This window comes from Elgaria multicarinata, chromosome 18 (assembly GCF_023053635.1).
Source record: "Elgaria multicarinata webbii isolate HBS135686 ecotype San Diego chromosome 18, rElgMul1.1.pri, whole genome shotgun sequence".
Classification (NCBI taxonomy): Eukaryota; Metazoa; Chordata; class Lepidosauria; order Squamata; family Anguidae; genus Elgaria; species Elgaria multicarinata.
The window spans coordinates 20,209,358-20,352,046 of record NC_086188.1 but is presented as its reverse complement, the minus strand read 5'-3'; the positions used below and the strand labels follow the sequence as shown (position 1 = coordinate 20,352,046).

Genomic DNA, 142,689 nt, shown 5'->3' with positions numbered 1-142,689 from the left:
GTGCATTTTTCCTTCATTGTTTATACCATGAAAATGGGAGTCTTCAAGAGAGGGCATTAAAAACAGAGTGCCTTTCTTCAAGTGCACGTTTCCCAAACACAAGTTCGGGACTTTGCTGGCATTTTCGGAGAACACGCGCTCCCATTCATGCTTGGCTTCAGGGGCTGGAACAGGGCATTTTCGAGTGATTTGCAAACTTCCACCAAATTCTCCTCCATCTCAGCTCCTTTTCCAATGTGAAATCCGGTGGATTCATCCACCTCTTTCAAACCCGGAGACTCTCCTCCCTATCCCAGGAGACCCTCCCTGCTCGAGTCCTGAAGGCCAGTTCACAGGTGCTGGCCTTCGAGGTCCCAGTTCGCCAGCTCAGTTGGGCCTGGCCCATGGCACTGTCACAATGGCCGCCTTCTAGCTTCCATGATGACGGAGAGTTCCAAAAGACGCTTCAGGAGACCGTTGGCCTGGCGCGGAATCTCCACCTTCATAGCAGGCAACGATGGCGAGGCGACGGCAATCTTGGCCGGTAAGGAAGGGCCCATGCCCAGTGAGGGTGGAGGGAGGAGGCCAGAGCGAGGAGAGGGGGGAGATCAGGGACTGGAGTGGTGGTCCCCGGGTTTGGAGGGCTGAGGGGAATGGGAGGAAGGTAGGGCCAAGGGGGAGGACGCCCCCTTGCTAAGAGTGCCCCTTGCTGAGGCCCTCCAGGCCAAAGTCTGCCCCCCTCCCTAAGGCAGGCGGGAGGGTGGGGTGCAGGGGACGGCTGGGGCCCTCCAATTAATGTCACACCTTTCTCTTTCTCGTCCTAGGAGCCAATGGATACGACTCCCCCGCCCTCCCTCCGTCCTTCCCTCATCCTACCCGCCACCTTCTTCCCTTCCTGGTCTTCCCCCCCTCAGGTAAGGAAATGTTGACCCTGCCTCCGCTCTTCCTGGACAGGCAGGGCCTTAAGGGGTGCGGGATTGAGGGCTGCAGAGGTCACCTGCTGCCCTCCTATTAATTGCATTTTTCTTTTTCGTCCTAGGTCCCCATGGATACCTCCCCTGCACCCTCCCTCCGACCTTCCCTAATCCGACCCGCCACCTTTGTCCTTTCGTCTTCCCCCCCTCAGGTAAGGAAGAATTCAACCTGGCTCAGCTCTGCCTCGACAGGCAGGGCTGGAGCTCCGTAGGGCATGTGGGGCTGTGGGGGGTACAGGGATCGTCTGGGTCCCTGTCATTAACTGTACATTTCTCTCCTTGTCATCCTAGGAACCGATGGACACGAGTCCAGCCCCCTCCTTTCCTCTCCCTGCTTATCCTTCCCCCATCGTCCCGGTAAGTAAAGGTTTGGCCTCTCTCAGCCCTCCGCCCTTCACAGGCAGGGCTGCACCCCTCCTTGAGGGAGGTGGGACGGTGGGGCACAGAGAAATTCCAGTGCTCTGCCACTGATGCCCCCTTTTCTCTGCTTTTCCCCCTAGGAGCCTATGGTCTTCTGAAGGCTAGACGGTAAGGAGCACCTTCATTGACGCTGCTTTTAAATTATATATTGTTTTAACTTGGATCATGGTTTAATTTGTTTTTAACTGTGCATATTTATTGTTTAATTGTACTGAGATCTTAATGATATAAGGCTGGATATAAATGTTTTAAATAAATAAATAGACATGTACAGGATTGCACCGTTGGACCAGAAAGTCCTTTGGGCAGAAAACTCTCTATAACTGCATTTGCATCGTTGGTGTTGTCATCGTGCAAGAAATAAACAGTGCCCAGCACCTCTAATCTTTGCCCTTTACTCCTGTTCTTCCAGGTGAAGGCCTTTATCACAGAAGATCTCCCTCTGCAGTATCCTTCTGGTCATTCATGCAGGCTCTGAGCGAGGCAGGTGGGCAGAAGGGGACACTTCATCTAAGCCCAAAGGCCCAGCGTAGGACGGAAGCCCGTTGCCACGAAGGGGGAAAGAGGAGGCTCAATTGTGCATCTGTGCCTGAGGTCGTTTATGCAGGCTGATTTCCCTGCATCTATATGGGGCGTTGAGACTGAGTGAGATTTTGCTGAGGTCCATCAGAAGCCGCATTGGATCAGAACAGCCAGCCACCAGAGCAGTGAGCTTCTCACCCAGGAGCAGGTGTGGGTTGCGTGCGCACGTTTGTACGGGACATTTTCAGAGCGAGAGACAGAGAGCTGAGGGCCACCGTATGCAATAGCCTTCTCGAACCTGGTGCCTTCTGGATGTATTGGACTTCAACTCCCATCGTTCCCAGCCAGCATGGCCAGTGTTCAGGGATAATGGGAATTGTCATTCAAAACTTCTGCGGGGCACCAGGTGGGGAAAGCCTGGCACATAAGACCGGGCACTAATTTCCAAGACAGGGAGCAGTATTTGGAGTTCGTTTGTGAGCTGTGAATAATTCACATACAACAACATTCATAGAATCATAGAATAGCAGAGTTGGAAGGGGCCTACAAGGCCATCGAGTCCAACCCCTGCTCCATGCAGGAATCCACCCTAAAGCATCCCTGACAGATGGTTGTCCAGCTGCCTCTTGAAGGCCTCTAGTGTGGGAGAGCCCACAACCTCCCTAGGTCACTGATTCCATTGAGCTGTGAATCATTCACATACGAGCATGTACTTCTGCCGTGTCTACCTATCGGTGCAAATCAGACAGCCAGAAAATGTATAGAAGCTAAACAAGAAGAACTAAACGACAGCAATCCAACCTTCCCCCTTTTGAAGCAGACAAGGCCTTTCATGGGCGTGGGGTCGGTGTCACGTGGTTTTACTGGCCCCAGAGGCATGGCTACGTGCCGGTAAAGAATGGAGAACTGCCGCCCTTAGTAAGGATTGGGCCCACCTTGCGGCTAGTGGATGCAGCATGCCTGCCTGAAGCAGCCAGCAGCCGGCAAGGGGTGCATTCAGTAAATGGAAACGTTCACTCTGAAACCTAATGGTTTTCTGTCTTTTACGCAGAACCTCGTTTTGGATACGTGTCCCGACAGGGGGAAAGGCAAGGGGGCACAAAAGCTCGATAAGATCATGCGTGGCGTAGTAGAGAAAGCGAAGTGGCTTCCCATCTTGCAAGGATGCTAAAACTTCAGAGTCACTCAATGAACTTGATTGGCATGTTTAGGGCAAAGTACCTACTTTGCAAGGGCATAGATAACTTGCGGAACTCGCTACCACAAGCTGTAGTAACAGGACAGGGCGGCATCTAGCCGGCCTCTATGGGAAACGGGATGGACCCTCAGCCTGATCCAGCAGGGCCCTGTTTAGATGCGAAGGAAGGGTGGCGTCTCCTGCCTTGTGCCGTGAGAAAACGGTCCGTGATACAAAAGGAAGCTGCTTTCGACCTAGGACTTTTATTCCATAAATATTTTCTAGCTCTGCACCAGTTGTTGGCATGGGGCTGTCTGGGGCAGCCGTGACTCCGTGCTAACAACAGGGGCAGAGGGGTGGGAATGGGGGGGGGCGTGTATTGACTCCAGCATGGTGGTCCAAAATGCAAAACAGCCTTTTAAAAGGAACATCCTGCAATTCTCCGTCTCTGCCCTAGGAACCTAAAGCCGACAGATCCTGCAGTACCTTTGAGCCAACCTCCCCCAACCTGGCGGTGCTCCTGTTGTGTTGGACTACAACTCCTACCATCCCCAATTGGCTGTGCTGGCTGGGGATAATAGGATTGGGTGGGCATTGGGATTGGGGAAGTCTGCCCGAGGCCGAAGTACTGATTTGTTCAACTTCCCGGCTGGCATAGGAAGAAGAAGAAAACGGCAGCGCTGTTGCCACCCCTCCCATAACGCCAGCCTGTCAGGTTCCTTGACAATCTCTTCCAGCCACAACCTTGTCCTGAAACACCTGGCTGGAGCGGATCCCGAACTGGTGCTGCTCAACTTTAAGTATGAAGAGTTGCAGGTGAGACAGAATGCTGAACTCTTGCAGGCAGTGGAGGCTGGTGACTCTGAGGTCAGTGGGGCAGTGAATCCACTTGGGTTTCAATCCAAATCAGGCAGTACTCTAAAGGTGGCGAAGGATAGCTCCTTAGAGTTCTGACTGAAACCCAGAGCGGATTCACTGCCAGACTGACATCGGAGCCACCAGCCTCCACTGCGTGCATCCACTGTAACCCATTTTACGGCCATGCCACGCAACGCTTGACACCATTAGAAACTTCCAGTAGAAACTGTGTGAATGGCGTTAAGCAAACAAGTGGGACCTGGCACAAAATGTTGCACTCCCCTTCATAGAATCATAGAATAGTAGAGTTGGAAGGGGCCTAAGGCCATCGCGTCCAACCCCCTGCTCAGTGCAGGAATCCACCCTAAAGCATCCCTGACAGATAGTTGTCCAGCTGCCTCTTGAAGGCCTCTAGTATGGGAGAGCCTTCAAGATGTTGTTCTATTTCTTACCCTTCTTTTCTTTGGAGTACATGACATGACGCTGAAATCCTGCCTCCTTACCGTGGCTTTCTGCTTCCAGGTTCTTTGCAGGATTACAATCGGCTCAATTACTTGGGCAGACATGTGCTTTGAATAGAGGACTTCCTTTCTCAATTCAGTTCCATAGGTTTCATTTTACAGTCACTAGATGGTGCTGTGATTATAGCACAACACCGTTATTACACACTGCCGCTATATTGGATTAACGTCTCTTATCGGTTAATGCTGATCTTTTGAAAGCAGGAGAAAGTCAGAAAGTGCAGGTCATACTTTGGAAGTTGATGATGTCGTGTAAAGGACCGGCAAACTTCCATGAGTGACGAATCATGAACATGCAATAAAAGCCTTGTAAAGAAATGCTTTGTCTCACTTCCCCTTTCACCGTGCTGTGGCCACTGGGCATGCGGACTACGCAGTGGGATATTTGTGGCCGGTGGGGCGGGGGATGGCTGCCCCGTTGGAGGTTTTCTCCTTACATTTTTTTGTCCGATTGCAAAGATTGAGGTTCCCCCAAGCCTTCCTCTTGTGTGCAGCCAGTGATGTTTTACCTACATTAGAATGAATTCCAGTGGAGGCTGGTGGCTCCGATGTCCGTGGGGCTGCGAATCCACTTCGGGTTTCATTCAGAACCCTTCAGAACTCTAAATGAGCTATCCAAGATGCGGAAGATATCCAAAGGTGGGACTCTTGCCTGTCTAAACATGCGTAGGATTAAACCCTAAAAGTTGCAGTATAAATTAGGCAAAAGGGGGAGAATTCTACATGCTTTTTTTCTTCTAAGAAGAAAAAAGGGGCTTTTCTTCTGGAGTCCATCTCCAAAATTTCAGCCTTGCTCGGGTCTCAGGCAGAGCTGGCTGCGCAGCACCTAGCATGCCCTGAGGCCAGGCCAGGCCGGCTTGCCGCAGTTTGTAGCCACGTGCCAAGGATCCGTGGTTAGCCCCGTCGCCTGCATTTATTTTGCAGAGAATTCCATTGGCTGAAATGTCCCGGGAAGAGATCAACCGGCTGGTGAAAGAGTTGGGGTTCGACCGGAAGGAGACGCGCGATTCACCTGTTCCGGAAGAGTTCCAGCTTGCCCCCGCGAAGCCTCTGCCTGCCTCAGAAGAATCCCAGAGAGAACAGGCGGCAGAGAGGAAAGGGGCGAAGGGCAGCGAACTGTAAATCTGGGTGCCTTTGAAAACTGCAGGGGTTGTGCGTGTCGGCAAGGCGTGAGAGACTGCTGGCGTTCGGAACTTGCAGCCTCTTAAGACTTCCAGCAAGGCATCCTCTCCATCAGGGGTGGGCACCTTGTGGGCCTCCAGATGTTTTGGCCTACAACTCCCATGAGCCCTGGCCAGTATAACCAAGGATGAGGGATCATGGAAGTTCTAGGCCAAAAACATCTGGAATTGTCCATCCTGATCGAGCTGCTTCCAAGTATCTCTTCACAACAATGTGGGACAGAAACTTGCTTTAAAAACAAAAGCGGTGGATTCTTTAGTCTCTGCCACATTCTTCGGCTACTCTGCTCTCCAGGAGCAAACACACAGCCCTGCAAATGCCGCAGCAGGTCTGAAAGCTCTTGGTGCCGAGTGTGGACAGATGAACGCGCGCCTGGCAGGATCTACAGAACCTGCCTCCTTTTTTTTTTTAAAAAAAAATGGTTTTCTGTCCCTCACTGACGAACAGGCATAGTTCAAAGCACCCAGACGATGCCTGCTAGAAGTCTCCAGAGGCCAGGAGGTTTGCAGTGGTTCACGTGGAACACTTTAGCTCTTCAGCCCCCAAACTACCACCAGAAAAAGGTTATGCAAGATAACAGAACCAGTAAGATAGGCAAAATCAGAGAAATCAGGTACATTGGCATTATTTATACAGATTCCAGAATCCAATTTTTACCGTTCCAGGAGCTGGGTTTTACTTATTTTTTAAGCGGACTCCACGCAGCCCCAACACAAGGCAGGTTTTCGAGGGAATAGGCATAACAAAAAGTCTGGAAGAAGCTGCACCTGTGTTCTGGCTCATGGTAAGCACTTCTTGTGGGGCAAAGCCATGTCCCAGCCCCACTTCTGTCCAGGGATTACTCTGTGGCTGGCTGGCCGGCCGGCCGGTTTACTGAGCTTCAGTAGCTCACCGCTCATTAGCAGAGGCCTCCCGGCTAGCACTCTGGCTTTCTCCAGCCGCCGCTCATGCCCTGTGCCCAGAACAAGCCGTCGTATTTTCCCTGCAGCAGCACCCCGCCTGCATGGGGCAGGATGAAGCCCTCTGCTGAAAGCTCTCGGTGCCGAGGGTGGATAGGTAACGTCCCATCAGGCTTGGGGAGCGCGGCATGCTGGGAAACATGTTCAGGTCCCCAAATCCTCATCAACTGTGCATTAAACAGTAAAATTGCCTTTATCCATTGTCTGCTGTTACCTTTCTACAGTTCGGGTGCTTAAGATCGTGAGTTGTTGGGCCTTGCTGTAGAGCAGCCTTCCCCAACCTGGTGCCCTCCAGGTGTGTTGGGATGCTGCAATGCCCATCTTTCCCCACCAGCATGGCCAATGCTTCTATTGGCTGGGAATGATGGGGCTTGCAGTTCAACACATCTAGGGGGAGGGGGGATGGCACTATCCCGCTCTCTTCCAGGTGTAATTCCAGGTGCTGGTTACCATCTACAAAGCCCTAATTGGCGTTAGTCCAACATGTACCCTGTCGTGACTTCTAACGAAATCTGCCCAGGATGCCCTCGTAATAACCAGAAAGGGGTTATTATTCCTTGTCCGTAACGGAATTCCTTTCCTTGCAACCTTGCCAAAATTAGGCTCTGAGCTGGTTGACGAATTCCTGATCCGTCCAGGCTGCAGAACTCAGGATGAAGTTAAGAAACCAGAGCAAAATGAACGCAACATCTTTGCATGCAGGTTTAATCCATAGCAGCTCCAGTTTAAAGGATAGGGAAGTGCCCCCCCCCCCAAGACCCTGGGGGCTGCTGCCATCCAGAGTAGGCAATACTGGGCCAGATGAGCAACCTTTGATCTGGTCTAAAGCTGCTGCTTTTGTCATTCTGTTCCGCAGGAAGGAGGGGGTGGAGCTCTTTGCTACCTGCCCCAATAGCCCTTGGGCTAAGATGGGCTATATAGCTGAATACGTTCTAGGTAGTAGCCATATTAGTTTATTGCACCAAAAAGCAAAGTCTTCTAACACCTTAAAGACGAACACATTTATTTTGGCATAAGCTTTCATGGACTATGAAAGTGCATTGGAGTATTATTGAGTCCCAAGTTTTTTATACAGTATGTATTGGGAGGGGGGGGAATTCAAGACCGGGGGGGGGGAAATGTGACAAACACATTGCAGTGGTTCCCAATCTTTTTCAGGTCACCGCCCCCTTGGTTCCACAAACTCATGCCCAGTGCCCCCCTACCCTACCCTATAAAAATCATTATTCAGAATAGTGGTTTTCGACGACCCACTAAGGAAGATAATAACAATAAAATTCAAAACAGTAACAATTAATTGAATATTTATTCAAAATCTAATTACATTTTTTAGTTTATTTATTCAATTGAACATAATTGATGAACTTGATCCAGTGATATCTTTTCAAAGTCTGATAGTCATTAAGCAAGGATATTAGATACCACATTTAGTAACTAGGGTAGAATACCTCACTATTCTGTAAATTCTTAATGTGATGGATGGGCTTGATGAAGTGATACATGAGTCTTAAATCACCACGTTTAGTAATCTGGAGTCGATTTCTTTGTTTGGAAAGAAGTAGGCAGACCACACTAAAACCACGTTCCACCAAATATGAGGTTGGAAATGCAACCAGGAGCTTCTGAACCACTCTCCGTAGTGCAGGAGAGCGATCAGAAATGTCCTTCTGTAACCAAAACTCCTGGTACGATTTCTTAAACTTTGGCTTCAGCTCAATGTCATTTTGTAGCTCAATTAGTTCTTCCTCCACTACTCCAACTTCCTCAATATCTGAAAATGGATTTATCACCCAGTCTGGAATTTCCATCATAAGAAGATCCTTGAATCGCTCAGACATATCTTCATGCAGCATATTTAAATGGTCACAATAAACTTGCAGATCGTCATCTTGTATCCCGCCTTTCTGTTCTAGCTCAGACAAGCTTGGAAATTGGTATAGCTCACGATGGCCTATATTGCGCTTGAATAGAGTTAACTTTGCAATAAACGTAGATACGACGGATTTGGCCTTAATAAGATTGGTGTCATTTCCTTGCAACTGCACATTCATTGCATTGAACTCTGTAAATAGTTCAGACAAATAAGCAATGTCATGCCTGATTTCTTTGAGGTCATTACTGAGCAAAGCATTCGTGCCTTCAAAAAACTCCACAACAGTGTCAAAAAGGTTGTAAAAGCGTTTCAAACAGTTTCCTTTTGATAGCCAACGAACCTCAGTATGAAGCACCAAACGTTCAAAGTCTTCATCATTCTCAGCACAGAGCACCCGGAATAGTCGCTCATTGAGAGCACGGGCTTTAATTTTATTCACTGCAGTAATGACGGTGTGTAATGAATTGTGTAGGCGACCACTGAGGTTTTTTGCAACCAGATGTTGGCGATGAATGACACAGTGAATAGTAAAGATATTTGGCACTGATTTTTTCAAGTAAAGATATTTGGCACTGATTTTTTCAAGTAAAGATTTTTCAAGTAAAGATTTCAAGTAAATATTTTTTCAAGTAAAGATATTTGGCACTGATTTTTTCAAGTAAGCAACACACCCACGGTAGCGACCAGTCGTTGATGGAATTTCCTTTTCATTGAAGAACTCCTCAACCACACGAAATATTGACTCCCCTTTAGTATCGGTTTTTAGTTGCCTTGCAAATAACAACTCTTGAGCCAAACTCCCGTCTTTTATAAAACGCACATAAGCGAGAAGCAAAGATTCATTGCCTGGTAAAGTTGACTCGCCCAGCTGTAATGCAAATTCTGTTGTCCTTAGTGTGTTGCACAGTGTATCTTCCACATTCTCAGCCATTTCATTGATGTGTCTTTGCACTGAATTGTTGCTGAGAGGAATGGTTTTAATTATATCATGTGGTGACTTATGCAAAACAGTACTCAGAACCTCACTAACTGCTGGTAGGATGAGTTCTTCACCGATTTTATGCGGCTTTCCTGACTTAGCAATCAACAAGGAGATGTTGTATGATGCACGCAAACCATCAGTTTGTTGTTGTGAAGCATTGTGAATCGTGTTTAACAGTGTTGGCCGCTTTTGAAATTTGTCACGAAGTGATTGAAAAAAAGTTACGTTCTTATCTGCCTTGTCAGGATGTGCGTTCTTTAAATGTTCTTGCAGTCTGGAAGGCTTCATTGCCTCATTAGAAAACACCTTTTCACATAACAGGCACGTGGGCAGCTGCTGGTTTGTTGGTGCTGGTATCAATCCATACTTAAGATATCCCAAGCTATATTGTCTACATTTCTTTTTTGATTTTCCTGCTTCTGTCATTTTTATTCTAATCTAAAACAAAGAATTTAATCATTAAATATGATTGGAATAATGTCAAAATAAGTGCATAGGCTTAATTAAAATCACCAAAGTGTCAATAAAATGGGCAGAGCAGCTGAATTTCCTGCTCTTTCCTGCTTGGTCCCTGGGTTTTAGGTAGGGTGACCCTATTTTGGAAACCAAAAAGGAGGACAACATAGCCGCCTCCAAGGAGGCACCCCCACCAACATGTCCAGCCCCCAAAGCTCACCAACGTGCCCACACAAACATAGCCTTGGTCACATGTCTGATTTCATAGCACACAATTCAGACAAACCTGTTCTACATAACATCTTAATACCCATACTGAATTATCCATACAAATCCAATATACTCCAGAAAGCTTGGGCCAGCTTAATTGTTTGAGAGGTGGCATCCCAAAAATGGAACACCTACTCTAAAAGCACTACAGCTCCCAGGGGGATTAGAATACAGAATGCTGCAGACCTATCAGCATTTGAATTCACTTTCAAGATCAGCTTTGCAGCCTTAAGAGCTATATTTATTTTATTTATAGTTTGTTTGTTTATTGTACTGATGCCCCATCTTTATCCCAGGGAGCTCAAGGCAACAGCTTTGAGGTTAACTGAAATGGGACGGAGGAGAACCACAACAACCCTGGGATGTAGGTTAGGCTGAGACATAGTCACTGCCCCAATGAGCTTTATGGCTGAGATGGAGGTTTGAACCTGGGTTCCTCCAGTCCTAGTCTGATACTCTAACCTAGACTCCACACTGTTTCTGTCTTTTGAGATGCTGCAAGCTAATTTCTGTGCTTGTGTGATGCAGTCACCAAATACACTTGACCCTTTTATTAAGAGCCATTTCCCCTGTTTTAAGTCCGGTATAGTAGGACATCTGCTGTATCTGGTATTTACACTTCAAACTGCTCCTAGAAAAGTTGTAGTGTGAGATATGCTCTCACAACAGCAAATAGGTGGTTTAGAACAGAGAGTACAAAATTAAAGAAGGCAGTAGTCGATAAGTTAATGACAACCAATGAGTGCTGAGGGGACACAACTACAATGAGGTGCAATATACTGAATAATATTAACAACCGGGGTGGTAGAAATCTCAATAAATGGGTTTTTTTGTTTGTTTTTAATTTGCCATAAAATTCTTTCTACAGAATAACAAAATGTCACAATGTTTTTTGAACTAACATAAATTTCTTTCAATAGGCTTCTTTAACATAAAGAAGCCTATTGAAAAATACCTATGCCTATTGAAAGTATGTTAGTGTATTGAAAGAAAATTATGTTTAAAAAGTCTAAGCTTATCGAAAGAAATCTATGTTAAAGAAGCCTATTGAAAAATATTTAGCCTATTGAAAGAAATGCATGTTAGCCTACTGAAAGAAAATTAGGTTTAAAAAAAGTTTAAAAGCTTATCAAAAAAAATCTATGTAAAAAAGCCTATGGAAAGAACTTGATGTTAAAAAAAGCCCATTGAAAGAACTTTATGTTAAAAAAAAGCCTAGAAAGAACATTTGTTTTTTTAAAAAAAACCTTCTGAAAGAACATTTCTGTTTAAAAAGACCAAAAAAATTATTGAGATTTCTATCTCACACACACACACTGTTGTTAATATTATTCAGTATATTGTACCTCATTGTAGTTGTGTGCCCTCGGCACCCATTGGTTGTCATTAGAACAGAGGGTAAACACTAATGTAAGTCTTAGAGTAGACCCATGTAAGTGACGGGGATTTAAGTTAATCCTGACTAATTTAAGTCAGGAGAATTTCTTCTCACTCCCATTAACAGCTCTTCTAATGCAAACCTCCTCCTGCAGCAGCTTCAAAGCAGCCTCGCTGGCTGCAGCCCCCCCCACCTCTCGGAAGCAACTTCCCAGTCACCGCCTCTTTGAAGCTGCCCTTTTTGAAGGTGCCGCCTTCTCGGCAACGCACGTGGCATCGGCTGGTCTGGCGCGGAAGCGCTCCCCCACCGCCTATCACCGCCTAGACTCAAAGCGCGCGAGACTTCATACTTCATACTGGAAAAGCTGCAGGGGGCGTCCATTTCCCGGTCAGATTTAGAGAAGGTTTAGACGGACTTGCACAGATTTAGAGATTTTCCCTGTGGGTCTCTAGTTACCCTATTTGAGTACCTTCTGGAGAGACCACCTCGAGCGCCCCCCTGCTGCCCCTTTGCCTGCCAGCGCCCCCCTGCCGTCCCTTTTCCTCTTAAGGCCCCCTATGCAATCCCACCGCCCCCAGGGGGCGGTATCGCCCACTTTGGGAACCGCTATGTTAGATGTTTCAGTTGCCCCTGATAAAGGGGAAAAGTCTCAAAACACAGTGGGAATTAGAACACCGGTGCAGCTGGCTTATGTTTTGTTTAGCCTGGTGGGCATGAAGAGAAGGGCTGGGGGCATCTTAGTGCCCACAGGAGCCACATTGGTGACTTTAGAGCTACCCCAAGAAACAACTTTGTTGCTATTTGAAGGTTAGCTGAAGGAACGCCTCCTCGCATATGTGCCTGCCCGGACCTTAAGATCATCCACAGGGGTCCTTCCCCGTGAGCTCCTGCCAAAGGAAGTGAGGCAGGTGGCTACTAGGAGGAGGGCCTTCTCTGCTGGGGCACCCCGGCTGTGGAACTAGCTCCCCAGAGAGGTTCGCTTGGCACCTACATTGTTTTCCTTTCGTCGCCAGCTGAAGACCTTTTTATTCTCTCAGTATTTTAACACCTAAAATAACTTAAATTTAAACACTGCTGTTTTAATTTCATATTTTAACCCCTATCAATTTTTGCCGTGTGGTTGTATCCTGGTCATGCTTTTTATATTGTATTTTGTATTTGTGTTTTTAAATTGTTGGTTGTTTTATTATGCTCTTCCTGGTTTTAATTTTTGTGAACCGCCCAGGCTATTGGGCGGTATAGAAATGAAATGAAATGAAATAAATAAATAAACTTTGCATCATCTTATGATAGCGTTCCCTAGCCTGGTACTCGTGAGAGATGTTGGACTCCATCTCCCATCATTCTCAGCCACATAACCATTGGCTGGGCTGTCTGGGCATGATGGGAGTTTCATAGCTTCATCCCACGTACCTGCTATGATAGAATCATAGAGTTGGAAGGGCCCTACAAGGCCATCGAGTCCAACCCCCTGCTCAATGCAGGAATCAATGTACATGGGGTTCCCAGGTAGTCACCCTTCTAGAAACTGACCAGGCCTAGACCCGCTTAGCTTCATTAAGGTCGCAGCATCCCATGCCATCACACCTTGTCAGCTCCAACCTGGAGGAATCCAGAGGGTGAATGCCCATGTGCAGACTGCCTGTCTTTGAGAAAGGAATAAAACCGCTCAACACACCTGCCTAGAAATGGGGGCACGTTCTTCCAGGCACTGGATGACTTGCTCCGAGCAGATCTGAGCCCCAAGGATGCTCTCGGAAGAGAAGGAATTGGGGGCACACAAATCCCTCCCTCCCTCTGACCATCTTCACCTCCACTGCTCTGAACTAACAAGGGAATTCTCTTGCTCTGTTTCCCAGCCCTGTCCCAGCACAGCCTGCCCCACAGCAATTCCACAGGTTCCCCCTTTGCAAGGAAAAGATTCAAGCTGTGCTGGGGCTGCAGGCACAGGTGTGCTCTGGCCTCCAGGTGCAAAGAGCATTCTCCATGAACTTCTGCCCCAAGGAGACATAGGCCACAGCTAGACCTAAGGTTTATCCTGGGATCATCCAGGGTTCGCCCCTGCCTGAGCACTGGATCTCCTGTGTGTCACCTTGGTGAACAGGTTTGACCCCAGGACAATCCAGGGATAAACCTTAGGTCTAGCTATGGCCTTAGACTCTGCAGCATTTTAAATCATGCAGAGTAAATGTGCATACATCTGTTTGTTCTGTGAATTTCTTGATTCACAAACACCTGATTAAACTCTGAAAAGAGCCAGATGCTGAAACCATGCAACGTACAGCCTGCCCAGCCCTCCAGGTCCACAACGGACGAGAACTCCGAGTTGTCGCCACAACGTGTCGGGATGAATCACCGCGGCCTTTTAGGGATGGAGCACCAGAGATCTTGGGAGTCACCGACATTCTCCAGACGTCACTTCAGAGCTGGGTTCCGCGTGCCCCTCTTCTGACTTGGGCCTTTTCTTTCTCTGGGTTTCTTCAAATGGGGAAAGGGCATTTCTGGGTGCATTTCTCAAAAGGGTGCATTTTTCCTTCATTGTTTATACCATGAAAATGGGAGTCTTCAAGAGAGGGCATTAAAAAGTGGAAACATTCAGAGCCTGTCGTCCCACACCCCCACTGCTTCCAGACTCAAGGTGCTCTTCTGTTGAAAACTACCTAGTGTGACCTCTTCCTGGCCAGCTGCCCCCACTGAGCCTCTGAGTAAGCTGGTACCATATTTCTTCGATTGTAAGCATTGATTGTAAGGCGCACACTAATTTCAGTTCCAACAGGAAAAAAACCCTAAGACACACCCGCGATTCTAAGACGCACCTCATTTTTAGAGATGTTTATATGGGGGGAAAAGTAAGAATCGAAGAAATAGGGTGATTGCTTTCTTAATTCATCTACCACCAACCAGCCAGAGTTCTGCTAGGCCAGGGTTAGGTCAGGAACTAGTGGCTCCTCAGATGTTGCTGGATTCCAACCCATCAGCCACCCCAGTGGCCATAGATGATAGGAATTGTAGTTCAAGAACATCTGGAGCACAACTGAGTAACTAGACTACAACCGTCTCCAAGCACCGGAGGAAAGGCGCGTGGGGACCGGCTGGGGGGGGGGGGGGGGCGAGCTTCCTTGCAGCTTGGCGGGGCCGCCTCCGCCTCCGCCTCGCCCTCCCCGGCGGCTCCGCCCGACCTGACGTGGCAGCAGCAGGCGGCTCCCGAAAGGAGGAGAAATAGCGGAGGCTCCGCGCAGGCAGGCCGCGTTGCGCGCCTCTCCGTCGCGGCCTCGGGAGCAGCTCCATGGCGGGACCTGGGCCGCGCCTGGCGCCGCCGCTGCTGCTGCTGCTGCTGCTGCTGGCCCTGGGATCGGGGCCGCTGCGCGCCTCCGAGCTCGACTGGCGCCGCTTGGAGGGGCTGACGCGGGGCAAGGTGGAGGTGAGGCCGCGACGAGCGCCTTGCGGGGGACCCTGCAGAGCGGGGAGAGGGATGCAGAGGGGCGTTGAACTGGCTCGCTGCAGGAGCGACAGAAAAGGGGGGCTGTAGGACACGTGCAGAGTGCTTCTCGTCCCGGAGGGAGGGAATTGGCGTCTCCCTCTCTCTGTCTGCCGCTCCACCGCTCGCGCTCTCTGGGTCTCCCGCTCGGCTAATACTAGAACCCCAAACGATTGGTGGGCGATTCAGGACAGACCAAAGGAAGGACTTCTTCACGCAGCCCGTGTTAAACTATGGAACTCGCTACCACAAGATGTAGTGAAGGCCACCAGTTTGGATGGCTTTAACGGGGTTGGATAATCCCTGGAGGAGGAGGCCATCCATGGCTCCTAGTCCTGTAGCAGAGGCAGTATGCCTGTGTGCACCAGTTGCTGGGGAACATGGGCCAGAGGGTGCTGTTGCACGTGTGCCCTGCTTGTAGGTTTCCTGTGGGCCCCTGTGTGAACAGAGTGCTGGACTAGATGGGCCCTTGGTCTGATCCAGCATCAGGGCTCTTCTGATGTTCTTAGTAAGAGGGAGGCACAGGGAATGACTCCAGGAGACCTAAGAATAGGCCGTATGTGGAAGTATGGCAGGGGAACTGGAAACCAGACGATTCAATGATGCGGGGAGAGGATCAAATGGTCATGGAAAGCCACATGCCGTGCATAGGAAATGCCCAGTTCTCTAAAGGGTCTTAGACACACTCATGGAAAACTCTCGCTCAGGGTGCACAACCATTTCAGTCCTGGGACTGGCCGGAAGAGGGTTCCCCCTTTTCTCCCTGTGGGCGGGGGATAGTTTTACAAACAGCTGTCGGCCAGAGTAGCTAAGGAAGGGCCCCGTCTGCACGACCAAACAGCCCACCGTGTCTTATTTACAGAATTACATAAGCGGATGTACGTAGAAGCGGCCCCTGCCTTGAGGAACATGCAGTCTGCATCTTGCTCTAGTGCAGCTGGGCTGCCGTTTGGAATATTCAAGCCACAAAACCGCAGCTTTTCGTGTCATCCGAACCCAGCAGGGGTGGGGGTTGTGGGGTGGGGTGGGATTAAACAACCCTTGTATAATCCATGGCCTGTTTTAGAGTTATGCACGGGTTGTTTAACCTTTGCACAACACACTCCGGCAGAGTTCAGACAACACAACAAGCCACAGTTATGGTGTGAATATTCAAAAGCTGCCCAGCCTGCTCTGCAACCCGCTGTGGCTTATTTAAACTGCAGTGATCGTGCAAACCACGTCAAAGCCTTCAGGTTTTGAAGCAGTCTAGCTGTGAATCCCAGTTGCTAGAGCAGGGGTTCTTAACCTGGTTTCATGGATGGGCTTAACCTGGTCCATGGATGGGCTTCAGGGGGTCCATGAAAGTCAAATAAAAACTTATATTCACTATATTACTGTATGAGGCCATCAATTTTCAATAAAATATATCCATTGCATGCAAAGTTGTGCTTATGTGCATTTTTCTAGGGAGGGGGGTCCATAGCTTTCACCAGATTTTCAAAGGGGTCCGTGACTCAAAAGAGGTTAAGAACCACTGTGCTAGAGAGATGGGAGGGAGACTGCTATTACCCTTACACCGTGCTTCTGGCTTTCCCTTAGGTCGTGATCCTATGCATGTTGAAACAGAAAAAAAAATCCTACAATTCCCAGGATGCCCCAGCCAGCCATGCCTATGCTGGCTGGAGCATGCTGGAAATTGTAGGACTTTTTCTGTCTAAGCATGCACAGGATTGGGCTTTGAGGTATCTGGTTGGCTACTGCGGGAAACCAGATTAGAATGGACCCTGTTGCTCTGAACCTGGAAAGCTTCTTTAAAAACAACAACAACACCCAAATCCAATTATATGCGAAGTGATTCGGTTGACATCATTCCCGTGAAGGCTTTTTTGTTTTGTTTAAAGGCAGTATTTACATTTCTGGTTGTGTGATGCAGGTGTTCTGCCAGCTGCGAACTATTTGTCACTTGGTCGTGTCCTGATCACTGTGGGATTTAGGCTGTTTGTTTCTCCCCTTCAGTTTGGGAACAGGTGGCCGGGGAAGATCTCCCGCCGCAGGTCATGGCAAGCCCGAGGGGTTTGCCATCGAGGGGAGAGCAGGGAGAGTGGCGGTTTTCTTGGCAGAGTGGATATATATATGTGGGATTGGCACCAGGTCCTGCATTAGCAGGGGAGCTGCAACGTAGCATGAACATGGACCATAGTCATGGGCAAGGGGTGTGCCAGATGTGCCCAGGCACACCCTAATGTCTCAAGCAATAAGCACAAATTGAAGGGGCCGTTGAATAGGGATCCAGACACAGCAGGAATGGTTCTCTGGCTGCTTCTACCACCGGACGTCAGAACGTGGAGCCGTCCTTCCGCCCCCCCCCCCCCCCCCCGCAGCATCCCGCCCAGCTGAAGCCAAGCCGGGACGCATGTTCTGACTTTGGGCGAGGGAAAGGTAACGCAGCCTCCATCCCTGCCTGTCTCCGCCTACCGGGGGTAAGGGGGGGTGGGGTACGCTGGGGGGGTGGGGTGAAAGCAGCTCACCTTGCCTTGGGCGCAAAATAGCCTGGCACTGGCCCTGGGCACATGCTTCTGGTCATCTTGGACAAGGTCAGAGGCAGTACGCCTATAAGCACCAGTTGCTGGGGAACATGGGTGGGAGGGTGCTGCTTGTGGATCCCTGGTCGACAGCTGTTTGGCAACTGTGAACAAAATGCTGGACTAGATGGACCCTTGGTCTGATCCAACATCAGGGCTCTTCTTAGGTTCTTACAGTATTCAGTAAAGCTTCAACAGACACCTCTTAACTTGTACATAGTGTCAGAAAAACCGGTCTGATCGCAGGGTATTTACCAGAAGAACTTTGCATGAACTGACCCAGCTTTACTGGCTTGTGTTTAAGGGGGGAGGGTGTTGCACATTGAGTGGTACATGGATGTGCCTCACTGATTTTATGCTTTGCTCTTCCCCCATTCGCAACCCCCAGTCCTGCGGAGGATGACGGCTGAACCGCCTGACAGAGGTAAGCGTTGCCTGGGCCCTGTTCCCTCCGCCCCCCACTTTGCCCAGGGGAGGGGACGCTGTAGGCTAGTGTCCAGGGAGGGGGGGGGTAATGGGGATCCACATTCAGATCTTGCCTCAGCTCATTCAATGCCTGCTACTGGAGTCTCAGCTTCCCAGAGTGGAGGCTGGTGGCTCCAGTTTTGGTGGGGCTGTAAATCATAGAATCATACAATAGCAGAGTTGGAAGGGGCCTACAAGGCCCTCGAGTCCAACCCCCTGCTCAATGCAGGAATCCACCCTAAAGCATCCCTGACAGATGGTTGTCCAGCTGCCTCTTGAAGGCCTCTAGTGTGGGAGAGGTTTCAGCCAGAACTCTTAACAGAGCTATTCAAGGTGATACAAAATAGGATCAGCATCTTGAGAGTTTTGGCTGGTCCCGGCTGTAACCTGGAGTTGATACACAGCCCCGCCAAAAATCAGTCTTCCCACTTCTCCTTGGACTTTCCCCTATATCAGCTTCTTTGCCCTCCACCCCCCCATTATGACAGTCTTCCACAAGTCAGGGCCATCCAGATGTGTTGGACTAAAAGCCCCATCATCTGCAGCCAGCACAGTCTGACACATCTGGAAGGCCCTGGCTTGGGCAAGGTTGCTCCATGACTGAATCCACGTCTCCTGCTGCCTTGAGTTCCTCTGCTCACTCTCCCTTCCTGCCCCATACAATGGAAGGGCTCCTTCCCTCGAGGATTAAATGGAGAAGTCGGCCCCATTGAGTTCAATGCAACTTGTTATCAAGGAGTAAGTTCCATTGAACTCAATGGGGGTTGAGTAAGTTCCATTGAACTCAATGGTTAAACTCACTGGCACATTGTTTTAACTGTTGTAACTGCTTTTACTGCTTTTAAATTATATATTGTTTTAACTTGGATCATGGTTTAATTTGTTTTTAACTGCATATTTATTGTTTAATTGTACTGAGATCTTAATGATATAAGGCTGGATATAAATGTTTTAAATAAATAAATAGACATGTACAGGATTGCACCGTTGGACCATAAAGTCCTTTGGGCAGAAAACTCTCTATAACTGCATTTGCATCGTTGGTGTTGTCATCGTGCAAGAAATAAACAGTGCCCAGCACCTCTAATCTTTGCCCTTTACTCCTGTTCTTCCAGGTGAAGGCCTTTATCACAGAAGATCTCCCTCTGTAGTATCCTTCTGGTCATTCATGCAGGCTCTGAGCGAGGCAGGTGGGCAGAAGGGGAAACTTCATCTAAGCCCAAAGGCCCAGCGTAGGACGGAAGCCCGTTGCCACCAAGGGGGAAAGAGGAGGCTCAATTGTGCATCTGTGCCTGAGGTCATTTGCGCAGGCTGATTTCCCTGCATCTATATGGGGCGTTGAGACTGAGTGAGATTTTGCTGAGGTCCATCAGAAGCCGCATTGGATCAGAACAGCCAGCCACCAGAGCAGTGAGCTTCTCACCCAGGAGCAGGTGTGGGTTGCGTGCGCACGTTTGTACAGGACATTTTCAGAGCGAGAGACAGAGAGCTGAGGGCCACCGCATGCAATAGCCTTCTAGAACCTGGTGTCTTTTGGATGTATTGGACTTCAACTCCCATTGTTCCTGGCCAGCATGGCCAGTGTTCAGGGATAATGGGAATTGTCATTCAAAACCTCTACGGGGCACCAGGTGGGGAAAGCCTGGCATATAAGACTGGGCACTAATTTCCAAGACAGGGAGCAGTATTTGGAGTTCGTTTGTGAGCTGTGAATAATTCACATACAACAACATTCATAGAATCATAGAATAGCAGAGTTGGAAGGGGCCTACAAGGCCATCGAGTCCAACCCCTGCTCCATGCAGGAATCCACCCTAAAGCATCCCTGACAGATGGTTGTCCAGCTGCCTCTTGAAGGCCTCTAGTGTGGGAGAGCCCACAACCTCCCTAGGTCACTGATTCCATTGAGCTGTGAATCATTCACATACGAGCATGTACTTCTGCCGTGTCTACCTATCGGTGCAAATCAGACAGCCAGAAAATGTATAGAAGCTAAACAAGAAGAACTAAACGACAGCAATCCAACCTTCCCCCTTTTGAAGCAGACAAGGCCTTTCATGGGCGTGGGGTCGGTGTCACGTGGTTTTACTGGCCCCAGAGGCATGGCTACGTGCCGGTAAAGAATGGAGAACTGCCGCCCTTAGTAAGGATTGGGCCCACCTTGCGGCTAGTGGATGCAGCATGCCTGCCTGAAGCAGCCAGCAGCCGGCAAGGGGTGCATTCAGTAAATGGAAACGTTCACTCTGAAACCTAATGGTTTTCTGTCTTTTAATGTAAGCGCAGAACCTCGTTTTGGATACGTGTCCCGACAGGGGGAAAGGCAAGGGGGCACAAAAGCTCGATAAGATCATGCGTGGCGTAGTAGAGAAAGCGAAGTGGCTTCCCATCTTGCAAGGATGCTAAAACTTCAGAGTCACTCAATGAACTTGATTGGCATGTTTAGGGCAAAGTACCTACTTTGCAAGGGCATAGATAACTTGCGGAACTCGCTACCACAAGCTGTAGTAACAGGACAGGGCGGCATCTAGCCGGCCTCTATGGGAAACGGGGTGGACCCTCGGCCTGATCCAGCAGGGCCCTGTTTAGATGCGAAGGAAGGGTGGCGTCTCCTGCCTTGTGCCGTGAGAAAACAGTCCGTGATACAAAAGGAAGCTGACCTAGGACTTTTATAAAAGACCTAGGACTTTTATTCCATAAATACTTTCTAGCTCTGCACCAGTTGTTGGCATGGGGCTGTCTGGGGCATCCGTGACTCCGTGCTAACAACAGGGGCAGAGGGGTGGGAATGGGGGGGGGGCGTGTATTGACTCCAGCATGGTGGTCCAAAATGCAAAACAGCCTTTTAAAAGGAACATCCTGCAATTCTCCGTCTCTGCCCTAGGAACCTAAAGCCGACAGATCCTGCAGTACCTTTGAGCCAACCTCCCCAACCTGGCGGTGCTCCTGTTGTGTTGGACTACAACTCCTACCATCCCCAATTGGCTGTGGTGGCTGGGGATAATAGGAGTTGTAGTCCAACACATTGGGTGGGCATTGGGATTGGGGAAGTCTGCCTGAGGCCGAAGTACTGATTTGTTCAACTTCCCGGCTGGCATAGGAAGAAGAAAAAAAGCAAGCGCTGTTGTCACACCTCCCATAACTCCAGCCTGTCAGGTTCCTTAACAATCTCTTTCAGCCACAACCTTGTCCTGAAACACCTGGCTGGAGCGGATCCCGAACTGGTGCTGCTCAACTTTAAGTATGAAGAGTTGCAGGTAAGACAGAATGCTGAACTCTTGCAGGCAGTGGAGGCTAGTGACTCTGATGTCAGTGGGGCAGTGAATCCACTTGGGTTTCAATCCCAAGGTGGCGAAGGATAGCTCCTTAAGAGTTCTGACTGAAACCCAGAGCGGATTCACTGACCCACTGACATCGGAGCCACCAGCCTCCACTGCGTGCATCCTCTATAACCCATTTTACGGCCATGCCACGCAACGCTTGACACCATTAGAAACTGCCAGTAGAAGCTGTGTGAATGGCGTTAAGCAAACAAGTGGGACCTGGCACAAAATGTTGCACTCCCCTTCATAGAATCATAGGATAGTAGAGTTGGAAGGGGCCTAAGGCCATCGCGTCCAACCCCTGCTCAGTGCAGGAATCCACCCTAAAGCATCCCTGACAGATAGTTGTCCAGCTGCCTCTTGAATGCCTCTAGTATGGGAGAGCCTTCAAGATGTTCTGTTCTATTGGAGTACATGACAAGACGCTGAAATCCTGCCTCACCATGGCTTTCTGCTTCCAGGTTCTTTGCAGGATTACAATCGGCTCAATTACTTGGGCAGACATGTGCTTTGAATAGAGGACTTCCTTTCTCAATTCAGTTCCATAGGTTTCATTTTACAGCCACTAGAAGGTGCTGTGATTATAGCACAATGCCGTTATTACACACTGCCGCTATATTGGATTAACGTCCCTTATCGGTTAACGCTGACCTTTTTGAAAGCAGGAGGAAGTCAGAAAGTGCAGGACATACAAACTTCCATGAGTGACGAATCATGAACATGCAATAAAAGCCTTGTAAAGAAATGCTTTGCCTCACTTCCCCTTTCACCGTGCTGCGGCCACTGGGCATGCGGACTACGCAGTGGGATATTTGTGGCCGGGGGGGTATGGCTGCCCCCTTGAAGTTTTTCTCCTTACCATTTTTTTGTCCGATTGCGAAGACTGAGGTTCCCCTAAGACTTCCTCTTGTGTGCAGCCAGTGATGTTTTACCTACATCAGAATGAATTCCAGTGGAGGCTGGTGGCTCTGATGTCAGTGGGGCTGCGAATCCAGTTCGGGTTTCATTCAGAACCCGTCAGAACTCTAAACGAGCTATCCAAGATGTGGAAGATATCCAAAGGTGGGACTCTTGCCTGTCTAAACATGCGTAGGATTAAACCCTAAAAGTTGCCGTATAAATTAGGCAAAAGGGGGAGAATTCTACATGATTTTTTTCTTCTAAGAAGAAAAAAGGGGCTTTTCTTCTGGAGTCCATCTCCAAAATTTCAGTCTTGCTCGAGTATCAGGCAGAGCTGGCTGCGCAGCACCTAGCATGCCCTGAGGCCAGGCCAGGCCGGCTTGCCGCAGTTTGTAGCCACGTGCCAAGGATCCGTGGTTAGCCCTGTCATCTGCATTTATTTTGCAGAGAATTCCATTGGCTGAAATGTCCCGGGAAGAGATCAACCGGCTGGTGAAAGAGTTGGGGTTCTACCGGAAGGAGACGCGCGATTCACCTGTTCCGGAAGAGTTCCAGCTTGCCCCCGCGAAGCCTCTGCCTGCCTCAGAAGAATCCCAGAGAGAACAGGCGGCAGAGAGGAAAGGGGCGAAGGGCAGCGAACTGTAAATCTGGGTGCCTTTGAAAACTGCAGGGGTTGTGTGTGTCGGCAAGGCGTGAGAGACTGCTGGCGTTCGGAACATGCAGCCTCTCAAGACTTCCAGCAAGGCATCCTCTCCATCAGGGGTGGGCACCTTGTGGGCCTCCAGATGTTTTGGCCTACAACTCCCATCAGCCCTGGCCAGTATAACCAAGGATGAGGGATCATGGAAGTTCTAGGCCAAAAACATCTGGAATTGTCCATCCTGATCCAGCTGCTTCCAAGTATCTCTTCACAACAATGAGGGACAGAAACTTGCTTTAAAAACAAAAGCGGTGGATTCTTTAGTCTCTGCCACATTCTTCGGCTACTCTGCTCTCCAGGAGCAAACACACAGCCCTGCAAATGCCGCAGCAGGTCTGAAAGCTCTTGGTGCCGAGTGTGGACAGATGAACGCGCGCATGGCAGGATCTACAGAACCTGCCTCCTTTTTTTTTAAAAAAAAAAAATGGTTTTCTGTCCCTCACTGACGAACAGGCATAGTTCAAAGCACCCAGACGATGCCTGCTAGAAGTCTCCAGAGGCCAGGAGGTTTGCAGTGGTTCACGTGGAACACTTTAGCTCTTCAGCCCCCAAACTACCACCAGAAAAAGGTTATGCAAGATAACAGAACCAGTAAGATAGGCAAAATCAGAGAAATCAGGTACATTGGCATTATTTATACAGATTCCAGAATCCAATTTTTACCGTTCCAGGAGCTGGGTTTTACTTATTTTTTAAGTGGACTCCACGCAGCCCCAACACAAGGCAGGTTTTCGAGGGAATAGGCATAACAAAAAGTCTGGAAGAAGCTGCACCTGTGTTCTGGCTCATGGTAAGCACTTCTTGTGGGGCAAAGCCATGTCCCAGCCCCACTTCTGTCCAGGGATTACTCTGTGGCTGGCTGGCCGGCCGGTTTACTGAGCTTCAGTAGCTCACCGCTCATTAGCAGAGGCCTCCCGGCTAGCACTCTGGCTTTCTCCAGCCGCCGCTCATGCCCTGTGCCCAGAACAAGCCATCGTATTTTCCCTGCAGCAGCACCCCGCCTGCATGGGGCAGGATGAAGCCCTCTGCTGAAAGTTCTCGGTGCCGAGGGTGGATAGGTAACGTCCCATCAGGCTTGGGGAGCGCGGCATGCTGGGAAACATGTTCAGGTCCCCAAATCCTCATCAACTGTGCATTAAACAGTAAAATTGCCTTTATCCATTGTCTGCTGTTACCTTTCTACAGTTCGGGTGCTTAAGATCGTGAGTTGTTGGGCCTTGCTGTAGAGCAGCCTTCCCCAACCTGGTGCCCTCCAGGTGTGTTGGGATGCTGCAATGCCCATCTTTCCCCACCAGCATGGCCAATGCTTCTATTGGCTGGGAATGATGGGGCTTGCAGTTCAACACATCTAGGGGGAGGGGGGACACCAGTATCCCGTTCTCTTCCAGGTATAATTCCAGGTGCTGGTTACCATCTACAAAGCCCTAATTGGCGTTAGTCCAACATGTACTCTGTCATGACTTCTAACGAAATCTGCCCAGGATGCCCTCGTAATAACCAGAAAAGGGTTATTATTCCTTGTCCGTAATGGAATTCCTTTCCTTGCAACCTTGCCAAAATTAGGCTCTGAGCTGGTTGACGAATTCCTGATCCGTCCAGGCTGCAGAACTCAGGATGAAGTTAAGAAACCAGAGCAAAATGAACGCAACATCTTTGCATGCAGGTTTAATCCATAGCAGCTCCAGTTTAAAGGATAGGGAAGTGCCCCCCCCCCAAGACCCTGGGGGCTGCTGCCATCCAGAGTAGGCAATACTGGGCCAGATGAGCAACCTCTGATCTGGTCTAAAGCTGCTTCTTTTGTCATTCTGTTCCGCAGGAAGGAGGGGGTGGAGCTCTTTGCTACCTGCCCCAATAGCCCTTGGGCTAAGATGGGCTATATAGCTGAATAAGTTCTAGGTAGTAGCCATATTAGTTTATTGCACCAAAAAGCAAAGTCTTCTAACACCTTAAAGACGAACACATTTATTTTGGCATAAGCTTTCATGGACTATGAAAGTGCATTGGAGTATTATTGAGTCCCAAGTTTTTTATACAGTATGTATTGGGGGGGGGGAATTCAAGACGGGGGGGGAAAATGTGACAAACACATTATTTAGAGTGTTGCTGATAACAAGCATCTTGACATGAAGTAAGCCAACGAACACAAGTTAACTAAAAAACAATGGATTTTTATCATCCTCCATAATACTCCATGCTTTTGATGATGTGGATTACACACAGTTCACAAAAGCTTATATCTAAATCAATATCCCATGACCACAGTGACAGTCATGCCCCCAAATTTGGCTGTGGGGAAGGCCAGGTAAACCACACTGTCAATAAAAAAATGTCCAATTTTCCACCTGCCTCCCAGTCAGTCTCAGTTGAGAGCCCACCGCAGATCACAGGAAAGGAAGCAAGCAGGTCTTGAACCTGCTGGAAAGCGCTGGGTTCCAAACCTCTGGTTTCACGGTCTTTCAGCTTTGCATTTCTACTTGCAAAAACTAGGACCGGTAAGAATTTATCCCACAGAGCAAAACAAGGGATGAACATCCTGCATTCTTTTCAATGGCAGGCAAGGGATGAATCGCAAAGGTTATACACTTAACAGAACAGAGTGGCAAAATTTGACTGTACCACTTGACCATTGCACCAGCTGGGACTTCCCCCCCCCCCGGTTTTTTCAGACCACAATTCCCATCATTCCTGACCACTGGCGATAATGGCAGAGATTGATGGGAGATGGAAGTCCAAAACGTTGCACTTGCACCAGGCTGGGTGAATGCATGCATTTTTTAAATTATTCTTCAAGGAAGAAAACCTAGTGCAGTCTTCCCCCAACCTAGCACTTTCCAGTGTGATGTTCAACCTAGCACCCTCCAGATGTGTTGGCTTGCACATCAGGGAGAACGGCTCGCAGCCCGGCCTTCCTTCTATCATGAGTGGGAGCATTCCAAGGCACAAATGCCATCCCTTCTGCCAGCCTGAAGTGGTACAGTCCAGGACCACACGGACTACTTGATTCTGTCAAATAACTTTAAAAGGCGCGCTGGTCCCTGTGGGTTGGAGACAAGCGCGTGGCGGAAAGCAGACGCAGGAGGAAATGGTCTATCCAAACTTTATTGTCTTGCTGGTGCCCGTACATTCTCTTGTGCTTGGTGTAAGAACTGTTACAAATCTGGCGTGTGGCTGAGTGGCGCGGCCGAGGGCTGGCAGCGGTGCAGGGGAAGGAGTCCAACCCATTACCCTGTTGCCCTCCCCATCAAGAGTCCAGTCATTCCCACTGGCCTGCCCACCCCCAGTCCTTTGGGAACCGTGAGGAATGGAGCATCACTGAGGAAGACAGATGTGCTCGGGTCCATAGAAAGGGGAAGCTCTCGACGCAGATGTGGTTTCTACAAAGAGGATGCAGAGGGACAAAACTCACCCGTGCCCCCAGCATAGCCAAGCACATGGAATGAGGCCAGATCACTGCTGGGCTGGCACGACGACAGCAGAGCACAGAGCACATGGACAGGGCCCGCTGCGGAAAGCGCGTACTGCGCGTTTGCTGGAACAGCTAGCCGGAAGATCGTCCCTGAGCCCATGCAGAATACACCTTTCACCACTCCCTGGCAGTGCGGAACGTGTTGCGTTTATTAAAAAATATTCTTCCTCCTCTACCACTTGGCCATCCGCCACGAGAGCCAGGGAAACCACGTGGCTCTGGAGAGGAGCACACAGCTTTAAAAGTCGGGGCCTCCCTAAACGCACCACCTCCGAAGCAAACGCTTGGAGTTCAAAGGGCTTTACATGAACGCTCTTCTCAGAGTTCGGAAGCAAAGGTCTCCTCTCCACCTCCTAAATTCCTCTCTTCCGTAGCCAGAGGGCAAAGCAGACGGCAGAACTCGAGCATCTCGAGCATCGGAAGTGCGGAGCGCACAAGGAAAGCACTGCCGATCAAGTCAAGTCCTCCCACGTGCCCTCCTGCCTTGACGCCCATTTAGTGCCCAGAAGGCAGCGAGTGCAATCCCAAAGGGGGACGCAGAGGAGATTCTATCTCCTCTCTTGGAGACAGGGAGAGGGACGACTCGGGGGAAGCATGAGAGCCTCTCCTACCCCTTGGCTGGAGAGGACCATAGCGCCATGGTGGCGCACCCACTTTGCATGCAGAAAGTCCCAGCTTCAATGCCTGCCACCTCCAATCACTATAGAGCAGGAGTAGGCAATGTGATGCCCGTAGGCACCCCGGACACTGCCCTTGGTACCCACCAAGGCACACGCCTCCCCCTCATTTTTATAGTAAAATTATTATTGCTAATATCTCCTCCCCAGCAGCTGGGATTGCTTCAAAGCAAAGTGGGCGAGTCTCGCTGCTGCCATCTTTAATTCCCCATAAATGCCTCCAGGCCGGCCCTTTGTCTGTCACAACTAGAGATGGCCACCCGTTTTTTGGTTGCGCCCAGTTTCTATTTCCAAATGGTCCCGCCAACCCCAAAGGTCGCCTGGTTCTGGTGCGGGCGCATCCTGGGCGAGGCCGGCCGGCCGAGGGTCCGACTTGGCCAAAGGGGATTTCCTATGGTCCTATGGTCTAGCACAGCCTTCCCCCATTCCAGGTGTGTGTAGCCACGAGTCCCATCGTCCCCGGCATCGGCAGAGTGCGCACTTCCCTTGCCACAGGCACCGCATCTCAAGTGACGCGGGGAGGGGGAAAAGAAAGTGGGGGAAGGAGAGAAAGAGAGAGAGAGAGAGTGAAGGAGCAAGACCCATAATTCTAGTTAAGGAGCAGGATCTTCCTTCTCTGAATTAGAATCTGCACACAGAGCGGGGTCTCTTTTTCTTCTTAACAACCCTCCAGCAGTTAGCCGCGGGACAGCTTTCCCCAACCTGGTGCCCTCCAGATGTGTCGGACTGCAACTCCCAGAATCCCGCATCGAAACGACTGGGAGGGGCTGACTGGCGATGATCAGCCCATCCCAGTGGTTTCGCTGCTGTGTTGGGCAGGGTTGGGGATGTTTCCCGTTTGGTTTGATCTGCTTTACCCCGGAGGACCCCAGGTTGGGGACGGCAGGTGTAAGTGGTGGTTCGAGGCACAAAGCCACAGACAGATGGACAGACAATGCCGCACGGCTGGGTCTCTCGTGGTGGAGCCGCTCTGTCAGGCACGGAGCACTGTGCAGGCTAAAAAAAAATCTATTTTTTTTTTTAAAAAAGGAATAACTTAAAGGAAATAACAACAATATAAAAAGCACGTGTGGAGCGAGGAGGACGAGGGCTGGGGGTTCTCTCTGCAGAGGGAGAGCCCCCATTGAGCAAGCCTGAATTGCCTGCCGCCCAGCCTGCTGCAGTGTGTGTGTGTGGGGGGGTGTCGCTGCCCCCCATCGTGAAGTGGGAATCCTCTGAAAGCAGAGAGGAGGTTGGGGCAGGGTGGGTGGGTGGGTGAAGCCGTCCTCCTTTTGCCTGTGGCCCAGCCGGGTTGGATGTCCTGGAGGGGAGGGCGGCTCCTGGGAGGGGATGCAGCCCCCCGTGAGGGGGGAGGAAAGGAAGGCTAGAAGCGTTGCTGGCGCATCCGGAGCTCGTGGCGCCTCAGGTGGTTGTAGAGGGACTGCACGTAGGTGAAGACGCACTTGGCGTCTGGACGCTTCCCCATGATCATCATGTCTTCCACGTCCACCAGCGGCACGCAGTCCACGAGCACCCTGGAAAAGGCAGAACGCAGTTGTCAGGGTTCCTTCCATGACCTGGACCCCCTTAAGGATCTCTGCCTCAAGAACCCTACTTTCCTTCTTTTGCCTTCCCCTTAGACTGTAGACGTGGAGTGGGAGACACTTTAGGTTTAACACAACAGCTTACTACATGTACAACTAAAGGTAGTCAATGGAGTTGAGTGATACAAAAGGCAAGAAAAGAAAAGTTGTAAAAAAGCAAGTTCTTTTACCCTAAGCTGCACTTAGACTCCTTCAAGCTGCGTCTTTCTGCTCCTTCTTTATGGCCTGGTCTTTCTCTGGCTCTGCTCTTCCCTGGCTCACTCTTTTATACCCTCTTCTCCCAAAACACAAAGTACTGTTCCCACTTTGAAGAAATGAAACTTAACTGGAGAAACAGAACTTAAGCAGCAGATAATTGGAGAAATGAAACTACTCCTCTAAGGGATACCCCCTCCTAACAGAAAAACCCCAGGCCTCTAATAACCCCAGACTTTAATACCTTGCCTCCGCAGAAGTCAAGGGAAGTCCAGCTAAGAGAGGGAGAAAACCGCCCCCTGGCCTATGAGGCACCATGGTCAGAAGACGGGACACGATCCACTAGCAAGCTCTCCCCCTTTCCTCTGCTCCTGCTCACGACCATGGGGCTTGCTCAAGGGAACTTATTGGTGGATCGTGCCCAGTGGAGAAGTAGTGACAATTGGAGTTGTCACTTTTGAAGTGCAGGCGCTCATCATAGAATCATAGAATAGCAGAGTTGGAAGGGGCCTAGAAGGCCATCGAGTCCAACACCCTGCTCAATGCAGGAATCCACCCTAAAGCATCCCCGACAGATGCTTGTCCAGCTGCCTCTTGAAGGCCTCTAGTGTGGGAGAGCCCACAACCTCCCTAGGTAACCGATTCCATTGTCGTACTGCTCTAACAGTCAGGAAGTTTTTCCTGATGTCCAGCCGGAATCTGGCTTCCTTTAACTTGAGCGTGTTATTCCGTGTCCTGCACTCTGAGAGGATCGAGAAGAGATCCTGGCCCTCCTCTGTGTGACAACCTTTTAAGTATTTGAAGAGTGCTCTCACTCTTCTCCCCTCAATCTTCTCTTCTCCAGGCTAAACAGGCCCAGTTCTTTCAGTCTCTCTTCATGAAAGTCCCCAGAGCTACGCCCCACAGGAGAGTCCACAAATGCAGGCAGTTATGATGACTCATATCAACAAACCCCGTTCTAGCAGTTTTAACTCCACCTGGAGCAGGTCTTCCATAAAGAAAGTGGATTTTAATAGCCCATTCAAGACGAAACCATTCCAAAATATTTTGCATGGCAACATGGAACAATATAACGTTGCTGGGAAAATCCATTCCTGCCCCAGTTGCTGTGAAGATTGCAGCTAAGCTCAGGGAGAACAGGGACATCTGTGGGGGGGCGGGCGGCAGGTGATGTCAGCGTTCCTGCCAATAAAAACGTCCCTGTGAGCCTTGCCTCCACTACAGTGGAGGCTGATGGCTGGGGAGGCGGTGTCTCATGTGAACGACCCACCCTAGTCCAGCCTGTGGACCAGTTCTGAGAAGGAATGGGGCTGTTTGTGTGCTCAAGGGTTCGTTGTTGTTGTTTTTTAAAAAAAGCGTTACTAGCTGCCGTGTTCACCCCACCCACCCACATTGAGACTGCAATATGTGGGGCTTTCACAGGCACCCTTTCCCCAAAAGCAGCTATTCACTCCAGCACAGACACCAATCCAATTTGCCCTCCCAGGACTAAACAGCATTTTGGGGGGCGGGGGGGGGGGCGGCGGCAGAGGAGGGGTTTTGTCAAAACTGAAGCAGGGTTGAAACCACCTCCCTGAAATCCAGATCCAGTTCAGTCCCTGCTGTGACAGCTATTGATTTTATTTTACATGTTAATTGCTTACATGCAGGTTACTTGCTTTTGTGCAATTAACGTGGCACCCAACCTGGTCTTTTCTTAAGTGTTGGGAATAATTCTGTAGGCAAGAGTTCCCCAACCTGGTGTCCTCTAGATGTGTGGTTCTACAACTCCCAGCATCCCCCAACCATCCCAGCTGGGGGTGCTGGGAGTTGTAGCCCAACACATCTGGAGGACACCCAGTTGGGGAAAGCCTAAGTAAATTACTGGCAATATATATATCTTTATCTATCTATCCATCCATCTATCCTTAAATAGTAATACCACTATTTTGCCACCAGAGACCACTGTGGGACTTTGCTGAACCGGCTGTGTGGCTTCTCCACCATAACTGCCCACAACTCCAAAATGTCCCACATTCACATTCACATTCACACTCTCTCTCTCTCTCTCTCTCTCACACACACACACACACACACACACACACACACACCGTGGCCCTCTCCCAGGCCTTGTGTGCAAATCCCAGAAATGATCAAATTATGCTATTCAACGTATTTGTCTCTTCAAGGACAGCATTCGCACGGTATTTGACAACGGAATTCCTGTTCTGACGAGCGAAGGACAGGCAGCGACCACAGACGGCAGAGTTCACAGCGAGCAAACGTTTGCTAAAAGAATCCTGAAATGGGGTTGTGCCCCCTGCCTCTCCGCCCCCGGAGGCAGCAAGATGATCTTGGCGGGGGGGGCACAGTGGGAGGAGGAAGAGGGTAAGGCGGAAACTAGGTTGGAAAGCGGTTGCTTTTACGGTGGTTTATGTTCAGTGATGCTACTTGGGCCATATGAAGAGTTGTTAAAATAAATAAATAAAAGGTAACTGAAATATGATTTAAAATGTAAGCCTGTGGAGGCCCCTTGACGCTGGAAAAGTGACGTGTCTGCCTCTAATTCTGGGACTGCTGCACTTTATTACAAAAAACATCTTACGGCGCAATCCTATGCAGGCTTGGACAGAAACAAAGTCCTGCAACTCCCAGCCTGACTGGCTGGAGAATGCTGGAAACTGTTGGACTTTTTTTGCCTCAACATGCATAGGATTGTGCCCTTCGGGACACTGTGCCCTTGTTCAGACATCAGGCTAAACCACGGCGGTTAAAACATTTTGAGATAAACATTTCGGCTTAGCGTGTCATGAGAACTAGCGTGTCCTAACCGTGGTGGCTCCGTAACCGCAGTTTAAACCCGCTCGCTGACCATTTGCTGCAACAGGGTCAGTGGCCTAACCGTGGCTTAGCGTGTCGTCTGAACAGGCCCAGCCTCTTCTTCCCCACCCGCCCCGCCCCGCCCACTCCACTCCCTCTCAACCCTTGAAATAATGACAGCAAAACAAGAAGGGCCTTGAAGCTGCCGTGCCCACGTTCCCCTGAAGAAAAGAACCGTTGCGAATCACACACACACACACACCACTGACCACAACTCATGCCGTGGAGGGGGTGGAAGAACTCACACACCCCTCCCAGAGTAGATTTATTTGAAACAAGGAGGTTTAAGTCAGGGAGAAGAAAAGGGCTGCTTGAAATCAAATTTCCCCTTCACACTGCAGCGTATTTCCTACACAATACTGCAAATCCAACCACTAAAACCATGTTAATTTACAGAGAGGGTATTGTTTACACCGGTTTCATTATTACAACCAGGCTTGCCATCTCCTTCGTCACACTGTATACATTCTGCATGCTTTCCTCTCTCTTTTTTCCCCCCTTTTCCTTTTTACCTTTTACGTCTTTCGAAATAGGTCTTTGAAATATTCCCATATAGGGGCCTTTCCAATGACCAGCAGCCAGGACGGTTTGTGGGGAAATGTATGAAAACACAGGCACCTGCACTCTTGACAATTCTGTCTTGTTGTTTTCTTCTTTTTGGTTTTGCTCCGTTCTGTTCCCTCTGTCTTGGATTCCCACCCCCCACCCACCCACCCACCCCTCAAAACAAAAGAAACCCTAAGTGACGGAGAAAAATGAAATGCCCACGACTTATAGGTCCACGCAGGGCCCGTTAGTGCCTGGGCAGGCTGGGGCATTTCCGAACAAGGGCTCCTAGTAGCTATTTTGCCTCTTTTCCCTTAACGGGTAAGAAAAATAAGATGGAAGAAATGGTGGAGAAACAGCAGTGTTTGTGTTGCATTTGCAGAGGAAAGATAATGCTCTCTCAACCCCCAGTAAAATTGCCCAGAAAAGGTCTCCCTCTCTCAAAATACTAGAACCCAATGGGGTCACATCCCATGAAGCTGATTGGTGGCAGATCCAGGACAAATAAAAGGAAGGACTTCTCCACACAGCGCAGAGTTAAATTATGGAACTCACTACCACAGGATGTAGTGATGGCCACCCATTTGGATGGCTTTAAAAGGCGGTTGGATAAATTACTGGAGGAGAAGGCTTTCAATGGCTACTAACCCTGATGGTTGTGTGCTATCTCCAGTATTCGAGGCAGTAAGCCTGGGTGCACCAGTTGCTGGGGAACATGGGTGGGAGGGTGCTGTTGCACCATGCCCTGCCTTGTTGGTCCCTGGTTGACAGCTGGTTGGTTACTGTGTGAACAGAGTGCTGGACTAGATGGACCCTTGGTCTGATCCAGCATCAGGGCTCTTCTGATGTTCTTAACAGTTGATTTTCATCAGGTGAAAAAGAATCGCAGGCGTTTGGTAGGTCGAGAGTAAATTTTCATATTTAAGAAATAAGCAAATTGCTTCTTTGTTTACAGCGAAAATCCTCATTTAACTCAAAGTATCTGCTTAGAGGAACTGATTCAGTTTAGAGATTAGCGGAGGAGCACACGTGCTTCTATTCAGAGTATATAATATGAACCTCATTATTCTTTTAACAGAAGCTGAGGAATTGCAACTTTTTTCAAATTAAAAGTTCATATTTTTTTAAAAAAACACAACATTGATTTTTCCCTAGCAGGTTCCCTTCTTTCCCCATTGCAATTGCAACAATTGAAAGTGGGTGCGGATCATCCCTTGGCCCAATCCAGGTGTGCAGAAGCACCTAGTTGAAAAAGGGTGCATAGGGTGACCCTCTGGAAAGGGGGACCAGGCTCCTGTAACTTTAACTTTAACTTTGTGCTTTTTATACTGTATTTTGTATTTGTGTTTTTAACCTGTTGGTTGTTTTATTATGGTTTTAATTTTTGTGAACCGCCCAGAGAGCTTCGGCTATTGGGCGGTATAAAAATGTAATAAATAAATAAATAAATAAATAACAGTTGCGTAGAAAAGGGAATTTCAGCAGGTGTCATTTCTATGCATGCAGCACCTGGTGAAATTTCCACTTCATCACAACAGTTAAGGCTGCAGGAGCCCTGCCCTCTTTTGTATCTGGTCTCTCTAGCATAGCTCCTGCAGCTTTAACAGTTGTGATGAAGAGGGGATTTCACCTGGTGCTGCATGTATAAAAATGACACCTGCTGAAATTCCCCTTTCTAGACAATCGTTAAAGATACAAGAGCCCAGTCCTCCTTTCCATAGGGTCACCCTAAGGGTATGTCAATCAAGAGCCATTTGCCGTAACAGGTAAACAACCTTCAAAGATCATCTATGGACTTCGCCCTGGTGGAAGGAGGCCACTCATTTCGACAGTTTTCGTGGAGGTGGAGGGCTGTCAATTTCTCTAAAGGTACCTCGTGTTCAGAGGTAAGTTTGCTGGAGGACGCCAGTTGCTGGGGGCAAATAGCCGGGCTACTGGGGCTACTGGGGCCACCGGCCTCCTGCTCTGCTTGGGGGCATCCCAGGGGCCTCTGGCTGGCCCTGGAGGGAAGGAAGAGGTTGGGCGAGAGCCACCGATCCAGAAGGCCCATCTGAAGAACCTCCACCTTAAGAACCACCCGTGACCCTCCAAGATCAGCCTTCCAGATGTGTTGGGACTGCAGCACCCACCATTCCCAGCCAGCATGGCCAATGGCCAGGGATGATGGGAGCTGTAGTCCAAAACACCTGGTGGGCCACAGGTTCCCCACCCTGTATCAAAGCTCTCCAAACCCATTCCCCACCCCCCATCTAGAACTCCAAGTCAGGAGCCAGTTCAAATCCAGCTCCTTCTCCCCAGCACCCCCTGCTCCCACGTTGCACCGTTTCCCAACCCTCCCGGCTTTTAGCCTCAGAGGTCACGTCGAGGCGGGGAGGGAGGGGGGACAGCAAGGTAATGGATGGGCTTCCCCCTTGCAAGCGGCCTCGGAGATGGAAAAACCTGGGTGAGCCCCAAGAGTGAGCCAGGCTGCCCTTATAAAGCCACTGTTTAGCCTGCTCAGCAGGGCTGTGTACCCAGCGTCCCAGGAGAACAAGGCTCCAGGGAAGCAGAGACATTAACAAGTGCAGCCTGAGTCACATTTTCCAGGACCTCAGCTCCTCCGAGACTTATATGGGCACCGCAAACAAACAAGGAGGAGGAGGAGGAGGAGGAGGAGGAGGAGACGGAGACGCCAACAGCCTCCTCCATCACCTGGACCGCTTCTTGCTCTGCACCCTGGCCAGCTGAAGCAAAGGATTCTGGGAACACAGACCTTCCCTGGAAAGGTTCACCCCTCCCTCCACTACCCAATTACTATTACTATTCATTCCTTTTCATTGCCTCGTCCCGCCCAAAACGAGGGTTCTGAGGAAAGGCCCGCAGAGGTAGGATCGCGGCATGCGGATTTTAGGAATGAACGAAAGAGCGCCATCGGACTTGGGACGCCGCGACGCAGGATTCCACAGCCCCTCCTGCAAGCGCACAGTCCTCTGACCCAAGAGACCCTCCGCGTTGCTCAGCCCGCCGTGCAAAGACACGTCCGAGCAGCGCCGGGGCAACGCGCGACCCACCCGCTCGTACGGGGTGGTCAGGCGTACCTCGGTTTGCCTGCCGGAATATTTCGCCTTGGAGGGAGCAGCTGCTATGCGCACGGACGGACGCATGAGCCCCCCTCCCTGCCCCAAAATAAAGAAATGAAAGAAGAAGAGGATTCTCACCATGGCTCCGCGGATAAAGAGGTTAGGACTTTTTGGTTTTTACCAGCCCTTTCTGGACCAGGCAGCGATAGAATTCCTGAATGTACGTGTACACGCACTTCCAATCTGGTTCCCTCATCCGGACCATGTCCTCCACGTCCAGCAACTGGGGGCACTCCGCGTGTGTCCTGGGGGGAGGGATTGTGGGGGGAGGAAGCCAGTGATCACAGCCCAGACAGATTGGGGGCAGGGAGGGAGGGAGGGAGAGAAAGAGAGAGAAACAGAAAGAGATAGGAGGGAAAAACACAAGAGATACATAAATCAAATTCACATTCCCTGTGTCAGACCCACACACATGCTCTGGCGTGCACTGCAAACAGGAGGGGAGGGAGGGGGGGTCATTGCACACACGGGGACTCATTCCTCATACACGTGAGATCGATGGGGGAGGGGGGCGATGGGGGCGTGAAGGGAAAGTGCAGGGGAATATCCCGTGTGCCGGCAAAGACAGACGGACAGGTGGAAAGGAAGGAAAGACGGACAGGGCGGGAGCGGTGTGGTGCTTTGGCTCTTGCGCTCATTCCAAGGTGGAGCGTGGCCCTCTATATGGATGCATATAGAGAAGGGATGTGGGAGCTCAACCTGCCCCCGTCCCATCCCGCCCCACCCTTGGAATCGCGCCGCGGCACAGCTGGGGTGCCTGAAGCTGGGGGGGGGGGGGCGGAGGAGAGAGAGACACACAGAAGGGAGGCTGAAGCAGCCCAGGAGGGCACCTGGAGTCCGGGCCGTGGAAGGAGGGGTCGGTTGCTCTCATGGTCCACGCACCGGGTCCCCCGGGGAAGGAAAAGACAGGCTAAGAGGGAGGCAGGAGTCACCAGCACACGCAACCCTGCAGGCCAGAGAAACAGCAGCAGAAGCCCACCCCCTCCCCTCCCCTCCCCTCCCCCCCCACCCCCGGACGTAGCAGCCACAGGAGGCCGGGGGCTCCGACGTCCGTGGGGCAGTGAATCTGCTCCTGGCTTCATTCAAAAAGACCTGGGATAGCTCCTTTAGAGTCCCAACGGAAGCCCTGAGCAGATTCATCGCCCCACTGACATCGGTGCCACCGGCCTCCCCTGGTGGCAGCTGCACAGCAGGAGATCCGGCACACGGAAGAGACCACATGCCGCCGCCCCCCCCACCCCCCGGCCTGCTTGAGACACCCGGGAGCAGCGCTGCGCAGACACACAGCCCCCTGGGTAGGAGCCTCTTGCCAAGAAAGATTTGACACTCACGGGAAAGCACGTTAAAAAGGGATCCCCCCTCCCGCAAGCACCTACTCGTGGGGAGAGGGGGTGGGCGGGAGGGGCTACTCCTACACCCGGCTTCCCCCCTCCCCCTGTCGGTACATCTGACGGAGGAAAAATGCACAAGGACAACAGCCTGCTTCCAGCTTACAGGAACGCAGGGAATTGCCTCGGACCGACCCAGAGCTGAGCTGGAGGAGGGCAGCGCTCCCCTTGTTTAGCTTGCAAAAACAGCGAGTAAGGGGAGACACGACAGAGGTGTGCAAAATGATGCCCGGGGTGGAGAAAGTGGACAAGGAGGCGTTATTGCCCCCCTCCCAAAATGCTAGAGCCCAATGGGGGGTCACATCCCATGAAGCTGATGGGTGGGAGATTCAGGACAGATCAAAGGAAGGGCGTCTTCACACAGCGCAGAGTTAAACTCTGGAATTCACTGCTGCAAGATGGGGTGACGGCCTCCGGTTTGGACGGCTTTAAAAGAGGGCTGGGTGTATTCCTGGAGGTGAAGGCTATCCACGGCTACTAGCCCCGACGGCTGTGTGCACCCTCCAGTATCCGAGGCAGTAGGCCCATAGGCACCAGTTGCTGGGGAACATGGGTGGGAGGGTGCTGTTGCACTCGTGTCCTGCTGTGGGTTCCCCGTGGGCAGCTGATGGGCCACTGTGAGAAGAGCCCCTTGGCCTGACCCAGCCTTGGGGCTCTTCCGTGTTCCACTGGTCCATCGAGCCCAGCATTGTTAGGGGGAAAGTGTGGCTCTCCAGATGTTAGCGGACTGCAACTCCCATCAGCCCTCGCCAGCCAACGACATCTGGGGGTCCCCGGGTCCCTCACTCCTGGTTGAGACTGAGTAGCAGCAGCAGCGGCAGCTGCCCAGTGCCACAAGAGCAGAGAGCCTTCCCCGGCTGGGACCTGCCAGCCAGGCGTTGAACCTGGGCGACTTTGCAAGGCGGCTGAGCCACGGCTGCCCACCTCAACGGGGCGGCCCCTCGAGACTCCCGGGCAGGGCAAGGCCCAGATCTGAAGCCAGGGCGTCCTTCGGCCTCAGCAAAACCAGCCGGACACAATGGAACCCTTCGCAAGGTTCGCCCTCCTGCAGCAGGCCCCGACCTTGCAGCAACAGCGCTGGCTGGACTCAGCCGAGTAACCTGAGAACTGGCGAGTAGGGAGGGCTTGCTCACAGGTCACCAAGGACGCTCCTGACTCCTGCAACCCTCACGGGCTCCCAATGCCGCCCTGCCTGCACCTGTTCCCCCATCGGAGGCAGCCGTGGACGCGGGGCGGAGGGCGGCATTCCTCTCCGTGGGGGAGCTGCGCTCAGAGCGCCTGAGGAGTGTGTGTTGTGCGTGCGCATGTGCGTGTGTATCTTTGTTTGCTTCCAGTTCTCCAGCTAAAGCCAAAAGTCGGGACGTTCGCCCTGGACACTCTGCTCACGGCACCAGACCCAGGAACGTGGCCGAGCCCTTCTGACTTTTCCGGGCGTGGTTATTGGCGGGATCAATCCCGAACTCATCTCCTGAGTGCCAAATCTTACGCGATTCCAGGAACACAAATGGCGTTGGTGGAAGTGGGGGTGAGTAGCAGTAGTAGCTGCGCAGCCCTGCTCCAGAGGGATTTCTCATCCGCCTCCGACAAGCAGGGGAGCCATCAGCCCAGAGCAGAGGGCAGGAGACGGAGGAGGAGGAGGAGAGAGAAAGAAAGGGGGAGAAAGCGGAGGAGAAGGAGGAACTTTTCTTCCATGCCTTTCTGTTGGACCTGCTCCTGGCGCGGCACCCGGAAAAGGCAAGCTCGAGAAGCCACAGCGGTGCCCAGCCACGCCCCGGGGGGCAAACACAACCCCAGCCCCGGTCGCCCCATCCGCAAGCGGCAACGGCACCCCAGCCCTGCGAGGCGGATCTCGCACAGCACGACAGCCGCTCCCTTCCTCTTCCTCCTCCTCCTCCTCCCCCAAATGCTCAGCTCTCAGCATTCAAGTGTGCCGCTGAGGCTACAGTATGCAAAGCGACCGCCTGTTGTCCTTCAGGAAAGAGCTTCTGCGTCCCATATACACGGCATTCCCCCCCTTCTCCCTCCTCCCCCCCTTCTCCCTCCCCGCCCCCCCCCCCCGGCCCCATCTCGTGCATGAGAACAACCTCACAAGCTACAGGCAAGTATGACACACGAATCAGGCCCCAATGTTGGGAAAGGTCTAGGGTGGACGTGGGCAAAATTCCAGCCCACCTACGGGCCCACCGAGATGGGTGGCTGCCTGGGTGGCTCACAGACCACGCCGGAGGCGAAGGCTATCAATGGCTACAAGCCCTGGTGGTTGTGTGCTACCTCCAGTATTCAAGGCAGTAAGCCTGTGTGCGCCAGTTGCTGGGGAACATGGGCGGGAGGGTGCTGTGGCACCATGTCCTGCCTTGTGGGTCCCTGGCCGATGGCTGGCCTCTGTGTGAGCAGAGGGCTGGACTAGATGGACCCTCGGTCTGATCCAGCATCAAGGCTCTTCTGACGTTCTTACATTCTGAACGGCCGCCGGGGCGGAGCGTCTGTCGCGGCTCTGCAGGAGGGCAGAGCAACTGCAGGGATATTTGGAGGTTCCGCCTGCTGAGCATCCCAGCTTTCCCTTCATTCCTCTTTTTGAAAAACCAAACAAGTTTCTAGCCCTTATTACTCCTTTATTTACTTCATAGATTTATATACCGCTGACCATAATTTTTTTTTATAAAAAAAAATCTCTTATGGTTGCAATGGGGTGCTTGGACCTGTCCAGGGGACCCCTTCTGCAGTCTCAGAAGCTAACAGGGTGACTGAGCAAGAGGGGGGCGTGGGTGTGTGTGTGTCTCTGGACAGAGAGGGTTCGATGCCTTGCACTGGCTGTTCCCCCTTCCCATGGCTTGCAAAACAACAAGAAAATACGTGACGTAGTACACCTTGAAGAATCTTGCAAAACAAGGGAACCGAGTGTTCCTACGTCTATCCCCCCTCCCCCTCCCCACAAGAGCAGGAGGTTTCGCACACAGAGCCCTGCCCTCCCTCTAGCCCTACAGCTCACTTCTCTGCTATGGACCTTGCCGAGATGCTGCACCTGGCTACTCCCAGCCACCTCTCTCTGAACCGAGGGCTGCCCAGCGGCAGCTGGTGTAGGGCTGAGCCGGAGACTCAAAGAGCCTGCGGGAACATCACGGACCCACACGCAGCCCCAGGACACGCCAAGGAAACAGGCGGTGCCCTCCTCCCCACCCCCCGCCCTCCCGCCACCTCCAGCGGAGGACTACGTACTCTGCCGCGGAGAAGGCCATCTCGAAGTTGCGCCGTCGGTCCTGTGGCGAGAGCTGCGCATAATCGAAGGCCTCGGGGAAGAAGTTGTGGACAAGGGCGCAGAAGGCCATCCCGTCACTCCAACTGGACGAGAAGTTCTGGATGTCGACGTGCTACGAAGGACAAGGCGGGGCGGGAAAATGGGTGTCAGGGGGCAGGAGGAGGCCCAGGCGAAGATGAACGAAACGGGGGGCGGGAGTCGGGGGGGGGCGGAGAACCGGCACAGGCTCCCCGAAGCATACTCACCTCGTAGCCCCGGGTCTTGGCACGGCACCAGTCCAAGAGCATTTGCTTGATGCTGTTGGCGTTGGGGACCCCGAAACTGGAGGAGCGCTGGACAGCCACCCGGGACACGGCTGGGTTTGCTGGACTGCGGAGAGAACATGGAGCGCCGTCATGGGCCTGTCCGCTCGGAGCGCCACCCCAGGCAGGTGGGCCAGCCTCGCCGTCCCCAGAGCGGCTTTATCTGCCTCCCGGCAGTTCTAAGTATTGCTAAAGAGCTTTGCCCACGGTCTCACTTGGAAGGAAAAGGGGGAAACCCTTTCAAATGTTATCGGTTGGTTTATAAAAGCGGTTTTTATATCACTTTTCGGACCCCTACCAAGGCAGTTTAGAACGCCAGCATTTCGAAAACAGAGGGCATTAAAAGCCAGAACACAACCCAAAAGTAACAAGATTAAAATGAACAAAAGCCTGGCAGAATAAAAATGCCTTAACAGCCTGCCCAGAAGTTAACAGAGAAGGGCCCGTTCCAATTTCCTTTGGGAGGCAGTTCTACAATCAGGGTGCTGCCACTGAAAAGCCCCTGGTAAGGAGTAAAAAAAAAAAAAAAGAGAGAGATCTGTGCAACCCCGTGAATTGCCAAGGGTCGCCGTCTTCTACACCGGGTTCTAGGACCAGGTTGATGTCATCTCAGTGGAACTATTAACAGGGCTGTACATCTGCTCCAATTCCATGGGAGCACAGAAAAGTCGTGGAGATTCCTGAGAATCTCAGCTTTCTTCCTTGCTTTCTTTTAAAAATGGGCAAGGTTCTAGTACTCATGATTACCAACACAGACCACGCCTACTAGAATCTCAGAAATGAGAGAGGCATCTGAATAAGCGTCCCAGAGACGGAGCAGAAGTAGGGGGGGGTGGATTCAGTGTCCTCACAGCCCCTCCTCATTACTTGCACAACCAGGATAAATGATACAAAAACAGGCGACAATATGCAAACGTGCTTAATTTGTGTGATTTATGCAGCTCACCAAAGTAAGCTTTTCATAGAATCATAGAATTGTAGAGTTGGAAGGGGCCTACAAGGCCATCGAGTCCAACCCCCTGCTCAATGCAGGAATCCACCCTAAAGCATCCCTGCCAGATGGTTGTCCAGCTGCCTCTTGAAGGTCTCTTGTGTGGGAGAACTCACAACCTCCCTAGGTCATTGGTTCCATTGTCGTACTGCTCTAACTGTCAGGAAGTTTTTCCTGATGTCCAGCCGGAATCTGGCTTCCTTTAACTTGAGCCCGTTATTCCGTGCCCTGCACTCTGGGAGGATCGAGAAGATCCTGGCCCTCCTCTGGGTGACAAACCTTTCAAGTATTTGAAGAGTGCTATCATGTCTCCCCTCAATCTTCTCTTCTCCAGCTAAACATGCCCAGTTCTTTCAGTCTCTCTTCATAGGGCTTTGTTTCCAGACCCCTGATCATCCTGGTTGCCCTCCTCTGAACATGCTCCAGCTTGTCTGCATCCTTCTTGAAGTGTGGTGTCCAGAACTGGACGCAATACTCTAGATGAGGCCTAACCAGGGCCAAATAGAGAGGAACCAGTACCTTGCACGATTTGGAAGCCATACTTCTATTAATGCAGCCCAAAATAGCATTTGCCTTTTTTACAGCCACATCACACTGTCGGCTCATAATCAGCTTGTGATTCCGCCCCCCCCCCCCCCCGCCCTGGATTACCTTAGTGCAAAATGTCAGTTCTTTTAGCACAGAGGATGTGAAGCTTAGAATCACAGAATCATAAACAGTTGGGAGGGGGCATCGCAGGGCATCTAATCTAACCCCCTCACTCTATGCAGGAAATTGAGAACCAGAATATTCCCATCCCCAAGGCAGATAGCTTCTACCCTTGAAGTATCATTAGGTGGGAACTTGTTCCCTGTAGGAGGTCTGTGCCCCCAGTACTGAATCGCTGTGAGAAATGAGAATATGGTTTCTAAGGTGCCAATGAATAAAATGCATTCATGACCCCTACACCTTCCAGCATGAAAAGCCTCCTTTGTCAGGGGCAACCTTGGAGGGAAAAAAAAAGTTGTAGGAACAGACTAAGCAAAGTCAAATATTCCATTGTATATGACTAATGGCCATTACAAACAACCTCACTTCAAACATCTTGCAATAACAGGACATAAAACATGAGTCAGTTAAATGTTTCGCCCACACGATTCAACAGCAATCGCTTTCAGGCCGACAGCACGAATGTGTTGCAGCCTTGGCAAACACAGCTCTTTTATATGTAACGTAGAGATCGCAATCTGGCATCCACCCGTAAATCTTCACATAGATGTTTTTGCCCTGCAAACATGCCAAAATCTGTCCCAAGGTCCTGTCCCTAGGATCAGGCGAAGCCAGCTTCTAATGATGGTCTCTCTCTCTCTCTCTCTCTCTCACACACACACACACACACACACACACACACACCACCAGTTAGTAGGTTCATTCAGACAAAAACCTTCGCTGGCACCTGTGAGAACAGGTACTTCTCTTTTCACTTTCGCTCCTGCTTTGGTGTTTCCCTTCTGTTGTTGTGTATTAGCACGTGATAACATCGTTCACTACGTAGATGATGGGTTCATAAGCACCGGCCCCGGGTTCCTGAGGATTCTTGGGCAGGACCCTCAGTGAGTCTCCTTTCACGCAACCATTCTGCATTCCACCATTATAAAGCAGTAATTGGGGGGTGGGTCATTCAAGCATTCGTAAAATCAAAAACGTTTCACCAATTTTGCTGAAATTGACATGTGCCAGAAAGAAATGTTGGTTTTACAAACCCTGAAAATTGCAAGAAGATTGGTGAAAAATTGAGGAAAGGAGGGCAGTTTAAAGTCCAAAAGGGGAAAAAAAACCTTCTCTGAATCAAAATGGTTCTTATAATATAGGGCGGCGATTTTTTTTCCTCCATGAAATTTGGGGTATTCAGCCCCTTACCCATCAATCCAGGGGTGGGGTCTTCTTCCTCATTCCTTCTAGTTGGTGGAATGGCCTTTCTTTTTTAAAAAATTCCCTTCGGTTGATTTTGAATGAAAATTCTCGGGACCCTGATCTCCAGCTGCCATTGCTGCCCCTGACTGCTCCTCCTCATTGCTTTCACTCACTTTGCTTGGCAGGCAGAGAGAGCAGGGAGGCAGTGAACAAGCAGGTTGCCATGGGGAAGAGGAGGAGGAGCAGCAGCTCCAGGGGGCTTTTGCCAGAGGGCCCCTGCTTGATTGTGGGCCTTCGGCAGGTGCCCGACCAGGCCAACCTTTGACGCCGCCCCTGCTCTGGCAAGTCCACCAAAAATGAAACAACAGCACCTGTCCTTCCCTGTCATCTGCCTCCAACAGGAAGAAGCAACACAGAGATTGCTCGGACTCCATCCATGGAGGGCTTATTATTATTATTATTATTATTATTATTATTATTATTTATTTATATAGCACCATCTATGTACATGGTGCTGTACAGAGTAAAACAGTAAATAGCAAGACTCTGCCGCATAGGCTTACATTCTATTAAAATCATAGTAAAACGATAAGGAGGGGAAGAGAATGCAAACAGGCACAGGGTAGGGTAAACAGGCACAGGGTAGGGTAAACAGGCACAGGGTAGGGTAAACAGGCACAGGGTAGGGTAAACAGGCACAGGGTAGGGTAAAACTAACAGTAGAAAGTCTGCACAACATCAAGTTTTAAAAGCTTCCCCCTTTCCTTCCTCCACCTGTGCCCCACCCGCTCTCGCCCCGGCGGTCTCCTCACCTGCCGCCCTCCTTCTCCAGCTTCTCAATCATGGCCTTGCGCGCCTGCGAAGCCGACGTCTTGGGCAAGCTCTGAGCCTTCATCATCTCCTTCTTCTTCTCGGCTTGGCGCCGCTCCAGAGCAGCCAAGCTGCCGGCGCGCCCGGGGCTCTGGTCCTCCCGCTCGAAGATGCTAGAGGAGGGCAGGCAGATGAGAGGCGCCGGGAAATGAGAAGGGGAAAGGCAGCAGCAGCAGGGGGGAGTCCAGCAAGAACCTGAGCTTCTCCCCCACCCCCAGGAACATCCCCTCCTAAGGCTCCCAAGGGCTCGAAGCGACGGTTTTGTTCAGCCAGACGTGGACCATAGCAACAGTGCCAAGGGCCGAGAAGAGGACGCTCCTTTCAGAACGCCAAAGGAGATCCCACCACCCATGACAGTCTGAGGATCTGCTTCAGAGATCCAGCACTCTGGCCATCTTCAGGAGACATCCAAACGGCACGTACCGGGGGCAAGGCCTCCTTGGGGGCAGCCCCACACTTACAAGCTCTCTTCTCCTCCATTTATTTATTTATTTCATTTCATTTCATTTATGTCCCACCTTTTTTCCTCCAAGGAACCCAAAGTGGCATACATAATCCGCCTCCTCCTCTCCATTTTATCCTCACAACGACAACCCTGTGAGGTAGGTTGGGCTGAGAGTCTGTGCCTGGCCCAAAGTCACCCAGTGAGTTTCCATGGCCGAGCGGGGACTAGAACCCAGGTCTCCCGACTCCCAGTCCGACACTTCAGCCACTCCGCCACATTTGCATTTCGGCCTGCCCGCTATAATGGCTCTTTTGCTCTTTTGTGTCCTGTTGCTTTTCATTCTGCTGGGTTGTGGGTTTTGTTTTGTTTTTAACTTATTTTTAGGGTGGTTTACTGTTAGTAAATCTGTTATGTAAACTACACTGAGAATTTTGCTAAAAGTGAAATATAAATAACTCAAAATAAGCAAACAGATCACCCGGCTCACCAGCTGTTCTCCAGTCACCCAGAGAGCCCCTGCCTACGTCATGGCACAGGGCAGGGCTGGGCACTCATTTCATTGCCTTTCCCCCTTGCCTCCTCCGGGCTCTCTTGGCATCCTGGAAGATCGCCTGAATATTATGGCCTCAGCTACACCAAGCAGGATATTCCACTATGAAAGTGGTATATAAGAGGCAGGAGCCACACGACTGCTTTATAGCGGTATTGAAGCGCACTGACAACTGTTTGGGCCCATGGACACAGACCATAGACCACTTTCATGCTGCTATATCCTGCCTGGTGTGGCTCCTGCCTTTTATATACTGCTTTCATGCCGCTTTCATAGTGCAAAAGGATGTTTTTTTGTAGATTAGGCCTTTTCCTTTTTCTTTCTTTTTGATACCAAAGAGAAGGTGTCGCTACACGGAAATTGCAGCTAGTGCAAAATGCAGCAGCTAGACTGCTGGCAGGTACATCTTACAGAGCCCACATAACACCAGTTTTAAAGGAACTGCACTGGCTGCCTATACGCTTCCGGTCAGAATTCAAGGTGCTGGTAATGACGTTTAACGCCCTAAACGGCTTGGGACCTCGATACTTGAGAGAGCGCCTCTCCTTATGTATGCCTGCCCGAGACCTTAGATCTGTTGGAGGAGCCCTTCTCTGCATCCCACCAATGCAACATATACGTTATGATGGGACAAGGGAGAGGGCCTTCTCTGTGGTGGCACCCCGACTGTGGAATGCCCTCCCCTGGGAGGCTCGATTGCTGCCAACGTTGATTGCATTTCGACTCCAAGTAAAAACATGGCTTTTTAACAAAGCCTTTGATGGCTAAACTCACTGGCACATTGTTTTAACTGTTTTAACTGCATCTATTGCTTTTAAAATATATATTGTTTTAACTTGGATTATGGTTTAATTTGTTTTTAACTGTGTATATTTATTGTTTTATACTGTATGTTCTTATCTGTACGCCACCCTGAGATCTTAGTGATACAGGGTGGGATATAAACATTTTAAATAAATAAATAAATGAATGAATGTTTGCCGAGAGCAATAAGGGTGCATCCTCAAATATTATCTCATTAGATAGAGTGGCCTATTTCACGACCATTCTTTTCCTTCCTGATGGGCTCAAGGAGCAGCGCGGCCAGATGACAAAACGTGGAATTTCTCACGTCTAACACCTTCCCACTTTTCCCTTCCATTTCAGAATTAGAACTTCTCTTCCTGCGTGCCCCATATCTGAAGTGCTTAATAATGACACTTCCCCTGGGGAACAACATCCCCAAATCACCGTTATGAAGGCTGCTGTTAAGGGTGGCAGCAGAAACGGGAGACAGAGGCAGGATCTACACTATTCCTTTAAAGTGCTTTGTAACAGTTTTGACTAGGGCTGTGCTCTGCTTCTCCTCGGACCGGAGGCAGAGGCGAAGTGGATCGGGGAAGCAGTGGAGCGTCGCGGTGCGGATCAAGGTGAAGGCGGATTCTTCGCCTCGATCCGGAGCTCCGCAAAAAAGGTAAGGGGGGGTTACTTGGCCCTGCCGCTGCCGTCGCTGCCCGTGCAGCGACAGCAGCAGAGCCAGGTAAGGGGGCAAGGGGGAGGGGGTCTTACCTGCATCTGTCCGCAGCCCGTCGCCGGCTTCACTAGAGCCCACGGCTCAACCCGGAAGTGTAGGCTGCAAGCGGGGCCTACAGTTCCTGGTTGAACCGCGGGCTCTAGTGAAGCTGGCGGCAGGCCGGGACGGAAGCAGGTAAGGGGGAGGATAGAGGGGGGCCTTACCTGGCGCCGCCCCCTGGCGCTGCGGAGCTCCGATTTGGAGCCGGAGCTCCGCAGCGGAGCGGAGCGGAGCGGACCCTAGGCGAATCATAGAATCATAGAATCATAGAATAGCAGAGTTGGAAGGGGCCTACAAGGCCATCGAGTCCAACCCCCTGCTCAATGCAGGAATCCACCCTAAAGCATCCCTGACAGATGGTTGTCCAGCTGCCTCTTGAATGCCTCTAGTGTGGGAGAGCCCACAACCTCCCTAGGTAGCTGAATCAAGGCGGAGCGGGCCCGATCCGCCATTTGCAGATCAGGAGCAGGGCGGAGCGGGGGGTCCGTGCACAGCCCTAGTTTTGACAATTGTTGGGGCCCAGGACACACTGCATATACAGTTTTCAAAACGTTTTCAAAGTGCTTTAAAGCAGTAGTGTAGATCCCCCCCAGAGAGGTTGAGCCGTGGATGTTCTCTTGCGCAAGCCCAGTGGAAATGGGACAAGCGCCGTGCAAGAGCATGGGAGCTCAAGGGAGCACTCACTCACCTGCCCACTTTCTTGGAGGACGATGCGCTGTAGGACGACGTGGTCTGGACGAAGGTGTTGCTGCCTGCTAGAGAGAGGAAAGGACGCTCAGGTACAGGGGAGCCAGCAGGGACTGCACACCAAAAGTCAGCATGGACAGAATGGATCAGAATTGAAATGCAATGGATAGAAGTGACAGGCAGCCAACAAAAGGGGTCAGGAATGAAGGGCCCTCCCTTTTAGGTTGCTTCCACACAAGCGCCCTTGATCACACAGCTAATACATTGCATTTCAGGAACTGACTGGAAGAGGAATTAAAACCAGGATTCCACATGGCACTTCATATACATTATCTACCAATGCACCTCCCCACAGCAAAGATCCTTCTATAACATTTGCTCAGAAGTTCAGCAAAGATCCCCTGCAACATTGATTAGTAGCTTCCTTCTTGCGGCTTATGTCTCCAATAGCTTCCCGTTCTGGGTGGCCAAGGGATTAGCGATGAATTATCTCCTGATTGTCCAATAATTAGTTCCTGTTCCCTAACAAAGGGGAGGAGTAATTAATAGTTTTCTCTTTTTTCACCCCTTTTATTGCAAAAAGTGCTATTTTTATATAAAATAAAGACAAGGAATATAATAAAGGGAAGAGACCAGATATTAACACCTCAGGTCAAAGGAACTGGCTAATTATGGGGCAATTAAATGGTAATTGAGATGTAACACCACGCCATGATGAACATGAAGGATTAGACAAGTCTTACCCAACCTGGTGTCCTCCATGCGTTTTAGACTACATCTCCCAGCATTTTTGACCATCGGCCATGCTAACGGGTTTGAAGTTTGGTTTGAAGAACCAAACTTCTGGAAAGCACCAGGTTGGAGAAGGCCTAATTAGACGTATAAGCCAATAGAAGAAGCTTCTAACTAAAGGTGCAACAGCCCCAAATAGGCTCAATAGCTTTTTGCCAGTCAACCCGGAACAGTCTCACACTGCAATCTCATTTTAACTCTGGGCGGGGAAACCGCCACGAATCAGTTCTGAAAAATAGACAGGTAGTCAATGCATAAAGCAATAGAATGCCCCAAAGTTGGTTGAGTGCCATTCTTGGCAGAGAGTTGCGAAATAAATTTAATTAACTAACTCACTAAATCTGTATTCTCCATACAAAGTGAGTGAACAAAGGATGGCAATTCCAACTTAAACTGCCACTGTGGAAGGAACCATCCTCTCCACGTTACATCGCTATATATTCTGCTTTCGTTGAAAAGGAAATACGAAAACTCTGGCACTTGTGCAAAAAGACATTTCAAAGCGAGACGTGCGAGCAACATTCTGCCCGATTGCTCAGGAGGAACGAAGCCAACCTCACACGCTGCTCGGGATACTAAAAAGGAGATCTGGGACAGTGACCAACAAGAACATTATCTGGGATAATGACCAACAAGAACGCATCACTTGATTTTATTGACGTGTCCTAAACGAGACAGCATAAACATTTAAAGGAGCAGGACATGTTTACCTTCCCACTCGGATTAGCCTCCCGTCTGGCAGCCAACTGCCTCCAAATATCTGTGTGCTGTTTTGCACTGACCTATTATATTACGCCCCTCCAGCTGCTCAATGTAGCCGCAGCCCACTCCACTCAGGAGGAGATCTCCCACCTTCACCCCACTACGTTTCACCCGGCCAGCACCCCCGCCCGCCATGTCTCTGATAGGATCCTGTGCAGGATGAACGCTACAAAGGGGACTTACTTCCTGATCTCTTCACATAACTCGACTCCATCGTCATCGTGCGGGACGTTTTGCTGCCATCGTCTGGGACAGAAAAACATAAGAGCCTAAGAAAAGCCCTGGTGGGTCATCGGAGCAAAGGCCTCTGCATTCTCTTTCCCAATGCCTCTCTAGGATGCCCATGCAGCACAGGAAGACAACAGCACCCCGCTTCCGCTGCTATTCCCCAAGAACTGGTATTTCAAGGAATGGTGCATCTGGTCCTGGACATAGCATGGCTGGAATCTCAGAGTTGGAGGGGTCTTAGAGGCCATCTAGCCCAACCCCATAGTCAGATGCAAGAGATCTAGAGATACGGCTTCCTCAATTGATGGCTCTCCAGCCTTTGGTTGAGAAACCCACCCACCCCCCAGCCCACGCTAGGAAGCTGGTTCCACTGTCCAATTGCCATCAAGATGTTTCTCCTAATGTTCAAACGAAATCTACGCTCCTGTAACATAAGCCCATTAGATTTAGTCCTGCCCTCTGGGACAGCAGAGAGCACGCACATCCTTGCATTCTTCTGAGTGATGATAGCCCTCCAGGGGATTATGGGAACTGCAATCCAAACTTCTGGAGGGTGGCGAGTTGGGGAAGGCTAGTCTCCTCTACTCTAAAAAACAAGAGTTGTCCGGGCTCTGAGCCCCAAAGATGGTTTTCTCCGCTTGGCTAACCGAGGCCCCTTTTCGTGATGCCATGAACGGAATCTCATGCGCTCTCCCCAAGCCGAAACCCTTGCCACGCAGTGGCACTGAAGGCAAAGTCCCAGGTAGCCCGGCAGCAAACCGAAGATGGACGGCAAGGCACAGCTGACAGGCAGGCACAGGAATGGATTGCTGGGAGCTCACGGCCCGAAAGAAAAGACGGCGCCGAGGATGTAACCAGGAGAGGACAGAGAGGAAAAAAGAGAGCCCCCTGCCTCCGCCGAAGAGCCATTCAAAACTCTGACTGCCAGGATGAGGCCGCAGAGACAACGCGAGGAAAGGCAGGCAATGCCCAATGCAGGGAGAAGACAGAGTGGAGGTGGCTGGGGAAGGAATCTCCCCGTGTAAAGAGAGGATCGGGTAGCAGTGATTCCCGAGAAAAAGCGAAGAACCGGTCAGGGCAGCAAAGAGGAGCTGCCTCCTCTCCACAGGTAGAGGAGGAGGAGGAGAGTGAGGATGCAGAGCCTTGTAGTCCACGCCGCACGCCCCACGGCTGCCATGCACGCACAGAGGCAAAGGGGGCACGGGGGGGGGGGGGGGGCTGCCCCAAAGCAGACGCTTTCCCCACCCCACCCCTCCGGGCCAGCTCCTTACTGGACTGCACCAGGCGCTGCGTCTTGGTGACCGTGCTGACGGCTGAGCCGTCGGCCGACGTGGCACTCTGCCGGGCGGTGGTCTCCGTGGTGTGACTGGCCCCCTTGGCCTTGGCCTCCTGCAGCCGCTGGTCGCGCTCCTTCTCCCGCTGGTCTGCAAAACGCACGTTCCAGAGGGGGGTCAGAGGCAAGCAGGGGGGGCGGTGGGGCCTCGCCTGGCATCTGCCCCGCGGCTGGCAGCCGTTGTGTTTCATTCGCTGAGCCCGGTCCTCTCTCCACCCCACCCCCACCCCGCAGCAGCTCCCCCCCCCCAGCTCATACTTGCAACAACCCTGTGAGGTAGGTCAGGCTGAGAGAGAATGGCTGGCACTGGGTCACCCCAGGAGCTGAGCACGGCTCGTTTTCACCTGCCTGTGCTGGAGGGGCATTCGGCTTGCTCCAGGTGTCACACAGCCACCAGAGACAAGGCAGGAATGACGCAGGTTGAAGCTGCCTTGAAGGGGCCCAGCATGCAACTGGACTCCATGGCTACCGTGCCATGGGCAAGCAACATTTCCTCCGGCTGGTCCAAACTGTAGAGTACCGACTGCATGTTACGCCCCTTCAAAGAAAACCCCAGCTCCACTTTATCCCCACCTGCCTACGCCATTCCCCAGGAGGGAAAACCTGGTTGTCTGCTGTCATTCCTGAATTTGGGGTCATACTTCATTCTCATTCTCTCTTTGCAGAGCCAACGCTGGCTTAGGAAAGTCTCTTCGGGAACTTACTGCGTTGAGAGGTGGAGGTGTCAGACTCAAGCGCAGAAGAACTTTGGCAATGTCAGATAAACACAACAGAAGAGAAACAGAAGAACCAACAGAAGAAGCACAGGCGGCAGCCTTTCCTACCAGGAATGAAGCCTCCCCAGAGACTGGTTGAGGCGTCACGGAATGTTTATGAACATTCCAACTTGCTCAGACACTTCGGTTTCGGCATGGGGCTGCTCTGTGGCGTGGTGCTAGAGAGGCACGGGCCCCTTCCTTCCTGCACGCCCGTAATGTATGGTGGAGGTACCCCAAGGAATTGGGCATATGCCTTTGGTAGACGCGGGATTTCGTGGCAAAGTCAGTAGTCCAAGCTCTCCAAATGTCAGTGAGTGTATGTGCAGGTGATGGGCGCATATTTTGTGTGTGAGCAGCGTACCGATAGTGAACAAGGGTAGTGTGAAATGAGGAGGGTATAAGAAAGAGTAAGAAAATAAAAGGGAGAAGAGAGAGATGATACAGATTTAGGAAAACAAACACACACACACTGATTGTACGTAGAGCTCCGCTCAGATAACTTGGTTGGGGAATTGGGAATTCTCTGATTGCAGAAAGGCTGGAGAGGCACAGAGGCAGGCCCTGGGTCCATCTAGCCCAGTATTGTCAACCCAGACTGGCAGCCTTGGCTCTCCTGGGCTTCAGGCAGGCTTCTTCCCTCACCCGACCAGAAGATGCCAAGGTCTGATCCTGGGTCCTGGGTCCGCTGAGCTACAGCCCTTCCACCATGGCAAACGCTGGCTTCTCTTCTCCTTCCCAGCAGTGTTAGAATTAGCCTTTGCAAAACGTGCCAAGGAGGCACAGGAATCCAGCTGCCTGCCCCTGCCCACCTTCCAAGGGGGCAGGAGCGGAGGAAGAGGGCAGTTCTAAGCCCAGGCGCAGCCTGTAACGTGCAGGCTTGGGAAATCCATGCAAGCGAAGAGAACCCTTAGCTTTGGGGGCTGCTGTGTTTTGCTTTGCCTTAAAAACGAGCACGTTTTTAGCCTTCAAGATTAACCCCCAGATCACGTGGGAATGGCTTTTGTTCAAGACCTAGGAACAGAGGGCCATCCGGATGGACCTGCCACGGCCAGGGCCAGAGAGATTCCCGATGTACCCAGCAAGGTGGGGAACATTGTCCTTGCTCGCGTTCCACGAGTCTCAATCTGCCTTTCATAATCCCGTCAAATGGGGGGGGGGGGGGAAATGGGGAGAAAAACGCCCAGAAGTTTAAAAAGCGCAGTCCAGTTTAAACATGCCTTGCTGGATGTGGCCAAGGTTCTTCCAGCCCAGCATTTGGGTTGCCAACTGATCAGGAAAACAAAGCCAGGCCTGGCTTGCTCTTGCGCCTTTAACAGCGTCAGTGGCGTAGAAATCAGCTGGTGAAGCTTTTTGCAGCGCGGAGATGAACGTTACAGCACCTGCTAATCAAACTGTTGCTTCGTGCAGAGGAGCAGAAGCCCCTAAAAATATGGCCACGTTAACTACCATTCTCTTTCCAACTGTAGCCGGGCAGAAGCCTCTGGGAAACGCATCAGTAGGCCTTTCCCCTTTGGCTTGTCCCAGTGCCTGGGATTTCACGGCAGACTGCTACTGTGCACTGAGGCTCCGCTGAGCTATTGTGGCTAACCTCTCTCTTCCACCACCATGGACGTGTCCATTCCTCCTTTCAAGGCATCTCAGCACGCGGCCTTTGCACCCCACGTTTTGATTAGGTGCCCATCACTTCCCCCCTCCTCTTTCTTACTCCTATAAGTACATGGCCCTGAACCCCTCTGATCAAGCATGACCTCGGACCCATCCCAACCTCTCCCCGTCCTCCCCCCGCCTCCTCCTATAACCCCCAGGTGAGTACCTCGCTTCCGCTGGCGCAATTCCCGCATGGCTGCCCGGATCAACCGCCGCTCTTCGAAGTCAGTAGTCTGATCCAACTGCAGGGACAAGTCTGGCACATAACAGGTGATCCCACAACCTGCTTCCCACCCCCTCTCTCTCTCTCTCACACACACAGACCTGGTTCACACAACACAACTTGGCTTAGCATAGGTTATTTAACCCATGAGCCAAAGCACCCACAGGCTCCACTTTGCATATCCACCTCCCAATCAGAGGTGGTTTTGTTGTGCAAACCCAGCAAACATGGACTTTGCAAGGGTTAAACAACCCTCACATAACCCATGGCCCGGTTTAGGGTTAGCAAGACTGGCTTAACCCTTGATTAACCCACGCTCGCCAGGTCTGCCCAACACAACAACCCAGAGCAAAGTGGCAGAAACGCGCAGCACAGACTCACTGTGAGTTAAACAATCCACAGTTACCTGATGTGGGTTAAAGAACCTATGATGGCTGTCATGATGTGCAAACCAGCTCATTTTCACTTTCCATTAAAGCGTTTTTAAAAAAGACATCCCTCCTAAATATTTGCATTATATCTTATATTTTTAACTGTTTATATGCCCTTTCAGTCTTCTAACCCACCTAAAGAACATTGGTTATTAGGCTGATTAATATAATATTTTATAATATATATTAAATTAATAAATAATCCCCACCAATCCCAAAAAGGAATCTTTGCTCACTGGAATACAATCCATATAAATGTCTGCAAGCATACATCGTAAGGATGTCAGAACAGATTCACTTCGCTCCATGTGCTGGTTTGAGCCATCTCGAGCACTGAAAAGGCAGCTCGTAACTGATTTTCGAAAGAGAGTAACTAAGAAGAGACCCGCACTGATGCAGGCCAAGGTCTGCCATGTCCAGCCTCTCACAGTGACCCCTGAGGCCACCTGGGAGGCCCACGAGCAGGGCAGGAAGGTAATGGCCGCTGTGGCTCCCCAGGAACTTGGTATTTAGAGGTAGGCTGCCTCTGACCATTATTATTATTATTATTTATTTATTTATATAGCACCATCAATGTACATGGTGCTGTACAGAGTAAAACAGTAAACAGCAAGACCCTGCCGCATAGGCTTACAATCCATGGAAGTTCTACTTTGCCACTGACAGCTTCATCCTCTTCCATGAATCCCTCTAAAATCCCCTTTTAAAGCCATCTAAGCTGGTGGCCACCCCACAATTTGGGGCAGCAAATTCTAGCCGTTGATAAAACTTGCATGAGAGTAAGGACTCTCTTCTGATCCTACTGCTACTGGGTGGCTCTACATTCTAGGAATTGAGACTTTTATTAAACTCAGCCAATCCCCCACAACCACCAAGTTGCCTTTTTCCAAACCAAAAAGGCCCCAATTCTTGCAGCCTCCCCTCGCAAGGAAAGCGTTCCAGACCCCCAACCATTTCGGCTGCACCTTTTCCACCTCTACACAATCAGGATGCGGTCAAGAAGGAGAGCAAAATCAGGCCTGAAGAAATTCAGCTAGGAGGTAAACCAACTCACTGCCACATTCTCTCTGCCGAATCATTCCTCCAGACACACCCAGACCCGACCCCCCCCCCCTCCTGACCCCCTCCTGGCTGGAACAGAACATCAGAAGTGGCGGATGCCAAAATTCTGTTGCCTGCAGTCACACCGGCTGCCACGTACCATCTTATCCAACACGTCCTCGTCCTCAATTTTGCTCAGCTCTTCGGCGCTGAGCCGGCTCCGTTGCTGTAGCTCCTGAGCCCGGTGTTTCTCCTTCTCTGTGCCGTTCAACAACGCCGCGTCCGGTGCCTCCGGCTGCTCCGGCACCTCGGCATCCATCTGAAACAAAATGGCGGCATTGTGGGCCAAGAGCAACACGTTCTCTCAGTGGTCCTGGGGTTCTCGGGGATTCCTTGACTGCAACCGCCATACTTCCTCAACAGCCAAGCCGGGCGAAGTAGCAGTTGTGAGGCAATCAGTTGTCAGCCCCCTCGATTGCTTGTCCGATTTTTACCAGCCCGTGAGGCACCGTTCGGATTTTCTGCCACAAGCGCACAAATATTGTGTCTGTGTGCGGATGTCAGGGCAGTGCCCGACTCCAAATTGCACGCTCTCAGCGCGTCTTGGCTCCCGGGTGGGCTGCTTTGGAGCGATGCGGCCTCCATGGCGCTCCGATACGTTTTCCATTCACAAAGCAAAAACGCATGCTCAGGATCTCTTAGGGCCAAGGTTTCAGCCTGAGGGACAAATTCAATTTCTGAAAAGCTTTTCGGGCCCGCATTGAAGCAAGTGCCATCACCACTAAAACAGTTTAAACCATCCTTCCTCAACCTGGGGCGCTCCAGATGTGTTGGACTGCATCTCCCAGAATGCCCCAGCCTGGGGCATTCTGGGAGTTGCAGTCCAACACATCTGGAGCGCCCCAGGTTGAGGAAGGCTGGTTTAAATGATTATGCAGAAAAATAAACCAGAACTCACAGAGAGAAGGGCAGATAAAAATACTAAAACGACTCGACTGGATAGTCCTTACGATGGAAGAGATGGCGGAAATTCATCGGAAAGGTCACCCCTCAGAGCTCCTGGGGCACTGAAAACTCTCAGCCATATTCACCCATCTCCATCTCTGCAGGTTTTTAAGGAGAGGCTGGACAGGGATGGTTTAACTGGTTTTCCTGCACAATGCAGGTTGGACTAGATAATCCTTGTGGTCCCTTCCAACTCAGCAATTCTATGATTTACCCCAAACCTGCCTCTGGTATCAGGGGGATCAGCAGGACAGCGACCTTTCGGTATATCAACCCCAAGCTATTCCGGGCTTGAAAGGCAGTAAGCAGAACCATGAACTGAACCCAGAGACTGGGTTCTGGCAGACGGGCAGCCAGTGCAACAGCAAGAGTCCCTCAAGCCAGTGGGGTGGGTGGGCCTCATCCATCCCAGACACCCGCGTCTCCAAGTGGCTGCTGGTGCCTGATCCTGGAAGCAATGTTTCCCGAAGACACAGGTGGTCAGGTTTCTGCAACCTGCTTTGTGTAAGGGTTTTGTTTACTAGAACCCAGAGATCCATGGGGCAAAAGACGTACACTTAAAGGAAAAGTTGTTTTGAGAACCAGAACAAAATGGAGCTCAGTGTTTCCATGCAAAACCCCACTTTGGATAACTCCAACTGTTCTTCACTTTAGAAGTAAAATGGGTGGGTGGGTGGGTGTCATTTTGTTGCTGCTTTTGTCAAACAACTGCAAAGCAGAACTTGCTTATCAGGGGTCAGAAATCCTTGACCACGTACGGTAAACCACCCAGAGTTCTACCAGTTGATGCAGACCTCACCACCCGTGCCTCAAACACCGGAAATACAGAAAGACAGAGCCCAGCTTTCCTCCTTTAGCGTCAGGGCAGGGGACCTCTTTCAGCCCCAGGACAGAAATCAACCTCAGAGAAGTTCCCAGGGGTGGAATTCCAGTGGTGGGTGGGGGTGAAGGCGAAGAGGATGCCCCAAACACCACCACCGATACAAACAACGCCAGCATCTTCGGGCGTAAAGCACTTGCTCCTAGTGATGAATCCTTAGGCGTTTCAACCTAAAACTTTTCAACCTAAAAACTGCAGGGAAAAAACAGGAAACCAACCAACGCTGTTCAGACAACACACTAAGCCACGGTTAGGCCCCTAACCCTTTTGCAGCAAATGGTTAATGAGCATGTTTAAACCATGGTCATGTAAGCCACCAGAGTTAGGAATGGTTCACACAACATAATACTTCACTCGAATGCTTAGCCGCCATGGCTTAGTGTGTCATCTGAACAGGGCCATTATGGCTTAGTGTGTCATATGAACCATGGCTTAGCGTGTCGTGCGAACCATTCCTAACCATGGTGGCTACAGAACCACGGTTTAAGCACTTTCACTAACCACTTGCTGCAAAAGCGTTAGCAGCTTAACCATGGCTTAGTATGTCGTCTGAACAGAGTCAATCAGCGGTTGGGGGAAAGGGTGAGGGGCCCTTTGGGGAACCCTGGAAGGCCGATTTTAGGTCCCCCGCCCCCTTTTTAGGGGGTAGTGGAGCTCCAAGTCATGAGGCCTCCCAAGAGACAAGATGGGGAGGGATCAGCTTTGGGTGGGGCTTGACAGCTGTGCTGCACCAAGGGATCTCTGGACCACGCTGCTATCTGTAAATGTGTCACAGCCTTTATTGTACATTGCCCCGAATGGTCATTTTGCCCTGGCAAATGAAGACGTCAAATTTTAAAATGAAAGACATCGTAGGGACCATCTATAAGGGAGCTTAGCAACTTGCAAAGGGGGCAATTTGTATAGTAAAAAAGACCTCTTTCCCCCTGGCCTTTGTCTGGAGAATAGAATAAGAACCTAAGAAGAGCCCTGAGGCTGGATCAGACCACGGGTCCATCTAGTCCAGCACGCTGTTCTCACTGGCCCACCAGCCGTCGGCCAGGGACCAACAAAGCAGGACATGGTGCAACAGCAGCCTCCCACCCATGTTCCCCAGCAACTGGTGCACACTGGGTTACTGCCTCAGATACTGGAGGTAGCACACAACCATCAGGGCTAATAGCCATGGATAGCCTTCTCCTCCAGGAATTTATCCAACCCCCTTTTAAAGCCATCCAAATGGGTGGCTATCACTACATCTTGTGGCAGTGAGTTCCATAGTTTAACTATGAGCCGTGTGAAGAAGTCCTTCCTTTTATTTGTCCTGAATCGCCCACCAATGTTTCATGGGATGGCCCCACTCGGGTCCTAGTATTATGAGAGAAGGAGAAAAATGTCTCCCTGTCCACCTTCTCCATATCATGCATGGTTTTGTACACCTCTATTATGTCTCCTCTTAGCCTCCTTTTTTCCAAGCTAGCTAATCCGAGCTCATAGGGGAGATGTTCCCTCATAGGGGAGATGTTCCAGCCCATTGATCATTAGAGTTGCCCTTTTCTGCACTTTTTCCAGTTTCCAAGAACACAAAAATTGGCCACCTCCACTCTGTGCCTGCTATTCCTGGCAGGATTCAGATTTCTCAGTTTTCCTGCAAAGATCGGGGGTGGGTGGGGGGCAGAATGAGCAGTGGGAACAGAGGTTATCAGCAGGGTATCAGTGATGGCATGTTACAGGTATAGCGACCAGAGGGCATGAGACAGTGGCTTGCAACCATACAAACTCCACCCCATGAAAATATGCATTTTAGAAACATATTCAGGAAACATGAAAGCTAGAAACTTCCTTTTTTTAAAAAGAACACTTTTTAAAAAGTGTTCTGTGCCACTGGGTAGATCCTGGTGTACAAAGTACTAAATGGTAAACAAACAGAACTGTTTTCTGCACCAAAGAAATCAAAATTCTGCACCAAGAGATGGTCAGTTCTATAATGTGGGCAAATTCAACAGCACGTGTAAGGATATTTTCAGGATTTTGCTGATTTTGCTCTGCCATAATCTTTTTTTTTTTTTTTACTATTTTGCATAATTTCTGCCATTTTGCTAGTCACTAGAAGAGGGAGGAGCTCTCTAGAACAGCAGTGGGCAAGAAGTAGCTCTCCAGATGTTTTGAACTTCAAATCCCAGAAGCCTCTGCCAGCATGGAAGTGTCAGGAATGCTGGGAGTTGAAGTCCATAACATCTGCATATCTTTCTGCCCACTCCTACTCTGGAGTATTTGAAGCGCTTTCCTTTGATCAGAGGAAATTTGATTCAACAACTCCGGCTTCTCAAATTTCACCAGGCGCTGCCCATGTACTTCCAAAAAGATCTTTGTCACCATAGAAGCTAGAAACTTGATTTGTTTAATTTGTAAAAGCTGAGATTCTGCAGAAGCTGGATTCTGCACTTAATATCGCATTCTGTGGGATCTTCGGTGTCCCCTACAGACCCACGGCATCCGCACAGGCCTGCGTGTAACTAGGGACAGTAGGGCTTCAGTTAAAGGCAGAATGCAACTTGAAGGAGAGTGATAAACTGTGTCAGGGGATTTCTGCAGGGAGATTAAAAGAGCTTATTTGAAAGCAGCTTGCGGATCAGGGATCAGAGTGGATCTGGGTTCCCTATGCAAGGACCAAGAGAGCACAAGGCTAGCTCTCTGTCAACACGACCCACACACAATGCAATGCGGGATGACGGCCAGGCCTAAAATACACCACGAAGGCACAGGTGTTTGGGGGTGAGAATCCTGAGGGTGTTGCGCATAGGGGGGAGACCACCCACAAACTCTCCACATCGCTCCTTCCCAAGAAAAATTGCAGCAAAGTGGCACAAAGAGTTTGCTATAGATGGGGTATTAAGTGTCCCCAAAACAAGGGCCCCTTATGTTTTATCATACACCAAGGGGCAGAACAGTAACACATTAAACATCAAGGACACTGATTGCATTTCCCCCCCCCCTTTCAATTCCTGCTGCTTCTTTGCTTCCTTCACTTTAGGACCGCGCCTCTGACTTGGGAAAGGGTCCCGATCCTGCAGCCGATGAGCTGCTTAGTCTCCTCCGTGCACCTCCTCCAAAAGTAAAGACTTCTCTCAGCATCCCCAAGGCATTTGCATAGATGAAGGAGGCACCCCCAGAAGTGCACCCCCACCCCCACCCCGGGAGAGAACTTACGCAGGGCCTTGCCCCAAGCCTAAAATCTGTATTCTTTTTTCAACAACGAAAAATGTGTCAATCTGTTCTGCTTCCAGCATTTAAGATTTTTCACCCCAAGGAATTTACTCCTTAAAACCACACACACACACACACACACACACACACACACACACACACACACACACCAGAGGCTGTAAAGGGGGAGGGAGAGACTTGGGCCAACACATGAAATCTGGAACTGCGTGCCAAAACTTAAAGGGCCATAAGAGAAGTGCAGATAAGGATTCAGCACTCCCACAGAGGAGTCTTCCTGCTGCGTTTCTGCTTGAGTCACTGCTCTGGGCTCATCTCCTTATTACTATTATTATTTTTTATTTATATAGCACCATCAATGTACCTTCCAATACGATTCTATTTGGGGGGGGGGCTAATGTGTTTTGTCTCTGTAATGCCCGTGGCTGCATAGTTCACTTGCTGCCAATGCACAGGCAAAGCAGAAGTAGCTGCCCTCGGAAGAGTCTTCCCGATGTATCTCTGTGTGAGTCACTGCTCAAGCCTTGTTTCCTTCCGATCAGACTTCACGGCAGGTGGGTCATTCTGCCATGTCCCTGCATAGAATGTGATAGGTTCATTCAAGCATGCCTAAAGAAAAGATGGGGCAGAATTTTCTGCCCTTAGAGGAGGCTGCGTCTTGCATCTCTGTATGAGTCACCGACTTGAACTTATTTACTACCAATCAGAAGGTCTGCCAAGGATGCAGAGAAAAGGAGGGAGAGGGGTGTCCTTTGAGGGATGAAAAGTACACTTTGGGGTGAGGGGAGGAAGAGCACAGGATGCCCCCAGCCGCAACCCAGAAAGAACTGTGCCTCGCCTCTCAGAATTCTGGGAAACTCTGGGCGAAAGTGGGCTGTCTGGTTCACACAATCACCGTTCAGTTTGCTTGCTCACTGTTATGAACTCAAGTTAACCACTGTTGCCTCCATGAAGCAAAGGGCTCTGGGTGTTGGGGGACAAATAGCTGGCTATCACGGACCTCAAAGAACCAGAAGGAGACGAGCACCCAAAACAGAAAGCAAAATGGGTTTATTGACACTAAGCCCGGCGTGTTTCGGCCTGTCTTTTATTTTAAGGCCTTCTGCATGGAGTAAATTGAAGGCAAAAAGATCAATACAGGAGGCAATCTTTTTGCTGGAAGAAACTCTGCACATGCTTCTCTCTACTCCCAGAAAAAAGGCCTCAAAATAAAGGGACAGTCCGAAACGTGTAGAACTTCTTGTCAACAAATCTATTCTGCATCTTGAGAAGGTGTTTCTCTCCTTTGTGTCCCATTCTGGATTTCAGTCAGATCACGGCCATGTACGAAGGCTGCCTGGTACACTCCAGATGTTTTGCACTGCAGCTTCTATCATGCCTGACTGTTGACCATGCTGGCTGGGCATGATAGGAGTGGCAGTCCAACACATCTAGGTCAGGGAAGGCAGCTCTAGCTTTTGCCCCCCACCCCATATGACGGCTGTGGGGAAGGAGTGTCCCCCGCTTTTTCTGCAACCACTTCAAATTAACAGCTGTGTTGGGGAGGGATGTTGTCCAAAGCAGGGGAGGCTGGTAGCTCCGATGTCAGTGGGGCACTGAATCCGCTCCGGGTTTCTGTCCGAACCAGTCAGGACTCTAAAGGAGCTATTGATGTCAGTGGGGCGGAGAATCCGTTCCGGGTTTCCGTCTGAACCAGGCAGGACTCTAAAGGAGCTATTGATGTCAGTGGGGCGGAGAATCCGTTCCGGGTTTCCGTCTGAACCAGGCAGGACTCTAAAGGAGCTATTGATGTCAGTGGGGCGGAGAATCCGTTCCGGGTTTCCGTCTGAACCAGGCAGGACTCTAAAGGAGCTATTGATGTCAGTGGGGCGGAGAATCCGTTCCGGGTTTCTGTCCGAACCAGTCAGGACTCTAAAGGAGCTATTGATGTCAGTGGGGCAGAGAATCCGTTCCGGGTTTCCGTCCGAACCAGTCAGGACTCTAAAGGAGCTATTGATGTCAGTGGGGCGGAGAATCCGTTCCGGGTTTCCGTCCAAACCAAGCAGGACTCTAAAGGAACTCAGTAGCTCCTTTAGAATCTCGACTGGTTCGGACAGAAACCCGGAGCGGATTCTCAGCTGACATCGGAGCCACCAGCCTCCACTGTTCCAGAAGCTCCTTGAAAATCCCAGCACAGCGATGACAACAGCAAGAACAGCAGCAGCAGCAGCAGCAGAAACAACAATAACGGCTCTGTTGCTCTCAATGCACAAATGCTTGGATGTGCCCCTGAGCTCAGCTGCCGTTCAGGGAAGGAGCCGTCATAAAAATCCAGGGCGTTCCAGCTCGGAGCCAGCGAAAGATGACCCCAGGCAGCTGCCTTTTCCCCCACCCACCACGGAGGCACGGGAACAATGTACGGCTGGCGCAGGTGAGATGCCACGCGCCCACCTGTCGCCCCGTCCAGCAGCTGTAATCCGATGCAGAAGGGCAGCTAATCCCACCCACCCCCCAGGAGGGAGGGGGTGTTCAGCAGAGGCACCGACAGCCGGCTCTGTTTCGGGTCCCAGAGCCAACGGAGCCGCCCTCAGCCTCTGCCAGCCTGGAGCATCGGATTGAGAAGCAGCGATGCCAATATACCATTCTGGGATTTAAAGTTCTCCCCCCTCCGCCAAGTCCGTGGGCTGTTTTCCCTAGGAGGGAGGGGGGTTAATCAAAAAAAAAAGGAAAGGAAAAGGAAGCAGTGCTGACATTTGTCCTTAAGCCTCAAGGGCACGGGGGAATTTATTTATTTATTTATTGCATTTATATACCGCCCCATAGCTGAAGCTCTCTGGGCGGTTTACAAAGGTCCTAGTCCCATCTCAGGCATGGATGACTTTGGACCAATCACTGACTCTTAGCCTAACCTACCTTACAGGGATGTTGTGAGGATAAAATGGGGACGAGGAGGACTATGTAAGCCACCCTGAACCCTTTGAAAGAGGGAAAAAAGGTGGGCTATAACTGTAATACTAATAAAAAGAAATAAATATAGAGTACACTTTCCCCGTTTTCTTTCAGAGAGTCTTGACTGGGCTTGGAAGCATAGTTCCAATTTGGTTCTGACCCTATATCAGTGTACTAACTATTAGCACAAGGAATCAATGCCAGGGGATTGTTTTCTATTAACCCCTTACACAGACAGAGCCTTTAATAAATGTCAGGAGCCTACATCTAATATAACATTTATCAAAACGCATGAGCAAAAAATACAATACTGGAGCTGCTTGAGGCGGCACTTTGTGCATGCTCAGGGGTAACCTGGATTATGATGCAACACTACTTTAATAACTCTTGCTTCAAAGAAGAGTCATGGCCAGCAATGGGTGTGTGTGTGTCCTAAATGGCCAGAGGTGAGAAGGGAGTTTGGGTCGGCACTAAAACTTGACCTCCACAGGCAACAGTCCCTACGAGAGGCTTTTTTTAAACATGCATCACAGCTCAAACTCCTACAGATCCCTGTTTGACTTTGCATTTTCTTCCGATTACAAGCGTTACGTCTTTCTGGCATTTGTTTTCCCTGCAAGAGATAACAGCAGGGACCCATACAGAGCTCTGCGGAGCACTGAAATCCCACCCAGGGATCCTTCGGACTTCCTTCCACAGCCAGCCCCCGGCTTCAAAAAGATGCCCACGCACATTTGCAAGCTTTACTCCGCGCACAAAGCTAGAGAAACACGGTTTGCTGGGAAGGAAAGTAGCCATGTTCTTAGGGCACCGTACTCGCCCCACGTGGCGTTACCAAGGATGCAAGAGCGGGCCTCTGCCTATTCCGCAAGCAGGCAGAACAAGCAGGGAATTTTATACCAAGTGCAAAGTTCGACATCTTATGGAGTCCCAATTTCATACAAGTTTCTGGTCCTTATGGCTGCAACAACAGACGCAAAAGAAAAAAAGGTGCGGACTGTGCCTGGCAAACTCCTTAAAGCTCAGGGGTTTCAGGAGAATTTCCAGCGGCCCCCTCTACCCCCACCCGGCCAATATGCAATAAGTGATGCAAAATAGCCAATGGGTACAAATTTACTTAATTTGCCTAAATGATACAGGCCTTTTTAAAACTTCTACAGACATTTGGTTTGTTTGACTTTGTTTTGCCTGCTGCTGCTGCTGCTGCCTCTCCTCCAACTCCTCTCTCTCTCTCTCTCTCTCGAAATTTAAACAATGAGCTCCTCAAGGCAGCCATCTCTTCCTTTTCGTTATGCCACGGTCTAAAGCATCAGGTACATTGATGATGCAATAACAACACTAATAATAGTCGCAGTATTCAGCTTTTTTTAGAGCAGAATTTGTTTTCGTTTGGTGAAAAGTTCTGACTTGCTTAAAGTGCAGAATTCATACGGCAGGACGGACTTCAGGTGGACCAGGTGGAGGTGAAGCAGGGACCTCGATTTCCTTTTCTACGCCCTTCTCACAACAGAGGGGTGGGGAACAGGTGTGCCGCTAACCGAATAGGGCCGTTTCCGCTGCAGAGGAGGAAAGGGTCGTGTCCGTCCTCGGTCCTGGGGAAGGACCAGCTGAGGCCCCCGTCCACTCGCAAGCCCCTAACCCTTCCCTACCGACGCTTGGTGCTCCCTGGCGCTGGGGGACTCACAATGCTGCCACTCCGAGACAGGTGGACCTCCGAGGGCCTCCGGGTGCTGGAGAAGGTGGGCGGATGGGCGACCGGCTCTCCAGACTCCTCGGTGCCTGAGAAGTGGGCGCACGGATCCCCAGACTCCACCAAGAGCGTGCTGGGGTCCTTCTCCTCGCCCAGGTGGAGGCAGAGCCGTTCTACGTCGCGCCGGAGCCGTTCCTGCTCGGCCCGCAGGGCGGCGCTCTCCTCCTGCAGCTCGCCGAGGGCGGCCGCCAATGGGCGCACGAGCTGCAGGGCCTCCTCCACGCGCTGCTCCAGGCTCCGGCGGCACGCCTGCAGCTCCTGACGGACATCCTGCAAAGCCCGGTGCAGGGGCTCCTCCAGAGCCAACTCCTGCGTGCGGACCGCACCGGGGACAGGCGCTCCGGGCATGGCGCCGAGGGGGGCAACGGAGGCAGAGGAAGAGGCTGCTACTGCTGCAACCCACGCGCTCCGGGCAGCCAAAATGCCCCAAGGCAGGAAGAGGTGCACGTCCCGAAGGCAGCTGCGCCTCCTTCTCTGCTGCCACGCAGGATCAAAGCCCTCTTTTATTGCAGTGGCAGGACCCGCACCCCCAACCGCAAGCGGAGGAGGGCTGGGTGGGGTCTCTCTGTGGCTCTCTCCAGCTATTCTTGCCAGAGGGGACGCGAGCGGGATAGGCGGGCGCCCGGGCGGCTTCCCAGTGACAGACAAAGACAGAGTGATGGAGCTGGGCCAGGTGGTCAAGCTGGCTGGCAGGAGGGCCGGGTGGGAGAATCACCCCCCCTCCTTCCAGGGAGAGGCAGGGTTGCCTTGGACAGGGGAAGGGTGCCCCCTGGGGGTGACACAGTCTCGTCCACTTAGAAGGGGCTTCACGCTGGCAGTCTAGGCTGCTGAACGCGAATGAGAAGGACACCAAAACACACACACACACACACTGTGATCCACTGAGCCCCCCAAGACACGTACAGCAGCCCCATAAATGTCCAATTTTTACTGCCTGTTCAGGACAGTAAAACACACGCAGGGGGCTCATCAAACCCCTGGCAGGACACTGTACACATCTGCTGGGCCACACTCAGCTTGGATGCAAATCACAAGCAGCGGAGGCCTGTTCCTCAGCCGTTGCTAGCTCCACTGGGCCTCGGCCAGCTGGACTCAAATTGGGTGCAGGGAGAGACAGGGGGTCTCTGTCTCATCTCCCTAAGGTATTGTTCCCAAGAGTGTCTCTCTCCCACCCCCTCTCTCAACACACACATTTGCAATGCCTGCTTTTTGTGCAAAATTCAGGATCCAACTCATAGAAAAGTGGAGTTGGAAGGGGCCTCTAAGGCCATCTAGTCCAACCCCCTGCTGAACACAGGAATCCACCTTAAAGCATCCCCTGACAGATGACTGCCCAGCTGCCTCTTGAAGGCCTCCCCACATACATCTAAGGGCGCCGTTCATGCACACACACACACTGATGTGCAAAGAGCAGTGAACAGCGTTTTGAGAAAAAGCCGTGGAGGGCCAGAAGGCATGATGTTTGGGGCAGGACGGGCTAGGGAGACAGGTACAAGGGCAAGAAGATGGGGAGGCCTCCTGGTGGAAAATTGCAACGGGGGAAAGCTCAGCGATGCAACAAAAAGGTGTCGCGTATTATTAGGCCCAGTGCGTTTCAAGTGAAGACTCTGTCAAGTGGCCCAAGTTCTCTTCACTCAAAAGCGAATTTGGCCTAATCAACACATTGCTTGTGCATCTTAGGGACTTTCTGTCCGCTATAGGGACAGGTACCAAGATTTAGGAGGGAAAAGAACCCTGCAGTATGTCAAACTTGCAAAATTAGAAGGCCTCCATCATGCTTCTGAGATTACACCAGACACTGCTGCCTGGGTGTGTCGAAGTTCCTGGTTACTGCCATAAGAACTAGAAACTTGCCTTTTTTTAAAAAATGAAACTAGAAGTATCTCAACATGCCAAACTCTTCACCCAGGTACCAAATCCCAGATCCAAGCAACAAAAATGAGGAGTCCCAGGACACCGCTGAGTTCATAGGCCTGGGAGTAGCACAGCTTCTCAAAAACTAGACAGGGCAAAAGGAGAACACCTCACCCTGATGACATATGCAGCAAATGTTTACTTTATACCAACAACAGATCGTAGAATCATAGAATAGTAGAGGTGGGAGGCCATTGAGTCCAACCCCCTGCTCACTCTCTAGGGCAACTTCTCCTAACCTGGTATCTTCCAGATGTAGAATCATAGAATAGCAGAGCTGGAAGGGGCCTCTAAGGCCATCGAGTCCAACCCCCTGCTCCATGCAGGAATCCACCCTAAAGCATCCCTGACAGGTGGTTGTCTGGCTGCCTCTTGAAGGCCTCTAGGGTGGAAGAGCCCACCACCTCCCCAGGGAATTTGTTCCATTGTCATACTGCTCTAACAGTCAGGAAGTTTTTCCTGATGTCCAGACAGAATCGGGTTTCCTGTAACTTGAGCCATTCCTTGTCCTGCACTATGGGATGATGAAGAAGAGATCCTGGCCCTCTTCTGTGTGACAACCTTTTAAGTCTTTGAAGAGTGCTATCATGTCTCCCCTCAATCTTCTCTTCTCCAGGCTAAACATGCCCAGTTCTTTCAGTCTCTCTTCATAGGGCTTTGTTTCCAGACCCCTGATCATCCTGGTTGCCCTCCTCTGAACACGCTCCAGCTTGTCTGCGTCCTTCTTGAATTGTGGAGCCCAGAACCGGACGCAATACTCAAGATGAGGCCTAACAGTGCCGAAGAGAGGGGAACCACTACCTCACGCGATTTGGAAGCTATACTTCTGTGAACGCAGCCCAAAGTAGCATTTGCCTGTTTTGCAGCCACATGCAGGGATCAACCCGTGTCTCAACTCTATTACTACAGAAAGCACAACCGAATTCTTTCCCGTGGGGAACAAAAGATTCCACACCTGGAAAACTAGCAGGTGAGGAGTAGATTACAGCCCTTATCCATGACATGCTAGTTTTCTGCGCACAAGGAGGGCTTCCCCACCCCCACCCCCACGAAGGAGTATTTAACAACACCATCCCCTACCCACAGCCTCAAATGATACAGTCCTGGCAAAGGTCAGCCACAAGCCCAAGTGCCCCAAGGCTGCTGCGAGCGCTGGACCACCTACCCCAGATCTTTTTCAGCCCTCGGACACAGTGGCAAGTTGATGGGAGGGGTGGGGGTGGATGCAGACATGACAGACTCCCCCTAAACGCTGCGGCTCAGGTGTCCCAGCTTGGAATCCAGAGATTTTGCTCCAAGCCTTAAAGGGGATGGGGGGTGGGAGAGGCTCACTCCGCTCACCTGAGCCACTGTTCGCAGGTCGAGCTCCCGCAGAGAAGACAGCCGGCCCCTGGGCAGCTTCCTGAATAATGCACGGCTGAGAGACAGATCAGGTTCCCTGGCCTGGCTGGGCATCCCTCCTTTCTCGCCCCGCTGGGCCTCCTCGCCCGGAGCGCCCTGGGCCCACCAGCCACCTCCGCTCCTCACCTGACAAGCCAGTGCTTCGCCTCCCCACAGCCACTCCAAACCCCCATCCTGGCACCTGGGGTCCTGGGCCCCCCCTCACCTGCAAGAGGCGCTGGGGCTGCCCCGAGGCCTGATCCGCGAGGCTGGGTGCTGTACCGCTGGGCAGCGCGGCTCCTCCTGCAGCCCACCCGGCTTTCTGAGCCACCGGCTAATACCTTAACGAGAGCCGACAGGCCGTCACCGCCGCGGCAGGGACACACCGGACGAGGCATTAGCCTAATTAGCCAGGGCAGAGGAGCGTTCCTGCCTCTTCGGCACCACAAAGAGCGCTGCATCCAGAGCACAGCTCCAGGAGCCCGAGAGGGGAATGTGGGAAGAGGCAAGGCCAGCGGTGCTCCTGCCCAGTTCCCAAGAACACCTGCAGGGTTATCTTCCATTGCAGAGAGGGCCGGAAACTTGCATTTTGGAGAACAATAATTTAAACAAAAGCTGAGATCCCCAGGGAACTCAGTTCTACGCCAGACTTTGTCTGCATTGCCTTGGTGGTTCAGTGCACATGAGCAGAAAAAAAAGGGAGAAACAGGTTCTCAGGATGTTTAGAATACTTTATTTCAAAGCCTGACGCGTTTCGGCCTGTGTTCTTTCGAAGGCCTTCCGCAGGGGGTTGGTAAGAGATGTCTGCAGAAATACTCCTAGCCAGGTGATCATCTCCTTTGATAATCGATGGTGATCACCTGGCTAGGAGTATTTCTGCAGACATCTCTTACCAACCCCCTGCGGAAGGCCTTCGAAAGAACACAGGCCGAAACGCGTCAGGCTTTGAAATAAAGTATTCTAAGCATCCTGAGAACCTGTCTCTCCCCGTTTTTCTGTCCTGACCTGGATGCTCGCCTCCTTTTGGTTTCCAGTGCACATGAGTACCACAGGCCCACGTCTGGCTCACTGGGACTCCACGCCAGCCACCACCGAGACACCTGGCCATTCCAGCCCATCTGCAGCCGCCCTAACATGAGCCCAGCACAGGCCGCGCCACGGACTCCTAATGGAAACTGCGGAGGAGACGCTCTGCCTCAGCCATCTCAGGACCACCTTGAGCTGTCAGTGCCCCGGCTGGGCCACGGGGATAGAACAAGGAATCACGAATCCTTTCGGGGCCACGGAGAGAAAAAGAGCCTCAGCGTCCAAAACCCCTGCATTCCTTAAAGCAGCCTTCTTTCCGACCTGGTGCCCTCCAGGTGTACTGGGAGAACAAGTCCCATCACCAACAGCCAAGGGACCTGCTGGCTGGGGATGGTGGGAGCTGTAGTTCCAAGGGCACCAAATGGGAGAAGGATGCCTTAAATAGGATGCAAAAGCAACAGGCATTGCCCTAAATGGCTGGGCCCCGGGGGGCCCATCCCCCACGTCTTGGCTTAGAACTAGCAGATGACGACTGCTAGATCGCAAGCTGAATAGGAGCCAACAGTGCGATGTGGCTGCAAGAAAGGCAAATGCTATTTTGGGCTGCATTCATAGAAGTATAGCTTCCAAATCACGTGAGGTACTGGTTCCCCTCTATTCGGCCCTGGTTAAGCCTCATCTAGAGTATTGCGTCCAGTTCTGGGCTCCACAATTCAAGAAGGACGCAGACAAGCTGGAGCGTGTTCAGAAGAGGGCAACCAGGATGATCAGAGGTCTAGAAACAAAGCCCTATGAAGAGAGACTGAAAGAACTGGGCATGTTTAGCCTGGAGAAGAGAAGATTGAGGGGAGACAGGATAGCACTCTTCAAATACTTAAAAGGTTGTCCCACAGAGGAGGGCCAGGATCTCTTCTCGATCCTCCCAGAGTGCAGGACACGGAATAATGGGCTCAAGTTAAACGAAGCCAGATTCCGGCTGGACATCAGGAAAAACTTCCTGACTGTTAGAGCAGTACGACAATGGAATCAGTTACCTAGGGAGGTTGTGGGCTCTCCCACACTAGAGGCCTTCAAGAGGCAGCTGGACAACCATCTGTCAGGGATGATTTATTTATTTATTTATTTAATTTCTGTCCCGCCCAATAGCCAGAGCTCTCTGGGCAGTTCACTTTAGGGTGGATTCCTGCACTGAGCAGGGGGTTGGACTCGATGGCCTTGTAGGCCCTTTCCAACTCTGCTATTTTATGATTCTATGTCAGGGGCTTATGCTGGAGCCTTTTTATTCTTTCTCATTAACCGCGCTGAGAATATGATTGAAGGCCGGCAGACAGTCCCTGTCATAAAGAAAGCAAGCCCAATGCGCACGGCTCTCTCCCAGCACTGGGGCCTGTGCGGGAGACGAACCCAGCTGTACCCATAAAGCTCTCCCTACAGGGTCGTCTGTTCTCCTGCAGCCTGAGACTCCCAATTCTGCAACCTGCAAAAGTTCTGCGTGTGCGTGTTTTTCTTTTGCATAACTGGCTCCAATTTCGCTAGCCATGACAGGAAGGGCAAAGACCTAAGCTGAACCCACCCACCCCACAACCACTGGAAAGAGCTGCGCTGCACTCCCAACCACGTAGCCTCCTATTCAGACGCCCTTCAGCCGGTGTTGCCCACACGCTTTGCAGCGTATCTTGGCCAGGCGCTTCCTTTTTTGAAAGGAAGCGCCGAGATGCCCACAAAATGATTCCCGTATCACACCCCACGTTTTGCTTTTGCAGAGCCTGCAAGCCCGGCTCCCTTCTCCTTAAGCCCCAGAGAAACAGATCCGAACCGCTTCTTCTCTCCTGCCTGGAAGAAACAGCCTCCTGCAAACAAGAGCTGAGCACTGAAATCGGGGCATTTCTATCCCCAGATTGGTGCCGGGGGGGGGGGGAGCTATCCGTGCCCCACAGGGACGGTAGGATGGGGCTGGCTTTCCAGTCTTTTCCCAAGAATCCCTGACTGCAAGGAATAACCAAGCACTCGAAAACCGGCTGCTTTCCTGCTGGGTGTTTTTCCTACCAAACCAAACGCTCTTGGCTTTGTTGGGAGAAATTTCCTCTGAGCCGCAGGGGGCAAAACTGGAAACACGCAACTGCCGATTGCCTCACAATCTGCGTGGGACGCCGGGACAGCGGGGAGGCTGATCGCCAGGAGGGAAGATCAGGGAGGAACGGGCACGCTCGCATTTTGCATTTTTTTCAACAGCTCCAGACATCCAATTGGGCCTCCCTTTCAGGCCAGAAGTCACAGACGATTTAAATTTACGGCGTATAAAAGCCAATGTTTGGTCACCCCGTAACGGCAGGCTAGGGATGGTAGAAGCTGTAGTCCCACGTATCTGGAGGTCACCGGTGTGGGGAAGGCAGCTCCAACGTGACCGAGAAAGAGCGCCCACGATGGAGACACGTGATGCTGACTGACGCCTGAAGTAGGCTGCTTCACCCTGCTGCAGGGCAGAGCCAGCTGCTTACGCAAACAGGAGCAAGCTTGCTCCTCTCTGGCAGCACCCGCCTCCGTGGGGGCACACACACACCCCGGTTCTGCTTCTCCCATTCAAGTGGGCGGCTGCCTTTCAATCTTACAGGGACAAGCAAACCCACTGCACCGGAGAGAGTGTTGCAATAAGGGTAAATCTTGCATCCACCCTGAACCGGCTCACCATCTTGCAAGGGGCATGCCGGGGGTCCCTGTCCGTGGGGGACCTCTGCGGAATCTCTCACAAGTGCTTCCCACTCCACGCACCCTGGTGTTGGGCATTTTGCTACTCCTTGCCATAGCTCATGCCCAATTTCTTAACCGTTGGTCACGCCAGGAGAACGCAAAGAACAGAAAGCTGGGAATCTATCTAGGGCAACCTAGAGCGCCTCTCCCTAGATCTGCTTGCCTGAGACCTGAGACCTGTTGGAGGAGCCCTTCTCTGTGCCCCACCAATGTGAGACATACACTACAGTGGGACGTGGGAGAGGGCCTTCTCTGTGGTGGCACCCTGGCTGTGGAATGCCCTCCCCTTGGAGGCCCGACTGGTGCCGGCACAGGCTTCATTTCGGCACCAGGTTAAGACATGGCTCTTTATCAAAGCCTTTGAAGGCTAAATCCACCAAGCCTGCACACTGGCTTGTTTTAATTGGATTTTACGGTTTTAAAAATTCATTGTTTTAGAATTGTATATTTATTCTTCTATTTTATATGTATGATTTTCACCTGTACGCCACCCTGAGATCCTCGTGATATACTGCGGGATATACATGTTTTAATAAATAAAATAAATAAACTTTCCCCAACTCGGCCCTATCCAACTGGGTTGGGACTTCAATTCCCATCAGCCAAAGCCAGCATGGCCAATGGTCGGGGATGCTGGGGGTGGTAGTGCAAAACATCTGGAGGGCACAAAGTTGGGGCAGGGCAACCTAGGGGTTTTTTTTAAAAAAAGGCAACAGAGGGTGCGGATTTGTTCAGACACTGATCATGGATGAACATGACACCAACATGGAGCGTCTTCGGGGCTTCACAGAGCTCTTTGCTGCCTCGGTGCCGTGTGCTGATGTCCTGCTTGCTCTCTTGGTCATGGCTCAAATCCCTGTAATGGCTGCACCTTTGGGGAGGGGGCCGTGGCGCTCAGTGGGAGAAGCCCCTGCTTTGCCTGCAGAAGGTCCCACCTTCGGCCCCCGGCACACACACCCCCCATAAGGCTAGAAAATCTCCTGGCTGAAACCCTGGAAGACCGCGGCTGCCAGTCAGTGTCGACACTCCTGAGCTCAGCGGAGCAGTCTTCTGACTTGGCAGGAAGCGGCTTCCTCTGTTGTAATTAAGGACCCTACTAAACTCTCTGGGATGGAGAATTTGGGGGAGGCGGGAGGCTGTTTTGTTCTTTTACTGCTTCCCACCCGCCTACAGCTCAGGTCTCTCTCCACACTGCCCTCCCCCCCTTTTCCCCTGCATTTTGCGCTCCAGCGTGGTTTCGTGCGACTCCATTTCTCTCGGCCCCCCAAGCAGGGCCCGTCTCCCCCCAGCCGGCTTCGCGGAGAGCCACGCTGATGTCAGGGTTCCCGTGTCTGCAAGGACGGGGACGTTGCGAGGCGGGAGGGGAGGAGAAAGAGGAGGAAAAGGGTCACCTGGTTAAGGCCGCTGCTTCCGCCATGGCCGGTGCTGCCGCCGCCGCCGGCGCTGCTGGTGGTGATTCGGATGGGGCTGCTCCTCAATCCCAGGGTGAGCTCTGCGGGGTGTGGAGAAGGCACGGGGTGAGATCCAGCAAACCACCGAGAGGGGCTTTGGGATTAACCAACACTGTAGGCAAGTCTTCAAGTTACTAGTCCACACAAAAAAAATAATAAAAAAAATACGCCCAGCTTCCCTGGGCTGAAAAGCACAGATCCCCTCTGAAACGTTTCCCAATTTGGTCGGCAGGAGGAAAATTATGAACCAGAGACCCAACCAGGCGAGCGGATATTTGCAAGCATAGGATTAACGTATTGTTTCCCACCTCAAGCCCTTGGGATTGGGAGGGCTAGGGATCAGAGGCTTAAAAACAGCTCGAGCTTCTCCAATTCGGCCACCACAACCGACCCATTCAGCTCCCTCCTCCCAGGACCCCTTGGCGACTGTATTTCGTACATCCACATCAGCTCCGGAACAGAACAAACACTGAGATGAGTCCCCTAAAAATAAAATAAAAGCACTGCCCCAATGCCAGTTCCTGCTGCTGAAGCAGAATTCTCCCCCCGCCACCCGCTCTAGCCTGGTCCGGGGATGGGGAAGGGGGGGGTGGCCGCTACCGTGGGGGTGACGGCACTCCCAGCTCCAAAATAGCCGGCTGCTGAGAACCACCTGGCCCCTTAGAGAGTTGAAACCGCTCCCAGAGAGCCGGGCTTGAAACAGGGGAACTTTCCACTCGACCACGAAGGAGATAAATCCCAGCCCATCCGGGCATGGACAGATGTTTATGCGGCCAGAAGCAGGGAAGTTTCCCAAGTCCGGGACCACACACAGGGCCCGCTCCGCCGCCCAGCCCCGGTCGCAGCCCACAGTTCAACCCGCCACCCCACTCCACGTCTCCGTCACACTGGCGACGCTGAAATTTCTGTTACCCGGAGAAACAACCACCCAGCCCATCAGCCTGCCTCTCTAGCCTCGCAAACCCTTTGGGAAGAGGGAGCGGATGGCTTCCTCGATGACAGAGGTGTCCGAGGGGCAGCCCCGGGTGAGGGGATCATACGCCCCCCTGGGCCACTGGAGCCGATTTACTAGGGCAACTCTGGAAAGGGAGGGCTGGCACGAGCGGGCACTCACCGCTCCGCAACGGCAGCACAGCTCAGCCTCCGAAGCAGAGGTGTGCGATTCCCACCCCCATTCGTGGTGCTTTGCTAACCCTCAGCCTCTTCACTCCCTCCCGAAACCCTCGCGGGGCTCTCGCCTGACCGGGCACCCTCCGACCGCCCCCAATCGGCTTTGAATGCTGCTCTCGGTTACATCTGGGTTGGTAGCCCCACAGCTCAAGGCTCTGCACATCGACAGGAGAATCGGAGCCTGACCGGGTAGCAGCTCCGCAGAGGAGAAGCGACAGGAGAAGGGTGGCTCCTGCACAAGAGCCTCCATCCGCAAAAAGGCAGGTACCCCTGCAGGGCAGAAGGCGCCCGACCAGCACTTTCCTTTCTGACCCCGTCTCACAAAGCCCTTCTAACTGGCCCTGAACGATTCCTACAGGGATCTCCTCCACCAGATTCTCTCTGAAATAAAACTTAGGAGGAATCGGGTGGAAATTCTGCCCACGGGGCGTCTCTCCCACAAAAGGGCCAACGAGAGAGTAATTCCTGCGCGCCTCCTTCCCTTCTCTTGCAGCTAGAAGCCAGAACGGACTCCCGGGTCCTGCATGGACGGCAAACGCACGTGGGCAAGAGGGGCCAGGCGTGCGCACCCCACCCCCCACGTCACCCCGAGAATCCCAGGAGCGCATGCAAGGCGGCAGGGCCACTCACCTGCCCGCTGGTTCCCTGGCGCACCCACGATGTGGCTACGGACGGGCTGGCTCCGTCCATCCTTGATTTCGATGGTGAAGAGGGTCTTCATGGCGTCGTCGGGGTCGGAGCCAAGGCTGCGGTCCTGGGGCGGCACGGGGCGGCTCGGCTGGGCACGGGGCACCTCTGAGCCCACAGCCAAGCTCCCCTTGGTGTTTTCAACCGGCTGCTGGGCAGGTGTCAGCTTGCTGGCCTGCCATTGGCCGCCCTGGCTCCTCCCCCTGGGACCGCCCGCCTCTTTAGGGCCGGCTGGACCGTGAGCCGGGGGCCGCGCCGCTCCAGCCTTTGCCGGAGAGGGCTTGGCCGCCTGCTCCGTGCCGGTACCGCCGTCCCCTGCCCGGTGCCCGGTGCCATCCTGGAACGCACGACCGACGGCGCCACCCCGGGACCCCACGGGTAAGTCCGCCACACGCTGGGGTTGCAGGAGAGGCTGACGCTGCTGCTGCAGGACGCGGGGGCCTCTGCCGGCACTCTCCCCCTTTTGGGGAGCAGGCGAGGACCCTGCTTGGCCGGGGGGCTCCGAGCTGAACTTGCGAGCCCGCTCCCACACGGAGCCGGACCTCTGGAAGGGCTGCTCCCGCCGAGGATCTGCAAGAGGGATGGGGGGGGGGGGGAGATGTGTTCGTTGGCATGGAAACGGGGGCAGTTTATATCACACGGCTGGGAATCCATCCAAGGCTCTGGAGGGAAGGGAATATGCACGAGTCCTTCCCCCCACACACACACACACTCACTCCTCCCGTACTCACGACCCAGCAAATCCACACACACCCCATGAACCCTCTACCAAAACAGCCGGCTCCTTCGCCCCACCAGGGTGGGCGGCTCTGCTCAGCCCCTGCTGCGGAAGGAACGAGGCCAACCTGGAAGGACAGGCGGTAACACCTACCTCTCCCCACCCCATACGTTCAGTCAGGCTACTGGCCAGGTCAGCCACAGTTGTTTTGAAATCCATGGCTGCCTGCCAGTGTTGACAATACTGGGCTGAATGGTCCACGGGTCTGATGGTAGAAGCCAAATCCCTTGTTCCTATGACTGTAACTGGAGTTGGGGCAGGGTCTGGGTGGGTGGGTGGGTGTGAGTGGAGGTTGCCCAGAGCATGCTAGAGAGCGGGCATCAGTTGCCCCAACAGATGCTACATGAGGGATGGGCAACTCGAATGCCTGTTGCTGGGCAACATGGGCGGGAGGGTGCTGCTGTTGCGCTCCTGTCCTGCTGGTGGGTTTCCCGTGGGCAACTGGTGGGCCAGGGTGTGGCGCCCTTCAGAAGACACTTTAAACCACGGCTTTAACCACGGTGGTTAAGCCAGAAAGCCGGGCCGTGTTCAGAAGACACCATGGCTTTAGGGCAAAAAGCCTTATTCACTGTGGTTAAAGCCATGGTTTAAGGTGTCTTGTATGAACAGAAGGCGGGACGAGGCTGAGATCCAGCAGGGCTCTTCTTATGTTCTTATTTCGTGGCCCTCCAAATGTTTTGGCTTACAACTTCCATCAGCCCTAGCTAGCATGGTCAATGATGAAGGATGATGGGAGTTGAATGCAAAAACATCTGGAGGGCACAAGTTGCCCACCCTTGTCCTATATCAGCTTCCTCCAACCTGCTGTCTTCCAGATGTGCTGGACGACAACAGGTTGGAGAACGTTGGAGATGCAGCTGGACGGCCCTCGGTCAGGGATGCTTGAAGGTGGATTCCTGCATGGAGCAGGGGAGATGGACTCGATGGCTTTAGAGGCCCCTTCCAACTCTACTCTTCTGTGATTCTATGTTGGACTACAACTCCCACAATCCCACAGCCAGTTATGTGGAAACAGCAGTTCAACACATCTGGAGGGCAACACGTTGGAGGAAGCTGTCCAACATCGTGAAGATTTGTGAAGTTCTGTCTCCTGCAGCAGGGCTAGGCTGGTGTGGGAGAAGAACATAAGAATCTGCCTTATACTGGGACTGTTCAGACAACGCGCTAAGCCACGGTTAGCCTGCTAACCCTTTCGCAGCAAATGCTTAGTGAGCGTGTTTAAACCCCACCAGGGATAGGAATGGTTAAGATGGCGCACGAAGTCATGGTTCACACGACACGCTGAGCCATAATGTTTAGCTCAAAAATGCTTAACTACCATGGCTTAGCGTGTCGTCTGACAAGGTGAATGAATCAGGCCCTTGGTCCATCTAGCCCAGTATTGTCAACACAGACTGGCAGCAACGACTCTCCAGGGTTTCAGGAGAGATTCCTTCCCTCGCCCTACTTGGAGAAGCCGGGGATTGAACCAGGAACGTTCTGCATGCCGAGCGTGCGCTCTAGCACACTGAGCTATGGCCCCTCCCACATTAATTAGTTCCAAAAATCCATTTCATATATAGCTGTCAAATAGAGGACATATTGGATATTCAATAATTATCTAACTGGTAGCAAAGCAATGGGAGATTGGGCAGGGCAAAGACGCCCAAGAGGCGACCGCCGGGCCAGAGAGTTACCTGCGTGGGACTTCGGTGGCGGTGCGGGTTGCGCAGCTGCGCAGCTGTGAGCCTCCGAGCAGGCCGGACTCTTGGGGACGGCTTCTGAGGGGGCTGCTAGTCGAGGGGTCAAGAACGGAGAAGGAAAAAGTCAACAGAAATATGAAAAAGTGCCATCTTAAACCAAAACCAAACCTGAAAACAAAGTAAGTTTGAGAAAACGAATACAAACAATATATCAAATTTAGGTATAACTATGCTTCTTACAATAAAATCATATTGGTAGAAAATATTTTTAATCTTAAAGCAAATACATACATTTAAAATTTAAACAAAATAGTCCACATACATCAAACATTAAAAAAAAAATCCCCAAACGCGTTTCAAGCATACAGGTCTTCGTCAGTGGGAAAAGGATATGTGGATTTTTTAAAAAAATATATACAAATATTAAAAGAACAACTTTTTATGCCCTAGATATAGGGAGTTCCTATCGGACCTGAGCATACTTACACCTAAATTTGATATATTGTTTGTATCAGTTTTCTCAAACTTACTTTGTTTTCAGGAAGAAAAAAGTCAAGACATGAAAGGCAAGGAGGTTCTCAGGGCTGCCCCAAGCGCACTCACTCACTCCAGTCTGGCCACGCTTCTCTTCTAATGATCGCCACCCCGCCCCGCCCCACCCACCCAGAACCCCCTTTCGTTCGTCTGCCCTGCCTTGGGTGCGTTTAGAGCAGCCTGTCCCAAGGCCGGCAAGGCCCTTTAGAGGGTTCCAGAAGCACTTTGGACACATGATCAGTAACTCGTACAACGGCCCTGTCAGGCGGGACGGCAAATAGAAGATGGAGGGGGAAAGGAAAAGGGAAGAGGGGGCAGTTCACTGAAGCCCCCACGCAAGGTCACGGCGGAAGTAAGGTTCAAAGGGAGCAGAGGGGGGTGGTCCAAAATGGAGTCTCTTTGCTACTTTTTGCAGCACAAGCATGGTGGGGGCAGCACGGGGGGTGGGAGGGGCACACAGGCCCCTGGGGAACCTGGAGGGACAGAAGTGGAGTGGGGGGAGGAACAGTAAAACCAAACAGTAAAACCATAATCATAAATGCAGATAAAACAGCTTTTAAAAAGCTTAAAAAGCCACCAGCCTCCCCTGGAATGTCCAGGTGTGGGCACAGAAGACCCTCTGCTGCCCCTACCCCAATTCACCCCAGCTAAACTGGGAACATGGGTGTGGGGTGGGGGAGGAGTGATCCCTCCTCCCAGGACTGTCGGCAGACAGGACTCAGGAGCCCGGATCCGACCCTTGCCCAACTCCCAGCTGCGGAGACTGAAACACTGGGCATGTTTATCCTGGAGAAGAGAAGACTGAGGGGAGACATGGGAGCACTCTTCAAAGACTTAAAAGGTTGTCACACAGAGGAGGGCCAGGATCTCTTCTCGATCCTCCCAGAGTGCAGGACACGGAATAACGGGCTCAAGTTAAAGGAAGCCAGATTCCAGCTGGACATCAGGAAAAACTTCCTGATTGTTAGAGCAGTACGACAATGGAACCAGTTCCCTAGGGAGTTTGTGGTCTCTCCCACACTAGAGGCCTTCAAGAGGCAGCTGGACAACCATCTGTCAGGGATGCTTTAGGGTGGATTCTTGCATTGAGCAGGGGGTTGGACTCGATGGCCTTGTAGGCCCCTTCCAACTCTGCTATTCTATGATTCTAAGTTAAGTTGCCGAGGAGGAATTCTGCACTGCGAATCCTCCCAGGTCTCAAGAACAGCCGCAACCACTGCTCCGCAATCCCTCCGGCTGAACTTTGGGGCCCCAGGGTGGGAGGGAAAACGATAGGAGGCGGCCCTTTCGTTTCCGCAGCCGCCCCGTTACAAATCCCCAAGTTTCCCTCCCTTCGGGAAAACAGGAGGTCAGCCAGGAACGTGATCAGGGATTTGGAGGATCAAGGGAGCAGCACGGACAGGGCACGGCTGCGGGAGGGGGCCCAGGAGGCGCCCTAATCGGCCGGGATGGGTGGGGGGTGGACAGCGATAAAGAGAGAGAGAGAGATAGAGGGAGAGAGAGAGAAAGAGAGAGGGAGGGAGAGGAAGCCGGCATAAAGCGGAGAAGAGAAGGAGAGGGGCCCCAACCAAGGACGGAGCGAGGAGCCGTTCCTGACCTTATTGGGCAAAAGAATGTAAAAGGCCCAACTTTGCAGAACAGAGATTCCCTTTCATGGCCCTTTTCACTCCAAGGCTGCGCTGTCTCCCTTCGGAGGGCGGAGAGGGGAGGGCGAATGGAGCAAGAGGCCGAGCCCTAGCCGAGTGGGGCGGGGGGGACGGACAGCCACCCCCGGGGGTCCCTTTAGGACAGGATTCGGCCCCACCACTCCCCCTTACGGAGCCCCTCCCGGCCACTGCAGCCCCCAGCCCCTCTCTCCCTCGGAAGGCCCGTCCTCACGGGACCCCCGCTGCAGAGGCCTGGCGCAGGACGAAACAGCCTCACCGTTTTTACATCGCAGCCGGGGTCGGAATGGGCCGAGGGCGTCATGAGGCCGTCGAGGGGAGAGGGCTGAGGAGTCCCTGCCGGGGGCCAGGGGGCCGTGCTCAGCCCCACAGCCTACACAAGGCGTTCATGCAACCAGCATGGAGTTGCTGGCGTAGCAACACACACCCTACGGAGGCTAGCCCTCAGCGCTGTGTGTGATTGTGAAAGCAGCTCCATCCCAGTCGTATGCATGGCTCGGCCATCTGGCCTTGAGGATGCTGCATGTGTGCACACACACACAATTTTCACACTTCTGGAAGCGGGGGGGGGGGGCGAGGATGTGATATTTGCTGGAGGATTTGGCTTCCTAGAAATCTCTACTTCTGTTTTGGGGGGGAATCCACTTTTTTGCCCCTGCAAGTTGCAGAGCTGTGGTTGGCAACGTCCAGGAGATGGCTGCTGAACCTTGGAAGCCAGAGGGAGGGAGGGATGAAGAAGATTTCCAGTGGAAGGTGGGGGGAGCAGAAAAACCAGGCTAAATTATGCAAAGCAGTAAAAGCAGCACACGTTATGCACAATTTGCACAATGCATACAGGTCTCGGAATTTAGCTTTCTTTGGCGCAGGATTTTAATTTCTTTAGCGTGGAGGACGCACAGCCTTGCATGGACGGTCACCCTTTGCCAAAAAGGTACTTTGCAGCCGTCGTAAACGTCCTGCGTGGCACCATCGAGCGCGGGTGGGCGCCTGCTCAACTGCAGGACACGGAATAACGGGCTCAAGTTAAAGGAAGCCAGATTCCAGCTGGACATCAGGAAAAACTTCCTGACTGTTAGAGCAGTACGACAAAGGAATCAGTTACCTAAGGAGGTTGTGGGCTCTCCCACACTAGAGGCCTCCAAGAGGCAGCTGGACAATCATCTATCAGATATGCTTTAGGGGGGATTCCTGCATTGATCAGGGGATTGGACTCAATGGCCTTATAGGCCCCTTCCAACTCTGCTATTCTATGATTCTATGAAGAGCCTCTGCTTTGCATGGGGAAAGTTCCATCTCCGGCACCTCCAGGTAGGGCTAAAAAAAGGACTCCTGACTGAAACTCTGGATAGCAACTAGTCAAAGACTTGTTGCATGCAAAAGACCCACTACGTCTGCAAAAGCATCCCCCAATGCAAACAAAAATACTTCTTGTTTTGAAAGAAGACGCAAACCAAGGAGCCTCCTACCTGCTGAGGCTCCAAAAAACCCGATGAAGTCAGATTGACACAAAGCCAAGAAGTGCGGTGGGCTACAGCCCATCTGCAAGCGCCTCTGGCCCAGTCCTTACAGCCAGAAGGACCCCCAAGTTATCCACTCTTCCGGGCCCCCAGGTCCTGGTGCTCAGGTTGCAGAAGAGGACAGGAAGAGGGCTTGCCCCAAGCAGAGATGTTGATCGCCGCAGTACGAAGGAGCACCTGTGGGCATGCGCAGAGTGCTTTTCTCCTCATCACAACCAGCAGCCGTGCGCTGGTGGAAGAACTCCCAAGCCTGAGGCTATGCTTTGCAACCAGGGCACTCATCGATTTAGCAATGCCCAAAGGAAGAGAGCAGGGAAAGGGGCGGGGGGGGGGACGCAGAGAGGAAAGCAGGGTCCCTCCCTCTCAATAGGGGCACTCAGGGCTCCATCCACCTTCCCTCCCTCCCTTCCTCCCCCACCACACAAATTGGCTGTGAGACAACGTCACTTGCACTTAGGTTTTGCAAAACGGGGGGGGGGGGGGGAGTTTGCCTTGAATTGCAGAATGCAACCGTGCCAATGCATCCCTTCTCCATGGGCCCTGGTGCCTCTCATCTAACCCACCACGTTCCCAAAACAGCAGCTAAAATGCTGGTCGTGGTCCTCCTTCCTCCACCACTGCTGCACCCATCCGGCTTAGCCAGTGTCCTTACCGTCTTCCTCTTTGTCCGCTGCGCTCGCTTCCTTCTCTGGGGCTTGAGGCACCTCCTGGGGGTGGAGAGAAAGTGTGATGGGAGCAGATTCCAGTGCCTCACTGTAAGGGCCCGGCCCTTCATTTTTCACATGAAGCAGAGTTTTTGCTGCTACCTTTTTGTACCTGAGTGAACTCTCTGCTACTCTCCAGGCACACCTACGCTCAGATCCCGGATTACCCCACCATTTTTTATGGGGCGGCTCTCCCTTCCGGACCGGGGAAGGAGCGGGGGGAGCCAAAGGAGCATCAAGAGGAACAAGGAAATCGGCCTTTGGGAGAACTGAATTCTCACTGCATTCCAGCCTGCCCCAAACAGGTGACCTCCAAATGAGCTGCACTACTGGCTGGGGACACTGGCAGCAGTTTGGGGACGGCTGTCCCTTCCTTTCCCTGGCTCCAGGGCAGGGAGAACGGGTGGTCCCAGTACCTCTCCCCTCTCGCTCTCCTCGCTGGGTAGCCTCAGGCGGGGCTCCTCTCCCGAGCGGGCACCTCCTCCAGCGGCGGAGGCATCCGGCTGTCCTTGCATGGCCTCGTCGGGGGCCACTCCTTCAGGAAGCTTCAACTCCTCACTGCCCTCCAGAGCCGCTGTGTCGCGCTCCTCCTCAGCAGGGGGCTCAGATTCTGCGCCGGAATCACTGTCATGGGAGCTGGCTTTGGAGGGCCCAGCACTTGACTCTGGATCTGGCTCGCTCTCCGGGAACGAGGACGACTCCGAAGGGGCCTGGCAAGGGACCCGGTCCAGGAGCAAAAACGTCCCCGAGGAAGAGTCTGCTGGGAAAAGACGGAGAAGCAGCTCAGGGCTAGCAGACTAGCTCAGCCGTGAAGAGACGACCGTGTACCAGTGCGGGCTGGCGGCTCCGATGTCAGCGGGGCAGTGAATCCACTCCAGGTTTTGGTCTCAACCAGAGTGAACTCTAAAAGAGCTCGCCAAGGTGCCTTGGATAGCTCCTAGAGAGTTCGAACTAAAACCCGGAGCGGATTCCCTGTCCCGCTGACATCGGAGCAGCCAGGCTCCTCTGTGCAAACGGCTAAAGACAGGCGTCCCCCAAACTATCGCCCTCCAGATGCTCTGGCCTTCAACTCCCATCAGCCCCTGCCAGCTCAGCCAATAGCCAGGAATTCTGGGAGTTGTAATCCAAAACATCTGGAGGGAAGGATGCTCTTAAGAAATCTGTTTTGGATCCAACGCTGACGTCTGTAAAATGGGGATAACAGCCTCCCTCACAGGGCTGTTGTGAGGATGGCTGAGATAATGGTTGCACTGTGAGCAAACACAAAATGTGCTACTTACACATGGAGTAGCATTAATGTGACCTTCAGGGTCCTTCTCCTTGAAAAGGAGCCCAATCCTCCGCGCTCTCACTCTTGCTCGCGTCCCACCCACCCACGAAAGCTCGCTTCTGCTGCCTCCCAGCAGGCCCTCATTCTTCTGACGCAGGCCTCCCTTACACACCCACAGGCAGAAACACGCTTCCTCCCATCTTGCACTCCTGTTGTGTCTCCGCACTCCCTGCCCCTTTGCCCCGCCCCTCAGCTGCCACTTCCCGTCCAGGCGCCGCTGCGAAAAGCAGCCACGCGTGCGGTGAGCAGCGTTGCTGCGGACTCACCTGGCAAGTCCGCCGTCTTCGCTTCTCCCTGCTGTTGGCTTCGCAGCTCCCGGATCTGGGCCCGGATCAGCTCCCGCTCTGCTACCTCCTGCACCTGAGGAAAGGTGGGAAGTGAAGGCCCGAAGTCAGCCAGGAAGGATTTAGGCGAGCAGGGAGAACGTTCCGAGCGGGCCTCTCCTACAGAAACACCTGACGGGTCGCGATCACTCAGTGCTGTTCCTCTGACACGCCGCCACTCCTTCGGTGTAACACCAGTGCGGTTAAAAAGCGGTTTTAAAAGGCTGGCCTGAAGGCTGTGCGCATGTGCGCACCATGTGGCGGTACTGGCCCTGCACGTGCGATTCTAAGCCTAGGGTCAAGGGGTGCTCGACCAGCGTGGATTCAGCAACCCAGATTGTATTTTACTTTTTAAGCGAGAGCCTTTCCACACCAGCTAGGCTGCATCCCAAAGTACCACACGCCGTTCCGTTCGGTAGAGTGTAGCATCTCAGAGACACAAAGGGTCCACTCAAGGCAGCCAGCTGAGGGCAGCATTGCACACACGGACGTCCACACGCAGACACGCTCACTCTTTTCCCCTTGTCAAATCATTATTATTATTATTATATTCATTTATATCTCGCCTTTTGCCCAATGCTGGGCCTCAAGGTAGCAATCCATTCAGCTCCATTTCTCCTACCGCCTAAAACAAAGTGTCAGTGACTAGGGAGACAACGCACACACACACACCCCTTGAACAATGAGATAGACATGCATCTATGTGCAAGGTGGGAGTGGTTGCTAGGCAACGAGATGCAGCCCCGGAAAAAATGCATCCAGGTTGACTCTGGGTTGCTAGGCAACCATGGGCACTGGTCCCTTTCTGCCAAATCCTCGCTGCTCTTAGACATACAGAAATTTTGGGGTGGCGAAAGGCTAGGGGAGATTTGCGGGTGGTGGTGGGGAGCTTTGTATGGGAAAGCCAGCAGGAGAGACCGTCCGCACCACTAATTGAGGCCTAAATCTCACTGGGCCTGTTCAGACAATACGCTAAGCGGTGGTTAGACCACTAACCCTTTTGCAGCAAATGGTTAGTGAGCATGTTTAAACCGTCACTGGGACCACCAGTCTGTGTCCAGACTGTACAGCAAATCTCGTATGACCTAATGCTCCTCCATACTGTGCCCCTCTCCCCCAAAAAAGTTCTCCCTTCATGCAGAAAACTAGTATGTCAAGGAGGGTTCTAACATGCTTGCTTTCTAGAAGCAGGGACTGCGGGGATTTGGCGTTGTAGTCTTCTTGGTGAGCTGCGCTGTATCAGCCACCCACCTACCCTGTTGGAAAGCCTGGCCTCTGCCCCCCAAGGCTCTACCCAATCCTCCTCTTATCACGCACCTCACGCGTTTGCGTCCGCTCAGGTGCCATGACACAGGCACATGGGTGTGAGCAGATGAAGTACCAAAGGGGAGAACACCAGCCAGGGACCAGGGGGGTTAAAAATAGCCCCATGCCTGCCTCCCTTCCTCCCTCCCTCCCTCCTGGCTTGTGAGAAAGCCAGTTAGGAGAAAGGGCAGAAATGCCCTGAAAGTTCCACCATTGGAATTCCCCGCAACTTCCCCCCCCCACACACACACACATTTTCATGAAGCATCTGCCATGGTGGGGGTCAATTACTTAAATCGGGGGCATAGTGTGTGTGTGTGTGTGTGTGTGTGTGTGTGTGTGCAGGGTTAACTCTTTAACCCCCACCCCAAATGCCTGCATGGTGACCTAATGTTTTCTCCTCCACAGTTAAAAATTCCATCAAGATCAGCCTGCGGTTTGTGTAAGGAATGAGCCTGGAGGCAAAAGGTCCAGGTTCCAAACCGCCACGGCCCCGATCCAAATCATCCCCCCACCCCCACCCCTCTCTCACCCGCCACAGCTACTTTTCAAAAAAGACAAAGATGTGGCGAGTTCTAATCGCAGGACGGCCCTGTCATGTCCAGCTTGGCCTTCGGCGGACACTCAGTGTAAAAAGCAGCTCTCGTTAAACAAAATAAAACCATTTCGGTGGCCCCCAATTCATCCTGAACTGAAGTTCAAAGGAAATTTCGGGCTTCTCCTACACGGGAAAGCCCCGAGGAATTCTTTCTGGGGGGATGCTGCCATCTAGTGGAAGATCTGAGAAGCGCCTCAGCTCCACGAGCCCACGTCCACCACGCCAGTTGGCTTTCCGCGTCCCCCAATCTTGAGTTGAATGCCAAACAGAACCGCAGAAAAGGTCCTGAGCCAGCAGGAGGCAGAGCATGTGCAGAGCCCCCTGGCTTCGCCACAAGCAATGCCAGCAACACCATTTCCGCAGGATTCCACAGTAATCCTCCGATGTCCTAACGGGGACGATGGGAACTCTTGCTCTCAGCTGGTCGTATCACCCAGACCACGGGTGGGCCACACGAGGCCCACAAACCGCAGCTGGCTCTCCCACAGCCATTTTGTGCAGCCTCCCTCCCAAATTTGCTGCTGCAGCAGCGAAAAGAAAGTGGCGATTCTGCAAGAAACACGGCACACAGGGAGCACGCGCCTTGTTTGGAAGTGGAATCACAGTCACAGAAGCCTCCCGGGAGCGTGGCTCTGCACTCCCTTTCAAAATCTTCACTTCCTTGGAACACAGGAAGCTGCCTTCTACTGAGTTCCGCCTACTGATCCATCTAGCCCAGTACTGCAGACACTGACTGGCAGCAACGTTTACCCAGGGTTTCAGGCAGGTATTTTTCCAGCCCAACCTGGAGATGCCAGGGATCGAACAGTGGTAGAGCCCCTGCATGCAAAACGGGCTCTACCACTGAAGGAAGGCAAGGAACCTCTTGTGCAAGCACTGAGTCATTACTGACTCTTCGAGGGACGCCGGCTTTCGCTGATGTTTTCTTGGCAGGCCTTATAGGGGGGTAGTTTGCCGTTGCCTTCCCCAGCCATTATTACCTTTCCCCCAGCTAACTGGGTACTCATTTTACTGACCTCGGGAGGATGGAAGGCTGAGTCGACCCGAGCTGGCTGCCTGAAACCAGCTTCTGCTGGGATTGAACTCATGCCGTGGGGGAGTTTCAGCTGCAGAAACTGCTGCTTTACCGCTCTGCGCCACATGAGCCACCAGTTTAAAATTGCTGATGGCGGTTCCTGGTGGGTTCCAGATGGAGGTGATGCATGACCCTGGCCCCCAGAAGTTGCCCGTTGCTACCTTAAACACCCCATTTTTCTAGCCGTAGCCGTGCCTGAGCATGAGAATAGAGACACCAGAATATGTTGCACATACATACATGTCTTCAGGTTGGGGGGAGACTTGCCTGGAGCATTAGACCACAGAAGTCTATCAGCAGCTGTTGGCCATATGTTTAAATTAGGGTGACCCTATGGAAAGGAGGACCAGGCTTCTGTAGTTTAAACAGCTGTGCAGAAAAGGGCATTTCAGCAGGTGTCATATGCATGCAGCACCTGGTGAAATTCCCTCTTTGTCACAAGTTAAAGCTGCAGGAGCCCTGCCCTCTTGTGTATCTGGTCACTCTAGAATAGCTCCTGCACCTTTAACCATTTCCCCAGGTGCTGCATGCATACCAATGACACCTGCAGAAATCCCCCTTTCTCTACAACTGTTAAAGATACTGGAGCCCTGTCCTCTTTACCATGTGGACAGCCTAGTTAAATGGAAGCTCCATGCTTAGGAGCAGTGTATCTTTGAACTCCGGCTGCAGGGGAACAACCCTGAGAGACCTAGGGCCTTCAAGCCCGGCTGGTGGGAACCCAGAGGCATTTCGCTGGTGAGAACAGGAGGCAGACGCTGGCCTAGGGAGCACTTTGTTCTGATCCGACAAAGGCTCTACTTGATTCGATCCAGAGAGAGATGCGGATAAGAGATAAATACATCATCATCATCATAATTCCCCTCCCTTTGGGAGACTCATTCATTCTCCCACTCACTACGTTTCTGTGATGCCCAATGGCTAAAATGCTCTGCGCAGTTTACAAGATGTTCGGAAGTCAAGACCTGAGCATCCAACACCTCTTGCAAGAGAGGTGGCTACTGAGCTCCTCCGCTCAGCGAAGGCCTTTTAGAAGCTACGCAGAAACCTCAACTTGGGTGCCCAGGGGAGGGCAGCTTGTACCCAAGGGGAAAAGGCGACCAAACACGTTCGGGAGCAGGACATCAAGCTGGGCCCCATCTCTCTCTCTCTCTCTCTCTCTCAGCGCCGCTGCGTTGGCCACTCACCTCAGAGTTATTTCCGTCGGTAGCGTTTTCGTCCTGCCCTTTGGACTCTGGGGCTTCCTTCGTGTTCCTCCGGTGGCAGTAGCCCTTCCCAGCTAAGGCTGCAGCTGGAGAGAAGAATCATAGAATCATAGAATAGCAGAGTTGGAAGGGGCCTACAAGACCATCGAGTCCAACCCCCTGCTCAATGCAGGAATCCACCCTAAAGCATGCCTGACAGATGGTTGTCCAGCTGCCTCTTGAAGGCCTCCAGTATGGGAGAGCCCACAACCTCCCTAGGTCACTGGTTCTATTGTCGTACTGCTCTAACAGCCAGGAAGTTTTTCCTGACTGTTAGAGGGCAGGAGGGGAGACGTCACTGGTTCAGCTCCTTGTTATGGGGTAGCGGGAAGCAGCGGAGGCTGGTGGCTCTGATATCTGTGGGGCGGTGAATCCGCTCCGGGTTTCGGCCAGATCCACTCCGAACTCTAAAGAAGCTCTCCAAGGTGCGAGAGCTCCTTTAGAGTTCGGAGTGGATCTGGCCAAAACCCGGAGCAGATTCACCGCCCCACAGATATCAGAGCCACCAGCTTGCATGGGAGGAAAGAAGGGTCTCACTGGAATTTAACACAATCCTCGGCCCTCCCCGCCATCCCCAGTAAGCAGGCACGCTTGCGCAGTCATGCACAAAGGCGCTCCGGCCTTCCCCTTAAGCTGCCATGCGTATGTACCTTCAATTTCTTCAGCTCGCAGCTTGCGGATGGCAGCCCGGATCAATTTGCGCTCTTCGTATTCGCTGGCCCCTCGCAGCTGAAAGAGAAAAGGGGAATCCAGCAACTTCCGCTAAGCGATGCACAGACCCTCTTCTTCCACCAGTACCCCTCGGCCCCTGGCCAGGCCTTTTCTGTGAATTCCTGCACACATCTTGCCCCCTCACCCAGTGGCTCACTCTGCAAGTTTCATTCTTTTGGCTACAGGGAAATGGAGCCGTACAAAGCGATGCCCATGTGTGGACACAGAGGCACCAACACAGATAAGGCCCTGCTGTTTTGTTTTGTTTTCTACACAAAACCCATCAGACCTTCAAAGCAAAGGACTTTAAGTTACATTTTGTCTTTGGCTCCCATGTAGGCAGAGAGCTGCTTCCTCACCATGCAGGGCTGTGTAGCCTTGCAGCTGAAACGTTGATCACAGAATCATAGAATCACAGAATAGCAGAGTTGGAAGGGGCCTACAAGGCCATCGAGTCCAACCCCCTGCTCAGTGCAGGAATCCACCCTAAAGCATCCCTGACAGATGGTTGTCCAGCTGCCTCTTGAAGGCCTCTAGCGTGGGAGAGCCCACAACCTCCCTAGGTAACTGATTCCATTGTCGTACTGCTCTAAGTCAGGAAGTTTTTCCTGATGTCCAGCTGGAATCTGGCTTCCTTTAACTTGAGCCCGTTATTCCGTGTCCTGCACTCTGGGAGGATCGAGAAGAGATACTGGCCCTCCACCTTTTAAGTATTTGAAGAGTGCTCTCATGTCTCCCCTCAATCTTCTCTTCTCCAGGATAAACATGCCCAGTTCTTTCAGTCTCTCTTCATAGGGCTTTGTTTCCAGACCCCTGATCATCCTGGTTGCCCTCCTCTGAAGACGCTCCAGCTTGTCTGCGTCCTTCTTGAATTGTGGAGCCCAGAACTGGATGCAATACTCTAGATGAGACCTAACCAGGTCTACGAACCTGGAAGCCCCCGGTTCAAATCCCACCTCTGCCATGCACTTACTCGGGCCCCTGATCTGCAACACGGGAATAATAATCCCAGTAGATCGCTAAATGGCTCCCTTTCCATTGCTTTGGTGGAAATGGAAGAGACATACTGTTATTTTGTCGTTTTGTTTGGTTCAGCTAATTGTTTCTTTATATCATGTTGTCCCCTATTATGTGGTTTAAGAGCGTTTATAACAATGCAGGCATTACTCGTGAAGCAAGGTCGTTTTTTTAATTTGCTGTTTGCTTACACTGACGGTTGCATAATTTGCTTTTTCTCTTCTTGCAATTACGTAACAAGATATAAAAGGACATTGTTTATTTTTAAAAAAATAAAAATTGGATACCTCCAACCTACCTGAGGTTTCAAGGCTAACCTAAGCCTTGCAAGGCTGTGATGGGAATCTTAGGTAATAATAATACTTGGCATTTGCATCCATTATCAATGGATTTCATATCCGTTATCATAACCTTTCAACAAACCCTTGCAAACGGCTAAGAGATTTTTACCATCTGGCACAGAGTCTACTACGGCACAGGCGAAATTTGAACACAGAACTTCCAGGGTCTTTGTTCAGTCGCTCTTCCTACAAGAGCTTCAAGAGGCCTCAGCCAAGATGCCCAGAAGCAGGATTTCCCCTCAGGGCAGCGCTGCCACCAGTGACTCACCAAGGCTGTGAGTTCCTCCACATCCTGTATGGCCTCCAACTTCCCGGAAAGGAGGTCCAGAGATTTCTGCTGCTGTTCCTCCTCTTCCAGCCGCCGGGACCTGAAGGAAACGAGGGCAGGAAGACAGACCATCAGGCGGAGGAGATGGCCAAGATCCTTGACACCATTGGCAACACTGTACAATGGAGGGGAGCAAATCTGAGGCGAAGAGGAGCCACGGCGACAGACACCTGCCCGTTCAGCAACTCACCCACCGCAACGCCTCGGGAGAGCAAATCTCTGGCTAATGCAACCACCCAGTGTTTGGATAAGCGATCCTGTCTTGACTGGGGCAGCAAAAGTGTTGTCAGGGGGGTGGGGGGTTGTGGGAGGGGGGCTTCCAAGCACTTGGCAGGGGCTGCATTTGCCTGGGTAGGCCGCAAGTCATCCAGTATACGGGCCAAGAGCCAAGCAAGCCGGCCCCTACAACCCTAGTTCATTTACCTCAGGGGTAGAAAGCACAAGGGGCCATGGGACACACGTGGCCTCCACCACACCTGTTTTATTTTATTTTTTCAGGGAAAAAAGCTTTGAAAAGCCGCATTTGCTGCTGAAATATGAGGCACAGAATGGGCAACTCTGGCTCGTTTGGGTTGTAAACTGCTGCTTCAAAAAAAATCCCCGTCTTTTTCAGTGGCCCGGCAGTGGTGTTGGGGGGGCTGTTCAAACCACGGCGGGTCCGAGGTGGGGGGGGCAGAGAGAACTGGCCCACAGACCGCCTGAAGTCGCCCACTCCTGATTTGCCTAGAAATCATTCCACTATTAAAGAAGCTACAATTTTACTATCGAAGGGGCAACGTTCAATTCTCCCCTTCAAGGCGCCAAGCGACGGGACCTGGAGAGTCCGACGCGCTGCCCCCGCCGCCCCGCCCAGGACTCACCGCAGCAGGTTCTCCTTGTTCTCCTGCTGCTCCGCGCTGCGCTCCGTCCGGAAGCGCTTGGACGCCAGCGACTCCTCGTCGTGCTCCAGCTCCTGCCGACGCACTTCCCGGATGGCGGAGCGGATCTGCCGCCGCTCGGCCAGGTCCAACGTGGCCTCCAGCTGCGTGCGGAGGGGCAGAGTGAAAAGGGAAGGTCACTTTGGGATAGAGAAGAGCGTGTTCTGGACGGCAGTCCCACCCCGAGGAGGGGGGCTGTCCTTTGGCCCGCCTCCGCTTGACCACCCCAAGATTCCAGCCTGGGCGCACAATGGCTGCAGTGTCCTGGGAAAGATACACAGCGTCTCACTGTCCCTCAAGCCACCCACTTGCCCCAATCCCCGGCACGGAGCCCAGTGACTCACGCACGCGACCGCCACCCAGAAGACCCCCCCAGGCCTGGTAGGGCACTGCGAGACACGTGCCAGGCAGGAGTGCGGGAGAGCCCCCCGCCCCCGGGGCTCTGCGACTCAACCAAGGTGGATAAAGTGCAGGCCGCAAACGACACCAGCCTCTCGCATGGGTCAAGAGACAAAGGTGCCCTTTTCCAATCTCATGTCACGGACCGTACGCTGGAGAAGACGCGTCACCAATGCTCAATGGGGTTCTATGAGGGCCTGTTTAAACTAGAGTGGCCACATGGAAAGGAGGACCGGGTGCCTGTATCTTTAGCAGTTGTATAGAAAAGGGGATTTCTGCAGGTGTCATTTGTATGCATGCAGCACCTGGTGAAATCCCCTCTTCATCACAACAGTTAAAGCTGCAGGAGCTATACTAGAGTGACCAGATACAAAAGAGGGCAGGTCACCCTAGTTTAAAGGCTAGATAAATTCACAGGGGATGGCGACTGAGAGGGCCAACCGTCTTTGCACTCAGGTAGTCAGTTAATCAGGTGCCCACAGATTTCGGCTAGCCTTGGGAGCCATGATTTATGGTCACCGCTGACCCTGCTCTTCCCACAGCTCCTCTGGTGATGGACCCGGCCTCTTCTCTCCAAGCTTGTACTGCCCCTCATAGAATCATAGAATAGCAGAGTTGGAAGGGGCCTACAAGGCCATCCAGTCCAACCCCCTGCTCAATGCAGGAATCCACCTTAAAGCATCCCTGGCAGATGGGTGTCCAGCTGCCTCTTGAAGGCCTCTAGTGTGGGAGAGCCTACAACCTCCCTAGGTAGCTGATTCCACCGTCGCACTGCTCTAACAGTCAGGAAGTTTTTCCTGATGTCCAGCCAGAATCTGGCTTCCTTTAACTTGAGCCCGTTATTCCGTGTCCTGCACTCAGAAGCAATTACAACAGCCTTGCCCAGCTTTGCTAGCTGGGAGAATGGGGTTTGTAGTCAGATACAACTGGAGAATGCGGGCTGGGAAACCTACAAATTTCAACACAGGCAAAGCAACTGCCATGACCTGGAACCTGGGGCAGGATTGCTCTGGATCTGCAATGCCCTTCGGAGGTTCTGAGGGAAGACCCACTCTCCAGGCGGGTTATGAGGCAGTCTCTGCACCCGTTATATTTGCAGGCCCTTTGTATTCAGCTGTTCTGGATTGGTGGAACCTCCATGTTCAGAAATAGTTTACAACAGAGTTCCTGGCGAAGGGGAAATCACATCCAGGCAGTGGAGGCTGGTGGCTCCGGTGTCAGTGGGGTGGTGAATCCGCTCTGGGTTTCAGTCAGAACTCTGAAGGAGCTATCTTGAAGAGCTCCTTCAGAGTTCTGACTGAAACCCAGAGTGGATTTGCCACCCCACTGACATCGGAGTCACCAGCCTCCACTGCATCCAGGCCCTGTTTGCCTCCCAGTGGCTATTGAAAGCCTCTCAGGGGCATGCTGGCTGGCCACTGGTGCACGGAGCTGGTAGAGCACCTCTCAGAAGATGGCCCATAAGAAATATGTTTTCAGAGACAGAAAATAAGCTGGGGGTGTGTGAGAGAAAGTGGTCTGTTTGGAAACAATCCCTGCTTTTCGTTGCTAAACAGTTCAACAGCATTTGTTTTCGTTTGGTGCAGCTGACCGGAACATCTTTGAAAGAGGGGCTTGCAGATGTTTTGGACTATCTGTACCCTTGACGGCTTCTGAGTTTGGGCTCCGAGTTTTAGTTAATGGATGAAAGCGTACGTCGCAAATAATTCATTGGTGGCTAAATTTCCCCATGCCCTGGCTATTGGTTATGGGGCAGACGGATATGGCTCAAAACTAGGAAGGTTCAGGCTGAAAGGGAAGTTATTGCTAAAAAAAGCTGGAGATGTATGATTTGCATGAACTCCTTCGTCTTAAAAAAGGAAGAACTCTTAAAAGAAATATGCTTCGATAACATTGCTTTAGTAATGTAATGCAGCCTTCCCTAACCTAACACACTCTAGATTTGTTGGACAACAACTCCCATGCTAGCCGGGGATTATAGGAGCTGTAGTCCAAGATATTCGGGAAGGATCTACACTACTGCTTTAGAACGGTTTACATCAGTATTGACAACTGTTAGGGCCCAGGGCGCACTCCAGATACAGTTTTCAAAATGGTTTTCAAAGTGTTATATCCTGCTTGGTGTAGATTTGGCCCTGGGAGGCACCAGGTTGGAAAAGGGTGGCGTAATGGATGTGCACAGAACTGAGGTTAATCTGGTGTCCTCTGGATTAGAGATGTGAAGGCCCAGAAAAAAACTGGGAAAATTCAGAAAAAAACCCAGTTTTTTTCCATTTTTTCCAAAGCCTTTTTGGGGTTTTTCCTGAAAAATTGGAAAAATTGAAAAAGATGAAGAAAAAAACGGATTACGGGATGTTTTATTTTAGCCTGATGAATAAAATGTTTAAGACAAGGTGTTCAGATATTTACTTCTCCAAATGATTTCTAAAAACTGTACAGTATCAGATTATTACAACGTCTGTGCACCGAGAACAAGCAAGTCCTAGGTTGCAAACTGAGACTACAACTCTCAAATGCAAGAGCAAGATGCATTTCTGCCTCTAGGGGGCAGCACTGCCATGGAAGCAGAGACTGAAACTGATAGTGATAGCTATAGGTCAGAAAATGAGTCTGCTTAAATTTCATGCAGATTCATTGAATCTTGGTGTCATCGTCCCCGTCCCCCCCATTTTTCTCAGTTCTTTTTATGGGAATGGGGGCTTTATGTCTTGACACTGGAGGACTAGCGGAGACATAAATAATTTTCTTTGTTACTAATGTTGGTGGTTTCTTCAGTTGTTGTTTTTCAAAATTGATTTTTTGCCTGCTCCTCATAAATTGGCAGAACCAAAGAGGTTTTCCTTATAGTTCCGGTGTTCCTAACAGTTCAGGAGCTTGTAGCTCCATTTGTTACCCCCAAAAAGTAAAATTAAAGTAAAGTAAAAAAGTAAAAGTAAATTAAATTTGTAATAATTGTTTGAATACACTACTTTTAATATACCAAATGTAATAATTTTATGCCAAACCAACTTGGACATAATTACATTTTATGTTTCTAAAGTAGCAAAGTGACTTTCAATCTCTAAAAAGTGCTAATATTGCATTATTTCAATTTTTCCAAAAAATTTCATTTTTTCCCGAAAAAAATGGAAAAAACCCCGTTTTTTCCCATGGCTTCAAAATTTCTGGAAATTTTACATCTCTACTCCGGATGTCTTAGACTACAGCTCCCACTATCCCCAGTCAGCAGGCCCATGGGCTATAGGGATGCAGCATGGCAGGCTCATGCCATGGGAAACCAGCCAGCGCACCTATGCTCAGACAGGGTGTATCTAACTCTGAAAGCAGGTAAGTTTACCTGCAGGCTTCGCTGTATCGACCTACAGGCTATTGCAACCCATGGGAAGACGAGGCCTGTTTGCTAGATGCAAAATAAAATAACGCGAAAGGAGAAGCTTTGTGCAATTTGCCTAATTTATACTGGTAGCAGGATTCAGCTTTTCACACTACGTAATTTAGATTGCTTCAGCACACAACCTCAATTATTATTAGCTCATTGGATACACCGTCCAGCTTAAAAGCCCCAATAGAAGAAAAGCCATTTTGAGAAGCGGATGCAACCCCGTCATCGCAGGGCCCGTCCGTCATCCTCCTTTGCTCGAAAGGGGACTTTGCCGACCTGCCTTTGGGCGACTTTTCAGCCCTGCCTCTGGTATAGCATCCACCAAGCGAGGACCATAGGTGTACGTAAAGGGTGTGCTGGGTGTGCCCAGGCACATCCTAAGGTCTCAAGCAATACACGCCAAATTGAGGGGGCCACTGTGTAGGGATTCAGACACAGCGGGAATGGTCCTCCAGCTGTTCCACCATTGGGCTGAAGAACCGCTGCCTCCAAGAGAGGACCGTTGCTCCCAGCACAGGAGCAAAAAAGGAATCGCTCTGCTGGGAGCCACACTTCAAAGAGGCCAGGAGGAGGGCCCCTGAAGGCTAATAGCGCCTCGTCAGCCCCTTCTCTGGCCAGTGTCACCACAACGCCCCACAAATACTGGGGCTTGAGGAGTGTCTCCTCATTTCCCCCCCCCCTCACCTGCAATGCCCCCCCCCCAACAGTCAGGCAAGCCAAATGCAGAGTAGGGCACCAGTGCCTACAATGTTTAATAAATGAATAAAAATAATGTGCTTTATTATTGAGTGTTCAATAAAAGTTCACCTTTAAATAAATAAATCTGGACAGGGATAACCTAGCTTCAGTTGTCCATACTCCGGTAACCTCCAAATTAGATTGCTGCAATGCCCTCTACGTGGGACAGCCTCTGAAGACGATTCGGAAGCTGCAACTTGTGCAAAATGCGGCGGCCAGATTGATAGCTGGTGCAGAGAGGTCTGAGCATATAACACCAATTCTGGCCCGCTTGCATTGGCTGCCTATTTATTTATTACATTTCTATACCGCCCAATAGCCGGAGCTCTCTATTAGCCTATACGTTTCCGAGCCCAATTCAAGGGGCTGGTTTTAACCTATCAAGCCCTACATGGCTTGGGACCGCAATACCTGATGGAACGCCTCTCCCGACATGAACCTACCCGTACACTGTGCTCAACATCTAAGCTCCTCCTCCAAGTGCCTCCTCCGAGGGAAGCTCGCAGGATGGCAACAAGGGAGAGGGCCTTTTCGGTGGTGGCCCCCCGACTGTGGAATGATCTCCCCAATGAGTCTCGCCTGGCACCAACATTGCTATCTTTCAGGCGCCAGGTCAAGCCTTTCCTCTTCTCCCAGGCATTTAAAGGCACTGAGCGCCAAGTTTGTTTTTTAATGGACCCCAGAATTGTTGCTTTAAATGGCTGCTGCTGTTTTTATACTGTTGTTTTTATGTCTCTGATGGTTTTTAAATTTTGTATACTTTTAATGTTTACTGTTTTTAGCTTTTGTGAACCGCCCAGAGAGCTTCGGCTGTGGGGCAGTATATAAATGTAAATAAATAAATAAGGTTCCCTGAGTGCACACCCTAATGAATTCTGCTGCACACACCTATGGGGAGGAAACTCCCCCTCCCCTTCACAGGAGACAGGCAGAGCCAGAGCCCGGCGGCAAATTATCTTCAGCCAGGAACACCCAGCTGGGAGGCGCTTGGAGAAAGAGCTGGGTGGGCACCCCTGGCACAGCTTCAGAGGCTGCCCAGCGGGGACAGCCGGCCAAGATCCTCTCCTTCCCATCTCATCTGCAGCCAAAAGGTCTCATCTGCAGCCAAAGTGCCACTTGGTCAGCACTGGACGTGTCACAGCGGCCAGGGAGCCATTTGGCCAAGGCCACCCAGGCCCTGCGTTGAACCCACAGTGCCCTGCCCAAGCCTGAGACTCCGGCCGTTTGGATTTTCAACAGACACAGAAGCGCACACACGGCTCTCAGCTCCCTATTTGTGAACTACCTCGCAGGCTTGTTGTGTGGGCAAACACCATATACGACAAAGCCCTTACAGCATGCTGTGCTCTTGCGTGGAACAGGGAGTGTGGAATGGGGAATTAAAACTGCACCAACCGGTCTTCACAATGCTGCTTTTGTTTTCCAGGACTACGTACCCTGGGGTGGAAAGGAAAAGCTCCCCTGCTCTTGCAGCGCGGGTTCAACACCCTTCGCCATCCGAGGCATCCCCTAAACCTGCCTTCCCCAACTTGGGGCTCTCCAGATGTTTTGGACTACAACTCCCATCACACCCCTTCAGCATGGGGATGATGAGATTTGCAGCTCAACACATCTGAAGGAAACCAGGTCAGGGAAGGCTGTTCAAAGAGCCTTCCCTGACCTAACATACACTATCTCTGCAAGCCTGCAAGGTAGGACACTTTTAACCTCTCCACACATCAAATGCAGGGCTGAAGCTGAGAGAGCATGGCTGGAGCGTGGGGCTGAGGCAGCAGGAGGACATGCGACACTGCGGCACCATGAGACTCTTTGGAGAAACGGATGCTATGATGAAATGGGGGGAGATTTCACGGGAGACCAGCAGAAGACAGGTTGTGTGTTTGTGGAGTTGTGGAGGACATGGCGCATTACACACTTGGCTGTCCATTATGCACAGACATAAGAAAAAGTTATTTCGAGCCTCTTTTAACAGAAGTGGAATATAGGAGTGTTAAGGAGAAACAGAGGTATTTATTATATCCCACCAACCCATCCGTGATACAGAGGGTTGCACTATTTGCAGTGAAAGCTGCTAGATGCAGAACAAAGGTTTTGGATACTCTCAGTGTGAAGCGTTATATTCAGAGGTATGAACACTGCGGATGATGGGAGTTAAACTTCCCAGACATGCGTCGGGCACCAGCTTGGGGGAAACTGAGTGAAGTCTTGGATGAAGATAAAGCCTTCAGATTCAAATCCACACTGGGAGAGCTTGCGTTAGCTCCCCTCTGTCTGTCTCTCATTCGGAGCCTGGCCTACCTCACAAGGTTGTTGTGGGGTCAAAAACACATCAGTGGAGACTAATGGCTCCGAGGTCAGCAGGGTGGTGAATACGCTCCAAGTTTCGGTCAGGACTCTAAAGGTGCTCTTTGGATAGCTGCTTTAGAGCGCTGACTGGTTCTGCCCAAACCTGGAGCGGATTTACAGCCCCACTGACATCAGAGCCACCAGCCTCCACTAAATTTATTTATTTATTACACTTATATACAGACCCCATAGCCAGAGCTCTCTGGGCGGTTTACAGAAATTCTAAAATTGAGATAAAAACAAGTATCCAAAATTTTTAATTTTAGAACACAGAACATATACACATAAAGCATTAAAAAAACTAAACATGTGGGTGATTAAGATGTGCCGCCATATGTTTGGGCAAAGAGGAAAGTCTTAACCTGGCGCCGGAAAGACAGCAGCATTGGCGCCAGGCGAGCCTCGTCAGGGAGATCGTTCCATAGTCTGGGGGCTACTACCGAAAAGGCCCTGTCCCTTGTTCCCACACTCCGAGCCTCTCTCGGAGTAGGCACCCGGAGGAGGACCTTAGATGTTGAACGTAGTGACCGGGTATATTCACGTCGGGAGATGCGGTCCGTCAGGTATTGTGGTCCCAAGCCGTGTAAGGCTTTATAGGTCAAAACCAGCACCTTGAATTGGGCTCGGAAACATACAGGCAGCCAGTGCAAGCGGACCAGAGCAGGTGTTATATGGTCGAACCTTCTGGTTCCCAAAATCAATCTGGCCGCTGCATTTTGCACGAGCTGCAGCTTCATGGACTAGCAGGCAGTTTGCTCATCTGCTCTTGGCACCTTGAGTGTCAAAGACGGGATGAAGCCATAATTATTTCCCCGGCCCCCTCCATGATGGGCGTTCCAAGCCATTCTTTCCTCATCTCCCCTCACCCTTCTCTCTCTCTCTTTCATCCCTTTGTATAGCAGTTTGGCCGGTATCATTTCCTGGACTTGGGGTGGAGGAAGGGGCTGCCCCACTTCCCAGCATTCAGCGTTGTCAGCTACATTTCCGCCCCCCTTTTGTCTGGGCCAGGATGAGTCTTGGCAGCTGCTTTGGAGAGCGGTTGAGTTAGGAGTCCACACCCGGGGACACGCAACAGGAGTGAAGCAGATGCCTCCCCTAGTAACCCAGCCCCATGGAGAGACTACGAAAACACACACACACACACACACACACACACACACACACACACACGTTCCCCTTCACAGATGACACTGGCCAATAGCTTTTACAGAACGAATAGACTTTAAACATTGAAGACAATATTATAAAGCAACGGTGGGCAGAAAGTCGATGTACTTGTAGATCTCTGGGCGACTGGAAGCAAATCAAGCAAGGGTCTCCTCCGGGACCAGCCCAAGACATTCTGCTGCTTGAGGCAGGAAACAAGATGGCGCCCCCTCCAGGCCCATGTCCAGAAGCTGACTGGTCTGGCAGAGGAATTTGTCTGATGATGGGACAGCATCTTCCACCACACCTGAAGGCAGCAGGATAACTGGGGGTGCAGAGCAGGCCTCAGGGCTACATTTCTCTCCCCCAACACTGTGTTGCCGTCTCCCAGCATCTGCCGCCTGAAGCAACTGCTTCACTTTGCCTAATGGTTAGGCCGGCCCCGGATGTCCAACTCCCACTGGCTCAACAATAGCAACGTTTGCATCTAAATCAGAGTGTTACGACCCCTGATCTGTAGTCAGTCAGATGTAGAGGATTGGACTTGATGGCCTTCTAGGGCCCTTCCAACTCTACTATTCTACAATTCTATGGTATTTGCGTATACAGGTTATCCCACCCATCTGTTCATTTATTTGTTAGATTTATATCCTGCCTTTCCTCCATGGAGTCCAAGGCAGTGGTGTACATGAGCTGCTGCCTCCTCCTCTCCATTTCATCCTCACAACAACCCTGTGAGGAAGATTAGGCTGAGAGTCCGTGATCGGCCCGAAATCACCCTGCAGTCTTCATGGCCAAAGGGCAACTAGAACCCTGCCCTGCCAAGTGCCAGCCCAACACTGACTACTATACCTCGATGGCTTATGGGTGTTCAGACGCTCATTGGCTTGGACCCCTGAATTTTCCATCTCCTCCACATAATGGACCTTTTGGTTCCAGTAAAAAGCAAAAAAAATCCCAAATGTCTACCCTCCCTGGGTACAGAGAATCACTGGATGTAGCCAACACTCTCATTGCCTCTGTCCCTTCGGGCCCAACCGGCATTTGATGCACTGAAAGAACCTGCAAAGCCTGTTTAGCAGAGACAACAGGTGCCCTGGATAGAAGCCCACTCATGAGCAACAGTGTTGCTATCAGATCCACAGGCAACCCTCCAAAGCAGCCTTCCTTCCAGATGTTTTGGACTTCAACTCCTGGCATTCCTGACCATTGGCCTCGCTGGCTGGGGCTGATGGGAGTTGACGTCCAAAACTTCTGGAGGGCACCCAGTTGGGGAAGGTTGCTCTGAAGAAAGACGCAGCTGCCTGTCCCCAGCCAAACTCATGTCAGGGCAAGACAAACCAGCTAATAACCCTTTTCTTTCACCCTTTTTTTCCTGTAGACAACCTTCCATTAATGATGAAGAGGTTGGGGAGCTCATGCACGGATTCTGGGGCACACAAGGAGGCTTTCTCCCCACCCAGCAGCAACAGAAGATATCTTGAAGACCGTTGGCTTTAAAAGGGGGGAGGAGGCATCTATTAACAATTAGCCATATAATGGCTAAATAGAACCTGCATGGTCAGATGTTGTCTGTCTGTGAATACCAATGGGAGGGTAGCTGCCTTCCGGCCTGATGGGTGCGCTTCCCAGAGGCAGCTAGTCAGCCACTGGGGAAAACAAATCTCCAATAAGATATTGGCTTAGTTCAGACAACACATTAGTCAGCGCAGTGTGAAAACTCCACTCAACGGTTGAGTTTTTTGCAGGTACTTAGAGATGTGAAGGCCTGGGGGGAAAAACACAGAAAAATAGAAAAAAAAACATTTTTTCTCTTTTCCCCCCAAAGCCTTTTGGGGGGGGGGGTTCCAAAAAATTGGAAAAAATGAAGAAAAATGGATTCTGGGATGTTTTATTTTAGCATGATGAATAAAATGTTTAAGACAAGGTGTTCAGATATTTACTTCTCCAAATGATTTCTAAAAACTATGCACAGTATTAGATTATTACAATGTCTGTGCACTGAGGACAAGCAAGTCCTAGGTTGAAAATTGAGACTACAACTCTCAAATGCAAGAGGAAGATGCATTTCTGCCTCTAGGGGGCAGCACTGCCACTGAAGCAGAGACTGATAGTGATGGCTATAGCTCAGGAAATGGGTCTGATTAAATTTCATGCATATTCATTGAATCTTGGTCCCCGCCTTTTTCTCAGTTCTTTTTATGGGAATGGGGGCTTTACGTCTCCTTGACACTATGGAGGACTTGCAGAGATGTAAATATTTTTCTTTGTTTCTAATGTTGATGGTTTCCTCTGTAGTTGTTTTAAATTATTTTTTGCCTGCTCCTAATAAACTAGCAAAGCCAAAGAGGTTCCTTATAGTTCAGGAGCTTGTAGTGTCATTTGTTACCAAAAAGGTAAAAAATAAAAAAGTAAATTCAGTTCGTAATAGTTGTTTGAATACACTGTACTTTTAATATACCAAATGTAATAATTTTATGCCAAACCAATCTGGACATAATTACATTTTATGTTCTTAAAGTAACAAAGTGACTTTCAATCTGTAAAAAGTGCAACTATTGCATTATTTCCATTTTTCTGAAAATTTCCAAATTTTTTCCGGAAAAAAAACGGGTTTTTCCCATGGCTTCAAATTTTCGGAAATTTTACATCTCTACGGGTACTCCACACACCACATGTTCTAACTCCACCATTGCGCGACTGTGGGCTCCCGTGGAGTTGAGCACAATCCATTGCAACGTTTGATTGACAGTTCCTTCGCCCTCTCTCCTTCCCCACTCCTCCCGCTGGGATCCCATCAGCCAGTGCTGCAAAAAACCCAATCCCGGCATCACTCCTAGAGCGGCACTCACTCCTTTCGCCGCTCTTGCCAGGGAACTCTGTAGCCCGTGGGAAAAGTCAACTCAACGTAAAAGAAAACTCCATGGAGCCCTCCACACAACACACCGGTTGTGCAGGAATATCCTCCACAACGCGTGGATATTCAGTGTGGAGTGTTCTCCAACACTCCACGCTTGGGTGGAGCTTTCCCGCCAGACAATACATTTCTCAACGGTGGTGTAAAAACTCCACCGTGGAGTTCTAAAACCACCATTGAGAAACGTGTTGTCTGAACTGAGCCAAACTCTTAGTCTGATCAGACAGGGTTCTTCTTATCCAACTGCTGCTCACCCTAGGCGAGTGACATGTCGTGTACTGGTTTTTGTATTGGTCTTGTGTTATGAGCTGCTTTGGGCACAATTTGTGGAAAGGTGGTGTACAAACAAAATGAAAATATCCCGGGGGGGGGGGGGGGGGAGGAGAGAAATAAGTGGAAAAATTACAAGGCCAATAGAATCATAGAATAGCAGTGTTGGAAGGGGCCTATAAGGCCATCGAGTCCAACCCCCTGCTCAGTGCAGGAATCCACCCTAAAGCACCCTAAAGCTGGTTGTCCAGCTGCCCCTTGAATGCCTCTAGTGTGGGAGAGCCTACAACCTCCAAGGTAACTGATTCCATTGTCGTACTGCTCTAACAGTCAGGAAGCTTTTCCTGATGTCCAGCTGGAATCTGGCTTCCTTTAAAAGTAGTTTCCCCACGCCCGGCATTTATTAACCCCCTAGCCTCGGTGCCACAATGAAACCCTCTGGAGTGCGGGTTCCACACACAGGAACACACAGGTGGGTGAACACAGGAACACACAGGTGGGTGAACACAGGTGGGTGAACACACAGGACTTCTACTAAACTGCATTTGGGTCGGAAAAACGGAGTTCAACCAGCAGGCTTACACATGCTCAGATACACAAGAATATAAGGAAGATGATGATGATGATTTATTGGTCGCTTGGTCCCTCCAGCTCAGTAGTGTTTACACCAGCTGGCAGCGGCTATCCCTGTTGTCGGAGGCCGTTCCCAACCAGGGGACGGGACCTTTTGCTCAGCCCCTGGGCTACAGCCCCCTCTTCCACGAGTAAACAGGCAGAAAGGGCGAGCGGGAGAAAGAAGGCGGGCAGAGCACCAACCAGCCTCCATGTTCTGCTCCTTTGCTCCACAGGGGAGCGACTGCAGCTGGGGGGAGACTTCTGGGGGGTGGGGAAGAAAGGTCATCTCCTACCCAGCCCACGTCAGCAACCGAGGGAGAGGCAGAAGCCCAGAGACGGCCCGGGCTTGCTAAAACAAACAGCCCGGCCCCGCTCTGCGGCCGGCAACGGAGGGCAGCCAGATGTGCTAGAAGCCGCAAGAGGCCTTCCAGCGGCGGCCCAGGCTAGAACTGAATGTCCCAGGCTGCCCTGCACCCTGGGAAGGACGGGACGTGCCGCGGCCCGGCTCACGCTCGCCCGCCAGGCAGGAAATTAACAGTTATGAGCGAACGCCCAGCCTGGGGAAACATACCACGCGGACTCATAAACAGGGAAGCAGCAAGGCGAGGCAAGCAGCTGCAACCAAGAAGGGTTTACAGGCCCATCTCTGCTGCCCCCCCGGCCCGGTCGAGGGGAAAGGGGGGGGCAGCTTCTTCAAAATCAACGTCTCAAGCCACAGGCCTTATGGGCGGCTGTTCTTTTAGCCTCCTGATAATGTCTGGGTTCCATAAATACTCATTTGGGACATTTATATTGTGACTGCCTGCTAAGGAGCTGCGGCTGGTGGATGTGGGGCTCTGCGCAACAACCCTGTGAGGTAGGCCAGAGCTGGGAGACAGGCCGCTCGTTAAAGGCCAAGGGCAGCGAGGATTCGAAACCGGGTCTCCCTAGTCGTCAGTCAAGGCAACTTGGATCGCGCCACCCGCTGAGGAAAGGGAAGGCATTGTTGGTATTTAGGTGCCTCCGGCACTGCAGCCCTCCCTCAATCCAATCTATAGAGCAGCCTTCCCCAGCCTGGGGACGTAGCTCTGTGGAAGAACTCCTGCTCTGCATGCAGAACGGCCCAGGATGGAGCCGCGGCATTTCCAGGTAGGGCTGGAAAAACTCCTCCTGGAAAGCCTGGAGAGGCATTGCTGCCAGTCAGTGTCAACAGTACTAGGCTGGATGGACCAAGAGTCATTACAAGGCCATTTCCAGTGTTCCTAACATGGTGCTCTCCATATGTGCTGGGCTGAACCAGATTGGGGCAGGGTGATCTATTCTGCAGCAACAAAGTCCCACGGGTTTATGGAAGCAGCTTGCAATTGGTGTGGGGGTGTAGAAGTCATAGAATCATACAACAGTAGAGTTGGAAGGGGCCTATAAGACCATCGAGTCCGTCCACACACACACACACACACACACACACACCGCTCAGTGCCGGAATCCACCTTAAAGCATCCTTGACAAATGGCTGTCCAGATGCCTCTTGCGAACTCTAGGGTGGGAGAGCCCACAACCTCCCTAGGTAACTAATTCCATTGTCGTACTGCTCTAACAGTCAGGAAGTTTTTCCTGATGTCCAGCCGGAATCTGGCTTCCTTTAACTTGAGCCCGTTATTCCGTGTCCTGCACTCTGGGAGGATCGAGAAGAGATCCTGGCCCTCCTCTGTGTGACAACCTTTCAAGTATCTGAAGAGTGCTATCACGTCTCCCCTCAGTCTTCTCCCAAGGCGAACAAAAAGGGGAAAGGGAGTCCGAAAGGTATGGGGCTGTGGCATTTAATGCAGCTGCTCTAATTAGCCAAATTGGAATTGAAAAGGGAGCAAGGGCGGCAGCAGAAGCTGGGCTTGTGGGGAAGGGAGCACTCCTGGCCCCACACATACAGCGGCTGGACATGGCTCAACCTGCAAGGAACGGGATTCACATCACCACACCAGGGTGGGCTCAAACAGAATGGGGCAAAGGGCACTAATAGATTTTGAGCACTAATGCTGGCTCACCCCCAGAGCTGGCAAGGGCTTCCCTCCACCCTCTTTGAGAAGAAACTGCTCCTGGAATCTGGTACACTGCCTTGAGATGAGGAGGTTCCACCAAGGATCCATAGGCAGCCATCGTCAAAAGAGCTATTGACTGAAACGCGTTGAGTCTGAGATGGCAACGACAGAGCAGGGAGCGGATCTTGGGTTCGTGGGCCGATGAAAACAGATGCCCCAGCGCGCGGCTGCTGGGGGGGAAAGGGCAAATTCCACATTCGGGATCATTAAGAAAGAACTTAAAAGTAAAGCGGCCCATGTCAGAGCATCTGTATACAAAATCCACGATGCGACCACATTTGGAACAGGGTGTACGGTTGTGGCCGCTGCACCAGAGAAGGATAATTGCAGAGCTGGAAAAGGGTTCAGAGAAGGGCAACAGCCAAAATGATCAAGGGGCTGCAGTGACCCACCCACCCCAAAAGGAATATTTACAGCCTTTCCCAGGACGAGGTTGGGGAAGGCTGGTTGCAGCATTTGGGGCTCTTTGGCTTAGGGGAAAAATCATGAAGGCTAAAGCTCCTAGTCACGATGGCTATTTATGACCTCCGGGGCCGAAGGCAGTATGGCTCTCCGTACCAGCTGTGATTTTCCTCGTGTCCTGCTTGCGGGCTTCCCGTTGGGACATGGCGTTGGCCACGGTGGGAGCCAAATGCTGCTGACTAGATGGGCCTTGTGTCCGATCCAGTGTGGCTCCTCTTAAGGGTGCAATGCTATGCAGGTGGAGACAGGAAAGAAGTCCTACAATTCCAGCATTCCCCAGTCAGACACACTGGGAGCCATGTAAGACTGTCTTTTCTGGCTGGGGGAATGCTGGGATTTGTAGGACTTTCTTTTCTGTCTTGGGATTGCTGGGCATTGTAAGACTTCTTTTCTGACTAATCATGCATAAGATTGCACCCGATGTCCTCGCGTTAACCATAGTTACCCCCGCATCTTGCGAGTTCCAGGTATTTGCATCCCTTTGTCCCTTGCAAACCTACAGACAAAATCAACCCACACATCCAACTTCCCCATGGGATGGAACATCCCTCCACCCAGAAGTTAAAGTACTGCGAGAGAAGGAGACAAAATTTCTCTCCCCTCCTGGGAATAGCCGACAAATTGCCATTACCTGCTGCACTGGAGACCAAGGGAGGAGATGCCTCGCCCCAATCACCTCCATGGGGAGATGCTCTAGAAGCACACGCCATCTGCCAGACACAAATTTCCTCCTTGCCAGGTGAGGCTGATCCAGCTTCATCAAGCAGCTGGATTCTTGATTCCAGGTGAAGAGTAGACAAAAGGTATTCAAACCTCCCAATCCGGTGAGGGCTGGCAAGGGGCCAACAGCATCAGGCAAACTAGAGAATGGCATGCATGCACAGGTGTGCTAGGCTATCCCTCCACTCCTCCCTCAGTTAGACAGGTGAGGCCAAAGGGGGAGACACACAGGCAGCTACGTCCCTCCCAGTGTGGGGGGGGGGGGGACGATGACTCAGAATTCCTCTCCTCTCCCCCACCCCAAGACCAGAGTGACCATATGCAAAGGAGGACAAGAGACAGGGCTCCTGTATCTTTAACAGTTTTATAGAAAAGCAGATTTCAGCAGGTGCCCTTTGTGTGCATGCAGCGCCTGGTGAAATCCCCTCTTCCTCACCACAGTTAAAGCTGCAGGAGCCCTGCCCTCTTTTGTATCTGGTCACTCTAGGCAGGGCTCCTGCAGCTTTAACTGCTGGATTGAAGAAGGAATTTCACCAGGCGCTGCATGCACACAAAGGGCACCTGCTGAAATTTGCTTTTCTATGCAACGGTTAAAGATACAGGAGCCCTGTCCTCCTTTCCATAGGGTCACCCTACCCAAGACCCTGCACACAGAAAGGCTTGGGGTGGGCGTGTCTCCTCCTCGGGGCTCACCTGTCCACCTGGCTCTGTGAGGGGTGGAGGGGGGAGCTTGTATGCCCACACAGCCACGCTCTGGTTTGCCTGCTATTGCTGGCCCACGGCCACCACGCTTCTTTCCTGCACAAGCCATGCAATCCCTCCATCCCCAGCCCTCAGGAATTTCCTGGCAGGAGAAAGAGAAAAGTTGGGGGGGAATCTTGCTGGTGGGGGGTGGGTATAAGAAAGGGGGGAATGGGCAGAGGAATGCAAGCACCGGACGGGTCCGGAGGAGGGCCCCCAACGGAACGGAGACCTGATTGAAGGGCAGAGGGTGGAAAGAGGGGAGAGAAGAGAAAGAGAGAAAACAGGGAGAAATGAAAAGGAAGGGAGGCCAGTTTTTCCTTATATGGGCTAATCCCCTCTTAGCCCTCCTAGCTCCGGTGGGAGTAACTGGAGCCCAACCTCCCATCTCAGCAAGTTCACAAAGAGTCAGATCAAAAGAGGCGGAGGAGGAGGAGGAGGAAGCCTTCTGTAACCCCCCACCCAAAAGAAACCCCCATGCTACGCTCGTGTCTAGCCTTGTGTCGAAGAGTGGCGATTACGAGAGAAGATTCTAAACTTCTCCAGCAATTCCATCAGATGCTTGGCAAAAAAAAAAAAAGGGGGGGGGAACCAACCACAGATCAATAATGTGGTCACTGGTCGCTTTTCCTAACAAGAAGAAATCCTTTCCGTAGCCCGATCCACACACAAGGCGCTTTGCAGAGTGAAGCAAAGAGAAAATGTGCCCTGCTCAAGAGTCTGAAAGATTCGTGCAAGGATGGAGAGGGGGGCATCATTTCAGCAGACACATCAGCTCAGCAGCCTTGCAAATTGGTCTAAGGAAATGCACACCAAAAACAAATTTACAGCGGCAGGTCTGCCCGCAACTGAACCATGTTACCAGTGGCCTAAAAAGACCTTCTTTTGAGCTTCCCTGTTATTACTCAACGCAGGTGAACAGGGCAGGGCTGACGCAAAAGTTAATTGCCAAATATAGTCAAGTATTCCATGAAGGCACAACGCACTTGGCTTTATTTCTGCTTTTACTTCTTTTCAGATATTGTAACTGTAGGCTGATCCTGGTGTTCAAGGATAAAAGCCAAGGGGGGTGGGGTGGATGACTGTTCAACAAATCACTCACATTCATAGAAATCTTCCTTAATATGGAAAAAAAATAGAAAGATCATTATAGAGAATTTAGACATGACGCTCACGGAGATATCCACTCCATTGAAAGTAATATTTTTGAGATTTCGGAGGCAAATTCTTTCCATACTAATTTGTCTTTTACAGAAGTCAGGCTGGGTCTTCTGGAACCTCTTGAATTCATATAGGAACATTTTGGATTTCTATAGGATCCTTTTTCCTAGGCAAATTAGCATAATTTGAATAGGGTAATATGTATTGGAAAATTTTCAGTTTGCATCTGAACATATTCTGATACCCCAGAGTCTTACAGATGCATTGGACTGCAGCTCCCACAATTCCCGAGCTGGCTGGGAATTATGCGAATTGCAGTCCATAATTGACAGCACTCTTCAAATACTTGAAAGGTTGTCAATCCTCCCAGAGTGCAAGACACGGAATAATGGGCTCAAGTTACAGGAAGCCAGATTCCAGCTGGACATCAGGAAAAACTTCCTGACTGTTAGAGCAGTACAACAATGGAACCAGTTACCTAGGGAGGTGGTGGGCTCTCCCACCCTAGAGCCTTCAAGAGGCAGCTGGACAACCACCTGTCTGGGATGCTTTAGGGTGGATTCCTGCATTGAGCAGGGGGTTGGACTTGATGGCCTTGTAGTCCCCTTCCAACTCTGCTATTTTATGATTCTACATCTGGAAGATACCAGGTTAGGAAAAGTTGCCCTAGACCTAGAGAGTGAGTTTAACTTAAATTTACCAAGAGAAACAACAAAAAGCTAAAAAAAAAGTACTCCATAATGACTTTTAGTCCTGAGATACCACAAGTATTTGACCTGAAATTTTGGAAGGGAAAATTAAAGCACACTTGATGCGATTTAAATGTTAAATTATATTGACACTTTTTACTGGAACGCTTGTAAAAATTTCAGGACAATAGAATATAATTATATTGTCCATACGTTGTTTACATTCTAGTGGTGGGGACGGGGACAAAAGTATTGAAAATTGCTGACACACTAATTAATTTTAGCAACCCAAAGAACTGTGCCAGATACGCATCTATTTCAAGCAAGTTCAACTCTGCTCCGCTGCACCTGGTGGGGCACCTTCCGTTTTGCAGCCGCTACCTAATAATTCCATTTCACACTGAGACATGGATGTATTTCAATGAAGTATTCTCTCACACACTTGCTAAGGATAATCCCCTGAAAAGCATTCATTACAACTTTGAAATTGCCACGCTTCCCTGGTATTGTATTGTAATTGGTTCATTGTTACAAATGAACTTGTGAAGTGGAAAATTTTCAGAAGGAAAAATGAGGCACTGGATAAATTTCTGGAAGGCTTTTCCATTTTGGAGAAGTTTGCAGCCCCCCTCGCTGACAGTGATGGGTCCTGAGCGCATGCACACGCACACTCTCACCTGGAGTGTAAAACACACACCCCCCCAAAAAAAAAGTCCATTTTTCATTGCTACATTTTCCCACAGAAATGCACTTTTTGGAATGCAACTAATTAATTTTATTAACATAATGAATGAACATAATAGAAGTTAAAATGGGTTACTGGAATGGATTACAATACTGCTCAAATCTAAAAAATATATACATGGCTTGGGCTGCAAGCCTAAATCCACTTCCTTGGGAGCAACTACCACTGAACGTAATGGTATTTACTGCTAAGTAGACATACAAAGGCTACTTAATAACAATTTCAAGGTGCTGATCATTTGCAAGAACATATATGTATGCACACAGCTCATCACGCAAGCTAAAATTAGTATGTTGAGTTTTCAGGGTCTTCATTTTTCCCCTTAAATACTAAATAACATAACGGAAGTGTATGCAAAAGAATTGTCAGGACTTTATATGCCAACCTCCTGCGTTGAGCAAGGGGTTGGACTCGATGGCCTTGTAGACCCCTTCCAACTCTGCTATTCTATGATTCTATGAATAAAAATACTTTCCAAGTCAAGCTTTAAATCTGACTATAACATTTAAACCGTATCAAGTGCGCTTTATTAATTCCACCCCCCTCAAATATTTTACTCGAACTACTGTTAGTTATTGGAGGGGGCAGGGATTAATGTGGCACAATTTTCGGTTCTATTTACTAAATGTAAGTTAAATAAACATGCAAACTCCCACCTATTTTGGGCAGCAGGATTTTCCCCCCAGAAAAACCACATCGTTCCGAGGAGGGACAGGCACATGTATAACGGTTCTATTTTGTTTTTAGTGTCTCTGGTTGTCCATTTTTATGGGCGGCCTGTAAATTTATTAACTGATTTGTATCCGAGACAAATTTGTGGAGGATAAGGCTTTCAATGGTTACTAGTCCTGATGGCCATATATGACTTCCAGTAGTAGAGGCGCCATGCTGCTGAGGTCCAGTTACTGGTTCTCAGCTGCTATCCCCGTCTTTCCACGTTCAAGGCATACTGGCTGTTTTCATTTTGGAGGTGTGAACCCTACAATAATCTACAGATTACATCCAACTCTTTCCTGCGTTTTTTCCGAAGAAGCTACCACGCAAACAGGACAAACCAACCAGGGGCCTGTTAAAAACCTACAACTTTGATAAAAACAAGAAAACGAAACCAAAAAAAAAAAACACAATTAAGTTTACAATGCTGATAAGAACAATAAACAAAACCTTGTTACTATACTGATGTCATCACCAGCTCTGTGTTGAACTATAAATTGTGACTGTGGTTTCGATTTATGCATTAGACATTACTCATTACAAAAATGTGGAGATGATTGTACTAGGAGTTATTTGCATGTACAGTTTTCTTAGGCAACCAGCAGTTGGCCATTGATGACTGTGTTATTTCGCCATGCAGGTAATGCATCATTTATAACCATTATATTTGTGAATAAAAGTTATTATCACTGTTCATCTTTGAATGTACATCTTGTAGTTGTGTGCCTTGTGCACTCTGTATATATTAGACCAGTTATTGGGAAACTCGGGTGACTATATCAAATCAAATTTTATTAAGGCAAATTTTATTAAGCATGGGTTTTAACCAGATACAAGAGTCATGATATAAAAACATTACATTACATTACAGCATTGTATGAAACTTCAAATATTGAACTTTTACATATAAAACATCGTATATAGTGCTGGGATTTTTACCAGCAATCTTAGTTATCATCAGGGGACACTAAGTCTTTCCTAATTTTTGCCGCTTTCACTGCAAAGCAAGCCAGGTTTAACAAGATGGATTTCGCAGTGTTTGTAAATAGGTAGCCAATTTTATCCAGATCTGTATAATGAGTAATTGAAGACAGAAATCTCGCTAGATGTTTATCCCTAGGGGTGTTGTATAGTTTACAGTATAGAACATAATGAACTGTATCCTCTACTGCTTGGTTGCCACAAATACATAAAAGTTGTTCTCTAGGGATGATTTTGAATCTCCCCTCTCTAAAGTTGGATGGCACTGTCTGGAATCGCAGGCTAGTAAGCGCTTTGCGAAGGCCAGGGGTGGTAATTTCTGTCAGATATTTTTCTTCCCTATGGGTTAATTTTATGAGCCGAAAGCTATTGGAAAATCTAGAAACTTTAATTGCAGCCATGTCTATTTTACAAAAATAGCTCTGCAGTGCTTGGTTTATTGCATCACGTTGATGTTGTACCTCTCCACCCGAAATTACTTTAGGATCGAGGCCAAAGGGGAAACTCGGGTGAGCGGGTGCTGTTACGCCCGTGTTTCACTTGTGGGATTCCTACTGGCACATCTGGTCGGCCCTTGTGGGAACAAATGCTGGGCCGGAGAGGCCTTTGGTCTGATCCAGCATGGCTCTTTTTTAAAAAATATGTATGTATTTTTGTCAACTGCAAACCGCAAGTAGGGCCACCGTGTGGTGGAAAACCAGCACATAAATGCCATAGTTCTCTTGCTAGATTCTAGCCTCATCGTCCAAACACACACGCACCCCTTCTGCCTCAGCCCCAAGGCTGCTGCTTCCAGGAGTCCGGCCACAAGCCCTGGTAGATTCTTTCCAAGCAGACTCAGCCGCCTGCCTCTCTCCATCTCCGGCATAAGCCCTCCGCCCTTCACTAACGTTTAACCCCACATTGCCAGCTGGCACATGGAAGAAGCTGGTGGCCCTTGGCAATTCAGCCAGGGAGCTATTCTCACCGCCTGGCTGAGGCCCAAGCTAACTCCAGATCTGCACCAAGAGGGCCTATCTAGAAAAACAGAACTGTGTGCCAAACACTGTTTATAGCTTCCGGTTCAAGGATAAAGCAGAAGGGATGAGTTAGGAAGCAGAGGTATTGCACCAGCCATGCTGAAAGTCCACTCGGGTTTGTCCTCTTCCCTCCTCAACCCGTTTTTCCTTTTGTGCCATGCCTTTTTAGACTGTTAAAGAGTGCAGGCAAGGACTGCCTTGGGTTTTTTTTATTGATTATAAGTGGCTCCATGAGACCTTCTGGCTGAAGAACGCGATAAAAATGCTTTGAACAAATAAATTATGAAAGCACCCAGCTAAATGAAGCACACGCATGAGGCATACACACACACACATCAATTATTCCCCGGTTCTCTTCCCTCTTGGTACCAAGATGAATGGAACGGCAGCCCTCTCAAGGCGGCTCTAGCACTCTTGTCTGGGGTGCAAGAGTGGAGGAACCAGGGTGGAGAGAGAGAGAGAGAGAAAGCGGAAACGAGGCACAAACTGGAGAAACTGCACTTTTCCTATCAGCATAATCCCAGGCCAAACCACATGGAGCGACCCCGCACACCTGCCCGGCCTTCACTGAACTGCCCCAGTGCAAAGCTGAACAAGTGCAAAACGCTTTCACACAACCACGCTGAGCAGGTGCAATGGCAGCAGTCAGCGTCCGAGCTGCAGCGCTTGTTGAAATCCGTACATCGGCCCTGCAAGGTAGGACTGGGATAAGGTTTCTAGTATTTCAGATGGCTTGCCTGAGGCCTCCCAGAGCAGCCTTCCCCAACCTGGTGCCCTCCAGGTGAATTGGGCTGCAATCCCCAGCATTCCCAGACAGTATGGCCAATTGGGAATGATGGAAGTTGTAGTCCAACACAGCGGCACTTTGGGGAAGGCAAGGCCATGCTCTGAGCCAATTCAGCCACCTGCTGCAACTCGTGGAAACGGTGCAATCGCCTCCGAAGACTCAGCCCGGCACAAGTCAACAGTCTCCCTCTGCTGTCTCGAGAGTCAGTGGGAAGCAAGCGACGGCCCCCTTCATAGGGAAAAGGGGGCTCTGCGGTTATCCGTCTCCGAAATTCCTGCCCTGAGCAGGGGGTTGGACTCGATAGCCTTATAGGCCCCTTCCAACTCTACTATTCTATGATTCTAGGCAAAGGCTGATCCACAGCTGCAGAGCTGGAGATTGCAACGGGGGCTACGGCGTGTCCCCTGCTGCGCACATTTGCAGGGAGGGACAGGGCAGGGGATTCCCCTCCATCGGAGCACGAGGAAACACCTCCTCCTGCACAGATCACAAACGATACCGCCAGGAAGGTGCCGGCAACGAGGGGCAAGCGGAGAGACCTTTACCTGACTTCTTCCCACCCCCACGGCAGCCAGTGTTACACAGCCAAGCACCGAGAACCTAAGAGCAGCCCTGCTGCTGGGTTAAGCCCCAAGGAACATGCAGTCCAGCATCCCTTTTTCCATAGCCGTCAACCAATAAGCCCACCGGTAGGGCATGAAGGGAACGGCCCTCTGCCATCGTCTGTCCGCAAACTGCCTTTGAACTTTGAGGCTCCGTTTCAATAGTGTGGCTCCCAGCCCTGGATTTTCCTCTGCTTGCTAGGGGCATAAAGCTGCCTTATACTGACTCAAACCCGGGTTCCCTCTAGCCCAATGCTGTCGACACAGATTGGCAGCCACAACTCTACAGGGCTTCAGGCAGGATCCTTTCCTAGCTCTACCTGGGATTGAACCTGGGACCTTCTGCAGGCAAAGCAGGTGCTCTACCCACTGAGCTACGCTCCCTCCTCCTCCTTCTCCATGAATGGGTCTAACCCCTTTGAAGGCCATCTAAACCCTTCCTGAGAGCCAGTGTAGCATAGTGGTGAGACTGGAGAGGGCCAGGTTCAAGTCCCCACTCAGCCATGAAGCTCACTGGATGACCATGGGACAACCACTGACTCTCAGTCCGACCTACCGCACAGGGTCGTTGTCAGGATAAAATAGGAGTGGGGGAGATCATGTATGCAGCCTTGGGCTCCTCGGAAGAATAGGCGGGATATCGATGCAACAAATAAATAAAATAAGCAATAAATCCAACTCAGTGGCTCAGTCCAAATCTTGGGGGAAGCAAACCCCCCAAATTAAGCCTGAGTTGAGTGAAAGAACGACTTCCTTTTGTCTGTCCCGAGTTCAACTGGATGGATACCCATTGGGTTCTAGCATTATGAAACGCAAAGGAAAACGATTCCTTATGCACTTTCTCCACACCATGCATAACTTTATACATCTCTATGTCTCTGGGGCAGTTGAGTGTGGGTTGTTCTTAAATGGTGGGTTGTTTGTTGAACCATGTTAGCATGTTGTCTGAATGCAGCCAGGGTGGCTCACTAACCATGCAGTGGGGCTTATTTTTCTCAACCAAGCCACCTGGAAAAACCATGGTTTGTTGTTCGGTTGTTCAGGGTGGTTAAAAAGCCACATTGCACCCTGCGGAAAATGTCCTGGGTTCAGACAACACGCTAACCCTTGGTTCAACAAACAACCACTGAATGTGGGTTAGCGTGTTGTGTTGAAGAGCCGGCCGCCCACCTACCTACCTACCTACCTACCTACCTTCCTTCCTTCCTTTCTCTCTCTCTCTCTCTCTCTCTCTCACACACACACACACACATACACACACACACACAGTGTAAAATGCTAACCTCACAAGATTGGTTTGTTTTATTACACTTATTTACCACCCAATAGTAGAAGCTCTCCAGGTGGTTCACAAAACACGAGCAGCACCAAAAATATGGGTTGTGTTCAGCAGTATTAGCCACCTGAAGCAGGAAGCAGGTTTCATATAGCCTAAGGCAGGGGTCCCCAGCCCCCGGGCCGCAGACCAGTACTGGTCCGTGGCCTGTTAGGAACTGGGCCGCGCAAGTGAGCTGCTTTCACCCCACCCCTACCCCAGCGTACCTGGGCACAGAGCGCCATCTCGCCTGCCCAGCCGAGGCGAAGCCAGGACGCTGGGGTGGGGGGGGCGGGGGGGCTTCCCAAAACCATCCCCTCAAACCCCACCCCCCAGTCCATGGAAAAATTGTCTTCCACGAAACCGGTCCCCGGTGCCAAAAAGGTTGGGGACCGCTGTTCTAAGGCACAGAATGGAGCAGAGATTACATCCACAAGTCCAGGGCTTTAAAAAGCCGGAGGTGTGCAATGCGTATCCCAGACTCCAGAACTGAGCCTCCAACTCCTTTCTCCCCAGGAAAAAAACATCGCTGGCTTTTCCCACCAAGTGACCAACCCTCGAACTGAACCAAGAGGAAGCCCACACAGATGCTGACGCAGTTTGCAGCTCACACACCGTCTAGCCAGCTCACACACCGTCTAGCCCAGGGACTGGCAACTGCCAAGTTATGTCTTTGATGAACTCTTGCTTTACACCAAGGGTGGGGAACCTCAGGCCTGCGGGCCAAACCTGGCCCTCCTGAGGTCTTTCCCCTTTCCCCACAGCACCAATTATTTGGCGGTTACCCAGTTTTGAACTTTTTTTTTAACCCAGGCAAGGTTGAAATGCCCCTCCTGACGCTCTGTTACTGGCAGACAATAAGCTGCTATTTTCTTCCTACTCTGGCCCCTCCCCTTTTGCCCCGCCCCACCACTGGACAGAGGCCCCAGAGCGCTGCTCAGAAAATGAACCCGGCCCTCGGACTGAAAGAGGTTGCCCATCCTTGCTTTCCACAAATGCGCTCACTTCGGGCTTGCGGCTTCGCACCACACAAGACTCCCCACAGGAGAAAGGGTTTTATTTGCACCATGCCGAGTAGCCGAAGGAGATAGCGCATTGTTTGCACATCTGAATTAGCAGGGTAGTGCATGATAGCCGCACTGTTCTCAGCTTGAGGCAAGATAATCCTGTTCTGGGAGGAATTCAGGGGTGAGGGAGGGATAACGAAAACCGGGCATTAGGTAGGTGTGACCAAGAGCTTAAAGGGCCTCTAGGGCCACGTTTTCTTGGCTCCTGCATCGAAGGACACAAAGTGAGTTTGTGGACTCTATTTCACGCCCCTCACAGGCTGGGCCCTTTTGCCTATGAAGTCAGTGCAGTGCAACCAACCACCTGCGGCAGCAAAAGGACAAGCATCGTTTCTCCTGTGCAAATAAACGGAAGAACTGGTGATAAAAGAAACATTTTGCTGATTATAGTTTTGTCAGCCACCTGCCTCTGGCACCTAGAAATCGGGGCGGGGGGGGGGAAGGGAGAAACAGTCCCGTCCCCGTCCCCGTCCCCCGGAAGCAGGACGTGGGACAAAGTGTCCTTCACGGTAGGGAAAAAGATAAACAAGCCCAGTTAGCATTTATAATAGCTCGTTTCAAATGTTCAAAGTGCTTCGTGCACAATTGTCATACACAAGGGCCAAGCAGCATCGATGAATATTATCCCGAAATTGCAAATCGGGCAGAGCTCAGGCCGTGAGAACGGAGGCTTACCTCTGCCATGGCTGAGCCCAAATTTGAACCCCAAACCTGTCACGCTCAGGGGCTGGGAGGGGGCCACCGTGAAGGCAGTTTCAGCTGCAGGCAACATCTGCATTGACCCGTTCCCATAGGGTTTGCCTAGACCTGCTCTCTTGGTTACCTCTGGCGAGCAGCAATTTTCTTCCAGGCGACCAGGGAGGGAAGTTTTACAAGAGAGAGCTCTACGTTTCTTTTAGGCAGCAAAGGACAGGCGCTGCATGACCCTTGTGTGCAAAATCTGTTCTCATGTTGCCCTGCCCTGCAAATAACCACTGGTGGGGATGTAGCCACCAATACCCTCCAATCACATAATTAAATCCAGCATTACTCTCTCTCCTCTGTGAAAAGCCGGCTCCGAAGGAGTTATCATGAGGACAAAATGGGAGGAGAGAGGAAAGCCGTGTATGCAGCCCTGAGCCCTTTAGAGGACGGACGAACCGGAGGAGGGGGGAATCTACACTACTGCTTTAAAGCACTTTATAACAGTTTTGACAACGGTTGGGGCCCAGGACACACTGCATATACAGTTTTCAAAACGTTTTCAAAGTGCTTTAAAAGCAGTAGTGTAGATCCCTCCCCCCAGGAATGAAGTTTAAATCATGAAACTTAGCTTGCAGGGGTGGGAGTTTCAATCCAGTCCCCGACCCCTTCCTGTGGCACAATTAACCTTTGAAAAAAAAGATCCCATTCTTGTGAATGGGGCCTTTTTCCAGATCTCATTGCCACCTTTGGAGGGTTGGGGGAATTTGGGGAATTAACCCTCCTCAACCCACGGGCCGCTATCACTATCCTTGAAACTGGAAGGGGACGGACGGAGGACAACACTGAGACTTAGGGAAAAAAGTTCCCATTCAGCAGTGATTCAGGGATGCTACCAACAGATCCCCATGGTGGAAAGAGTTTGACCATGTGGATCTAATATAGTTGAAGATTTAACTCACTACTTGCTTGTCTGCCCAATTTATAAAGATGTAAGAATTGCCTTGTTTAAAGACCAAGGTCTTATACCTACTAGGCCTGATTCATACCTGATAAAAATTTTATTGAGGGATACTACTCCATCCATTTCTGAAAAAGTAGCCTGTTTTGCCTTTAAAGCATCAATTTTAAGGAGGAAGTTTTTTAATGATGATGATCAGGTTTTAAGTTGTGACTGAACAGAGTCTATAGAACAATGTTTTTGGATGATTTTGTTCTTGTAATGTAATCTTATATATTTGTAACATATTTGATTATTCTGTTTTATTTGATTATATATAATGTTTGTAATGGCTCTGGCTACACAAATAAACTTCTCTTTACTTTACATTTCTGTGAGCAGGATCTTTTCTCTAAGACTAATGGCCACACAATTAAGGGGGAAGCAAGAGAAAGAGAGTAATTGGGGACTAAAAGCAAGGTTGTCCTGGCCCTGCCTACCACCAAGAAATGAATCCTTTGGGCCAAAGCCTTGGCTGAAGTGGCAGAGCCCTTGCTTCGCGTGCAGAAGGTTCCTGGGGTCTCCAGTTTCCAGGATTTCAGCGAGTAGCACAGGGAAAGGCTGGAGGAGAGCTGCCAGTCAGAGCAGGCCAAACGAGGCAACGATCCAATTCAGTGCAAGGCAGGCTCCGCCCATCGTGGCTGGGGGGCTAACTGGCAGCGGGGGCTCACAGCTGAAGAACCTGGGCTTGGCCTGATGAAGGTCTCCAGATGGTGGACTACAACACCCATTATCCCTGACCCACTAGCAGAAGCTTCTCCGGAACAGCAAAAAAGAGCCCCGACGGAGCAGCCGGCTCTTGAAACCTCCTCCTTCAAGTTTGAATGATGCACCGCCCCTTCCAGGCAGGGCAGGGCCAAAGAGAAAAAATTATGGCCACCCTTCACCTCCGCTGCGCAGCAAGAGGGGGGGAAAGGGGGGGACATCTGGGAAGCCACACAAAGAGCCCTTGTGCGAGCCCATCGGCCCCTTCTCAACGGCTCCAGGCCCAAGGAGCAGGTGAGTCAAAAGGAGCCGCTCCTTTTCAAAGACCAACGAACGGTCAGCTTGGCCAAGCCTTGCGGGACAAAACCGAGGATGAAAAGATCCCAACGGAGCCTCCCGGCACAGAACAGGGGAGGCATTTATAGGGCGAGGCTCCTCCTGTTGGCACAGGGGCTCGCAGCCCTCCTAGCCGCAGAAGCCTATTATTATTAATCACTATGATTTTCCCAAGGGCTTCAATCCACCCGCCTTCCCCAACCTGGTGCCCCGCCAGATGTGCTGGACTGCAACTTGGCTCATTTGTTCCACGTACACCCTGCCTTTCCGCCACGGAGCCCAAGCTGGAGTACATGATCACTTCCTCCTCTCCACTCCCTCCTCACAACAACCCTGTAAGGTAGGCTCCATCGTTGGCTATGCTGGCTGGGGAAAATGGGAGTTACAGTCCAACATATCTGGGAGGGGCCAGCAGAGGGAAGCTGGGACACATGGTTTTACCCGCCCCCATTTGCTGCTCATTCCTCACTATGAATGGGGCACAACTGATAGGGAAAGTAGTATTTTAGTCATACTCCTTAGGGTCAAAGTAGTTGAAATGCTGGAGATCCATGCTCCCCATTCACCATGGCTTGGGTTTTTTTGGGGGGCGGGGGGGTTAAGCCAGCATGGTGTGGTGGTTAAAGTGCTGGACTGGGATTCAGAAGAACCGGGTTCTAGTCCCCTCTGGGTGACTTTGGGCCAGTCACTGACTCTCCGCCTAACCCACCTCACAGGGTTGTTGTGACGATAAAATGGAGAGGAGGAGGAATACGTGAGCTGCCCTGGGCTCCTTGCAAGAGGAAAAGGGGCAGGATAGAAACCAAACAATAAATAAAAATAAATAAAGGAGAAGGAGATTCAACCATGGATCAATTCTGTGTCACTGGGGGATTTTGGGGGGCGGGGGGAGGGGCCATTTCCCTTGCCCTGTGCTCCTAATGTTAACCAACACCCCAAACTGCTACTGGCCCTTTTGGAAAGAAACCAAGAGTATTTTGTAGATATGCAGGGTGTAGATTGAATAAATTATGATGATGATGATAATAACAACAACAGAACGTGTGCCCCAAAGTTTTCCCTAATAGAACGAACAGCTGGGGTTGGGGAAGGTATTTACATCACAAAAATAGGGGGGTTTGGGAAGAAGGGTGAAATCCCTCTTTCTCCAGTGCTGTGGCCCCACTCCACCTTGGGGTCCACTCAGGGCTTCGTGCATTCCTCACCTCCTGGGCAACTGCTCTATTATTATTATTATTATTATTATTATTATTATTATATTTATTTGTATCCCACCTTTTGCCCAGTGCTGGGCCTCAAGGCGGCCTTACAAAGTTTAAAACATACATTGGGGGGGGGGGGGAACATAAGCGTTTAAAATACACAACAAAATTATAAGACGTTAACATAGATGGAGGGCCGGATTATTCTCCATAGGCCTGCTGGAACAAAAAAGTTTTAGCCTGCTTCCGAAAGCCCATCAAGGAGGGAGCCAGGCTAGCTTCCCGGGAAGAGCGTTCCAGAGCACCGGAGCAGCCACCGAGAAGGCCCTCTCCCATGTTCCCACCAAGCGTGCCTGTGAAGATGGTGAGACTGAAAGAAGGGCTTCTCCAGAAGATCTTAAAGTACGGGCAGGCTCATAAGAGAGAGTACGTTCTTTCAAAGTACAGAACCGAGTTATCCTGGAAATGAGCACCGTAAAAGCAGGCACTTTCATTTTGACCAGGAAAAGTTTCTACCCCACCCCCTACATGAATAGTTAAGACCCTCTCTCTTCCATCACATCCTTCCTTCTCAAAAATAACTCCCAAAGTCCTTTTTTTCCTTTTTCCAAAATCACCATTCACTACAATCATTATGGTGCCCTGTGCACAGCACTTTATGGAACCGCACAGACAGACAGAGACGGCAGGTCCCCACCCCAAGGAGTTCGCAGCCTACATTTTGACAAGAGTGAGAACCAGCAGAAAAAGAGGAGGCAGGTGTATATGAAAGCCTGCATTGCAGGAGGCAGAATTATACACGTTGAGACCCATGTGCAGAAATGACTAACTGTACAATCCTAAACATGTCTCTTTACTCAGGAGTCCCATTGAATTCAACAGGGCTTACTGCCAGGTATAGGATGGCAACCTTCACCGTTCTGATAACATAAAGCGGAGACCCAGTGTGGTTTGGTGGTTTAGAGCGTCCAACAGGGACCAAAGGAACCAGAATTCAAATCCATGCAGAGCCGTGACCATGGCTGGGTGTCCCTGAGGCCAGTCGCCATCTTTCGCTCAGCCTGGCCTACCTTGCAGGGTTGTGGTGGGGATTAAAAAGGGAGAAGGCACATATACATTACCCTTGGAAGAAGGGTAGGATAAAGAGGCACGCACACATGTTGTGTCTACACAGAGTACGGCGATTCCTCCGCGCAGGAGGACACGTCCAACACCAGAGTGCCATGGAACCAAATGCACAAAAGACAGACTCTGAATTCACCAAAGCATACTCAAATCATCCCCCTCTGGAGCAGAGAGACACTGGTGTTACGGCAGCAAAATCCTGCACCCGGGCAGCAGCTAAGACAGCTACATCACGCTCCCGATCCCAATTCCAACTTAGAGCAGGAAGCCACTGGGAAGACCAGCAAGGATGGTTTTGTGAACCACCCAGAGAGCTCCGGCTATTGGGCGGTATAGAAATGTAATAAATAAATAAATAAATAAATATGGATGTAATTGAATCACAGAATTATTATTATTATTATTATTATTATTATTTATTTATTTATATAGCACCATCAATGTACATGGTGCTGTACAGAGTAAAACAGTAAATAGCAAGACCCTGTCGCATAGGCTTAAAATGTGGTGAGAGAGAACCTGATGGCCCAATGTGGCAGAAGGAACCCACCACAACTAACTGGAGGGACCTTCCCAATTTCCATCTTTTGGGGCCTCATATGGTCTCTCTAGCTAAAATACCTTACCATAAAGGAATGTTAAATAAAGGTGTAAGCATCCAGCACAGCTATTTTCACACCTAAGAGTGATCAGAAAGATACGCGAGCAAGAGAGGGCTAAAGCAAGAATCTAAGAGACCCCGGGTCGGAGCAAACATGCATCAAATCCATTATCCTGTCTCCTACAGTGGGCCAAAAAATGTTTCTTGGAAGCCAATCCCACCCAATCCCATGGTTGCTCCTTTGCCACGTGTATTCAGAGCTCAACTGCTCCTGGCCACGGAGATCCCAAACAGCCTAAGGGCCCTCAATGGACAGCGCCATGGATGTTTTGGAATTCCACGATCACGCGCTCAGAAACGTTGCGGCGACGGGGCACTGCAAGTTGGCGCAAACCAACCGAAACCTGGATTTGTTTTGACAAAGCAACCCTATGTATGTCTGTGCCAAAGTGAGCCCCAGTAAGTTCAATGGTATTTACTCCCAGGTAAGAGGGTACAAGATTGCTGCCTAGATCATCATTCTCCGACCTGGTGTTTTTCAAACGTGCTGAACTGCAACCCCCATCATCCCCGGCCAGCCCAACATATTGCAGCCTGACACATCTGAAGGGCACCAGGTTGGCCAAGGCTGCTCCAAACGCACACGAATGTGTTTAATTGATCAAATCAAGTGTTAACGAAATAGAACTGGAATCTTAACATAAACTGAAATACAAAGGCCAAATGCTCATCATGGCTTTGATCTAAAAATCAATTTCTTAATGAGTAATAGGGTAGTAATGCTGCCTGTATCGTTTCCCCCATAATCTTGTCAGCAAAAGGACAAGAGACTTGCTTTTTTAAGAAAGTGAAAGATGGAGCTTTCAGGGAAGGGTCCCAGAAAATCTGCTGCTGTGAGCATTCCCCCCAGATCACCTTCTCCAAAGTTGCCGTCATCACAAGCTACAACTAATGCATATCACATCCCTGTCCACAATCACCCTTTCTTTTACAGGTTGTGCCTCAGTGGTACAGCCCCTATTCCACATGCAGAAGGCCCAGGCTCAATCCCCAGTTAAAGGACCTTAGATGGACGTAGGGGTGTCCAGGTTGTATTTAATCCGTTCCACAGGAGTTCCATGGATTGGGTGGAGTTTTGAGGTCCGTCGTTCCCAAACTCACGAATTCAGATTTTTCCCCCCGCTCAGAAAATTACATAAATAAATTCAAAGCAAGTTATGGAAATATTTACATAACAATTTACAGAATTTATATTGGTGACTCATGTAATGTTCTTCATCTAGCTTGCAGTTTTGCCTATGAATTTATTTATGTACATTTCGGATTCTTTTTTCTTAAAGATGCGCATCCACGGAATTCGCCTGACTCGCAGATGCCAGCTCAGTGCAAAATCCACAGACCGGATTACAAGATATCCGAACTCCTTTCAGTCCATTTCTGATTTCTCCAATATCCCTACTTCGAGGGCTGGGAAGACCTCTCTCAGCCTGAGACCCTGTAGATCCACTGCTGATCAGAACTGGACCACACTGAGTTAGAGGGGCTGGTTCAGTACACAGCAGTTCAAAATGTTCACCTGTTGACACCCGCAGACATGGTCTGGGGGCGCAGAAAACACCCCCCTTGCTGAAGCTAAGCAGGTCTGGCCCTGATCAGTGTCTGGGTGAGAGAACCCCTAAGAACCCCCTGGTGAAAGAAAGGTGGGCAAAATAACTGTGCAAAATAAACTGTGCAAAATAAAAACAAGTAAAATAATAAAAACACCCATCTTGCAGCCAAACATCCCAACTTCTGGGAAGCCGCTTGTGCTCTCCCTGCAACAACCAAGGAGCGGGGGACTTCTCATTTTGCTTACAGCTCCTGAGCCCCAAACCGTCAACCACCATCACCAGAAGTTCCCACTTCCTCTGCTGCGTTCTGCAGACGCGTTCCACAGGGCAGCATCCCCGGGAGGAACTCACCAGTTTCCGGAGGGTCCCCTCATCCATGCTCAAAAGCGCCTCCGCGGACATGATGCCGGCTTCTCCGGGACTCGGCTCGGCTCCCTTTCAAAAAAGCTCAGGAGTCTCTGCCGCCAAAGTGTGCCGTCTCAGAGAGGGTGGCGAGTTCAGGATTGAGGCGCAAGAGGAATCCTAGAACAGAACAAACCACAGCCGTGTCAGGGCAGGAGGCGGGAGAGAGGCGAAAATAATAAGCGGAGATCCTCTCCCGGGGCTCATTAAACGGGTGTTGAAAGGCAAATGGGATCCCAGCAGCTGGTTCACAGGCTGCTAATCCCAGCACTGGAACCGGAGACCATCCAGAGGCAGCCGGGCTAAGCTCATGGCAACGGTGCCCCCATCCCTACCCACTGACTTCCAGGAAACTCTGATCTGAGACTCTAAAAGCAGCCCAGACAGACGGAGCCCTCTCCTTGCTTTTCAAGCCAGGCAAGGAGCCTCCAAAACACACCCCCGGCTTCTCCTGGCATGGGGAAGAGGGCTTCCCAGCCAGCTGAGACACGGATCCATTCCAAAGCGCCGGGGAGGCAAGCCGCCAGCCCACCCGCCCACTCAGCCGCCCGACGGTTACGCCGCAGCGCTGAAAGCACTGACTCAGGAACAAGCCTCACGGAAGTCTGCGGAATTTACTCACAAGTAAGGGCAATTAACTGGGGATGACGAATGCTGGGGTGCTTAACTGTGATGGTGTCACTGCCATGCACATCGCCATATATGTCCTGCAGCAACATAACAAGAGACTGATAGGAATTAATCAGGAATTAAACTAGTAGCCATTGAGGAGAAGGCTGTCAATGGCTACGAGTCCTGATGGCTATGGGCTACCTCCAGTATCAGAGGCAGCAAGCCTATGTACACCAGTTGCTGGGGAACGTGGGTGGGAGGGTGCTGTTGCTCCGAGCCCAGCTTGTGGTCGACAGCTGGCTGGCCACTGTGTGAACAGAACGCTGAACTGGATGGACCCTTGGTCTGCTCCAGCAGGGCTCTTCTTAGGTTCTTAAACACAGATACTAACACCTGATCTTGACCCTGGGAACATTGACGGCTGATCCCTGCTAAGCCCTCAAACCTGCTGAAGTCGGTTGCTATCTCGCCACTTAGCCACCCTCGGAGGGTTGTTGCGAGGATAAAATGGGCTACCCACAGACATCCTCCCAAGCCAAACCTGGTGCCTTCCAGATGCTTTGGGGGACATCTCCCACCACTCAACCGTTGGCCATACTGCCTGGAGCTGATGGGAGTCAGAGTCCAAAACATCTGGAGCACCTTGGCATTTGGGAGGGCCCTCCTAAGCGCTCTGGAAGAAGAAGGGTGGAACAAAAAATGCACCAAGGAAAAGGCTCCATCGCCTGTAGACATCACCACCGCCACAGGCTTCATTCAGAAGACGGACCGCGGGGACGCAGAATAAGAGGAACTGCCAGCCTGGCCCGTGAGTTCCAGTGATCCCAGGGCTGTCAGACCCCTAAAAATCAGACCGCCTTTAAATGAACCTGCCTTGGAGTTATGCCCTTCAGATATGTTGGACTGCAACTCCCATCATTCCCAGCCTACAGCTGGGAATGATGAGAGTTGCAATCTAACACATCTGGAGGGCACCAGATAAAGGAGGGCTGCCCTGCAGGGTCTTCCTTTGCACTCCTGCTAAATCAGAGCGCCCGGGGCCCACTCCAGCAACTGCAACCGTGCCGAGTTTCAGAGGTTCCCAAAGGTGTCCGGCTGGAACATCATCAACGAATTAGGAAGTGCCGCGCTTCTCAAACACCGTTTACTGGCGTGGAAGTGCAGATTTTGGACAGCCATCATCAACTCCAGCACACCCATTCAGGCTGGCGATGGCAACCCAGCTGCGCCATGCAGAGCCCCATCCCAGGCAGGAGGGGATTTGGGACACGTCTTCTGCAATCCAGATCTACACCAAATAGGATATGACACTCTGAAAACGGTTTGAAACCTGTAGATGGAGTGTGCCCTGGACCCCGACAGTTGTCACTACGGTTATAAACCGTTTTAAAGCAGTAGTGTGGAGACTCCACTTGGGTTCCCCCAATCCGGATTAAGATTCGCTTCGCCTTTAATTTTCGCCTCGAGTTAGGCAAAAGCCCCCCCCCCCCCGGCCACTTCGGATTGGCCAACGGACATTACACGCCCTGCCGAATCCGGATTGGGCGTTCTCGTTCCGTACCCCCACCCCCCTAATCCGAATTAACCGTTTCTTTCTCTCTCTCCTTCCACCCGGAGCAGTGCACGCACCTCGCCCGCTCAGCCATCCATGAGCCCTGCCCGGGTGCGCCTGACGTGTCTCGACACAGATCCGCTCCCTCCGGTTGCCGAAGCCGCTCTGGTCGAGCCGCCCGCGCCGCGGAGCCAGGCTCCAGCCTCCCCGCCTCAGGGCACCGCCCTCATTTCTCACTCCAGCCAATCGCAGCGCGCACCTCCCTCCGACCCCGCCCATAACTGCCCTCCGCCTTCTGCTATTGGTTAAATTCAATTCGTTGCCGCGCCTCCCTGCGTCTGTAAACCCGCCTCCTCTCGCTTGGCATGCTGGGGCTTGTAGTTTTGCCTCCATCAGCAGGAATGGGTTGCTGTTCACGTTCGTCTAGGGATGAGATAGGAATAAATTAATTATAATTAAGGGTGCAATCCTGTGCGTGTTGAAGCAGAGAAAAGTCTTACAACTCCCAGACAGTATGGTGGGAATTGTAGGACGTTTTTCTGTCTAAATATGTATACGACTGAATCCAAAAGCACTTTTGTTTATGATCAACCGAAGAACATAACAAGGGCCCTGCTGGATCAGACCAAGGGTCCATCCAGCCCAGCACTCAGTTCACACAGTGGCCCACCAGCTGTCGAGCAGGGACCCACAAGCAGGACATGGGTGCAACAGCACCCTCCCACCCATGTTCCCCGGCAACTGGTGCACACAGGCTTACTACCTCTGATACACAAAACCACCAGGACTAGCAGCCATCTCTGTGACCTTTCTTCTTTTTAAATAATATAATACGTACTGGTGAGTTGTGTTCTGAACGTTTTGTATTTTTAATATTGCAATATTTGTAACCAGCAAACAGACTTTGCATACCACATTGTGCCCACCCCATCCAAACGAAGCCATGTCCAGGGCCGGTGCTACCATAGAGGCCACTCAGGCGGCCGCCTAGAGCGCCAAGCTAAGAGGGGCGCAAGGCACAGTGCAGCACTCACACACGTTGGCTGTGAGATAGCCCGGTCCGAGGATTCAGCTGGGCCTGGGCGGGCGAGATGGCACCCCGCGCCCACCCAGCCAAAGCGAAGCCAGGGACGCTGGGGTGGGCATGAGGCGGCTCCACGTTCGGACTTCCGGAACGCGCCCGAAAGAGAGGGAGAGAATATGGGTGAATGGGGTGCATGGGGTCTTTGAGTGAATGCATGTGTTCATGCGTGTGTTTGTTTGGAGTGAGTGATGCTGAGTGTGTGTGTGCGCACGCATGTGAGTTGGGGGGGATGATTTGGAGGTGATATTCCTATTAAATAATGCATTTTAGACCCATAGACGTTCCTTTCCAATTTGTTTGCTATAATTGGCATGACGTATTTCTTGCACTTTAAAATAAATTTAGCAGTTTCAAGTTTTGTGCTTCTTATTTTTTCCAGGAAACATACGTTCTTAAAAATTGAAGTTGGCATTTTGTGTGGGTGTGGGTGTGTGGGTGTGAAAATAGCCTAGGGTGCAAAATAGTCTGGCACCAGCCCTGGCCACGTCCACTGGCACCCCTAGATATTCCTTGCCATGGTACATCCCTATAATTCGCTGAAGGAGGGATCAGTCCACTCCATTCCCTTGAGGGGGAATGCCCCACAGCAGAGAGGAGGGAAGAGCCATAGAACTCTGTTTAAGAGCAAACAAAAACAAAATAAGGGTCCCTTCAGGGTGCATGCCACGATTCAGGTTTCTAGGTTTCATAGTTTTGGCACAATGGCTTTGACAGACAGGGGGAAAGACGCACATCCTCTTTTATTACTAGAGACAAAAATGTTTTTCTTGTTGTTGTTGTTACTGTCATGCAGACATTGTATATTTATTTATTTATTATTGCATTTATATCGTGCCTTTTTTCTTCTCAAGTTGCCCAAGGAGGCATACATAATCCTCCTCCTCTCCATTGTTATCCTCGCAACAACAACTCTGTAAGGTGGGTTGGGCTGAAAGTCTTTGACTGGCCCAAAGTCACCCAGTGGGTTTCCATGGCTGAGTGGGGACTAGAACCTGGATCTCCCGACTCCCAGTCCGACACTTTAGCCACTACACCACACTGGCTATTGCAGCCTTCTGCATCTGGTGCCCTCCAGATGGGCTTTGAACCCCTGATGGGACTTGTAGTCCAATACATCTGGAGAGCACCAATTTGGAGAAGGCTGGTATATTGTAATGGTATAAACATTGTTGTGTATGGGACCAAGGAAAAGCACACCTGTATGTGTTATGTATTTAAAATCTTTACCCGACTTTCAGGATGCAATATCTTTTCAAGGGGTCTTTCAATATTACAAAACAATTAATTAATTGTGTCTTAGTTGGTTTATTGTGTTGTGTGGTTCAAATTTTGTACACCTACTTGGGAGTGATAAGGAAATTAAAGAATTTCCAGGCCCTGGACAAGAGTATCTGCCTTAAGAGGTGACCTATACATCTTTTAAATAAATTAAATATTTTTTTCCTTGGGGGAAACCAGCACAGAAAGGAAAGGTTTAAGCCCCTCCTCCTGATGTGCTGCAGTCTCAGTCTGGATGGGGTTCCATGTGGCTTTTTTTTCTGGAGAAATTCAGTGATCAACATTAAGTATGTTTTTTTTTTAAAAAAGCCCTTCTTAACATAACATATAGATCCTACACTAGACTGTAAAGCATCTATCAATCCACTTTATCTCCTTTCAGTTTCATTACAGAATTAATATCTGAGTATTACACGAAGAGTGTTTACTTTCCTGCTTTTCTGCTACATAACCTCTAAGTGGCGCTGTGATGTAGTAGAATAGCACAAATACACAAGAGGAAATCCCTTTTGCTTTCACAATTAAATGCCACACTTTCTCTGCTCTTAAAAAATTAGCTGAAAGTGCTGGTTAGACATAGAATTGAAATAGGAAGGTCATGACAGCATCAAAAGAACACATAAACCACCATGAGGACATGATCAATGCCTCATGTAGAAAAGCCCTTAGCCACAAACCTCGCTGGGTGAAATAGCCCAGTCACTACCTCACAAGGTTGTTGCGAGGATAAAAGTGTTGTGGGGAGCATGTACGCATCCCCAAGTTTCTTAGAGGAAGGGCAGGATAGTAATTAACAACAATTTTGGACTTTTAAGCAGCTGACAATGGGCAAAAACTTGACAAAAGACTTCCTCCGATACTCCAGCTGGACATTTCCTGGATTTTGCAGGCGAAGGGAACAATTGCTTCACTTTTTGCAAGCTTTCCTTTTTCCTGAGTTAAAAGCGAATTCCGAGGGCTACTTAATCTTTGTTTAGCCTTTGGCTCCCAGCTGCAAAGTTAAGGTCACTTCCTGTGAATTCATCCCATAGCCATCAGCCTCCCCGACCTGGTGCCCTCAAACGCGTTAGACTGCAAGCCCCATCATTCCCAGCCAAACAATAGGAGCTGCGGTCCAGAGCATCTGGAGGGCCCCAAGTTAGGGAAGGTCGCTATGGGCCCCTCACTGTGTGCTGAGATCCTGGACTGATGAAAACCCAGCTTTCTCTGAAATGCATCCAATACCTGGATTTCTGGCCTGCAGCAAGAAGTCTGTGCCTATTCTACGATTTGCTTGCACCTCCAGAGAGGGATCCTGGTAAAAGAGCCCTCACCTGATGATGGTGTCAGAGGGGTGAGGAGCAGGCATCGCAAACACACCGTCCAAAGAGGAGCAGCAACGTCCCTCACCTTGGAACTCCCAAAGACCTAAACCTGGCAGCATCTCAAAGTTTGAATGCAGATTTACGGGTGTTTCTCTGACAAATAAAAGAAAGTAATTGTCTTGCATTTGGTTACCTTGGGGCTTAGCAGTCTCAGCAACTGTTTATTCTGTGTCTAGCAAATCCCAGCTATGCGTGTTGGTCGGGATTAAGTACGCTGCCCTGAGAGCGTGGTTTGAACCACTGCTTCCTCACCAAGAGACAAGATGGGGCCGCCACCCCAGGCCGCTGAGATTGGATGCCATGAATAGGAGACAGACAGATGTGCATCCAACATCCAGGCAGATGTTGCCGACTTAGTAGGACGTTCCATCGGCTTTGTTCCAGGGAAGTCCGGGCCATAACAAATTTGTTATTTCTTCTATGGTGCGATCCTATGCACATTGGGGCCACAGCTAGACCTAAGGTTTATCCTGGGATCATCCAGGGTTCGCCCCTGCCTGAGCACTGGATCCCCTGGGTGTCACCTAGATGAACAGGGTTGACTCCTGGATGATCCAGAGATAAACCTTAGGTCTAGACTACACGTCCCAGCATTCCACAGCCAGCATCTTGGAGGACTTTGCAGGACTTTTTTTCTGTCTAAACATGCATAGGATTGCACCCCAAGGAGCCACATAATTCTTTGGGGTTGGTTGGTTGCTGCAACAGACCAGAAATCCTCTGGAAATCCATATTAGTCTGTTGCAGCAAAACAACAACGAAACCCACAGAAATATGTGGTGCCTTAAAGATTTAAAACAGGACGAGGTGAGCTTCCAAAGTAGGTCACAAAGGGCTTCTTGTGAATAAACTTCTTGTGAATGAACTATTTTGCATCATGTTTCTCTCCTTTGCGACCTTAAAGACTTAACGAATTTGTTATTCATGAAACAAAGCCCATGGAATGTCATCCAGACTTGGCGGGGACATCTCGAACTGGGCTGAGGGTACACATTTTCTTTCTTTTTCTGATGCTGTTTCATCACTGTTTTCTTATTGTTTGCATTGCTGAGGGTTTGATGGTTTGTATTTTTATTTTGGAACCATCTTGCGTATGACTTGAGTATCGTATCAATGCAGGATATAAATGTTGATGTAAATAAAATAAATGCCCGTCGTCGTTCTTGCACAGGAGAGGCTGCGGCCCAGTTTGGCTCTTCTGCCTCAGGCACCAAAATACCTCCGGACGGCCTCCAGCCAGCCAGCATGTTGACAGTGGATTACGAGGCTTTCTGACCCCCAAATGTGTTGATTTGCTTGTCCTGGTCTCTGCCTCTCCCGCATTGTAAATGTTGACGTCTGTCACCTTCCTTACCGTTTGTACCTCTGACTTATGCCAACAAGATTTCTGAGCTGACGTGAAATGGAGTCAGTGGAAGAGGGGCAGCCATTGTGGAACAGTCAGATAAGGGGTGATGCCCCCCTCCTCCCCAAAAGCTGTGTTTTGGTGAGATAATGTCAGGGTCCGGGGAGGGTGGATGGGAGGGGAAGCTGCTGTTATCAAGGCAGGAAATAGCCCGTGTCCAGGAAAATGTCCTGGTGTGAGCAAAAGGGCCTGGTTTTTCAAGCTGGGCGAGGACCAGCAAGAGATATTTCAACAGGTTTTATGCAGGAGCACTTTCCAGTGAGCTGGAACCTTGTAGGTCAAATCTCTGGCTTGCCCAGCACCTCAAATTCACATGCTTGCATGGCTGCCCTGGGAGCCCTGGGGGATAAGGGGGGGCATCTTTCTATTCCAAGACCCTTCCCCAGCCTTCCATTTGATGGTCTGTTCCCTAATGGCTGATGCCCGTCCTTGTACTTCCAAGGGAGATTAGAGTGAGAATTCACCAACGGGTTTAATTCAATTCCCAGAGGCCTGAATCAGGATAATGGGTTGTTATCAAACTACATGTGTTAACTAGCTTACCTAGTGCAGGATATTTGTGTTATCGGCAACAACTCCACTGTGGATGGGCACTTTTAATAATGTGATTGTCACTATCATTCCTTTCTGCGTTGAATTTCCTTCTGGCCTTATTGTTTAGAATTCCTCTTTTCAGCTGCCCTCCTATGTATTGTATAAAAATATGAGACTCTCCATAATACTCCATAATGCAGCGTCGGCTCCAGGTTTTGGATGGCTCTTGGAGAAGACACCCTCCATGGCCCTCCTCCCTTGGTGAGTCTACCTTCTCATGGTCAATTTCACCAACTGCCTTTGCTCCTCCTTTTCTTTCTCATCATTGCCACCACTTGCTCACTTGACAGACAGAGGGTTCATCTACACCAGTGGTTCCTAAGTGGGTGGTACCGCCCCCTTGGGGCCGGTGGGATTGCATAAGGGGGCGTTAAGAGGCAAGGGGGTGGCAGGGGGACGCTCAAGGTGGTCTTTTCCGTACCAGGAGTTTTGGTTACAGAAGGAAATTTCTGATCACTATCCTGCACTGTGAAGAGTGGTTCAGAAGCTCCTGGTTGCATTTCCAACTTCATATTTGGTGGAATGTGGTTTTAGTGGGGTCTGCCTACTTCTCTCCAAGCAAAGAAATCGACTCCAGATTACTAAACGTGGTGATTTAAGACTCATGTTAAGTGACTTTAAACCAGACATTGGGAAACTGGTATCACTTCATCAAGCCCATCCATCGCATTAAGAATTTACAGAATAGTGAGGTACTCTACCCTAGTTACTAAATGTGATATCTAATATTCTTGCTGAATGACTATCAGACTTTGAAAAGATGACATCACTGGATCAAGTTCATCAATTATGCTTAATTGAATAAACTAAAAAATGTAATCGGATTTTGAATAAATATTCAATTAATTGTTACTGTTTTGAATTTTATTGTTATTATCTTCCTTAGTGGGTCGTTGAAAACCGCTATTCTGAATAATGATTTTATAGTGTAGGGTAGGGGGCACTGGGCATGAGTTTGTGGAAGCAAGGGGGCGGTGACCTGAAAAAGTTTGGGAACCACTGATCTACCCCTACAGCCCTTTAGGGAGTAGGGAGGGACGATCACGGAGTTTTCCACTTCCATGTTCATCCCTCAGGGGCCACACATCACCGAGTTCAACCGGAAGTAAAGAGGGAACAGTCTGGGGCAACATTTTTTTAAAAAAAAGAGGAGACATTTGTGCAATTGCACAATTGTGCAGGCACAATCCTGGCGAAGGTGAGATTATTATTATTATTTTTAAAAAATCACAACAAACTCGGTGCTGGAAGACGCCGAGCGCCATCTCAAAGATGGCAAAAATGCTCTCCCCCTCACCCCCTGATGCCCACGGACTCCCCCAGCACAGCTCTGTGCCTGTTTCCTGAGCCCCACTACTCGTGGGGAAGGGGGAGGACCCCGAGAGGGAGAGCCCCGACTGTGGAATGATCTCCCCGATGAGGCTCGCCTGGCGCCAACATTGTTATCTTTTCGGCGCCAGGTCAAGACCTTTCTCTTCTCCCAGGCATTTTTAACAGCATTTTAACAGCATTTAACAACGTTAAGTTTGTTTTTAATGGACCCCACAATTGTTGTTTTTAAATGGATACTGTTGTTTTTATACTGTTTTTTATTTGTGTGTGTGTGTGTTTTTTAAATTGTATACTTTTAATGTTTACTATTTTTAAATGTTGTAAACCGCCCAGAGAGCTTCGGCTGTGGGGCGGTATATAAATGTAATTAAATAAATAAATAAATAAATAAATGCCCTCGGAGGTCGGGATAGTCCCAAGACGGCGGGGAAAAATGAGAAAAGCAGCCCCAGCTATCCCTGGAGAACTGAGTGTTCATGCTTGGTTCACCCTGGGATCAGCTGTGCATCATTTGGATGCCCAGGGACGGCCTCATGACCACCCCGGGAGAAATGGCAGATGTAGATTAGTCCAGAGATAGCCAGGGACCACGGAGGCCGTGGCATCTCCTGCTTCTCCTTCTCACCATCGCCGTTGTCTGGGCCAGAGCAGGAGGCAGGTGGACAAGGAGGCTGCAGTGGGGAAGAGGAGGAGCAAATGTATGGGGCTCTCCTCAGTGGGCCCCCACTGGGGTGCCCAGCTATGCCTACCCTTGACAGCAGCCCTGACTCTGTGCATCTGAGAGGAAGTGCACTATAGGTTATGAAAACCTATGCCAGAATCCATTTGTTAATCTTTAAGGTACTACAAGACTCCTTGTTGTTTGAGATGCAATAAACAATCCCTCTGGAATTTGACGAGGGACTTTGTCAAAAAATGCTTTTGGAAACTCAAGTAAACAGTGGTGGCTGTGTCACTGTGCCCCTCCGATTGTGCCCTTGGTGCTGTCAATACGCAAGGAAAGCCCTGCAGTGGCGGCGGATCGGCGCTGCGTCAGTTACGCGACACAGGCACAGCTTCGCAGCCCTGCGTGGCTTTCCTGCGATGCTGTGGATTGAAAAACTTGGGGACGTACCCTGACTTTTTCAATCAGAGTGACATCAGTACGGGTTTTCTGCCATCTGACGTCACTCTGGGGCCAATCCAGGGCCAATCCGGGGGTGGTCCCTGGAGGAAGGCAATTGGTGGGGTGGCTCTGGTACCCTGATGGCTGCCGGAACCCCGGCGCTCCCTCCCCGGCATCGGGATTACCCCACGCCACCCCAGGAGAGGAAAACCACGAGGGGTTGGAGGGAGGTAGAAGCAACCTGGCATCATGAAGACAGCGGCCTGGGAACCTTTTTGTTTCTCTACCCTCAGTTGAAATGTGTGTTGACATTTAGACCGAAAGATTATAGGTACATTGGAAGCTGCCTTATACTGAGTCAGAGCCTCGACCGATTTAGCCCAGGGTTGTCGACACGGACTGGCAGCAGCTCTCCGGGGTTTCAAACAGGGGTCTTTCCTAACACTACCTGGAGATGTCAAGGGAGTGAACCTGGCACTTCCTGCACATGGGCTTTTCTTTAATTTTGTTGCCCTGCAGCCCAATGGCATCAGTGGCTACAGTGCATCCAAACAGCCAAATTTAATGTCTCTGCAAACTAAATTTGTCCCTTTTGGCACTCCACAGCCACTATGGTGCACCAAAAAGGTCAGCTTGCGAACAAGCTAAATTTAGGGCGCAATCCTATGCGTGGAACATAAAGCTGGGAGTTGTAGGATATAAGAAAGTCCTACAACACCCAGCATTTCCCAGCCAGCCACAGGATTGTGCTGTTAACCACTGTAGCACTCCAGAGAGGTTTGCTGCTGGATTTTTAATGGCAAACTGGTGATTTCAGCACATTTTTCTTTTCGGGGGGTGGGGCTGCTGTTTGTGGCCCACAGTGGGGGGTCGGAGGTGAAAATGGCTCCAGGACCTCTGGAAGTTGCTCACCCCTGCTGTTAAGCGACCTTTTCATTGACATAAAAATAACATCAGCCAACAATGGTCGTATTTCTCTTGGCTTATTTCTTTATTTATGTAATTTTTACCCCACCTTTTTACCAAGAAAACAGCACTCAAGGCAGCACCCACAATTATAGATAAATACAAATGTGATTAAAACAGTAATAAAGCAAAGACACCCAAAGCATGGGGCGGTATAGAAATGTAATAAATAAATAAATAAATAACACACACTAGCAGCATGCAATCTAAGAGACCAGCTTGCATGCCAAAGGCCTGCTTGAATAAAAACATATTTTCCTGTCTGCAAAAGGACAGCAGAGAAATAGGCAACTTCGCCTCCCTCGACAGGGAGTTCCACAACCTGGGAGCAGCCACCAAGAAGGCCCTCTCTCACCGCCAAATGCACCTCTGGCATTACCAAAGGAAGATCTGTCAAAGTTCTTAAAATCTGGGTAGGCTTGTATGAGAGAAGGTGAACTTTCAGGTAAGAACGTAAGAAGTGCCCTGATGCTGGATGAGACCAAGGGTCCATCCAGTCCAGCACTCTGTTCACACAGTGGCCCACCAGCTGTCGACCAGGGATGAACAAGCAGGACATGGTGCAACAGCACCCTCCCACCCATGTTCCCCAGCAACTGGTGCACTCAGGCTTACTAGCTCGAATACTGGAGATAGTACACAACCATCAGGGCTAGTAGCCATGGATAGCCTTCACCTACAGGAATTTATTCAACCCCCTTTTAAAGCCATCCAAATTGGTGGCCATCACTACATCTTGTGGTAGTGAGTTCCATAATTTAACTATGCGCTGTGTGAAGAAGTACTTCCTTTTATTTCTCCTGGATCTCCCACCAATCAGTTTCATGGGATGACTCCGGGTTCTAGTATTTTGAGAAAGGGAGAAAAATTACTCTCTATGCACATTCTCCGTACTATGCATAAGGTAGAAAGTCCCAAGCCATATTGGGCTTTGTAGGTCATAACCAGAATTTGGAATTGTGCCTGAACACACCAGTAGCTAATGCAGCTGTTGCAACAAGGGAGTCGTGTGCTCCCTGTAACTAGCCCCCGTCAACCATCCGGCTGCAGCATTCTCGACCAGCGGAAGTTTCCAAACAGTTTTCAAAGGCAGCCCCAGGCAGAGCACATTACAGTAGTCCAAACGGGATGTAACTAAGGCATGCATGACCGTAGCCAGATTGGACGTCTCTAAGAACGGGGCGCAATTGACACACTAGCCTCAGCTGCGCAAGCGCACTCCTGGCTGCTGCTGAAACCCAGGCTTCCACCTTCTGCCCCATATTCATCAGGCTGCTGCCTGAATGCTCTGTCCCCCGGCGAAACTCGTTGCTTCCCGTACCGTTGTGAGGCGAATGGACAGTGAGAGCTGTCCTTGCCACAGCCTTCAGCCCAGCAAGGCCCCTGCCTCCTCTTCCCCTTGCGCGATCTGTTTGTGCAGATGTCGGGTCAAGGCCTCCCCTCTCGGTGTGAGGGACGCAATGCCTGTCTCCCCCAATCCAAAGCGACCTTCATGCCTGACCTTTATTGCAAACACCTCTGGCTACTTCACCTTATCTACGGCTGAATGTCAGGCAGGGTAACCAGGAGGGTGGGTTGGGGTGTTGCTAGCCTCCATCAAGATACCCACAGGTTGATGCTCCTTTAACATGATAAACCTGAAGACGTGATTGATACCAATCTCGCAATGCTCAGCCGGGCTATTGTGTCATGAGAGCTCTCTGTCCAGGCACCGAGACGGACTGTTGCTGCTGTTTGTGAATTCTTCTCCTCCTTCCTTATGATTCATCAGCTGACGTCTCAGTTCTTGGTCTGGCAATTGGAACATTTTGTATGTTTGGTTGTTTGCTTCGCTAGTCAGCAGTTCATTTTGTCCGGACAATGGGCAAAAGGAGTAGACTTTTCTTGTTTATTAGCCCTGGGGTTTAGACAGGGGCGGGCGGGGGGGGACCTTTTTGTACAGGTATTTTTAATTTTCAAAATGTACAATGTGCAGTATTCAAAATTATAGCATATTCCTTTATTCCTATCACAGGTTTAGTGTGGCGTAGCCATCTGTCCCTCTCTGCCCTTCCCTTCTCCCCGAGAATATTGGGAAGTGCAGTTTTACGAGGGGTAAAAAGTAACCATCTTTAACAGAGAATTCCAAGACTCACCTTCCTTGGACAGAAGTCAGGGCAGTTAACCTGGCTTAAAATGCAATGTAGACACTCCCCCTAGAGCTACCGAAAGAGCTTAAGCCAGGCCATAGTTGATGGAGCTCTTGTATCTTTCCACAACATAAAATCTACAATAATTCTAGGGATAATCAATAGATTTCCTAGAGACATCCAGTAATTGGAGGTTATTGTGTAGTAGATCAGCCCAGGTGTAATGCCAAGCCACGGTTCGGCGTTATGTCAGTCACCTGCGCTCCAGGTGTGTTGGACTACAACTCCCAGCATCCCCCTGCCAGCCAGGTGGGGGCATCAGATTGGAGAAAGCTGCATCCTGTACTCCCTCTTCCCTTTATGCATTCCTCTTTGACGAGTTACGTCCACTTTTGCAGAAACTGTTACATCCAATCCATCATTAGCGCAAGCCCGTCAAACAAAAACAGCAAACCAGGCTCAAAGCCGCCAAATTTTTCTTACTAGTTATAATAACGCTACAATTTCCAGGTGTTTTTTGGGTGTGTGTGTGTGAAAGTATGAGGTTCATCAGACAAGTGTTTTATCGCACGCTCGCTACTGTCCACTTATGGATATGTGAGCATCCTATAGACGATGACGCCCCCCTCCCACGCGCCTCCCGCTCATCCGCTTGTTTTTCCATAGCAAAATAGACTCCTTTTAATCCAACTTTAAAAAAACAACACACACACACAGAATGTGCCACGATCTCCTGCTATGTGCAGGAAAAGCGGCACAATAAAAACAGTCTCTGAATGGGCCACGTGGTGTTTGTTTACTTCCTCTTTCCCATCCGGAAAGAACGAAGAAGTAATGAGGGACAAAAGCAGAGGCGGAGAAGCGACGGTAAGGAAACACGATTCCCCCCCCCACCCCAGTTAAACCAATATAAAACCAGCATATGTTTGTGTGGTGTTGATATATGCCCAGATCATGTCTGGGGCCCGTTGAAATGAAGGGGTTTTGCTCAAAAGAACTTCTCCCAGCAGAATATACCCCATGGGATAATTAATGGAAAGGACAGGGACTGTCGCTCGGGTTTTCTGAACCATCATGTAAAAATATAAGAAGATCCCTGCTGGATCAGACCAAGGGCCTTGCTAGACCTACCTGATAATCCGGTGGGGAGTCGGGGTGACGCCGCGCTGCAGCTAGCGAGGGCCGTCGCCCCTAGCTAGACATAACATGCGACGGGGTAAGGGAAAGCCCTGTCGCGTCTGCCATTTTTTTAATTAAAGGGGCCATGTGCGCAGGAGCGCACCAATGGAAAGGTAAGGCTTTTTTAAAAAAAATAAAGGGTTCCCCACTCCCCCTGCCCCCGATTTCCCCCCCACAATGTCTGATGCCCCCCCACCCGCTCGCTCACCTGTCCTTCCCCCCACTCGCTATGTCCGCCCCCTGCTCACTCACCCACTCACTTGCCCTGGCCATGTTCTTCTTCCCCCCCGTCCAACATGTCTGATGCCCCCCTGCCCGCTCGCCATGCCTGCCTGATCACCCGCCTGCCATGTCCAATGCCCCCTCCCTGCGCCCCCCCATCCATGATCTCCCCACCCTGGCTCCGCTCTTCCCCTCCCCATCTCTCCTGCTGGGTCCGCTCTTTACCCCCGGCCCCCATCTCCCCGCCCCCGTGATTTCCCACCCCCAGCCTGATGGGCACTGCGCTCCTATGGAGCGCTGTGCCCAGTGCGCGGCTTCTCCCAGCTACTCGCGAGTAAGTGAGCAGCTGGGAAAAGCCACGGAAGTAGCTAGACCTTCCGCAGTCCCGGGCTCAGCCCGGGGCTGCGGAAAAACCGGGCCACAAGTGGATACGGTTATCCCGGGTCAAGGGAGGGTTTAGCCCGGCCTGACCCCGGGATCCCCTGTGCGTCGTCTGCACGCACAGCAGGGAGCCCGGGCCTCGCACCGGGGTAAGTCGTCGTCTAGCAACGGCCCAAGAGTCCATCTTGTCCAACATTCTGTTCGCACAGTGGCCACCCGGCTGCCTGTGAGAACGCATCAAGTAGGACACACTGGTGCAACAGCACCCTCCCGGTCATGTTCCCTAGCCACTGGTGTACATGGGCATCCAGGAGGTAGCATATAGCCATCATGACTAGTAGCCATTGAAAGCTTTTTCTTCTATGAATATGTCTAGTCCCATTTAAAGCCATCCAAACTGCTAGCTATGACTAAAACATGGTACACGTGCTCACTTACAGCCACGGTGGCTTAAGTAACCCACTGTGGTTTGCAGCGCTGGCCAGGCTCATGAGTTGTCGTGTCGTCTGAATCTGGCAAGGGTGGGCTGTTGACATGGTTTACAAACCACCCATAACCCTAAAACAGCCCATTGGTTCTGGGTAGCTTGCTAACCATGCCAACAACTCACTCTTGTCGGGTTCGGATGCCATGATAACCTATGAGGAGGGGTTGGTTGGTTTTCGGAACAGGTACCTGTGGGCACCTGGCATGTGCGGCGGACCATGGTGGCTTATTGAAGCCACCATGGCTAAAGAAAATGATTGTGCGAACCTGCCTTTCATGTGGGGTTGCCAATAGTGTGAAGAAGTCCTGCTTTTCATCTGTCCTGAATCTCCCACCAAATCAGCTTCACAGGGTGGCTCCATCGTGTTCTTGAAGGAGGTAGGAAGGAGCAAAAGGTCATGGGTTTACCCTTATTCCAAGCCATTCCAGGGCCAGAGACTGAAATCCCACAATAATCAAGCCTAGGGCTGAAAATCTTCAGCCAAAGGTATGTCTGATGCCCAAAATAAGGGCTGGCTTTCCACTTTTAGTACAAGTAAACACAGACGGGGCTGGGAGAAATCTTCACATCCCGGGCCGTTGTTTGCTGTTTGCCAGCGCCATCTCTGCCATCTGCTCTCCATGGGGATTCCAAGCGCGCAACCAGAGAGCCAAAACAAGCTGCGGAGTTCACCGTTTCCCAACCCCACCTGAAAGATAACATCATCCACGTGTATGGGATGACGTCCTTCTTCGTATACTGTGGTCCCAAGCCATGAAGGCCTTAGAAATTAACACCACCACTATTCAGAGACCAGAAACAAACTTCCATCTAGTGAAGAAGTTACAATATTGGTGTAATATGGTCATAATGTCCATTTTCAGTAAGTTCCCTAGCTGCTCTCTTTTGTACTAACTGAAACCTCTGTACTGTCTTCAAGGGCAGCTCCACATACAACACAATGCAATAATCTAACTGGGAAGTTACCAGGGCAAGGGCATGGATCATTGATGTCAGGGTGTCTCTATCCGAGTAGGGCTGTAGATAGCGTGCCACACTTGTGCCTCTAATGACAAAGATGGATCTAGACACCCCCCCAAACTATGAACTTGATCTTTATGGACCTAAAGTTTACAGGGACTGTAATCACTTCCAGAACAGGCTGAACACCTCTCACCCAGATAGACAAACCACCCACTGACAGCACCTCCATCTTGTCTGGATTGAGCTTTGGTTTACTGGCCCTCATCCAGTCCATCAGCACATCCAGGCACTCAGTGGAAGCAACGCTGCAAATAAAACAATCCAGCGAAGGAAGAAATCAAAGGGAGAAAGACAGATTCTTAAACATCACTCAGGCCCAAAGGCTGCTGGATTAAGAAAAAGCTTTCAGGCAGCAACGTAAAAGCTGACCTCCTGGCACAAGGAGTTCCGTCCAGAATCTGGGTGCTACTTTGGCGAAGGCCATCTAGCACAGCCTTTCCAAGCCTGGTTCCCTTTGGATGTGTTGGACTACAACTCCTATCATCCTCAGCCAGCATGGCCCTGTTGGCTGGGGAATGCTGATGCAGCATTTGAAACGACTGGGTCTCAGGATCAAGGTGTTCCTTTTTGAAGAGAGCAAAGTGTCCGGGAGCTTAACGGTTGGAGGCAAGCAGATTTTGGTGCTTTGAACCCATTCGTCCCCCAGAGTGAGTGCCCTTTATTTGTCACTGAAGATTTTCTGTACCCTGGGAGGACTTGAAGAACTGGAAAGGAAAGGTCTATTTCGACTGCGTGCAGGGAGGGCTCTTCGAAACCAGCCCCGCTGCTCTGCAAATATACCCGTCTTCTTGCTCAGGGCAGTGAGATTCAATTTCAACCTCCCCATCCTGCTGCACTCCAGATGGGTAGAACTATAACTCCCACCATTCCCTGTAATTTTATTTATTTACTGGTTTATAAATGTATGAATCGTCTTTCAGCTCAGACAGGATACCCAAAGCGATTTGTAATTAGAATTTAAATGCCACATCCTGATGACTATTGGTGGGTGACCAACTGTCAGGTTTTCCCTGGATTTGTCCTGGGTTGTGTGCTATCCTGGGTGTCATGGGGGGGTTTTCTGTAATGTTCTATAATGTCCTGGAATGACACACTTTCCCCTTTAAGACCGCCATTAGTGTGGTGGTGGTGGTGGTCGTGGGGAATGATGCACTTTCCGGAAGCCCCTATTGGAGCAGTGGGAGGGGGGCAGGAACGACATGCTTTCCCCTCCTCCTCGCCAATTGGGACCAATTGGAGAGGAGAAGGGGAAATCATCCTTTCTGGAGCCTCTGGAAAGCATGTCATTTGCAAGCGCCATGCTAATGGCAGCTACCAATAGCATGGAGGGGTTGGTGTGGTGGTGATGACGCACTTTCCGGAAGCCCTGGACAGTGCTCTTCCCCCCACCCACGCCAACTGGATGTCCTCTTTTTTGGTTTCCCAAATATGGTCACCCTATGCTTTCATAATCCTTGGTTTTCAGAGATGATGAATCCGTAAGCATCTGGGATCGAGCTGAGCAGCTTTTCCGTTAATGGAGTGCAGCTCTCGGATCGTACAAGATGATCCCGGGATGCACCTCTCCAATCACCCACTCGTGGACCTCTAAAAACTTCCCTCTGCACGCTTGTGCACGAGAGGCAGCCTTGCGCATGAGAACATTGATATTAAAAGCTGCCTCCATCCTTCCCACTTCAGCTCGGCCAAATCCGCACTGCGAGCAGCCCTTTCAGCGACCTGTTACCAGGAGGCCGTTCCTTCACTCTCTCCATCTGCTAGAAGGTTCCCAAGATGGCCTGGCCCACCTTTTTTGGCCTCTGCCCTCGACCTCAACTCCGACCTGACCTCCTTACTTCCCGTTAGTTTCCCATCCTTCCTTCCCACCCCTGTGCAAGCCCAGCACGGAGATATGCCGGTTTCCTTTACCGCGGGTTTGGCAGAGAGGAAGATGGAAGTGAGCCCTGTTTGTTTAAAGAGGAAAGCTGTTTCCACTGGAATGAAAAACAAAAATGAAACACATCATGGAAATCTCTCTCTCTCGGGCTTCGCTTGGCACAAACCCCCAAATTTGGGTGTAAACTTGACCCAGCGAGCACCGTCCTCTGTACTAGTGGGCCTCTTAACTACTTCAGGACCAGTTTAGGGGTTGGAAACGCCCCCAGCTTTCCCCACCCCTCACCGCTTCCTGTCCAAATGCCCTTGAGAGACACCTGGCTAGCAGGACGTCGCAAAAGAACACATGAATGGTGAAAGTTTAGGATGCCTGATAGGGTATTTCATGTCAAAGATAAAACAAGGTCAGTGGCAATGATCCTAGGAGACTGAAAGCCAATGTGGTGTAGTGGTTAGAGCGCTAGGCAGCATCTACACTACTGCTTTAAAACGGTTTATAACAGTAGTGACAACTGTTGGGGCCCAGGACACACTCCGTATACAGCTTCCAAACCATTTTCAAAGTGTCATATCCTGCTTGGTGTAGATCTGGCCCTACTAGACTGGGACTAGGGAGTCCCAGGTTCAAGTCTTCAGTGGGTGTCTTTGGGTCAGCCACAGACTCTCAGCTTAAGCTACCTGACAGGGTTGTTGTAAGGATAAAATGGAGATGAGGAGGATCGGATAAACCACCTTGGGCTGCTTGGAGGAAAAGTCAGGATATCA

The 142,689-nt window shown here is 50.9% G+C and overlaps 2 protein-coding genes across 6 annotated transcripts; one reads left to right on the top strand and one right to left on the bottom strand.

Moving 5' to 3' along the window:
* Positions 1 to 14,744: 14,744 nt before the first annotated feature.
* SELENOM (selenoprotein M) lies at positions 14,745 to 23,339 on the top strand. The gene is made up of 5 exons (XM_063143826.1): positions 14,745 to 14,972; positions 17,982 to 18,017; positions 19,174 to 19,208; positions 21,234 to 21,312; positions 22,726 to 23,339. Exons 1-5 carry the CDS (start codon positions 14,838 to 14,840, stop codon positions 22,921 to 22,923), a joined length of 483 nt encoding a protein of 160 aa, XP_062999896.1. The 5' UTR covers positions 14,745 to 14,837; the 3' UTR covers positions 22,924 to 23,339.
* A 5,027-nt stretch (positions 23,340 to 28,366) lies between these two features.
* On the bottom strand, positions 28,367 to 125,670 carry SMTN (smoothelin). Of its 5 annotated transcripts, XM_063144263.1 has the most exons (22): positions 125,578 to 125,670; positions 123,286 to 123,456; positions 90,727 to 90,887; positions 89,807 to 89,906; positions 88,120 to 88,198; positions 87,413 to 87,516; positions 83,191 to 83,284; positions 82,011 to 82,351; positions 81,543 to 81,597; positions 77,170 to 77,265; positions 74,659 to 75,285; positions 72,799 to 72,899; positions 54,733 to 54,891; positions 53,044 to 53,119; positions 50,411 to 50,563; positions 49,095 to 49,157; positions 47,359 to 47,425; positions 44,066 to 44,236; positions 40,313 to 40,436; positions 40,028 to 40,179; positions 35,502 to 35,668; positions 28,545 to 28,635 (listed from the first exon to the last, which is right to left on the bottom strand). In XM_063144263.1, exons 2-21 carry the CDS (start codon positions 123,334 to 123,336, stop codon positions 35,524 to 35,526), a joined length of 2,919 nt encoding a protein of 972 aa, XP_063000333.1. In that variant the 5' UTR covers positions 123,337 to 123,456; positions 125,578 to 125,670; the 3' UTR covers positions 28,545 to 28,635; positions 35,502 to 35,523. The 5 variants fall into 5 exon arrangements, with proteins under 5 accessions (XP_063000330.1, XP_063000332.1, XP_063000331.1 ...); XM_063144260.1 differs by lacking the exon at positions 35,502 to 35,668 and having other exon boundaries at positions 28,367 to 28,635; XM_063144262.1 differs by lacking the exon at positions 35,502 to 35,668 and having other exon boundaries at positions 28,367 to 28,635; positions 77,170 to 77,262.
* Positions 125,671 to 142,689: the final 17,019 nt, after the last annotated feature.

What these genes read in the sequence shown, in the direction of transcription:
- SMTN (XM_063144260.1), bottom strand. Translation starts at nt 123,336, where the DNA reads ATGTCCGCGGAGGCGCTTTTGAGCATGGATGAGGGGACCCTCCGGAAA. An exon ending in AGCGGACAAAGAGGAAGACG is followed by an intron (nt 77,266 to 81,542) that starts GTAAGGACACTG and finishes CCCCTCGACTAG; the next exon opens with CAGCCCCCTCAGAAGCCGTC. An exon ending in GAAGCAGCGGCCTTAACCAG is followed by an intron (nt 54,892 to 72,798) that starts GTGACCCTTTTC and finishes ATTTTGTTTCAG; the next exon opens with ATGGATGCCGAGGTGCCGGA.